The sequence below is a fragment of the Pithys albifrons genome, chromosome 4, assembly GCF_047495875.1.
Source record: "Pithys albifrons albifrons isolate INPA30051 chromosome 4, PitAlb_v1, whole genome shotgun sequence".
Lineage (NCBI taxonomy): Eukaryota > Metazoa > Chordata > Aves > Passeriformes > Thamnophilidae > Pithys > Pithys albifrons.
Genome location: NC_092461.1, coordinates 34777107 through 34921285, shown reverse-complemented (window position 1 = coordinate 34921285; position 144179 = coordinate 34777107). Strand labels below are relative to the sequence as shown.

Genomic DNA, 144179 nt, shown 5'->3' with positions numbered 1-144179 from the left:
CTCAGAAAGGCCTTTGTTGAGACTTCTCATCTCTGGAACATAGTGAAGGTTGAAAATGCCTAGCAGATTCAATAGATGGCATGGACAGAGGCCAATCTGAGCTCTGAAATGTGGGAGCTGATCTAATATCTCATGGCCACTAGGAGTGACCTACCAACGGCTATATGCTCTCATTGCATTCCACATCCACGAGAGACTTTACATCTCACTAATTCAGGAGAAAACTGTTCAGTTGTCCTTCTTAGAGCTGTTTTCTTCTAGCATAAGAGAGGGAACAAAGAGAGGAGAAAGAAAACTGCCTCTGTCCAATTTTAGTTTTTTCATGAAATATCACCCCCTTAGTGCATATTCTTAACTTGCTTTCTCTGCCTAAATCTCCCTTTGCATCAGAAGGAGAGTCAAACTTCTGAGAACTGGAGTCAACCCCAGGCACCAGGGAATGCCACTTATAGGTACTTTAGTTGTACATTGAATTAATTCAACAGGAGTCAATAGGCTACTGTGGAAGAAGTCCCAAAGTCCAATAACCACAGGTGAACAGATCTGAGCTCTGCTGCACTTTCCTAATGGTGAGTAATGTAGAGAAAGTGATATATCTTGACATGTGGAAAACACTTCGGAAATCCCCCAAGAAATGAGCATTTTGTTGCATAAATGAAAACTGTTTTCACCATTATTTTAAAAATAGGCCTTTGTGTAAATCTGCAATAAACAAATTAGTGACTGACCTCATGAAAACAGATGTTACAAATGGATAATTTAATACTTTACTAACTCAGTTATTTAGGATTTTTAGTCTTGTTATTAATAATGTTTGGACCATTATTAATCCAGGGTCTTATTTAATTTTGCGACACTAGAATTAAGTCAAACTGGAATTGTATTTTCTTTTTTAAATATGTATTAAATGGTAGTTGTTCCTCTCAGGCACTTCCTAATGGGAAAAAGGTGAGTGTCTGTGCCACTGCAAGTGCATTGACTCATGGAAAAGATTGGAGAGCTGAACGGGATAAAGAAGCAGTAAGTGAAAGTGGAAGAGAGGTTATTGAAATCAACATATTGTTTCAGCATTAGTCATCAATATGCATCATTTAGAGCTAATAAAAAGTGGTAATTACAACTCCTTACTGATCTAACCATTATAAGATGGCAAAATTATATAAATATCCATGTTATTGGAATGGATTGGCATGACTATTCACAGCTATATTAATACCTATTGTGACATAATGGTCAAACTCCTTTTCATATATATGTGGCATATTAAAATTTTAGTTTTGGTGCAAAGAGATCTGCTCCGTCCATTTCAGCATAATTCAGCTGATGCTGAATTTTCTGCTAACTTAACCCTAAAGAATTATTCCTGCTAAACTGTCATTTTTCTCTCCTCTCGTCCCAATCTACATTCAGAATAGCAGGACAAGCACTGGGAGGTGTCAAGCATTTATAATTTGCCTTCAGTGAAAGTTACAGATGCTTGATACTTTTCAGGTCATGAACCACCGTCTGCTTCTCTAACTTCTGAAACACTGATGCTGTCTGTTGTAATTTGAGTTCAGTTTCAAATCATGGACTTGATTGTCAATTGCTGGAGTTAATGGCTATCTTGCCATTCATCCCACATGGGTAAGAGAGAGCTATAGCCAAAGAAAAACAGAGATTTATTTGTCATGATTGCATAGAGTATCCTCTGAGGGAACTAAGCTGGGTTTATAGAACAGATTTTATGCACAAGTCATAAAAGTAATTTACAAATGACATGGGGCTAAGCTTCATGTTCAGCTACCAGTGCTTCAGATGAACTTTTGTGGTAGGATTTGGTTGCCCTTTGCTCCAAGTTCAAGGCTCCAGGTAGGCTTCAGGTAATCAACAAAATACTTCTTTATCAAAGTAAAGAAGAAAACACTTCTGTAAATAATTGTCACAGCACCAAGCACCTGACAGACTTCAAGAAGTATTTGGACAATACTCTCAGGCACATAGTGTGATTCTTGGGTAGGGTCCTGTGCAGGGCCGGGAGTTGAACTCAATGATCACTGTAGGTCTCTTCCAACTCGGCATATTCTGTGATTCTGTCATTTAGTTTAATTATTCAGTAAATCTGGCCATAAAAAATGTCAAATTTGGCATTTTTAATTGATACTTAAGTGAACGAGCTTCATTAAGATTTGGCATACAAATTAGATTAAAAATTGAAAAGAGATAAATGTATAAAGAAATTACTCCAGTGTTCACACATGGCCATGTGTTTCTGTGCCTAGAGATTAGACAGGTGTTTTGAAGGGGGTCACATGAATTTCAGATATTCACCTTCAGGATCTATAGTATTTCTGATAAGTATTTTCCAGGCATAAATGCAGACCTGCTGCACCAATGTTTTCCAGTTGATCTATGTTTGAAATTTCCCAAATGGGCTAACCAATCAAAGAGTGGAGGCTGTGACTCCTGTGACTGAAAGGGCATGAACACATTGCAGCTGAATAGAATTGCACAAAATCTTCTAACTCCACTCAAACTGAAGTTTCAGGCAGAGAAAAGATGTGACTTAGAAAACGTCAACATATGGCTGCCATAAACCACTGGGCTCTGCAAAGCAGAGATACAAAGCAGAAGAAAGGTAAATGAAATGTCTTGCAAGATGTTACGAATGAAAAATAGTTCCATTGAAAGTTGAACATTAGTGAAATCTCAGCACTGGGGTGACAATGACAGCATACCACTGTCAAGACCACTACAAGTTCACAGCTCTCTATTTATTGTATTTTTGGAAGGATTTTGATCTTGAGAGATCTTCATCACTTATAAATGAACCAGTCATTAGTAGTCTTTTATGTATCTCTGGAGAGCTATCACAGCTCTCATTAACTGCTAGATCTAAACAACTGAAATCTCCTGTTGCAGTGGCATGTGTTTTCAAGTCTGAATCCTTACCTGCTACCATGTCCTATCTCACAGAAGCAGAATAAATTAGGGTAAATCACAAACCTTTCAGCACTGTCTCAGTGCTTAGGGTATATACAAGATATATTGAACTTAACCACTCAGTTTCAGAGATATCCTCAAGAAAATAATAAAAAAGTAAAGGACTGATACAAAATTTTTCTTATGAACTGATGGAACGAGGGTTTTTTCCACCCATTGTTGGTGATTGAATCAGTCATTTGCTAGCTATGAATGTGGTTATTTAGGTCAGAAAAACCCCCTGCAATAACGAGGGTTTTATGCAAAACCAGTTTGGATAACTCTGGAATACTATCAAGAAAAGCAGCTGTTTTCCTTCTTCATTTTTTGTCATGACTTTCCAGAGGAAAAGAAATATAAAATAAATGCAGAAATGAGTTGTCACGTAATTCTCAGCCTCCACGCTGTGATTGTATGTTTTCTTTGTCTAAGACTTGTAAAATACAATATGTACTTAATAAAAGAAATAATTTTGCTTCTCTCAGTCTTACAATTACCCTCTATTTTAGCTAGAAATTTGAAACATATCCATACTGATTTAGAGAACAGGTCCAGCTTGCTAAGTCTTGTCTGCAACAGTGGCCAGTAGCTGCTGTTTATAGAAAGGTATAAAATCAGACTAAGGGTCCAATGGTGTTTTCCCTCATCCACCTTCCCAGTTTCTAGCAAAAATATAATGGGCTGCTTGTACTCATCTTTTCACCCAATTTCTTCCCTTCCTGCTAACTTGAAGGATTTTATGAAGCACTAAAAGTACACAATCACTGTCCTCTTTTATGGGCACAGACAACATTTTCCCCTACCCCCCTCTTTTATTACATTTATAGCCTTTGCCTGTCAAGATACTTTTATGGCAGTGGGAATGATTGCCTCACTCTTGATAAAGTCTGGAGTATCCCTTGGTGCTCAATATAACTTGTCACAATACTCTTAACAACAGCTCGTCGTGCGTTCCTGAGCGACTGACGCTTGCACCAACTCCCCTGATGTGCTTTCTGATATTGGTAGAGAATATTCTCCTTTACAGCACCTCCCACACAGGGCTGTGCACCAGCTCTTTCCAACTTCTGCTCTTGTTTGCTTCACTTGTCTTAACTCCTGGGCTTTTGCCTTCGGAGACAATGAAAATTTATATGCTTGCTTTGCACAGTAACTACGCAAACAATTTAAAGGAAAACATTTCCTTTGTTGCCTCGCATTTCTGTTGAGAGTGTTGTGTGTGGTTTTCTACAGGGTATATCCCCAGCACTTTTTTTTTAAATGTAACTGGAAACAAGGCATGCTTACCTCAAAATACCTTGTATAGAGCAGCTTGCATTGTTACAAACTCTTGGCTTTCCATTCAACTCAGCCCTGTTGCCAGGTTCATCTGCATTTCCCTCTCACAGAAGACTACAAGTATAATTTTTGTACTGAAACGTGTGACCTAAAGACAACAAAAGACCAAGCAACAATATAAAATTTGTTCTTCTTAAGAGATCTAAATGGGAAAGACTTATTGAAGATACTCTTAGGGCCCCTTGCTGAATCATCAAACTCTTTTGCAGTGGTAATTGAGACACCATATAAATACTACATAGATATCTCTTCAGGCCCTCTTCAAAGAGCAGTTGTATTCTATTAAAGTGCTTTTCTCGCACAGGTTAATCTCTCAGAATAAAAGTGGAAAATACAGCAACAAAACAAGATGATATTTTCACTACTCAATAAACCTCTCTTCCCTTGTCTGTAAATAAATGATTCCCAGAGGCACCCTCTCAAGGGCTTCTGAAAACTCAAAAGGGCAAGGAAAGGAATTAAAAAATATCACAGCCTACTCCTACACATTCACAGTGTTTATTAACACAAACAAACAAACAAATCATCACATCAAAGACCATCTTGCTTTATACTGCTTTTACATGGTATGTGAGTTAAATCAGATTTAGATCCAGTTTGCCTGTAGGAGCACACGCCTTCTGCCCCCATTGGCTGACATAAAGGTGAGAACAACCTCCCTGTTGATATGAAGGAGGGAAGCTGGGTTTTTTGAAAATGAGAATGGCAAATCAGGCTGGATGATCAAGACAAGTCCTAAGTGTGAAGAAGGGGAAGAACAAGCTGCATTATCACCTCTTACAATTTCATGTACATCCCTCACTTTCTTTTTTACTTGCCCTGTTGGTTTTTTTGTTTTGTTTTGGGTTTTTTCAGTACCAGAACTACATCTACAGCATAGCACCTGATTTATTTTGGATACTAAGATAGTGTAACTACCAGTGATAAAAATACATTCTCATTGCAGCTGCACACATAGGAAAGTATTTCAACACTCAGAGCTGGATTGATTTCACATTATACTTGAAAAAAATACAAACCTCTCTCCTAAGGGAAGTGAAATCTTGCAGTATAATGGCTGTATTCCAGTATCAGGGTACTTAGATAAATTTCTTTTATTTATCTAATTATATACTATCTGTCATTCTGTTTTGACACCTTTGTTCTCTTTCTCTTCCAAAATGGTGTATGATTGGTATGGCATATTTTCGCAAACAATATACAGTTTCTTGCCCAAGATGTCCTTCATGGGCCTTGTATTTCCTTTCACAAAGGGTGTTTAAAGGAGTCCATAAAATGCTTTGGGATCTTTGAGGGATGAGAGGAACTATATAAATCCTAGTAATTGCTATTAAAAGACCATTGAGTGAGTTTTCTAGAGGCAACTCTAGTATGTGGTTTGGATCTTTATCGATAAATCATAGAAACCTGCATTACTACCTGCTTTACAGTATGTGAAACAACTGTTGGATGACATCTTGTATTTCACCAGTTGCTTTCCTGCAATTTCTCAAAGAAAGTAACAGAATATATGGCCCACCTGCTGAGAGAACATCTGAAATACCACAGACAGTAAAAAGCCTTTGAGTAAAGTTCTTCTAGAGAATCTTTTGTTGATATGCTTTATAGCATATACAAATACCTTACATATACACTCCCTTACATATATATTCCTTATGACCTATACCTAATATATATCTTATTCAGTTTTCAGACACTATCTCTAGTTTTCCGTCAAAAAGAGCTATGCTTATATCACTATTCATTTTTTTATGTGCATGAGAATTCAGTGAGAATATTATTTTTAAATGTTTTTTTTTCCTTTTGTTTAGGCTTTTTTTTTTTTTGTAGATTTTCATTTAGGTTTCCACAAAGGATCAATCAGCCCATTATTACCTCATTGCTATCAAGAACAAATCTATCTTCTGCAAGAGTCCTAACAAATGACTAATCTTGTATCTTTCACTTATGTAAATAAATTGTCAGATGTTAGTGGAACTAATTACAAGAGCATTACTTTCTGCTTTCATCAGGACTTCAAGGCCTGATTGAAGCATGGTCAATAGACACCATTGTCTTCCAATAACATTTTTATTCCTGATTTTGATTCAAAAAGGAGTGTCCTCTTTGAGGACTGTGAAAGAACTTTAAAAGAATTAATTCCTTTTGTGACCTGGAAGGGGGCTCCAGCCATCCAAAAGGCAGGTCAGTAGTTGCAGCAAGGCTTGGTGGTTCATCTGACACATCCTCATCAGTCACATTTTCCATAACCCACATAATTCTCATCATTAAATTCTGTTTGATTTCCTAAAAGCATTCTGTGCCTTTGATTTATACTCAATTCCTTTAGACCCAGAAAGAAGACACTTAATTGTACTGTATGTACACTGTGGAATGGGACCTTAAGGGATAGGTTTTTAGTAACTCTGATGACACCTTTCTAGTTAGTGCAGTGTAGCAGGATCCTATTTAAGATTGCTTTGTTTAATTATTTAAGAGCCATTATGGTTACTGGATATACTCTAAGTGTAATTTATTAACTCATACACTTGAATTATCCAAGTCTCTACATCCACTTCACAGAATTACAGAGGAACTAGAATAAGATAATGATATTGAAATGCTACAGAATATTCCCTCTGCTGAAAAGTAGAGAAGCTCTCTTATCTCTCACAGCAAAGGGATTCATAACCTTTTTCAAACTATGCACTACAAGAATCATTTTATACTAGCAGCAGCTGTTCATATAGACAGCGTTAAAGAAAATATGTGCATTTTCTATACAAGTATATGCCTGTGTATGTATAAGTAAATACCTACACATATATATGCATACACAGATAAGTCTTCAGTGTAGTACTAGAATTCACTTTCCTTCTTTATGTGTAAAAAATTATATTGCATCCATCTGTTCACCTCTCTTTCTCTGCTCTTCTGAAGATACTTCTTCATGCTCTGATCCTTGTCTTTTTTTCTACCCTTGTCCTTTTGTGTTGTCTCTACATTTTATCTAAGCTGGAATGCCATGTGTTGTAGTTTGGGATTATTATGTAAATTCTCTCCCCTGCCACTAACTGCCCATGCCAGCAGTTAACAAAAGAAGCAGTTAACTACTGATCACTTGGATGGGGGCAGGTTTGTCTCTTTTGTTTTTGGGGACATCTTTTTTTTCTTAGCTCCGTGGAAGGCAGGAGCGGTGGCTGCCGAGGAGAGAAGTGGCTCTGCTGGCACTGCTGGGGCTTCTGGCTGAGCTGCTGCTTTTTTCTCCTCGCCGTGGCTGTTTCTCCCGGTTCCTGCATCTGGGATCCCGGCCTCTGTTGCAGTCTGACCACCGCCTGCACTGACCACCGCATGCACTTGTAATAGATGAATTAATTAATTTGCTAGAAACCAAATCAAATAGTATTTTTAATTTTGTTTTAAATGTAAAATTAAATATGCCTGAAAACTTGGAGGATTGTAAAAAAAAAAAAAAAAAAAAAAAAACCAGAAAGACAGCTTCTCAGCAACGCCTTATCAGAGAATGGCTCGGTGCTTAACAAGGAATGTAAGGTACTATCTGTAGAGAAAAGGAACGATTCCCCAGTTTCGATATCTCTCAGCCCGGTGCCTTCCCCCCCTCCTTCCCCTACAAGTTTATCTAGCCCCAAACAGTTTCGCCCTGCTAAGAAAAATACCTCCTTGCCTTTTTTTTCGTTTTCTAGCCCTAAGAATTCCCTTCTTCTCCTCAGCCACATTATCACACCGGGACCCTGCTAGTCAAACCCCCCCACTGAATCTCCGGGGAAGACCCGTGCCCTGCAAACCCCCCCGGTTCGTCTCGTTCCCCTCCTAAACCAGCACCCGGGAAAAACCCCCACTTCCTCTCAGCCCCTCCATCTTTCCCAGTACAAGCCTTTCCTGGCCATACATGCCCAGTTTCACTCCCAAAACACCCAAAACTCAAAGCCACCAGTTTTTCTCTTTTCCCCTGCGGCCCCGGTCGGTCTCGACTCCCACGCCAGCCGCGCTGGGGGGCCCTGGCTGTCTCCATAGTCTGCCGGGGTGCCTGCCAGCCGTGTCGCTGGGGGCCGGGTCCCACGGAGCGCCCCCGGGGATCCCAGTACCACGGTCACCCACAGCGCAAGCCCTGCCAAGCTCCCCGCCAGTTCCCCCCCCTCAAAGGAAGGCTGTGCAGCCCCCACACCTGGCCCCAGCTACCCCATGCCAAGGCAGGAGCACAGTGGAGATAGATCAGCAGAGATAGCCGCCACCCTGGAGAGCTTCTCCAGCTAGCCACGCAGCCGGACAAAAAGCAGCCCCACCGGGGAAGTCCCGCCGCCCATGCTAAAAGCTGAACCACCATGGGGAGCCTGCGACCAAGCATACCAGCGGGCGCCGGCTCGGCACGAGCCGACCCCCGTCTGAACGTGCAGCATTGTAACCCTTCCTGCTGTGTACGACCAAACAGGACATCATGCCAAAGCCTGCAGTTTGTCCCTTGCCAAGTACCCCCGACTGTGCAGCCACATGGAAACCCCCCCCACTCCTGGGCGCCATGAGGCGGGGGTATTGCGAAACACGGCCGGACCTGGTTGAGGACTGCAACTGTTACAACGAACAGAACTGAGCCTGCGCAAACGAAAAGTGCTTACAAACTGTTATGTAACACATGGAAACTGCGCCTGCGCAAAGGGGGCGTGGCCTACGCCAGAGAAAGTGAATATAAGCAGAGCCCTGGACGAGAGCCAAATGTGAACCTTTTGGAGCTGGTCTCCTGGGTCACCCGGTGCTCTGCTATCCTGCAAGCACTGTGTTGCTCCTCTCCTTGCCTTCACAAAGAGCTGTAATCACTGAGGCTAAGGCCTACAGAGCTGGACGCTGCAGTCACTGAGGCTAAGGCCTACAGAGCTGGACGCTGCAGTCACTGAGGCTAAGGCCTACAGAGCTGGATGCTGAAATCACTTAATAAAATCACTACCTTTTTTAATAAATGCTATTAACCTTTTTTTCTCCTTATAAAATAAAATAAACGTTGATTTATCTAGCTAATGCCTTGGTGCCTATAACACACTGACCACCGCCTGCACCGTCACAGCCTGCCTGCCCCGGCTGGGGCAGTGACCCAAGAGAGAGAGAGAGGTTTGCAGCTGCTTTTGCAGGACACGTGGTGGTTCCCCACTTTCAGCTTTCTTTTTCCTTCATCTGGGACAAGAGACACAGAGTTCATCTGAGAGCTAACCTGTCTGTCTCGCTGGAGAGGGACTGGGAACTACTGGGAACTCACTCCGCAGCCAGCCGGACTGTGACATTTGACACTGCTTAAGTATAACTTTTCCTCCTGGAGGAAAACCTGCTGGGTTTTGTTTTTTTGGTTTTTTTATCTTTCTCTTGTGGTGTTGGGGAAGCGGTTTGCACTAGTCTGTTTATATATAGCAGTTAAGAACAGTTATCCTTCTATTAAAATTCCTTTTTTTTCTTAAATTTGATAAAGAGTGGCGTGATTATTGTGGAGAAGGCCCCCTCCCCCGCTTATGGGTAAACATTTTGGTTTTTTTCCCCTCAAACCAAGACACCATGTTAAATGTTTCTTTTCTCACTGTAAATACTGCCCATTCCCCTGGTTCCCTTTTCACCATTATCCTCTGTGCACACTGCCTGCCTGCCTCATGCCTGTCTGCATAGGACATCTTTTTCCTCTGGAAAATGACAACTCTGAGAGCAGCACCTGGAGAGTGCTCCGATATAGTGTCTGCTCTTGCCATCAGCAGCTGGATTCTCCTCTTGCCATTTGGGCACTTTTGCCCAGAGCTGTCATTTGCAAAAAGAATACAGACACATGGAGCAGCAGATAAATAAAAGCAAAACATCTAGACTAAACGATGTGAGCTAACAGCCTCCGAAAGCTATAGCAAGCACTCATAGACCATCTCAGTGTCATAAATTCATTTGGAACTGTTTAGAAAGAAAAACTTTCAGTGCTCAAGGTTCTTACTTACAGTAGCCTCTTCAACAGAATATTCCTTCAGTTACAGCATTTATCTTTCTTAACCCAAGATGCTTTCCACAGTTCTGCTGTGCTCCAGACAACGTGTCATAAACATCAGGAACGTGCAGCAGAGCCATCATTAGTCCTGGATTCTGGGCTGCAGCGTCCCTGCTGTTCAAATATACTGGCACAGGACAGAAAACTGATGACAGTAATTCTACAGAGCTTTTGAGCCAGGATAAGAAGAGGATTGTGAACAATTACTGCCTTGGAGGCTCAGATGTTCTAAAGCAAAAAGGGAGAAAACTCGTAATTTACCTGGACTGACCACTTCTGCAATAAAAAAGTAATTTGCTCTAAATTAAGAGCTTGCCAAAACTGAAAAGTTAGACAGGCATGCCTGAGAAAGATTATTAGCAGATACAGAATGCTTTCCTATGTAATCACTAATGCCCAACATCCCTCTTATATTTAACCTTTGTGTGCTACCAAAGAACTGCATCAACATTGTCTTTCCAGCACATGTCTGTAACCAAAAGCTTTTAATGTCCTCCTTCCATCTTGCTCAAAGCCAAGATATTTGGAACATGGAAAGGCTTAACCACTTATTAAACAGCACTATCATGTCAGAAAATATGTTCTTTCTGCAGGGCACTAGTGAATTGAATGTGCAAGAGAGACAAAGTGTCTAACAAAGAAAAAAGCTGCTGCATGACAAGGATTGCTTCTCCTCTCCCAAGGAACTTGACAAGCAAGGAAATCTCCTTGTGGAGTATAAATGAAAGCAAGCCTATGACAGCAAATGAGGCAATGAAAAAACACAGAAATAAAGACGTAGAAAGAGTCTGATGGGCATGCAGCTTTTTCTTTTTTCTTTTTTTTTTTTGGGGGGGGTGGTGGTGTAAATATTGCTTCAGTAGTAAATGAAAACTTCAAAGAATCTTAGAATTATAGGATGGTTTCAGTTGGAAGGGATCTTAAAGATCATCTAGTCCCAACCACTCTGCCACAGGCAGAGATGCCACCCACTAAATCAGGTTGCTTAGAGCCCCATCCAATCTGGATTGTTGGATCCAACTTGGCATCTAATTGCTTTGATTACCTGGCTCAAGATGAACTTGACTCTTCCTTCCTCTTTTTCTGCAATGTGGACTTGGAAAAAGCAGGTCACACTGTCATGTTTCACACAACCATTGCCCGAACATGGTGCACATGAAGTCAAGTACAGAACACAGCTCAGAATCAGGCCCTGAGACAGGAACTGATATTGAGAATCATAGAATATCCAGAATTGGAAGGTGTTATGGGTTTGGCCAGGTGGGCCTAAATTTAAGTTTTAAAGTTCAGACTAGGCCTGAAATTGTCAGCTAACTTGAGCTGGGCTGAGCTAGCTAACAGCTGACTTCTTCTAGCCAATAATATTGTATTCCATACCATACTACATCATCTCAAAGGATGTAAAATCCAGTGTGTGGGAATGGCTTGGTCAGTTCCACCATAGCTGAGGTACAGACAGGACATAGTGCAATTCCTGTCTTGCTAGAGTAGGCCTTGCTCCTGCTGCTGTCGATGCTTGCATTTTGTTTGAATTCAGGGAAATAGAAACATTTTGTTGTTACTCTTTCTGTTTCTTGCTGGGTGTCTTTTAGAATACTTACAGATTTAGAGTGATACACTTTGTATTAATTGGGGAGTGGGAGGTTATTTCTTGTTATACTATACATAACTTGTGTAAGTGTGTGTTGTAGTTTTCTCTTAATTTTCTCTTTTCTGTATAAATACATATAGTTAGTTTCAGCATAAACCTGGTTTAGAGGGTTTTTTCCTCTCCCTCTTCTTTTTCCCTTAGCTGGTTGTGGGGGGAGGAGGAACCCTTTTCACTCTGTCTTGGACACTTGGCATTTTGCCAGCTCAACCCAACACAGAAGGGATTCACAAGGATCATCGAGTCAACTCCTGGCCCTGCATAGGACCAAGCCCAAGAGTCACACCATTTATCTGAGAGCATTGTCCAAATGCTTCTTGAACTCTGTCATGCTTTGGGCCATGACCACTTCCCTGGGGAGCCTGTTCCCATGCTCAACCACCCTCTGGGGGAAAAACCGTTTCCTTGTATCCAACCTAAACCTTTAGAAACAAAACAGCAGGCTATTCCCTTGGGTCCTGTCACTGGTCATCAGAGAAGACAGGCCTGCCCCTCCACTATCCCTTGTGAGGAACTTGTAGCTGCAATGAGGTGTCTCCTCAGCCTCCTCTTTGCCAGGCTGAGCAGACCAAGTGACCTCAGCCTTGTATGGCTTCCCCTCTAGGCCCTGCACCATCTTTGTACATGCCCATTGGACACTCTCTGATAGCCTTATGTTTTTATATGGATAAGAACATGAAATAAGTATCATTATATAATAATAGGTATTTAACACTGTGGTTAAGCTGCCATTGGGGACTGTTCCAGTGAAGAAAAATGCAACAAATAGCTCTTCCATGGCACTATTAGCACAACTTTACTGCACAACACAGGTCCATGCACACATATTGACATAGAGAGGTCAGAATGAGTCTGTATTCAGCTGAACTACCCCACAGCTTTATCATATCAACACCTGTACTATCTGTGGAGACACAGAAGTGCAAATGGTTCAGGGCTCCTACATTCCTATGTTGGTAACTCTCATCTACCTCTGAAACTGCTGCTGATACATATTCACCCTACCTCACATTTGTTTCCTATCTTTAAAGCTATGTCTAAATCCATAACTACCAGTGGATGTATAGTTATGAGTCATAGAAAAAAACCCTCAGCAATTCTAGGCTCTTAAGTGTCTGAAACCCAACCTGAGACGTGTTGACCAACCTACTTACCCCTGCAGTTCTTTACTAATTAGAGGACACGGGGGCTTGGGGTCATATTCACTGTTTTTGGTTTTGTTTTTTTTGTTTGTTTTGACAGAATTCCATTCAGAAAAAGAAGACGCAGCTTTTAGACTTTCATGCTTAAAATATTTACCTAAAATCAGTAACTATTTAAAAAGAAAATGTTGCCTTTAACTTTTACAAGGCCTGGAACATCCAGGACAGATACTTTCCATGGTCATATGAGATCCTAAGTACAGTACTAAGGTGAGGAAAAAACCCCTCACAAAGCAACTCTAAAACTGAAATATACCATGATTTCAACAGAAAACTAACTTATTAATAAAGAGTTATATTAATATAAAAATTAAAAATTGATTATTCTGCTTATTCCAGGTTCAAAAAAAGTGATTTTCTTACAGTTAGCAAAATAGACATTTAATTAGGCTCTGTAATTCACATATAATTGAATTAAAAAATGTGGAAAAAAAGGCATATCCACCTCAACTCATTATACACCATTGTCTGAATGAATACAGCTTTTCTCTATAGCCTTTCTTTTAACAGTGACTTTCCATGAGTCATCTCTAGCAGGACTGAGGCATTTAGTAGGTTTCGTGCAGACAAACGAAGTGGACCTATGTGCTCCTGGAAAGCTGTAGACAACAGAAAAACCTAATGCATATAATTAAGTTGAGGGATACAGACTCATTATATCATTCCTGCAAAATGATGTGAAGTTGCAAGCAATCAGATTGCTCAGGATGCTGCAAAAGAAATTGCTCTTGACCCAAATTTGACTTAAGGAATAGAATGCTTTGTGCCTTTTCCTAAAGAATCTTGCCAAGGCAGGATAAGAAGAAAACGGTGTGTTGGGGTTTTCAGAGTCTCAATTACTGCAATTATAGTAGAATAATCCTATTAAAAATCAGAGAAAAGCATCCTGCACATGCAGATACGGATGTGGCTACATCTTATTGTATACAAAAAGAAGAGGCTGCTTGTGTCCATTCAGCATTCAAAATCCAAAAGAAACAAGATCATTTAGTTCAGCCAATAAAACAGCTGTAAAGTTTAGTTATCAGGAATGAATGAGAGAGGAAGCCACCGGGAGGCACTATTGCCACTTAGCAAGTGCATGATCAAAACCTCTCCTGCTGCTGCGGGTCTTCGACCATCAGCTAAACAGCCTTATGTGCAAGTCAACTTATGAACAAGAACATCACAGTACAGAAAATCAGGGGTTTTAGAGGCTAGTGCATTTTTACCTATCTTAATAGTGCTGAAAGTATTTACAATAATGTGTATTTACAATGATGTACCAGTTTTGCTAGTTACAAGAGACTGAAGTCATTGTGGTTTGCTAGTTTTGTTTTATTATATAGCATCATCTAACTTTATCCTGAGCAATCATGGTATAACAAACACGAGGGCTATAATGAACAAACCAAAATTTTAAGGGAGTATGAAAGACCTTCTTTTTTAATTAGAAATTAAGAAATGCCTGCATAATGAATTCAAAAGTGCAGAATGTTATAACAAAGAAAACTGAAAGTGATAATAATATGACTCTCCTTGCACTTGAAAAAAACCCTTAATTTTTTGTTTTATTAATTTTCCACTGTATCAAACTCTTTGACTGTATGAAAAACAAAGCTATGTGTGGCACAGATGAAAAATCAGAAACCACGGAAGCCTGAGATATCTTGTTCTTATACTGCCTCTCATCAGAATAAAAGTCCCCAAAATCCAACTTCTTTTTTCTTCCAGGTACAACCAAGTAAAAGCTTATTTTTCATGTAATTAAGAATTCTTTTGGCAATTTTAAGAATATTTTATGTCTTTTTTTTCAATTCTGTATTCCAAGATTCCAAAGGAACTGCATAAACATGTTTGACTCTCACATATATAGTGTCACAGTCAGTGAAGGGTCTACTTAGTATTCTTGTCATATGCATTTATTATATTTTTAAAAGTTGCCATAATCTGGAAAAATATGGCATTGTTTAGGATTTTTGTTATTTTATAAGAAAATAGCATATGAAAAATGCCATTTAAAATGCTTTATGATCTATATGGACAAGAGGTTAATTCCTGAAGCTGATCATGCATATAAAATTTTCCTTTTCTGCTGTTACCAACAATATTTCTCAGGCAAGTTGTGGGGTGATGGCCCCTGATAAGGCCTGATGGGTTGAGGAAGACGCCTCAGCCCCTGGAGGGGTGCTCCTGCAGAGAACAAAAAGCTTTCAAACTGATGAGATTAACAAAGGGTGGAGTGTTAAGAAATAGCATGGTGTTCCTTTGTGATATCTTCTATAATTGCTCAAAAGAGCCACCTCCCCTTGGGCATCTGTATCACCCCACCAAAAGATTGACTTTTAGTAACACAAACCACATGAAAGAAAAAAAACAAAGGTATAAAAAGTGTTTAGAGCCCTGTGTGTAGTGCTGGGACCCAGCTGTTAAGAAGGATATGAAGACCTCTGAATGGATCCCAAGGAAGACAACAAAACTGGTGGCAGGACTGGAAGGCACATCCTGTGAGGAACATCTGATGGATCTGGGTTTGTCTAATTTGGAGAAAAGGTGGCTGAGGGGTGACCTCATTGCTCTCTATGGCTTTCGGAGGAGGGGAAGGGGAGAGGGGGGATGCTGAACTCTTCTCCCTGGGATCCAGTGACAGAACAGTGATAGGGAATGGTTCAAAACCATGCCTGGGAGGTTTAGACTGGGCATTAGGAAGCATTTCTTTACTGAGAGGGTGGTAAAACATTGGAACAGGCTTCCTAGAGAGGTGCTCAATGCCCAAGCCTGTCAGTGTTTAAGAGGCATTTGAGAAATGCCCTTAAAACATGCTTTAACTTTTGGTCAGCCCTGAATTGGTCAGGCAGGTGGACTGGACAGCTGTTACAGGTCTCTTCCAACTGAAATATTCTATTCTGTTTAGTTCTATCCCTGACTCATAGACCATGATTACAAAGCAGCTCTGCCCTCACACTGCTTACTGTGCTGCGAGTCTCCAAGAGTCCACTCGGGCACCTGCGATGACCTGTGTGTATGTTTTCATCACTGTGTTAATGAGAGTTAACACAGCTCAGTTTAAAAGTTGCCTTTTCTGACCTTGATGTCAGAGATCATTTGTATGTAGGGAACAGTTTCATTGGTTTTATTAACTAACTTAGTTGCACATTTAGCCTCAGCCTTCTGAGGTTACAGGCAACCAGAACAGGTTTCTTGAACCAGTTGCACTCAGTCCTTCATCAGACAGCATTTATCAGATTGTGTTTCCAATGTTTTTACTACAAATAAAACTATTCAGGGTAGATAGTTCCAGCAAATTTGAAATCTGACCAAATGAAACTCACCTACCTTCATTATTTGGAAGATTAATTTGTACAGAACTGAGGTTTCTTTGTTCTTTGTTCTTTTTCTGATTCCCTAAAGGATAATTATTTCTACAAGTCAGTGGGAGTGGAAACTTATAAATGACTGTTGATGGTTGCAAACAGAATAGTCATCATAATTAATAACTTAGTAACATTCTGTACAATGTCATGACCTGGCAGAATCTTTCATCACAGTGAAATTTTGGGTTTGATTCGCAACAATGAAAACTGAACCCAATGCATAAGTCCTGAAAATTACGTTAAAACTAACTAAAGCTTTGCTCATTTTTATCAAGATACAGAAATAGAACTTTTTCATATAAAAATAAGTTAAGAAAATAAGCACTTACTTACCTTTACTGTCAGAAATCGCTGTCCATTTTTCCCACTGTGATAATGCTGTAGCTGTAGAGCTAAAAGATAGGCTTGGAAGACACTTGCTATAAAATTTAGTCTTTGGAGAGTTACTGGATTTATACACTTTTTTAATGGAAAAGGGCAAAACAAAAACAATGGGGGAAACTACAGCATATAAATAGACCACGCACCTAGTTATGTACTATAAATCCTGCAGATGAGTATTTTTAACTGGAGAAAGAAGACACAAGAACAATGAAGAAATATAGCTGTTTCTAAGCCCTAAGGTGATGATATTCTGTTTTTCTGGAGACACTAGAAATGCACATAGACATTGAGCTTACTTCTCAAAGGAAACTGATAAATGAGGGAAGGAATCCCAAAGGGTTCCTTAGTTTAACAAAACCAAAAGTAGTCTTCAGTACGTTGTTTTTTCTTCATGTCTTTCCTCAAATGAAATGAATTATGCACACAGATTGTTTATTGTGAGTTTGGATGCTGTGGAATTTCTGTGGTAACAAACGAGGCCTTGAGGACTTCCCTATAAATGCTTTTCCTGTTTATTTATCAATGCTTATCTCAACTTCAACATCCTATCTTCCCCCCAAACATTATTAGGTTGGAGATGCTGAGGTATATTGTAAGTTGCTACCTCTCTGCATCTTTCCATCCGCAGAGCACATGGAATAGGAAAGTTTGCATTCCTGCAGGATCTATTGTGAGATTTTTTTACATTCCTTATATACTTAGAAAGTGGACTCTCTGGCTATTTAAGTTAATGTTATAACTAAATTAGCAGTAGGATTTAGGAATAGCCATGCACAATTAAAATGAAAAGTGCATACAAAAAACCAAGCTGAGGATATTTTTTATGGTATCTCCATTCTGTACACAAATAAGGATTTTTTTTTTCAAACAGACATAATTCTGCCTTCTTCCTCTGATAGCCTGAAGCATGAGCTCTGTCAGGATCCAGAAAATAGGTAGAGCAATGCCTAACACTCAGACAACCAGTCTGGAAGACGTCTCCTGAGAACAGTTGGGACACATACTCAAAAGGACATATACTGCTAAAATAGACTTGGTATCTTTATTCTTAAAAAAAACCCAACAAACAAACAAAGAAACAAGCAAAAACAAAGAAACCACAAACCAATCTGGAGCAGTATCTGTTATTATATCAGACCAGTAGCAGCAATATTTACCCAGAAACTGTTGAGAATCAACTTGTATGCTTTGGGAAGACTTTCCTCTCTTGGAAAGCTACTCTGCTCAGTAACTTACTCTTTCACATCCATTCCCCTCTTTTCCTCCTTTTCAACATAGGCAAAAATTTTGAATGTACCTACAGGCAAACTTTGAACATACCTACAGGCTACTATATTTTGCATTCAATAGGTAATGGATTTGAAGAAAAAATAATCATGAAGGTGATGCCCAAAGAGGCAGAACAAACTGTTTAGAGGCAAAGTTTTAGTCAATAAACAGCAAGGCATTTATTAAGACAACGTTGGGGAACCTTCTAATTAGTATCGGACAAAAGAGCTCCAAAGTCTACAGTGAGAAGCTACAGTATTTATACATTTCTAGTGAGGGACTACAATATTTTTACCACACAATTATAATATTGCAATATCTAGTTATAATATTCATAGCAGGCGGAGCTGGGGCGGAGCTGTCCATTTTGAGGAATATTATGAGGGGAGATCCTGTTACTTCATCTGGTGGTGGTCATATTTTTGCTCTTCATCCTCATGAACTTTTCAACTCGGTCTGATTTTGCTGATTCTTGCAGTGGGTCTTGCCAAACATGGTGCTCTGGCTTCTTTCTTGGGATTAACCTGTTCGCTAAATGGATCTTTAATTATGACTTCACTGAGAGTTAGATGTCTTCCATAAATTAAACCTTATCTCTTGGAAACTCCCCGGAAAGTTGGGTGCTTTTAGTAAAATCCCCCAGGTTCTGGCTTTTCTCTACTTCAAAGGCAAGTCAAGACTCCAGGATTCCACACTCAAGACATTAGGCACTAGTGGCAAAGTATTTCTGACTAAGAGTTAAACCCAGCAGGTTATTTTGCACAAGAAGGGTATCACAGTGCTTTTAGCACAAATTTTTTCCATTTTTTCAGGTTAGACATCTTCCCTTATAACTGGTTTTGACTCTGGACTCTGAGGAGGCCGTGTAGCATCTCCTTTGCAGAACTACCTGTGGTGCCTAAATGGCAGGGAGGACACAAAAAATTGACTTCTCCCATGCTCAGAGTTTTCCACTGGAAACCTCTGAGGTTCTAGCAGTATCCTAGTGAATCTGAGGGTCTTTGGAATGTCTTCACAAGGGAACATTTTCTCTCCACAGCATTGCAGAGAAAGCGTATGGTAGGCTTTGGCTTCCATTTCTCAAGACCAGACACCTAAAAAATAACCATTGCAAAAAATCACTGCAGTCCTTTATCCATCTGTCTTTAGTGCTGGTGAGAGACAATTTTATTCCAAGTTGTTCATACTGAAGGAGTCCTACTTAACTGAAGTACTGCCATAGAAAATAGCTGAGGAGAGAAGATGTTCTTGGAGGATATCTTTGCTCACTGAAGCAGATGATGGTACTCCACTGACTTACACAATCCTGAAAAAGCAGGAAGATGCAGAAGGTTCATTTCACCTAAGGTTTCTGTGGCTCTCTGTTCCCACCATAAATGTACTCATTAAAATCCATCATAAGAGGTCTCCATGTATCTTTGCAGTTAAACACCTGCATAACCCTTGACACAATGAAGTCATAGCTATTACCAGTTAAGTTGGTACTTATTTTTGTCTTATTTTCATCTTAGTTTGCATTAAAGAGGTTACCAAAGCACTATAAAGTCATTAAATATTATCAAGACATGAAAATCTTGGTGAAGAACTTCAATTCCTACTTAAAAAAATCAGTTAAGCCAGAGGAGCAAGTATTTAAAATTTTTAAACATTATTATAATTACTAGCTTTACTGAGTAGACTTAGTCTGTGAAAACAAATCAGTTTATGATAGATTTCTTTGCAGTTAATATCAAGAAACCAACACTTGCCACCTCAGTAATTTACAGAAGAATAAATTTTGTCTGAAGTAAATATATTTGGATCCTTAACGAGGGTATGACATTCAGTCATTCCAATCATTTTTGTCTGTAAAAGGAGGTGGTGTCTTTCAGGGACATTTCATAAGTTAGAAAGAAATTCTGCTTGGATGGGAAAGGGTTCAATTTGGTTTCCTAAGCACAAGAATTTAGTGCTATTAAGTTCTAAGGTATCTATCTATCTATCTATCTATCTATCTATCTATCTATCTATCTATCTATCTATCTATCTATCTATCTATCCCATAGGGAATATATATGTATATATGTATATGTATATGTGTTACAGCACAAGATCTATAGGTAGCCCATATTCATCTGCAACAGTAGCTGGAGTCCAATATTCCAGGTTTTTCAGATGACGTTAGACAAGTTTGGTACCTGCTTCCCCCACAGGTGAATACTGCATCAACTTTGTGATGAAAGAGAGCTCAGTCCTTGGTGTCCACTTGGTGCTGAATGAAAAGTGGTGGCCTCACTGCTACCATTACTGATGAACAGCAGTTTAAACAAAGAAGCCAGAACCACAGTTATAGTTGTCAACAATTCTAACTCACCCTCTATTCTCCTACTTTCACCCTTAAAAGCTGTGTTAAGATCTTAGTAAGAGGTAGTTGTTTTTCATATACAGAATTTAAGCTATGCATTTTTATTGCTCAGACACAGCTCATGCAAAACCAAGTTTAGAAATCAGTGTTTTGGTTTAAATATCCTTTGGTAGGTTCAGAATGACAGCAAAAAGATTTCACTTCCACTTTCTAAAAAAATGGCACATGGTTCTGGTGACCCTGTTTCAAAAATGTAGGAGATTGTTCTTTCACAAAACAAATAGCAAGTCTCATTTTCCAAGAAATTCTTTGTTGGACAGATTCAAAGGGCTAAAAAGGTTCTCCAGTGGTAGAGCAACCTCTGCCTGTAGGGTCACTAATGCATCAGCATTGCAGGAAACTGACTTGTATAGTGTACCAAAACTACATCCTGCAGGTAACAGAGGGATATAAAAAAACGTGTATTACCCCAGTGAATATTGAAAAAAGTAATAAAAGTAGGGGTTCAAACTACTACTAATACTAGTACAAAAACCCCCCAACCAAACAAAACCCAATCAAACAAACAAAACTCCAGAAATTCCAGAAAGCAAAAACCAAACCCAACTATCTTAACAGAGTTCAACAGATGATTTATTGCATGCTGCTCTCATACCTTGTTATAAAGGAAATAGTGAAACTCAAACCAAATTGCCCTACATTATGTTCATAAAAAGCATGTCTTCTTTACAGAAAGAAATCAAAACATAGGCTCTAAAACCACCAGATAACCCAGACCACATGCAGCACAAATAAGGTTATGGACCCTTCATCCACTCTAACATTCTTGCTAGTGCTGTGCTGTCTTCAAAATATAGTTTTATCAAGCACTATCAGCTCTTCATCTCCTTTTCCTCTGTGTGTTACAAGGTTTAAATAGCAAAATAAGCATTTGCAATAGAACTACATTTCCCAGAGTGTTTTGTAAAGCAGTTATTTTTCAATGCCTCTCAAGACACATATAACAGAAAAAACTTTCTCCTTGAACATTTGTCAGGGAATGGATTACAAGACCCAGTTGAATCAGTCACTAAAACTGGTATTGTAGTGTTCTCACTTCAGGGTTTGAAGGTACTTGTAAATACAGACAAAAGATCAAGTTTTTACAGGGCCTTTATGTTGTCTCTACTGTTTATTTATGCTACTGTTGCATCTGTATAATGTTGTATATTGTAACTAATTTATTCATAATAAAATTTTAAAAAAGGAAAAAGAAATCTAAGAATTTTCTCAGCCCAAGAAATGTTAAAATATATGACAAAGGAAACATCTAAGGCTTATAGTGAGCTTCCATTTTGGGGGTTTTAAATTTTTTTAAAAACCATAAAGGATTTTTAATATGAGATAATATGTTTTTTTCCAAATTTTTAATGTGTGTCAACTTCTATTAATTTCAAATTTTTTACTATTGGAGCCAATCCCCTTTTTGGTGTGTGGATTCTAAGATTCTGGAGGATCAGAAATAGATTCAGAATTCCAGGGCTGCTTTTTTTATCCATTTGGATAAAGAAAGACGTTACAAATAGCACTAGCTGTGTGTGAGACTTCAGGGTTTTTTGGTTTTCAAGGGTGATTGTTGATGGCTTTTTAAAAATCATTCCATTTTTTAAAATTATTCCAGTAAAGACTCCTGCTGTGTCAGCAGATCAGGATAAAAGTAATCAGTACAAAATGATGTGTGGGTTTCTTTTCTTTAATTAAAAAAAACAAACCAACAAAACAAAATTCCAAAAGAGAACAGAATTTGAGAGTTTAATGTAAATAAGGAAAAGCATTCCTGCTGCTGCCACAAATGAGTGGTTTAGGTTGCTTAAAGAATCACCAGCAAGGAATCAGCAAAGGCAGGTTTAATATAAATTTATTGAAGCTCGAAAAAGTGCTGGCAAGGTTCACTCTACTGTTTACTGTATAGATAAGGCACACAAAGGAAAAATAGTTGAAAAGTAACCTACCATGATTTTTTCTGAGACCAGGGACACAAAAGGGTAAGCAGGGAAGAAAGTAAGGGATGCAAAGGGGAAACAGAGACCATCCTATTGATTCACAAGGCTCAGAGTGGAGCCCCTTGCCAAACTCAGCCTTGGAGGTCTAAAGGATTTAGCAGCTCTTATTCATAATAAGACCATAGAAAATATTTTCCATACATAGTGAAGCATAATATAGTGGGGGGTAAATTTAGGCTTTTATCTTTTGTTTAGTATAATAAAGGTTACTGGGCTCTTCCTTAGATTTGAAAAAGGCCACATAATTATTCACATCTTTTAGGTAGGGTGAATATTAACAAACCAGATGCAGGATGTGTAAGATCAACCTGTATAACCTGAATAAGTGGGATAAACTTTGTATATGTTGTCTTACAGATTCAGGGAGAAAGTTCAAGTCCTACAGCGAGCTCTCTCCTGGTGCACTTGCATCCCATAATGCTTTACATGAAAGGAGATGTCTGAAGGTGTAAGAAAAGGCTGTTACAGGGGGCATTGCATCCAATTTTTGGCAAGGCAGTTCAGCAGATATTAGCGTTCCCTGGATTCTTTCCTTGGACAAACTGCTGGATTAGATGACCTTGTGGGGGTCTGTTCCACTCTCCTTTTCTTGGGTTATGTATCATGCAGCTCTCTGTAAGACTGTGTTGTCCAGAAAAGAAAATCCTGTTGATACTTTCCTCACATATAGAGGATAACAGCATCTGCCAAAGCAATCTTTTATAAAGCTGCAGTTGACCACTGGCCTGTCGTGTTAAGGAAATTTGAATATTTGTATTTTCTTCCATATGAAAAACCAGCAGGACTTTAACACTGCTGTAGCTAAATACCATAAATGTTGAAATGAAAGCATATGTTTCTTTCACACATTCGCACTTTTATACTTTGTCTCAGCCTACCTGAAGTGTTTTTACTCAAATTAGTTATGTTACTAGTATAAAATTATAGCTTTTCTATTTATGTGCTATAAAAAAAAATAGAAATGTATCTGCTTATACTTAGGATTGGATATTTTTAGGATTGCTTCCTAATCTTGCTATGGAAATCTAATGCAATACAGAGCATAAGAGATCATGTTATTATACTTATGGCTATAATATAGGCAATCAGGAATTTAAAAAAACCCCCAAACAATAACGGATATTAAAAATCTAATTATTTGTGTCATTTAGAACATTGCATTTGCTTTATAATACAACAAAGAATATGGCACATTTGTGTAACACATTCTGTTTATTGAGAAACAAATCCAAAATGAGATAATTTTAACTGCATATTGTATCATGGGAGCAAAAGATCTGTGGCAAAACATCAAGAGAAAAAAAATCACAGTAATGATTGAAAAAATCAGTAGCTGAGAACCTTACAGGAAGGGACCCATTTGTTCTTTAGGATTGTTATGCTAATTTTCAGGACTTGCTGCAGCAGCAAAGTTGAGATTTTAGGATGAAGACATCAATTACTAACTACTAATGCTATAAAGATATCATTAGCTTCTCAAGGTAATTTAAAACATCCATTCATATTCTACTTTTCAAGCACTGCACTTTTACTTGAACTCTGTAAAAGGTAAAACTCTTCAAAAGTCAATAAAATTTAACAGTTTCCTTAACAAACCAAAAGTGGTTTCCTTGGAAAATATTATGTTCTAATCCTCGACTAATCTAAAAGAAAAGATAATAAACTATCTCGAGGCCTTTGAATAAGACCCAGAATTGAGATATTAGACTGTTGATGTATTATTTTTAAGGAAGTATGTGCTTAGATTCACTTTAAGCCTTACTAAGCACTTCTTACCTGAGCTTCCATTCATGGCTGTTCACTGCCAAAATAAGACACTGCATGAATAAAATCTAAACTATCGATTTTTAGTAACTTATTTTTGACAAAAATGTATTTCTCAATTTAAGTCACAGAACTGCATTAAAGTCAGTATCCCAAGTTATTAAGGAAAATGATTGGGGAAAGAGGGACACTACATTTAATGAAAATCTTCTAGCAGTAAAGAAAAGACATATTTTGCCTTAACATTTCACTTCCTACAGTGATCTATAATGGAACAGTCCTTCAATAATGAAACAGTCCCTCTTCTTACTTTCCCTCATTTTGCTAAAACTTAATATGTGGACAGAAATGCTGTAATATTTGTGAATGTATGGTCAGAACTATTGTTTCCTAATTGAGTTCTAAATTAAAAATTAGAAATCAGACCATTATCGCCTACTGAAGTCTTGCACACTTTTTAGAAACAGGTGGATTTGACCGGATTTTTTCTAAGTGACTTATCTTTCTCTTCTCACAGTCACATTTCCTTTAACATCCCCCAAAGCAACAGTTCTCTCAACTCCTCTTACAGTGCTCTTTTCTGTCCTGATCTCACATTTAGATTCTCACAAATCTGGGCAACCTCCAGAATTGCTCTTTAAGTCTCAAAAGCCAATCTCCTAACATAAAATGGCCAGAATGTATTCCCAAACCACTTTCCCTTGGGATTTATTAGTGCTCTATATTTAATATTTTTGTAGACTTTTTGTTTTGTTTTGTTTTGTTACCATACCCTTTTCTTATAATCCATGTTTCTGGGTTGGTTTGTTTGTTTGTTTTAACAGAGTAGTGATGCCAAAGGGGTCTTTGATTTTTTGATTTTCACATTTTCTATATTTTAGGTACACAGTAACTGTAGCAAATGTAGTGTTCATATTTGTAACAGCTTAAGTTCATTGTTTATATATCCTAACCCCTTCCACAGATCAGTAGCTCAAATTCTTTTAGTTATTTAGACTCTCTTCAAGGTAAAGGGCTAAAGAATATCAGAAGGCCTGCAGAACAAGACATAAACATAAGCCAACAACCTTGAGTCTAAGAACACTGGAAGAACTCCAAAAGCCCGAGGAAGAGGAAAATGAAGAACAGAGGGTCTCATGACCCCAGGCTCAAATCTTGAGGAGGTGGAACCAGGGGCTGGACTGAGAGATGTGTAAACTGAGGATTTGGTGGACAATATTATAAAAACCATAGAAATCAGTGTTCAGGGGAAGATGTCATCATGTATTCCTAAAAGCCCTAAGCCTGGACATTAAAGAATCTACCTTTTTATCTTATCCCACATTAACTTGGCTCAGAGTCCTGTTTTTGGGGTGTCTCTCACGGCATCAGTAGGTAAAATCTGATTTTCATGTCATAAGGTTAAATTCTGAAATCATCTAACTTCCTTAAACATTCCTAACACTGCAAGAAGTAAAGAACGCCATCAGACAGTTGATAAGATACCACCTTATGACTGTAAAACTAACCTGAGGGGTTATGACAACTGTTGTGATAATTCTTGCTCCCATAATCTGCACATAATACTCCCTGGTGTTGTGAGTGCTCCACATAGAAACAATGCATGACAGTGAAACAAATTAGAGGAAGCATGAATCTTAAAAACCAATTTTAATTGCTGCTTCCATCCAGACTAATTAATCACAATAATGAAATAAATACATGGCTATATATTTCATATAATTTTAATAAAACATATAATTATTACAATTAACTCCAGATTGCTGTTCTAATGCAGTACCATATTGTAGAGCAGCCACTTCCAATACCAGTTCATGTCCAATATACAAGAAAATCTAAAAATAATATCAGGTGTTCCTGACATGGAAGGTACCTCATCATCTGGTAATTTCTCATTAGATGCATCAGGCAAAGCATTACCATGAGATGTTTGTCCTTCTCTGTTCTGTGCTGGTGTAGCCTCATCTTGAGTCCTGTGCACACTTTTGGGAGCCACAATATAAGTAGGACACAAAGATACTGGAGACCATCCACAGGAGGGCTACAAAGATGGTGGTTGCATCTAAACTTATGTGAGACTTAAAGAGCAAATGTCTTGTGAGACAAAATATATAAATATAGAATGTGACACAACTCTGCCTTGCCACCATAGGTACTTTTTCTCATTACTAATAACTATCAGTATAAACTCAGCTGAAATATTTTTCTAAACGATTCTTTTGCATATATTGGCTACTTACTTTGTGATATTACAAAACTAAGCAATGAGATACACATTAACATTTCAGTGTGGAGATGGCATTGATTGGTGGCTTGAAAGCACTGGTCCTTAGAAACATACCTACTTTTAGTTAAAAGTGCAAATGACATTATTTGGAGCGGGACATAAAAACACACCAGCCTTTTCAGCAAGTGCCAGTGAGCTGAGCAAATCTCTGTTGGCAAAGGTATGATGATTCTCCTTCTGTCCCTTAACTCTCTGCATCAGCAAAGATACCAAGAAGTACTGAGAACATTTTGCATTGCTTGCTCCTTCCATTGTATATATGCCTGGCAGAACAGGAGCATGTATGAAATCCATATTTCACATACCGATTTGCCTGTATGCTTTGAGCAGGAGCTGAGTCTTGCTGTTTTACATGTGAGTTCCTCTTTCACCTGTTGCCTTGTAGAAGGTACAGAAGGAGGATGATCCCATTCCTAAGCAGAAGATGAGCTGGTTCAAATGTTTTATGCTTTTAGGTTTGGTTTTGTTTTGTTTTCCTTTTTGCCACTAGTTCGTTTGGGACTCTCCTACAACTGCTGCTTTCCTTCATAATCTAACTTCAGGCATGCAGAGTCTTGAAGGTCATTACTTTTGTTTGCACTTTGGTCTTAACATAGTCTGCAAAGTTTTCATGTAGTATATTCTGGCTTATCCCCCAGCACTTTAAACAAGATTTTTTTTCCAACAGAAAATTGGAAATTTTACTGTTATTCTTCCTTCCTCTTAAGAGGGGGTTAAGAAATGCTTTTTATAGGACTCCTTCATTATTACTGTGTCTGAGTTAACTCTGTTTAAAAGCAAATGCAATCAACTACCATCAACAAATGGCCACTATTATATAATAACGTTAGTTTGCTCTGACTCTCTGAGGATCTGAGAAGACTGGAAAACATATTTTTGGATGTATTATCAAATAAAGAAATTACAGTTTTCATGCAGAGTAATGAAAGAAAAGGACCATGGGAAGATCAGAAAAAAAATATTGCAGAAAAAAGTGGTATACAGAAGATATTAATGCAGCAGATTTCTTTCATGGTTGTAGTAGATAATATTTTTCACCTTGCATAGCCACTGATTCCACAAGGTAACATGGAAAAAAGGTATTTTCAAAGCTCAGGTATCCAGTAAACTCACACAAGACAGGAAAATAGATTATCATTTTGAATTGAGTTCTCTTTCTTTTTCCAGAAAACATCACCATACAAAGATAAATGTTGTGAGACACATCAAGGTCTTACTAAGACAACTGATATGTTATGCCTCCTGAAGTCTTGCTAGCTGGAAAAGACAGTCTGTGAAAGACAAGTTTTTAATAGATTGAATATAGAAGAAAAAAAAATAGTAACAAACAATTTCACACTGCAAAAAGCTGTCCTAAGAACAAAAGAGAACATTCATTAGCCCACAACACAATGTGCTAAAAAGAAGTGAGAGCAGGAAGAAGACAGGTATAACAAAGACAAGAACAAACTGGATTTGGCATCACCCACGTTCAGAGCAATAAAAGAGATATGTGGGAGGACCAGATGCATGAAGGTCTTTAATACATGTTGATTACCCCAGCACTAGAGAACACAGTCACAAAGTGCACAAAGCAAACCACCTTTATAAGCAAAATATACAGGAAAATCGGAAATTAAAGAGCATACCATTTTGCAAAACTCCTAGAGGAGGAATTTAGCAATAGTACAACATTTCTTTACAGCTACAGTATAAGATCAAGAAAGGAGTAGTAAAGAAGTATTTATATTCAAATATGACACAAGAGAAAAAGAATATCCAGAAAAAGTCTCTTGCCATGACAATGTCAGTACCTTTTGCACCATTAGAACTATACGAAGTAAGCATTAACAAGTATGTAACAGAAAACGACAAAATCTAGATTTTTAACAAATACTTGCACAAAGGCAATACCTGGACAGAGAGCTGTAAAATCATCAAACCTTATTTAAAACAAAATTAGAAACTATCCTTTCAATCTCACAAAATACTTCAGAGCAGAGAATATAAAGTTCATCAGCATGCCTACAGGGACATCATATGACTAAGGTATATGTATGTGCAGCTCCAGGATTATGTGCATTGCTAGAACTGCCATTAGCAAAATGCCTAGAGAAAAGAAAAAATCCCTTTAGATTATGGCATACATAAATATAATGAAAAAGGTGGTGAGCTCACTGCAATGTATTGCCTCAATTACTGCACTAGAAACTAGAGAGACTGATCTGATATAATGTGTTTGCTTTTAAGACCTAAAAAGAACAATAAAGTGGAATGATAAAATTTACCTGCTACAGATGATGTAATCACATTTCTTTACAGGCCTCATACATTCTTTGTACTGTGTTCTACTTGGATACGAAGAGCTCAGGCCAGGCAGAGTATTTCAGCTCTCTGGGAGATAGCAGTTTGAGAAAATGCTTTTTATCATGACTGTTGCACATAAGATTTTAAAGGAAAGTACAACGACACCATAGGAAGACTTTTTGGAATTAGAAATTATCAATATTATACTGAAACAACAACAGATTATGGCAAAATCCTAATGTCATAGTCAAAAGGTACAAGCAGATGCAATCTAAATTCCACTTGATGAAAAAATGGTGTTAATCATTTTGGTTCTGTCTCGAAATAGAGATGTAACAACTGTACAGAGTCTAAGCTTAAAGCAAGTAAAAATATTTTCTTATTACAAGAGCTGAAAAGCATAATGAAGTTGATGACTAAGACTGGCAGAAATCTAGATCAACTGGGAAGGAAAGGATGAAAATGATTTGGGATCACAGTCTGAATGATTTCACAGACGTTTTCCATAACCCAAAAGACTTAGTCACTTTATGATTCTACTTTGGTATTTTAGCTCAGTCAAGGAAACACACTGTAAGGCCCATACATAATATGAAGAAGTTAAGAGTAGTCTTTCATTAATGTAAAATTATGGTTATCAGAAGAGTAGATATTATGTGGATATGATACATCTTTTTTTTTTTTCCATCACAGATATGGGAACATCATCATACGGAAATAATAGAATAATAGAAACTAAACATAATCAGCTCAAATTCAAGAAAAATCTTGATGAACTTTTAGCTCTTTCAGTGTAAACTCTATATTACAATATGAAAAATATAAATGTAAAACTTGAATGAGGCACATAATCCTTAAAATATATTCTTCTGGATATGTTTTATATCATTGTGAATTTTCAAGATAGGTCAGGAAGTCTGAAGGTCATCTGGACCGGCCCCTTGTTCCAAAAGGACCATCTGGAGCCAGATATGCAGAACTATGTCCAGAAGACTTGTGGATATCTCCAGAGATTGGAGGATACACAAACTGCCCGAGGAACTTGTGCCAATGCTCAGTCACTCTCACAGCCAAAAGTGTTTCCTGATGCTCAGTGGGAACCCCTTGCATTTCAGTGTGTGTCTCATGGACTTCTGTCCTGTCACTGGAACCACCAAAAAGAACCTGGTTCTATCCTCCTTGCACCCTTTTATTTATGTGCATTAGTAGGACCTTCCTGAGCCTTCTCTTCTGACTGAACAGTCCCACCTCCCTCAGCCAGACCCTTCAATACCTTCGTGGCCCTTTGTTGAACTATATCCAGTATGTCTATGTCTGCCCTGTACTGGGGAGTGGAGAACTGGACACAGCACTCCAGGTGTGCCCTCACCAGCATGAAGCAGAGGATGAAAATTACCTCCCTCAGCCTGGAAGCAACACTCCTCCCCATGTAGCCCAGGATACCATTATCCCTCTTTGCATCAGGGACACATTGCTGGCTCATGTTCAAGTTGGTGTCTACAGCACCACTAGGTCTTCTTTCTACAATCTATTTTTCAGCAGGGTGGCCTCTGGCATGTGCTGCTGCCTGGGCTATTCCTACCCAGGTGTAGGAGTTTCCACTTCCCCTTACTGAATTTCATGAGGTTCCTGTCAGCCCATTTCTGATATTTAATACCAAAAATTAAGGTATAAAACCAATGGAATGCTTGGATGAACAGGTTCATCATGCTATAGTGACTCCAAATATGGCGGAAGAACATATATGCCTGAAATTTATTTTTTTTTCTTAACACATGACTTTTGTTTCCTCCAATCTTTGTTTGTCTTAGAAAAGAAATGTAGGGAAAGAATGAACAAAATATTGAAACAATAAAACAAATGTTTTAAAACAAGCAACCTTAACTTGGCAGATAATGTTTGATTAATTACAAAAAGAGCCTATACTTTGAACTATGGGGCAGAAGATATAAAAGACTAAGTTGCAAATTTTTAGAAAAAAATTTTGAAAACAGTTAATGATGGATGTCTTGATATGACAGTATACTCTTACCTATTTTTTCAAACTTTAACACACATGCAAGTTAAGAAAAAAAACCAAACAAGCAACAACAAAACCCAGAAAAGACCACAGGAATATTGGGGAAGGGAATGCAATGCTAATTTCATCAAGCCTAATAGAAATTGGCAAGTGACACACTGGAATATTAAGGAAGCCAGCACCTACTTAGCAACATGCTAATCAGAACTGTGGTGAGTCACATCAAGGACATATTCACTAGATGTGGTATTTGCGACAAACTATTTCCCAAAATAGTCCCTGCTTCTATAGGTCTTCAGCTGGCGGCATTTTAATGAGTTGAAGTCTCAAATAAATAAAGATTCTGTAACAGTGTGTTGTGGTCTGAGATTTAAATCAAGAATCCAGGGGTTAATCAGAGGCAAGCAAAATATACCACAGAATCACAGAATGCTTTGGGTTGGAACTGACCACAGCAGGATGACAGTCTGTGAGTGAGATGCCTCTGTAGCTGAAGTGAGAGTGATGCATCATCAGACTTCTCTTGATCAGGCACCCTGTAGTAGACACCAACCACAAGGTTGATTTTGCCTAGATTAATATCCACTTATTTTGATTTTTTTCTTCTGTGAGTAGTATTCCACTTATTCAATGATCACATCAAGCTGCCACTGAGCATGGTGCACTAGCAGCCCAGAAAGTCAACCATGTCCTGGGCTGCACTGAAAGGAGTGTGGTGAACATGTTGAGGGAGGTGATTCTCTCTCTACTCTGCTCTTGTGAGACCCCACTTGGAGTGCTGCATCCAGTCCCGGCATCCTCAGGACAAGATATGGACCTATTGGAGGAGGTCCAGAGGAGGCCACAAAGATGAGCAGCAAGTTGGAGCTCCTTTCCTGTGATGACAGGCTGACAGAGCTGGGGAGTTCAGCCTGGAGATGGGAAGGTTCCAGAGATAACTTATAGCAGCATTTTGGTACTTGAAACAGGCTTATAAGAAAGATGGGAACAAACATTTTAGCAGGACCAGCTGTAATAGGACAAGCGGTGATGGTTTTTTACGTAGAGGAGAGTAGAATCAGACTAGATATAAAGAATAAATTCTTTTCAATGAGTGTAGTGAAACACTGGCACAGATTTCTCTAAGAGGCTGTAGATGTCTCATCACTGAAAACATTCAAGGTCAGGTTTGAGGGAGATCTGAACAACCTAATGTGGTTGAAAATGTCCTTGCTCATTGCATGGGGAGAGTTAGACTTTATGACCATTAAAGGCCCCTTCCAATCCAGACCTTTCATTGATTCCATGGAAATGACAAATATTTAGCTGTACTTACAATGTTAGGAATAAAGACTTAATGGTGAAATTACTTCTTGTTATGTTGATCCAGCAAAAAAAGAAACTGTAACTTCAGTAATTTGTACAAAACCCACATACCAGAGAGAGGATGCAGCTCAGTTTCAGCCTCTTCATGCAGAGTCCCGTGATGTCCTGTGGGTACAAGAAGTACAGAAGTGAAGCTCACTCCTGAGAGTGAGCGTACCAACACATGCTAATGTTTTTATTAAATATCAGGATGAATTTCAGCATCTACAACTTTTGTTTATAGATACGCGGGCACACTGTCAGGTCAGACAACTGGTTTTTTATGAGAAGCAATGGATATTAGTCTGACACGGCTCCTGACTGATGCACACGTACCAAACCAACTTAATGAGAATATCACACGCAATAAACAGCAGAGGGGATGTGTGAGATCCCGTTTACTACTGGAAAGTAAATACATTTAAATTATGAGTTTAAAAATTTGGACTCACAGCTTTTCAATATTCATGAATACTAAAGCTTATATGTACTGGGCAGCTCCTTGAGTAAATAGCATTTCAAGCTTTGTATAGATTTCAGTAGCAAGAAAGCAATCAATCCTTAAGAAGGTGGTGTTTCCTGTCTTTCCTGAACAGTAAGAACCATGCTTAGCAAGCTCTTCCTGGCTAACCACATCCTGGGCTTTTTTCTATGGCCCAAGGCTCATAATTTCTCATCCTTTCTGCCCTCCTCTTGTTTTATTGCATCTTAGTGAATTTCATTGGAGAAAACAATATCCTACACTTGTTATGTGCAGGTCTGAGTTTGAACAATAGAGTACAATGTGGATAATTTTATAATTCTTATATTGTCATAGACCTGGAGAGAAACAACTCTTCAGACTTCCAGTAAGTCTTTCACTATTGAGAGCCAGAGGGAACTGCTATAATTTGGGAAGAAATACTGTTGTTTCTTGAAACACCAAATGTTATTTAATGAGATACCAGGGAGAACATGACTCTTTCCAAGAAATGTATATTGTGTTTTACACCATTTGTAATAATATCGCTACCTTTCTGTCAGAGTTCCTGCATGCTTTAGTGGAATTTTAAATACATTTAGGCTTCACTGGCAAAAATAGGGATTATTTTGCTCCAGGTCATTCAATAAAGATTACACTCCTACATATTGTTCTGTGCCAGAGTTGTATGTGCCTGCCTGTTTCACAACAGATGGCTGTATTTCAGTACTTTTAAATAGAAAATGTATACGGAAAGTTGAAAAAAACCCACATTTGTTTTAATTCAGCTTCTTCCAGTTGCTTTTATGCTTTAGTTGTATCTATCAAGCTTGATGTCATATAAAAAAATTTTTAAACAGAACTTTGCAAATTTGTTTCTGCTCATCCTCAGTAAAGATTAATTTGGAGTGGCAGTAGAGAGAATGTAAATCAAGTATATTTCATCTTCATCTTTTGTGAGGTATTCCAGTCTGTGAAATACAACAAGGAATAAGATACTTCAAAACATGGTCCTTTTTGTTGTTGTTGGTTTTGGGGTGAAAGGGAGCCTTCCTCTCAGTTTCCAAGCTTTAAGTGAGCATTTCTGACGCGTTCTTACTTTTCCAGAGCTTTTTTCCTCCCCATCTTGCAAGGATATGACTAAGATACATCACAGATTTCCTTCTCGCATGAAATACAAATGTAAATGTGTGGTTATTTGATTCACAGATATAAGAGTACTTTCAGCGGTCTTTTAACTCTGGGTCATCACTTAAAGTTTCTTATCAGCTTTTCCAGTAAACGTTGATTTAAACTGCTGCTTTAGCATTACGGGTTTGGCTTCAGTGATTTAGTAATTTTCCTCTGCTCTGCCCTTGTGCTCTGTGACAGAGAGTAGCTGGTCTGGCTTCCTCGGGGCTTTTGTCACCCGAGATTCATTGATGAAACACCTAAGGACTAATAAGAGTAAAGCCTCAAAGCTAAAGATCAAAGTGAGTAATGATCTAATATACCAAGTGTATCCACCGGAAAAAAAAAAAGGAAAATAGGCTTGAGCAAGGTCTTTTGAACTTTGCTTCTGTTTCCTGCTTTAAAACAGGCTGAGCCACAAACCCCCTTCGAGCGGCACGTCCCTGCAATTCATCGAAAATGTGATTTTCCGGCTGGTGCTTGGGAAGGGCTTTGTATTTACTAGAGGCGTAAGTACAGAACGCTGCATAAAGAGAGGATACCGCTGCTTGGAGGAGAGACAAAAAAAAGTTAAATTCGCCTTTTCACTCCTCCTTTCAACGCAAATTTGTCTTTCTCTGTGAGGTCCCACAGGGACGAGGTGGGGACGCCTTTCTGGCGTCACGGTCGCTCTGAGAGACCCTGCGGCCCCGGGGAGCGGCCCCGGCGGGGGTACGTGGGTCGGAGCGGACAAAGGCTATTGTCCCCTCAGGACAAGGGCTGCCGTGGAGGTTTGAGGGGCTCCGCGCCCCGCAGGATCCTCCGTGCCAACCCCTCCTTCCCTCCCGGCTCCCGCTCTGAACGCGCTTCCTCAGCGCCGTGCCCACACCGGCCGCGAGGGGGCGGGACGAGCAGCACCCACCAATGGAAAGCTGCGTTTCCTCATGACTGACAGACCTCGTCATCCAATAGAAGTCGCCACTTGAGCAAGTGGGGCGACGGGGGTGGGGCTCGGTGTCATCACCCATTGGGAGGAGTCAGGGGAGTGACCAGAGTAGGAGGCAGGGCTTAATGTAGCGGGGGGCGTGGCTTAAGCGAGGACATATAAGCGTGGCGCGGAGCTTTCTGCATCCTCAGGCGGCGCTGCCACGCCGCGGGTGTATGCGTGTGTTGGGCTCTGTGCGCTCCGGCTGCCTCACGCCCCCCTTTTTATTGTGTGCGGGGTGCCCGGGGGGCCTGTCCCGCCTGGATCAGCGGCTCCCGGGCTGCGTCTCTTCCCTCGTGGGAATCCGCAGACGGATTTGTACGCGCTCCTTGCCCGGTAAAAGGGGGGGGCGACCCCCGGCCCGCGCCCCTTCCCTCCCTGCTCCCGGCCGGCAACTTGCGGCGCTTCCTTCTGGATGCGTTCCCGCAGCCCCGGGCGGGAGGCGGCCAGGGGGAAGCGCTGCCTCCGAGGATTTACCGCCGCTTGGGACTCGGACCTGCGCCATCCCCACGGGAACACCCGGCATCCCGGCTCCGCTGCCGCTCCGGGCCGCTGCCATGGACGAGAAGTACCTGCCCGAGCTGATGGCGGAGAAGGACTCGCTGGACCCGTCCTTCACCCACGCCCTGCGGCTGGTCAACCAAGGTGAGGGGCGGCGGGGCACGGCCGGGCGGAGCGGGGTCACCGAGAATGCTCAGCCGGGAGTTCACCCTTCCTTTGGGACCACTTGGAGGGGTTGTTTGCGCTCGGGCTGCTGGTGAGACGCTCAGTGAGGGTCTCACCCCTCCCTTGCACCGCTTGGTAGGGTTTGTTTGCATTCAGGCTGTCGGCGTTCGCCGGCTCCCGGCGCCTTCCCCTCCTTCCGCCGGGCAGCGCATCGCTCCGAAGGCAGCGCACGCTGAATCCCTTCCCGCATTTTTCCTCTTCCGCGGGTGGTTTTTTTGCTGCGATCGCTCACTTGTCGAGTTATAGCTTATTCCGAGTTGAATGGTCGCATAGAAGAGCTGGGTCTGCTGTGCTCTGCTCGGGCTGAGCGTCAACCCCAAAAAGGTTTTCCTATTCTGCCTTGTTTCTGAACAATAAATAGCTTGTTGTTTATGTGTGTATGAGCCTTTTTAAAAAATGAGGCTACAACCGATGTCCTTTCCTAGGAACTTTGGGCTATGAAGCTAAAATATTAAGAAACCAACAATACCTTTTAGTAAATCTTAAAAAAACCAACAAAGCATATTTTCTCTTCCAATTATATAACTTCAGATAATAAATGATCCCCACCCCTTCCGCATCTGACATGTCAGATATGCTTTAAAGTGCTACCTCTTTTCTAGTCAGTGTAGCATCACTGAAACAAAGTCATTCTATGTGAGTTACAATATGATTTAATGTACACTTGGAGATACTGTGTAACTGGCAGATGACTTTCAGGTATAGCTCTGGGGAGGCTCGATACAGTGCTTGGGATGTTCATGTGAAATAAGTTGTGAGCTCATCTTCTAATATAACTTAGTGACAGCTCAAATGATGTTGGCTTCAATTGCAGTGATTGCAAAGCTGTGCTGCTCTACTTTACAACCTATAACATGAACAGGTTTTAAATCATTGTGGATTCTTTTAATGTCTCGTGGATTTTGGTGTGTGATAGTGCAAATACCTGTCTCTGAACCAGAAGGAGAGAGACTCAACTATTGTCTGAAACACTGTAGAGTTAGGGGTAGCTGTCACAGTTTCTGCTATGGAATGCATATGCCCTGGGAGTTGTATCTGCATGTCCTTGGGTTATTCATATTTTGTGTATTTTTCCTAGCTTTGAATTTGTAAAAGTGTCACTGTTGATAGTGGGGAAAAAAGAATTATGTTAATGAACAGATTTGTTGTGTTTGGTGTAAAATTCATGCCTGTGAATTAGTGAAGTTCCTTTCTGGATAGCAAAGAGAGAATCCTTTTTGCATATGAAAATTATTGTAGGGAGTTACAGAAGTGTGTGATTTGCAAATGGTGTTTAAGAAAGTATATCTGACTTTATGGCTGTTATCAAAGTGACTTATTGAGGCTCTCATTGAAATGAGAGTCCCCATTAGAGGACTGAAACTTTTGCCTTTCATCATGGTATCTGCATGTGTACATACAGCTCCATAAATAAATCATATTATCAGTAGAAAAGGCGAATGTAAGCAGATGCGAATCCAACCTCTTGCACTCTAGTATGTCTCTTGATTTTCTTGTTTACTTTGAAAGTAGTCTTACATTAAATCTGAAGTATTTAGATTTAAGGATGTTAGAGAGAGGTGAAAAAAGATTAAGAAGGGTGACTAACTGGTTAACTGCAGTTTAAAATGGAAATTTGTGTAAAGCCTATGTAAAATAAATATGTTTTAGTTGTAGATTCACCAAAGAACCAAATAAGATGAAATGACTGTCTAATACAGGTGGGAAATATGGCTACAGGAGAGGGTGTTTTAAAAAGTCATCCTGCCATAACACTAATTCTAACATGAATTATTCATTCACAGTTATAATAACTATGCACTTAAATGAATGAAAATTATTAGTGGAAATATATATGTAATAGTTTTTGCTTTATATGATAGTTCAATGTGAAGGGAAATGAAACGGCTTGTCCAGTTTTTTAAACTGGGTTAGTTTAGCTTTTAGTTTTTGAGTGAAGTAGGTTTCCAAGTTTGACTTCTTTTGGGTATCTTTGAATGTCTTAGCAAAGGTTTTAAGTGCTTTAAATAGCCAGCTTAATTATGTAATAGCATTTTGATGTCTTAATACTATTAAATTTACTGTCTGTATTTACCTAACCCAAAATACTGTACATCAGCCAGGTTTCTTCAGAAAGATAAGATTGATCTGTAAGAATTGCGTGGCTGAATTAGGAAATCTGTCTGAGATGCTGAAGGAATTAAGGTACTGCTTAGATAAAAGAGCTGCATAGCTAAGAATTTCTAATCATGTTGAAATTTGGTTTCTAGGGAAGGGTCCTGTGTCTGGACTTCTGAAATCTGATAATTATAGTTTTCAAATTGAAGTGGATGCATTTGTGTATTATGCTTATAATTATAAATTATAATTTGAGTACACACAAATTACATAATTTTAAATGATACAGGTAAAAAGTAGAGCTTGAGTTTCTTCAAGCTTTGGGGTAACATTTCAGTTGAAGAATGAAGTGGAGATAACTCAGTTGCTGTAAGAACACTTTTGTGGGTAGTATTCTTAATCTGTCTTCCTGCATTAACATATGACAACAATTTCTCTGCCTTAAAACTTTGGTTTCAGCATTTTGAAAACACTAAAATTAAATATCAGTACCCTTCAATGTTCCTGCATAGTGCATAGAAGTGCTGATTTTTCTTGTTGAAATATCTACTCAAGGATTTGATGCCTTGTCTCTTTGGGAGACCTATTGCTTAAATTTTGCTTTAAACAGTCAAACATTCGGCTGCTGTTTAAATTTTGGAACAGGAGGAATCTTTCTCATGAGACTAGACTACATCCCTTACTCTAATTAAGAAGATTTATTTGTACACTTGAACATTAAGCCATCCCTAAAAGGGGATTTTTTTTTGCCTGTAAACTATTAAACATGTTATAGATTGGAAGTGGACTTATTTTGCATGTGTAGTAAGGTGACCATGCTAATAGGATTAATTTGCAGCTGGTACCAGACAATGGGAACTGGTACATTATGTCCAGTTATTAGCTTATCATTTCTGCAATTGAAGAACCTTGGGGACAATGAGGTTCTATGAAGAAGCAAGAACTTGTACCTTTTTATTTGTACTTTTGCTATTTGTAGCTTTCAGGTGCTCATTTTTATGAAAAACCTGAAAAAATATTTTTGTATGTGAAACTGATGCTAGTTCTGAAACCAGGGCTTATTCTGAAGGCTAACTTTGCACTTGAGGTTGTATGTAAACATTGTTAAATGTGCAAGTGTAATGTTGGTTGTCATAATTTTGTTCATGAGTAATGCTCTAAAAATATTGAAAGATCTGTAAGAGACAAGTTACTTTATCTTTTTTCACATGTATGTATAGTATTGATATATGACAAGTTTTTTTGTGAATGTTAGATGAAATTTGTGAAACTGCAGATGGAAGAAGCTAACTGTAAATAAAACATGATACCAGACACATTTTGTAACAGGGGAGACGTTGAGATGAGTGCCTGGCAGTTGTTTGATTTGTGTAAAATTAAATGTGTAGGTGAGAAGAGCCCTGTCATCAAAGCTAGGGCTGCTGAAATCCTTGTCAGAAGATAATGAGTCCTGGTGCCATTGCTGTGAGACAACTCTTCCCTGTAGACTGGACCTGTGGATTTCTTCCTTGCAAGCTCATTTTAGCTGCTCTGAGATTTGAGGTAATGTCTTAAATTGGCAAGGCTTCCTGTAAGCTGTCAGTGAGATGATGCACGGGAACATCAAGCTTTCTTATCAGTAGATGGCTGTAGGTGCTAGCTGTGTGGTCAATGGCTTCCCTGAGCCACATGTCTAGCAGTGTTCAGACAGGACTTGCTGTGTCTTCTGTCAGGTTTTGAGCAGGCATTCAATAACCAAACAGAGCAGTACCTCTCTAAATATCAGGGAGAATGGGATAAGAGGAAGTGTACTCACTTCTGCTTTGTGGAGGGTATTAGTGGTCTGGTTTTTATCAGTTAAGGAATGACTTTGTAAAAATGGTTAAAGTAGGAGCTTAATAAATTAAGATTCCGTATATGTTATTGATTTTTGTTGTGGTTTAACTCCAGCTGGTAACTAGTACTTGTCCCCTTGATGGAATGTGGGGAGAATCGAAAAAAGGTAGAATATGTGGGTTTAATAATTGAAATAAAGTAAAATATAATAACTGCAATGAAAAGGGAAAAGAGGAACAAAACCCAAGAGAAATGAGTGATGCACAGTACAGTTGCTCCCCACCTGTTGACTGATGCCCAGCCTGTCTCTGAGCAGTGATCAGTGGCTTACAGACAAATCCCTCCAGTTTAAATGCTGGACATAATGTTTGATGGTGTGGTATATCTCTTTGGCCAGTTTGGGTCACCTGTCCTGGCTGGTTGCACCATCAAACCAGGGAATGCTAACTTGTGTTCTATTTGTTTCTCAAAGCAGCATGAAAAGTAAGTCTTGGAGGGGAGAAAGGGTATTTCAGAGTCTGTCCCTTATCTCAGCCATCCGTATTTATTAATACTTCAGAAGTTCATGTTTTTTTCATGGTTGCTCTTTGCTTTTACTGCAGTGAAACTTTATGTTGACAGTTGTAGGACTTATTAAAAATTAGATTTCAATCTTGGCCTCCTAAGAGGCTGGGGAAGTGATTTATCAGATATTCCAGCCATGTTAACAGGCTTCTGTGAAATGCAGCTGAAGATAATCATACTTTCTTCAGCCCTGGGCTCATCTGCTCTGGAGCATGACTGAGCCTGCAGCCACTCACCGGCGATGACAGTTAGTCTGAAGCTGACTTCTAATTCACTTGCACACTCACTTTAGCAGTCAATGAGAGAGATAGAATTTAAAGGTTTCAAATGCAGCCTGACATGGTTTGTCACTTTCAATCCTTTTTGACACAAGCCATGCAAATTAAAACTGTAACCTTCTGAGTACTTATTTACTGGAGGAATCAGAAAGAAGGTCACAGCACTCAATGGCTGCTCTTCTAGCCTGTGGCTTGTTGGACTTCACTTGCATGTACTTAAAAATTTATGTACGTGACCTTTCTACCTTCTGAGTTTTTTCCCCCTTTCTGACCTCAGGTATAATCAAGAAACAAAAGAATTTAGGATGCACTTTGATTTGAAAGAATCAGGTATGAAAGGTCAGAGTTGAGTGGCCTCTATTAAGTATTCAGTGAGGTACTGCATGACTTTTTAATAACTATTTAGCAGGTTCAGTAAAAAGCATGCTTAAATGGATTAACTGGTAATTGACACACCTAATATTTTATGGTGAATTAACTGACTGTTCTTAGCTGAGCTCTGCAGGAATCTTTCAAGCTTAATGTTTACATTATTAATGCTCTTTTTCAAATAGAAAATTATGAAGGACAGGACTTTTACACTGGGCAAGAGGAATATCTTGGTTAAGGCTGTCTACCCCTGAATCCTGGGAAGGCAAGTCTCACCCATGCAATGGGGGCTGTTTGCTAGGGGTTGTAGTAGTTTTGGAATTACTTTAGAGCCATGTATTTCTAGCTGAGTGTGGTTTTTCAAGTATAACACCAGCTAGAAAATTAATCTTTATGGCCTTAACCTAAGGCCACAAGGGCATATGGACTCAGGAATTTCATTTTCTTGTGACATTCTAGGTATAGAAGTCTGTATGTCTTAATCTTTGAGGAAATCATGGAAAAAATACAAGGCTTTGCAAGCTTGAGAAGGCCTGTAGACCTCTTGCTAGGCTGATTGGTGTGTGAAGGTGATCTTTGACTTGTGTGCCTGGCTGCCTTCAGAGGTAAATAGGTGTTATGTTAAATAAGATGTTAGGAGGCCCTTTAAAGTGATGGTGAAATGTCTGTCCAAAAAAGTACACATGAAATAACAGTGCTTTAGCAATGGATGATTAACTCAATCCAAATACGAAGAGTGGTGCAGTTTGCTTGTCTTGACATCTTTGATTCTGAGTGAGGTGCATTTGTGGACATTTGGTCTCAGGTATATTGTGGAGCACTTTGAACTATCAGTGACTTAGTCTGCACAGTAGGTATAGCCTGGCTGTTCATGACAGGGAGTAAATTAAAGGGAAGCAACCGAAGAGGTGGTATGAAGGAATGTTGTTAAGCTGAGTGATGTATTTTTGTCTCTGCAGCTGAACAATGCATGTTTTATTCTTTGTGTGTGTATTTTATCTTATAATATTCATTTGCTTGAGCTCAACTTTGTCATATTTATCACTTATTGTTCTTTTATGTTGTGGTGTTGTTTTTCATCATTCTACCTTATTGTCAAGGTAAAATTAATAAGAAACCAGGAAGCTAAATGGATTTCCTTCCTTCCTACTCTCCATCTTCAGTTGCTACGCGCTGGCTGCCTTTCATTTCTTATTTTGATGTGTTTATCAAACTTTTGGCTTCAGGTAGAAGCTCAACAGCAACAAAGTTGCAAAGCAGAAAACAAATGTCAGTTTAATTCTTGTAGATGGTAAATCTTTCGCTTTTTTGGCTTATATAGGTTTTCTTTTATGAGTCTTTATTTTCAAGGAAGAATTTCTTGACAAAGTAATTGGAAACCTAAAAGATTATAAATCATTTCAGTAAATTGTACTTGATCCAAAAGAAAATTTAACAACTGCTGCTGTGCTGATCTTAGTATAATATGACAGTGAAAACCTGAAGTTGCAAGTTCTTTGAGGTTTTACTGTTTTCTTCAACTTTATTAATCCCTCTGGATTGTTCAAAAGGAATAGGCAGAGGAGGATGCCTTTTTATTGACAAGACAAAGAATATAGGATAAAGCCTTGACTACCCTGTGTAGTTTTATACATCACAATATAAGAAAGATATAAAGCTATCAGAAGGTGTCCAAAGGAGGGCTAAAAATCTGGTGAGGGCCCTTGAGGGGAAGCTGTATGAGGTTTGGCTGATGGGCACTTGGTCTGTTCAGCCAGGAGAAGAGGAAACTGAGGGGAGACCTCATTATAGTTACAACTTCCTCATGAAGGGAAGAGGAGGGGCAGGCACTGATCTCTCCTCTGTGTTGACCAGTGACAGGACTCAAGGGAATGGTCCAGAGAGGTTTAGGTTGGATATTAGAAAAAGATTTTTCACATAGAGGGTGGTTGGGCACTGGAACAGGCTCCCCAGGGCAGTGGCCACAGTACCAAGCCTGACAGTTCAAGAAGCATTTGGATGATGCTCTCAGGCACATGGTGTGACTTTTGGGACGGTCTTGTGCAGGACAAAGAGTTGGACTCAATGATCCTCGTGGGGCCTTTCCCATTGGGGATTATGCTATGGTTCTATAAGTCAGAATTGCTTCTCCTCTGACAGTGCTGCTGTATTTGCTGGATGTTTGGAGAGAAAATGTGTCTGCAGCTTTTTACTGTCTCAGATCATTCAGTAACAGTACTCTGGGAAGCAGATGTGTTTGAAAGTAAAAAGTTTTAGATTTTTTCAGCCATTTTTCGCTACTCTTTTGAGATAATGTTTTTAAAAGCTACAGAAATGGAAGGACTGCTTTTAATGGTGTCATTCTTCCTGTAATGTGCCTCCTTTTGTGGTTGCTGATGATGGAGGAAGGCTTTTGTTACTGGTTCCTTTTGATCTGTGTCCTAATTAACTAGAGGTGGTCAAGTACCAATCCTTATGTGGCTCTGGTCAGCAGCCCAGTTTCTGCTACCTGAGATCAGATGCACAGTATGAGGATTAAGGAGCTTTCTGTTGCCTTTTTTCTGATACCAAGTAGAAATTATGGGCTGCCCTGTATGCAGACTTCAGTGATACAGCTCCATTGGGTAAACCAGTGAAGGAAAATAATCACCCTTTTCCACCCACCTCCAGACTAATGCTAAATGATAAATTTCACTTTTGTGAAAGCAGGAGCCACTAAGGTTGTTCATGCCTGCTTTTTTAGGATCAAGAAGTGTTAGTTTTGAGGAAACTTGGTCACAGATGAGTTTTCTGTTTTCCTTAAAGGGATTCCCCAAAACTTTTGTGGTGGTTGAAGGTGATTCTTAAAGCAAAACAGCTTGAACTTTTCAGTTTCTCCATTTAAAGCCTTGTGCCTGGAGGAGCTAAGCTTCTTCACTTTGTGCTTCACAGCAGATAGGCTGCAGTGATACCTTTAGCTCTAGTTAACATCTGCTGTTTGTGTAGAGTTATCCTGGTAATATCCTAGGCTGGTCTGCAAAGTGAAATGCAGCACCTTAATACTGAATCTTAAAGACTTGAAAGGACTATTGTGGTTCAGTTTGTCTTGCATAACACAAATTGTCTTAAGCAGTCTTTTCACTTATATACTCTTGACCTTATTATTACACAGTGAGGATGCTGGGGGTGCACAAGGAGTTTGGGAGGGGCACAGTCAGGACAGCTGATGATGACTGACCCAAAGGATATTCCAGACCACATGGTGTCATACTCATCGTATAAAGCTGTGGGAGGAAAGGAAGAGTCAAAATTGTGTTTGTCTTCTCAAGTCATTGTTACATGTGATGGAGCCTGGCTTTCCTGGCAATGGCTGAACAGCTGCCTGCCCATGGGAAGTGGTGAATGTATTCCTTGTATTGCATTACTTGTGTGCATGGCTTTTGCTTTACCTATTAAACTGTCTTCATCTCAATGCACGAGTTTTTTCATTTTTCCCCTTCCAATTCTCTCCTCACCCTCTTGTGCGAAAGTGAGCACATCTGCGGAGTTCAGCTGCCAGCTGGGGTTAATCCATGATAGGGAGTTAATGACCTCTGAAGATTCCCCTCTCCTCCTCCCCCCCATCCTTATTTCTTCTGTGTATTTGTGAATCTCAGGCTATGATGAACTGTTATGGGCACACTTTGAAAGAGCAGAAGCCTTCCATGGTGGATTTTCCAATAGGATACCAATACAGCATTTTATACATAGTGATGCAGAAATCCTGACGATTGCGCAGGAAAGTTTTTGGATGCTTCTCTGTAAGGGAACTCTCGATTATTAGTAGGGCGCTAGGTGTTAGAGAAGGCAATTTTCAAGTTTCATTTTGCGAACTGTTTCTGGAGGGCTTTGAGAAGTCTTTCGTGTTCCTTCGGGAGCGGTGCCGTACGCAGCACCGCACGGTGCCAGGAGGGGGCGGCAGCGGCCCGGCCCTGCGGGGCACCGGCAGCGGGTGTGAGCCCTTGTGGAGAGCCGGGATCGGGTCGGTGGGAGCGGGTGTGAGCCCCTGTGGCGAGCCGGGATCGGAGCGGTGGGGGCTGGACGTGGGTCCTGGGTGCCATCGGTGTCTGTCAGAGCTGCTCTCCCAGCCAGATGTGTTCTGTCTGTTCTGCATCCCAAAGCCCGGGTGTGTCTCTGTCATGGTTTAAGCCCCGCAGGCAACTCAGGCGCTCGCCAGTTTCCCTGCGCTGGGACCCGGGAGATGGATAATCGCAAGTGTAAAAGCTAGAAAACTTTGGCTTAAGATAGGGCGACTTGATAAGCAAGGCAAAAGCTGCGTGCAGAAGCAAAGGAAAACAAGGGATCTATTCATTGCTTCCCATGTGCAGGCTGGTGTTCAGCCATCTCCAGGCAAGCTGAACTCCATCATGCCTAATGGCTTGGGAAGACAAGTGCTGGCACTTTGTACATCCTCCCCATCCTTCTTCTCCCCACTTTATATATCAAGGATAAGAGTGTATCATACAGGGGGATGGTTTTAAACTAGAAGGGGAGAGCTTTAGATTAGATATTAGGAAGAAATTCTTCACTGTGGGAGTGGTGAGGCATTGGCACAGTTTGCCCAGAGAGATTGGTTGCCCCATTCCTGGAAGTCTTCGAGGGTCGGGTTGGATAATAGCTCCAAGAACATAGACTAGTGGAAGGTGTCCCTGCCCACATCACATGGTTGCAACTAGATGATCTTTAACGTCCCTTCCAACCCAAACTCTTCTATGATTCTGTGGATTGCTATTGAAATAGCCTTGGTCTGTAGTGTTTTCTTCATGTATATTTGAGACAAGGTGGACTACTGTCAGCCCTCTTTGGTAAGTGTTGAATCAAGTTTTAAAAGAAACTTTCCTAGATTTTTAATCTTCAAGCTCTTAGCATATCACTTCATATTATCAGCTGATTAAATGGAGAGTGCAGGGGAATTACCATACTGTTATCTATAAATGATTTGTTTATAGATGCACTTATACAGTTTGCAGACCTGAAATAATAGGCCTTGTTTGGAACACTAAGTAATAGTTCACATAGTTCAGTATAAGGTTAATTAAAAATGCTGATGTATATTTCATTACCACATAAGTGGCAAGTAGCTGCCTGTGGGATCAGTTCTGTGAAGAATTCTAGGCCAATTATCCTTCAGATTAATGCCTGACAGTGGGAAATGGACGTGATTTGCTTTCTTAACCAGTAGATCACAGCTTCTTTAGGCTGAAGTGGTACACTGAGCACTGTGCTAACATAATGTGTTTTCTGCCTCTGAGTAGGTTGTAGGTCCTGAGTGCACTAATCCCTTATCTATGCCCATGTGTTCAAGGCAACAACCAAAGCTTCCAATGACTGGTTGCGTAGGCTGGAAGACTGCCTGCTATGATGGCTTACAAGTTGATGCTGAGTAGTTACTCTAGGAACTAACTGAAGTGCTAGGGTTGCTGGATAGCCTCCTGCTTGGTCTTTCTGCTGGGGGAAACAGTGAAATGGATAGGAAAAACTGAACCAAAATTACTCTTCTTTCCTACTTGGATGAAGTATAATGTAAAGCTATAGTTTTAATTCTGTTCAGTCCTTTCAGAATTTTTTATTAACTTAATATTATTCCCCTGGTGTAATACCTGGCTAGAACTCAAACTTGTAGTTTCCATTTGAGTAATTTTTTCAGTAGTAACTATTCATTATTTCTAAGTCTTTGTGAGTGATGCTAATCATGTAGGTATGTCTTTTCACCATTTGTATGAGGTTTTGGGCACCTCATTTGGATTGTTTTGTTGATGTTGTCAAATCTGAGATTAAGCCTTTCTGCAGATTTATCTGAAAAGGGCTGAGTGGAGGGAATGTAGAAAGCAAGCATAGTTCTTTTATTCAGGCTTGGCACCTTAAACATGGCTGTGCATACTGTCAGTAATGGATGCCAAGCTGTGCTGTAATAAAACAAATGTTAGCTGTTTTAAAAATTTCATTGTATTGATGACTGATTAGCTGTTTGAGCAGTATCAATTATAGTCAATCAGCTTTTGCTAACAACCTCTTTTCCCTTTTCACCCTACAGTATTTAATCCTCAAGATAGCCATCCTGACATGGGAGACAGTTTTACATGTACTTAATTGAAATCCCAAGAGAATAGTCAATGTAATTTCAAGCTAAACCACAAAATGAAGAAATAAGAGCAGATGGCCCCTTCAGGGGAAAAAAAAAGGAAAAAAAAAAAGAGAGAGAGAATGGATGCTCCTGGCCAGCTACAGTTATTCTCATGCTTCTTGCCAAGAGGGTACTGTCAATAGATTGTTATTATGCAATGGTAAAGTACAAGCTGTATGAATTTAGTGAAAAAAGCTTTTCCTCATTCTCAGCCCTTTCTGATATTTAGTGTTATGTTCATGTTTTTAAGATGATAGTTATAGAAAACTGAAATAGTAACTTGTTAGATTAAATTTGTGTTGCTTTAGAAAGGGATACTGTAAAAAGAGCAATCCTGGGCATGTAGTTCTATTTAGGATCCACAAAGATTATAAATGCATTTCTGGTATTTTCTGACCCTGTGACACACTGATGATTGAGTCTAAACCCACATGTCAAATTTGGAAGAAGTATTTGTGCCTGTGTTTATCCTGATGCCATGAGAAATAGCTTATCTTTCCTGTGATTGATTGTTCTTTTCAGATATTTTAGGGGAAAGTCAATTCAGTTAAGCATTTTTATTTCTTTGGTGTATGCAAAACAGCATATTGTAGCCTTTTAGGTGGTTATTCTGTATGTTACTGGATATGTCATGCATGTCCTTGCTCTAAAATCAATGAATTGAGAAGGGGAAGCAAGATATGAAGTTTAGTAACACATGACCCATTCTTTAAGAACACTTCATGGATCCACAAGTATCCATTGTGACTGTTTGGGTTTCTTGTTTTTAATAAATGCACTTTTTGCTTTGTTTCTCTCTAGTAGCAAGGAGTGATAGAACAATCTACCCCGTTAAGTGATTATTGTTCAGCTGTCCTTCATTCTTTGGTCACCAAGACTGAATTTCTTAAGCAGCTATATTTTTCAAAATGCATCCCCTTTGTCCTCTGCCAAAACTAGAAGGTAACTTCATTCTATACTTTAGGAAAATAGAGCTTCAAAATTTTCTTATCCATATAGAAGCAATTTGAGCATCACTGAACCAAGAAGTAATGGCACCTCAGGTACTTGACGTTGGCACTTTTCTTACTGTTTCTTGGCAGACAGAAGTGATGAAGGAGCAGAAACCTGAATATATGGGGTTAAGAAGGCAGTTGGGGAACAGACAGGGCAGGTGTCTGCTTGGTAGCAGTTTCTGTAGCTTCCCAGTGCAACTGTTTCAGTTTAGGTTTTGCTGTCTCACCTTAATTGTAGCTGAATTTCTCAGGCTATGAGTTGTTCCACTGCACTTGAAGGTGTCAGCTGCCTTGTGCATATGACACTCTGTAATAGTGGATTTTCTGTGCATAATCTGTAGAAATGTATTGAAATCTGCTATTTAAACTGTTCAGTTTAGGAATTACTCTCCTAACAAAGTTCATAATACGCCCCTTCACTCATCACAGGGAAAAATGTGTTTGGTGAAATTTGGGATTTTGAAATTAGCTGCATTAAAACTAAACTAGTAACAGGTCTGCAGTTAATTCATCATATAACTGTGTGACATAATGGGGTTGCAGTAAAACTCAGGCATCACATTTCCACTTCTATATAAGCACTTGATTTTAAACTGTCTTGAAAACAAATTAGTAAGAAAAATGAACTTTCAATATCTTGACTGCTGAGTATTTGCACAGAACATACAGGTATACTGCTTCTTACATCTCTAAGTCTTAGTCATGTCTGTTGAAAAGAAACTTGACCTTGACCTTTAAAAAATGCTTTTTACCAAAGAAATGTGCTTTTTTCTGTAAAGCAAATTACTAACTTGAAATATAACTTAGAAGGAACTGCTTACTTTTATTTAAGGTAAACATGAAGATATTTTCTTTAGAGAGATTTTAGTTAAGAGCTGTTTCCTTTGGCAAGTGAAACCATTCCACAAATGCTACTTAAGCTGTAGTATATTTTAACTTTGTAATGTGTGTTTCAGCCAAAGCTTAGTGGCAGTACTTGGTATCTTCAGATACTTATGCAGGTATTAAACATAGTCTGTTTAATTTTTTTTCTTAAGTTGAGTAATGTTCTATTAGGTGAATGCTAGAAATACTAGTTTAAGAAAAAACTTTCTTTTTCAAATGCCATGAAAGTTGGAAGATTTGCTTTCCTCAGTGAAGGTGCTACATGGGCTAGCACATGGCCCAGCAGAGACCAGGCTTAGTGTAGCTGTGGCTGCTTTCCTGCAAAGTGTTTGCTTTCCTGCGAAAAGTTGTCTGTTGAAAGTTGTTTGTTCCTCCCCTTATGAGTTGCCACTGGAATGAGTCCATAAACTGGACTTTCAGAGTTTACAGCACTTTGAGGGGAGTGTAGTCTTGCAAAATTCTGTGGAGTGATTCAACTAATTTTATGAGAATATGCTTAATAGACTAATAATTGGGAAAAAATTGAATGTGGTAACAATATGCTTAATTCTGTGTAATATGTATCTTGATACACAGAAAATAATTTGTATTCACCTGCTACTGAGCATGTGAAAGGGATAGTAATTAATGTTATCCCTCTGCTAGTTAAAAATTAATTGGCTGCTGAGCTTTTAACATCCTGTTTATGCTAAGGCTCATACATAAAATTTCCACTTAAATTTCTTTAAGCTGCACTTTCCCATAGGATGGTAGATGTACAAGCTGCCTTTTATATGTTTTTCCTGCCAAGTTTTGTTACTGCAGCCAAGGACCGTAATGGATGACAAATAATAAAAGTACTGCCTACAAAAATTTTGTAAAAAAGTAGGGTTTTATCTCTTTTATGTGCTGGCAGTGGGATAAATAGCCTTCTGAAGGAATCATGAAATGGTTTGGGTTGGAATGAACCTTAGGGGTCATCTAGTTCCAACCCTTCTGCCACGCGCAGGGCCACAGTCCACCTGGCTTGTTCAAAGCCCCATTCAACCTGGCTTTGAGATTAGAGGATTAGTGATGTGTTAATGTAATCCAGGATGGTGATGCCTAAAGGTTTAGTGTATTTTGTAGGTTTTTAGAACTTTTAGGATTATGTAAGTTTTCTGGGTTGCTCACATATTAGAAATCATTGGGCACTTTTGTACAGAATGTTTCTCACACTTTCTCATGCCTTGACAAGGCAATAGTGTTTGTGAAGAACCACCTGCAGATAGCATAAAGACAAAACACAAGAAGGCCTAGAGGTCCTGGAGCTTCTCCAACGTGCAGTTCTGAAGATCTCCATGGGTGGGGCACCAAGGTAAATGAAAACCATGGTTGGTCATAGATAGCTCATATGTTAATTGCTGGAAAGTTATAAAAACTGTAACATCCCTGGTCACAGGGTGTGCAGACCTCTGCTGTGCACCTAGAAACTTCTAATAAGGGTATACAATCTTTCTCCACTAGTGTTGTATCAAGCATCTATTTTGCGGAATACTGTAGGCAAGCATGGTGTGTTGAAATTAGTCCCCTTTATTTACATGTGTTAACTAACCTCCATAGGTTTGCTTCATACATCTGTGGATCAGAATACACAATTGCTTTCAGATACTTGGGTTGTTACCTTTCCCATAAATATTCTCTGAAAGCATTTTTCAAATTCTTGATGTTTTTTTATGGTTGTTTTACAGATTAATGTACAACCCATCCATTTTGTCCCATGTGGTTGATTTTTTTCTATACAAGTTTATCTTTGCACAGCTTACTTACATATCAATAGTTTGTGCTTTAGTAAACAAACTTTCAGATACTGTGTTTCAGGAATCTAAGCAATTAACATCAGAGGACCAGGAAACTTTTGTTAGAATCAACAAGCTGAGAAAATCATAAACAGTAAGTTGAATCAACAGATAACTCCAGCATATACTGTTTTCAGTGGTTAATCTTTCACTGGCTCCAAAGCAGTGGTTACATTCACTTTCCTGGTTTACTTGATCAGTGCAAAGTCACAAAATATTTAGCTGTTTTCATCAATTCTGTAGAAAGATTGAGGTTATGCTTGTTGGTAATGGTTAAGCTGGATGAGTGGTTATGAGTTTTCTATTCCTAACAGTGTCCGTTTACCCTGAGCTTTATACTGAATTCAGTATAAGAATTTAGAAACATTATAGGTACTTGTGATAAGCTCATCTGTTTCTTTCCATAACTCTGTTTGAAATATGAATAATGACAAATGTTTATTGGACAGAAAATGTATTTTAAAAAATTATGTTCTAGGAAGCAGTGGAAAGAGCTATGTAACTTTGGAAGAATGTGCATTTTCCGCCCTGCGGAGTACAGTAATGGTGGGACTATGGACAAGGAAGGCAATGGCCTGCTGTACCCTGGGTCTGTCCATATAAATTTCTCTTGACTGTGCATATATAATCCTGCGATACATTAACAACATTAATTTCTAGCATGCTTTCAGGTAACAAATCATGGCTTTCTGGGCTACAGTATTTCATGAGAAATAAATCTTGGGGGACGACAGAATTTTCTAGAATATTTTTCAAAGTACTGAAGATGGAACAAAACTTTCCTTCAAACAATTGTTTCAAAACTCTTCAGTAAAACAGCAGAAATCAAACAAGCAGCTTGCTTAAACTTGCATGAGTGCTGGGTAGAGAGCAAGGATCACTACTTCCAAAGTGCTGGGAGTGTTGCTCTGGTGTCAGTCCAGGTGCTGGTGGCCTTTGCAAGTGCACCTTCCTGGCTGGTGTTCAGCTTGTTTGAACAAGTCCTCTTCTGCAAAACTGCTTTCTGGCTGTTTGGTTTCCAGGCTGCTCTTATACATGGGGTTATTCCTCCACAGGCACAGGACTTTGACTTCCCTTTGAACTTCATGAGGCTGCTGTTAGCCCATTCCTCTAGCTCTTCAAGGTACTTCTGAGTGTCATCACAATGTTCTGATGTTTTAACCAGTCCAGTTTTCTGTTATCTGTAAACTTGATGAAACTGCACTTTGTGCTGTCAGCCAGACCATTGATGAAGATATTAAACACCCACCAGTGTCCAGGCTTCCTCTGGGCTGGTGATGATGCCTCTAACACAACACTTTGAGCCAGGCAGGTCAGTTTTTGGTCCATGTCTTTAGCCTCTACCTCATCAGTTCATGTGAGGATGGTGTGGGAGACAGTATAAAAGCCCTACCGTAGATGGGGTGGATGAATCAGCTGCTTTTGTCTCATCTGTGGGGTGCTCATGTTGTTGATTGCTCTGTTTGGTTAGGACTGACTTCCCTGTCACAAATTGATGTGAGCTACTCACACTCACCTTGCGCTACTATGTTTAGAAGTGATTTTCCAGGGCTGTTTACTGCATCACCTTTCAAGGGATCCAAGGTGAGTTTTAACATCCCGTTGTGCCCCATTTCCTCCTCCCTGCTCTTGAAAATGGGACTGATATTTGCTTTGCTTCAATCATCAGTGATGTTCCCTGATAGCCACGATCTTGTCATCAGCAGGCCACTCTTTTTATATCAGCCAGCTCCCTCAGCATTTGTGAATGTTTCCTGAAATTTCTGGTTTAGTGTTGATTTCAAGTAAACTGTGACTTACAGAAGGTGTGAGTTCTGTTTTACTGCGATTTATCAGTGGAATGTGACACTTTACTGAGCTAAGGATTGCCAGACTGAGCTGTGCCCTGGCCTTCTGTCAGCTGGGATGGAGGGTGCTGGCAAGCTCTAGTTGCTCAAAAGGATTTTTAGGGAAGTGGGGGAAGACAACACTACTATGTCTTGCTGATGCCTACATAAATCTTGCATAATGCTGGATAAACATCTGTACACTTATTTGTGTAACTATCAATTATACAAAATACAGTGATGGAAAAATCCCTGGTGAGGATGTGTTTTGATAGCATAGCTGTCTTCCAGTATTAAATGTGGTTTGTTTCAATCTGTCATCGGGTTTTTAGGCTACATTGCCTTTTCCAGTGCCCTAGAGCTTTAAGTTTGGTCTTTAATAGTTCTCAAATCTGTCTGTTTTAAAGTTCACTAACTGGATGTGCTATGGTTACTGTTTCAACTTGGCAATAGTTTAAAATGTGGTATTTGCATGTTAAGAACTGCAGGTTGATCCATTTCTCAAGTGAGATCTGACATAGGCTTTTTCTTGTGAAAGTTGTCAAAGGAAGTCAAAGTTTGAGCAGTGCTATGCACGTAATAAGGAACAAAGATTATAGACCCTTCTTGATGACTCACCAAAATGACAAGTTAAATCTCATGTAAAGGCTACTTGGCTGTGTTCATACATATAAATGAAAAAGATGGAACAGTTGCTTTTTAAGGGTTCTTGATACAAAATATTCACTTCATTTTGCCTAAGCTCCGTGCCACAAGTAGTATAAGATGCTCTATAGGTTGGATCCCCTTCTGAAATAAGTCATGGCTTGGCATTTAAATCTGTATTGAAAGTAGCTTTATATCTATACTGCCAATTTCCTTTTTGCTCATGCTGCTTTTTGAGGGAACATGCTTAAAAATCCATAAGAAATTTCTTCTAAACAGAAAGATCACTTAACACTAACTCCATTTTGTTCCTACCATAGCTTCTATATAGTTCAGAGGGCTTTCAGAGCTTTTCCTTTGGGGTTTTGTGTGCTACTACATAGAATAATTTATAATCACTGAGATTGGAACAGATCTCAAAGGGTTAACTCAGCACCACCATGTTCATCGCTAAACCATGTCCCTAAGTGCCACATCCATATACCTTTTGAACACTTCAGGAATAGTGATTCCATAATTTCCCTGGGCAGCCCATTCCAATGCCTGGCCACCCTTTCAGTCAAGAAATTTTTCCAAATTATTATCCAGTCTAAATCTTCCCTGGCACAACTTGAGGCCATTTCCTCTTGTCACGTGTTACCTGTGAGAAGGGATTGACCCCCCCTCTGGCTGCAGCCTCCATTTTTGTGCTGTGATGTGGAAGTGTAAAAATGTCCTTACAAAAGGGAATGGTACTTGTACAGGGTCTTGTGCAGTAGATAAGGTAACAAGACAGGGTCCTTTTTAAGGCACTTCCTACTCAGAGAAAAGACCATAAGGTGCTAGCAGTTCTAAGAAGCCTCTGGAGCTCCAGAGTCCTGCTTCAAGCAGGACAAAAGCCAGTATTTCTGCCAATAATCAGGCAGTAAAGTTAGGTGTTCCTGAGACAGGGAGGAACATGGCAGTCAAGTTTGAAGGGCTTGGGTGTAGTACATTGAGTACTTTGTTTCCACCTTTAAGTTAACTTTGGGTTTTTGTATTTTATTTTTAAGTTACAGAACAAATGAGGTTTATGGTGGGGTTTTTGTTTATTTGTTTGGTTTGGATTTTATTTGTTTGTTTTTTGTTTTGTTTTGATTTAGTTTTTTTTGTAGTTAGTGGATTCCTGACCTTGCTAATTTAAAACCATTCATGTTTAAAGAAAGCCATAAGCAGAAGGTAAATGATACAGGTGATTTTAGCGTTTAGTTATAAGTTCAGAATGAGAAATAATTTTCATTGGAGTGTGGTGTGTATATGGGACTGATGCCTATGTCTCATGTTGTTTTCTTCCTGAGCAAGACTGATTAGACATCTATTAATCTGTTATATGATTTTGGCAATTTCTACTGTGGTACTTTCTGTCTTATTGCTAAAATTAATCAGTCTAAACAAATTTCAGTGGAGTCATTTTTAATGTGAAGGTTATAGGTGTTCAATTAGACTTGAATTACTGAAATAGAGGCCCATTCAAAATATTTGTCATACTGGTGACTGAAATATATTTTCAGATCAGTGTAGACAGTAGTACTTAGACTGTAAAATAGAACTTAAAGTGCCTGTGAAAGCAATTTAAATAAAGATGGTTTTGAGTCTTTCAACAGGGATATTATTATTAACTTGAAGATTCTGAATGCTGTAGATATCACTCTAGCATGAACCACTTATTTTATTGTAAATTCAAATTAGATTCATTGTCAGTTGCTTTTACAAAATTAAGGTGGCATATGAAAGGCAGTTATTCTGAATTCAGCTATTGTTAATAATGTGCATTAGTTGAAACAAATTCCTATATTTTTTATGCACAGTTCATGCTCTTAATGTATTACTTGCTATGCCATTTCAAAATTACGACCTATTAAAGAGGCAAAATTTGTGATTTTAAGACTACTTTTTTAAAGCATCAAAATATTGTCTGAGTAGGGTAAACGAAGTTTTCTGAGGCTCAAAGGATGAGGATGAGTGGAGTAATAGAGCAGCATCATTAAAAATTGAAAAATTTATGGAATTTTTTGTCTTTTAGACCCATTCAGGATGGGCTTATATGTTGCCATTGCACATATATTTAGCTTCCTTATTTTAAAATTTTTGAGGCTATTTTTGTTTGCTTGATTACTTTAGTTTTCTAATTTGCCTTTTTTTGTGAAGATATACTGATTAGTATTTACTTTGGAGAAATGTCTTGGGAGTGGAAAAAGGGATATTTTTCTAAGCATTTACTCACATCGGAAAATGTTCAGTTGCTGCTCTTAATTGTGTGTTTTTCTGAGGGACTGGGATGCTCCATGCAGTTGAAAGTGGAGAACTCTGGATCTTTTGTGAATATCTACACAGAATGACTGCTTTGACGCAAACTAGACTATGCAAGACATGTTTTAAGCTACTAAAAAGCAGGAGGCTGAGCTTGTTTCTTCTGTTTAGTGCAAACATTGGGAGGGTTGTCCAGCCTCATTATGATCAAGAGGACAGGGAAAGTGAGTAGCAGGTCTATTAGAGGCTGCTGTCAGGAAATCTGTGGGTTTTTTTCTGGCAAGCCTTTTGAAGTGTAATAAAGCCTTAGTTTGGTGATTCTAGTTCACGTTCCTGCTGTGCATAATGTTTTCAGCTCAAAAGTCAAATGTTTGGAGAGGTACTGAGTCAGGGAACTGTAAATCATCCCCTAGTGGGACAGGAAATAAGGGAGTCCAGTGTGAGAGATGCATAACCAGAAGCAGAGTCAAGACCATTTTACTATAACAATAATGAGATTAAGCTCTCATCAATATTGTCAAAATTAGAACTATAGCTGAGTTCACGATCCTGTGTTACTAAATGTTGGATTTACCAGAAGTTGTGGAAGGACTTTGGGCATTAAGTCCATCCAGAATGGCAGACTTCCTATGACTTGGCTTCATTGTGGAAGTTCAAATTGTGATTGTTTGTTTGTTTTTGTTAGATGTTCTTCAATGTGCCTTCTGAGATACAGTGTAGATTTTCCCACAATGGAAATTTTCAAATCAATAGTATAGAATGCTGCCAAGTTTTAGCTGTGGAATAAAAAGTAATGTTTTTACTGCAAAGACTGTTTCAGAAGTTCCTACTGATACCCTGAACTGTAAAAATTGTAGGAAATTTGATAAAACTCAACTTATTGTTGGGTTTTCCTTCAGTAAGGAAAAACTATTTTTTTGTTCCAAATTTCTGCTACAACTGACTTGGAAGTCCTCTTTTTGCTTTGGGAGCTTTTCCCTTAGAAAAGCTTGTGTTCCTTTAAGGGGCTCTTCCTAAAATGCAAACTAATAAATCAATCAAAATCTGGTTTTTTTGTAGTGCCATCATTTTGGTTTTCTTTTTTTTTTGTCCTAAGATGAAGCCATAAGGAATCATACTGCCAGAGGAGACTGCCATGTAGCTCAGTGTTGTATCTACAGATATGGTCAATAGCAGTGATTCTTCAAGAACTGAAAGGACAGGAAAACTATGTAAAGATACTTCTACAGCCTTCAGTTTGACGTAAGAGCTTTTGGAACTCAGTGTAGTGGGATTTTTATAAGTCAACTGTGAAGTCTTAAGAAGTTACTGAGAAATGTTGTTGTAATGTGGGCTTGATTCAGTAGTTGAATGATACACTTGCTTGATTTACCTGGTCTAAATTTTGATGTTTCTTTTTCTTAGACACAAGGTAATAAAATTGCCCCAATAAAGTGAAATATATTGGTGCTATTGTATAATGTTAGTAATTCTCAAACCTACTTTATTTAGGACTTTTTTAAAGGATAATGAGATGCTTAAAATATTCTCACTTTGAAGAGGAATGTGGAAACTACTTCTAGTGCAATTGCAGTGCAGTTCCATTGGTGCCCTTTTCTCTAAAGCTACAATCATTTGGATGTCCTAGAAAGAGCCTTGAATTTTCCACTTGTTCTTCCCCCTGGAGTAGTAAAATTATTTGGATTTAATGAGGTGGTTGATAAGACTTGACAATCTTAGTAAAAATAGTAGCAAGTTTATTAAAAAATTATAGGCAAATTTACCTGGTTTGTTTCTCTTGATCTTGTGTTAAGGAAATACTGTGTTAAGGTCAAATGAAATAAACATTTCTGTTGACTTTGACATTTGATCTTAGATTTATTGTATTGATTTACTATAGACAAATAGAGCATCACTTTGCTCTGCATTAAATAGAAGTATTTATATTGGGTTAACAGAGGGAGCTGGAATCTGGGCTTGTAGTTCTGCCTGAGGAAGATTAATTCTAACTGAAGATTAATGTGAAACAATTCTACTTTGTCATTATCTGATGTATCTAGCAACGTTATTTGGTGAATTAACTGAGGACTAATCATTACTTAGATCTCTGCTATGATTGACTGTAAAGAAAAAAAATCCATGCAATTATTACAACATCTAGTTAAATTCCTGTTTCATTAGCTGCATCCTTGGTCTGGAAACATGGGATTTTAATCTCTAGCATTATGGGAAGCTTTAATCACATTTATTTACTGTTTGTGATCTAGGAAATGTCATTGCTTCATATAGCTAAGCAGTACAGAATGTAATCTAAGGATTAAGAAAAGGCAAATCTTCCTATCTATTTGACCTTGAAAATCTGATTGGATTTCCTGTGTGATCTGGCAGGATTTTTCCCTAATTATCTAAAGCTTGATGTATGTGAATGATATTGCATGAGCTGTGCAGATATGAATAAAATTCTAATGCTTAGCTATATTTCATATTTCTCTAGGATTTGAGTGTAAATGAATGGAAATTTGTATGGCTATGTGTGATGTTCAGATCTGCTTAATTTTTGATGCAGATTGAACTACAAGTTCGAATCATTCTCTTGAGCAAAATTAAAACTCAAACAAGTTATCTGTAAATACCAAAAACTGATTTTTATTAATTGATTGCGAGAGAGATGCGAAATGAAAAGAGGAAAAATAAGAAAGGTTAGGAAAAGTGCTTAAGATTATTTATAGAAGCAGAGAAAAGATACCACCATGAAAAACTACTTGAGTGCCTTATCCATGTAACTGAGAGGAAGGGGGGGGATGCAGATGCTCTCTGTTCTGCCACGATGTTATCTCTTGGCTGCAAGAGGATGGTGAGTCTTTGAAATGCAAAATGCAGTTATTTCCCCTCACGACCAGACCGGCTGGCTTCTGGAGTAGCTGCAAAAGAGGGTACTTTATTTTAGCCTGTAAGAGAAAAATTCAGAGAAAAGATATACCTCCACAGACAGTCACAGACTATTCAGGCTGCCAGGCAGTCTCGCTCTAGGCCGATGCCCTCTCTCCAGGCTGACAAGCAGTCTCTCTCGAGGCAGATGACAGCTGGTGGTGTTGGAAGAAAGGTAAGACGAGCTGAGAGGAGAGATCAGAAGAAGACTAGGCAAGGCGTCCTAGTTTCTCCTTGTCTCTTGTTCCTCCAACTTCTGAATTCATCTTCAGGTTTTTATAATGCTTTCTCAACCTCTACACATGTTTTTTGGCACGTAGTCAGGTCCAGATGTGGGAAACTGATCACAAAAGGCAGGATTTTCTGGCAGGAAATATTTCCTTGAGAAAGCTTTTCCACTAAAGCTGACATAGCAATGTTAGCAGAATGTATTGAGAGGCAGAAAACAATGGAGAAACATATTTTTGACTTGTTTACACGCTACACTATGGTAGTGGGATGTGGCTGTTAGAAAAGTAATTTGACTTTAAAACAAGTGGGGAAAATTTTGATCCATTTTGCTGAGAGTTGTTTTGCAGCCTCTTATGTGTTTCAGTAGCTTCTTCAAGCAAGTAGAAAGTTGTTAAAACATCACAAGTATAAGAATAAAAAGTCCTTTTTCTTAAAATGGTCAATAGAAAGTTGTGTAGATATGTGGACTAGGAAAACTGATTTTTAGAAGTAATGACTGGGTTCCTTTTCATATTGACTTCAGCTTCTTCAGGTTCAGTTTTTACCAGAGAAAGAAGGGAATAGTCTTTCAAAAGCTTTTTAATTTTTTTATTAACTAAATCAAAATACTCATAAATTATGAGTGTATTTAACATTAATCACAGTGTGAAAATAAAGTCCTTCAAATATTGAATCAAACGAACTTCTTTAAGCTAAAATATTTCAGAAATACAAACAGAAGTGTATTGATCTCCTAAGAAATTTATGCACCTGTCTCAGCTGAAGAAGGTTGCTGTGATAGAACTCTGTACTTGACTCTTGAAATACATGTTACCCTTAAGTACTTCTGAGATGTCTGAATGTTCCTGAAACAACTCACTTCTAGGTGTAATATTTCTTGGCAATTTCTGGGAAGGTCCTTAAAGCACTGATTGATAAACTTGTGGTTTTCATTTTTCCGGGGGCAGGGACATTGCAGTGTATGCCATGTTGTGCATTTGGGGACAGAGTCATACAGCTCACCAAGAAAAAGCAAGTTTTTACCTTTTCCAGTTCATAAAAAATACGGTGGCTTTTGGTAACAAACTTATTTTAGAAATTTAGATTCTTCAAGAAAAAGTCCTGCACTGTAACAATTGTTATAATGACTGAAAGCTTGTAAAGGTCTTGTATCAGCCTATTATCAGTTGAACTAACAGGAGGTTTTGGTGCACTGATCTGTCACAAAAAAGGTGCAGCAAAGTGCATTAATTGAATTTTTAATATTGAATTGAACGGAGTTGAACTGTGCTTTTCTGATTTTGGACAAGTCCTGGTCCTAACATTTAAAGACAATACTAAATTAAGTAATCAAATTTTGTTCTAATTGCATTTGCTTCAGTCATAACAAGTGGATGTATTCTTATTAGTTTTACTATTTGGTATTTCTTTGTAAAATATTGCAAAATAAACAGCATGCTTTGGTCAGTTCTTAGCTTTTATAGTAATACTGTATACCAACAGCAGCCTTAGATATTAGTGTTGGGTTTTTACATATAAAACATAAAAACCTCTTAAGTATCTAATCTTGTTTTTCAAGAGAAATCAAAGTTTTATCACTACTGCCCTTGTTATACCAGGAAAGAGGGGTGCTAGACATAGTTTATTTGTATTTGAATGCTGTGATAGTACTATGCTTTTGTCTGAGTGTGATACTTGGAAAGTTTGACTTGTAAACAATACCAGTCACCTACATTTTGAGTGGGAACATTACACCCTATAAAATTTTAACTCCAGAACTTAATCTCACCTGGAAATGAGTTCCAAGTTAAACAGATGTAACTTCACATCTGTTAAATTGCCCATAATTCTCTAGTATATAATGTGGCAACTCTAAAGAACATGTGAATTTCATTTTTGCCTAATTTGGCTGTTAAAATGTTCTTCAGTTATTAACCTGTGGGGTAAGGGTGTTGGAGTTGGTTTTTTCCAAGCATGCTGAAACAAAGGACATTTCTGGAACAAGGCTGCTTTGTTAGGGCTCCTCCAGAATTTTTACATTGCTAGAATCCATATAAATCAATAAATTTGGGGGGACTTGACAAGATGCTAAAGTATAGCTGGGAAGGCTTTTCTTTCAAGAAGCCATGAGAGAGTCTGAGGCTAGTTTGGCTTGCTTAATTCTTCAGTCACTGAGCACTAACTTAGATTAATTGTATTTATTTCCTGTACTGTGCTAGTGAGGTGAAAACTTACATGGAAGACTGGAGTTATAGGGAAAGATGTTGGCATCTTCATTTCAGTAGTATTAAAAGGGAATGGTCTGGTGGTATTAATTAAATAAAATCTAATGATGCATGGATTTTTTTTTTCTGTAGTAAGAAATGTGTTGGTTTATTCTGGTTTTCATTGAATGTAACTTTAAACTAGATTCATTCTTTTAAAATGTACTAAAGGATGCTTCCTCCTATATTTTTGATCAGTTTCTTTGTGTTAAAGTTTTTGTTACTGTCTCCTCTTTGCATAAGATCGCATTCCCACTAAACCAACTTCAAGGTCTTGATAAATGTCCTTAAATTCTACTGGCCAAGTAGAGTAGAAGGGTGCTTCTTGTTATGAAAAACTGTCAAGATATAAAGGTGAATGTGGAGGACAAATAGATTCCCATAGAAGAACTTTTCTGACTCTTTTGCAATTAATTGTTTTTTTGGATGTGGTAATATATTTAATGCTGCAACCCCAGTGTGCTGGAAATATCCAATCCAGCAAATACCTCAAGCAGTGCCTCACTTCAAGTCTCTGTATGCACCTCCTGATTTCTCACTAATGAAATGAAATCTGGACTTTTTCATTAGCACACTGGAGAGTCAATATTTGGAGAGACTTAAAATCAAGAGTCAGTTTTTTATGTATATCTGGAATGAATAGAGACATGCAGCTTCGTTTGAACTTCTAAATCCCATTCCTAATAATATAATTTTTGGTATAACACTAATCTCAGATTTTTGGGTATCATCTATGTCCCTCAATTACATTCCTGAAATTCTGAAAGATTAAATTGACATTTGCTCCTAAGTGCACTGTAGATAGCCACTGTTAAAGCCGCATACTTTGTTTATAGAAGAGGCATGATATCATTGACTATTATGTTTTACGTTTTGGAATTTAAACATGCACAAAGGTGTCAGAGTAGTTTTTACAACTTGAGTTGTATAAAAATGATATCCAAAGTGTAAAGTTAAAAGCTAGTATAATGTTTGCTATTCTATTCAAGATGGAAATATAAATATAAGAAAAGCCTAAACCAAAACATGCTTTACTCTATTGACTTTGTATGCCAATTATATGTATTAATTACACAATATGCTATATGTATTGTGCCGTACATTATTAGTTTTGAGATTTATTTATGGTGATTGTGAAGGTTTTCAGCATTTAGATTGTTGTATGAAACTGATAAATAACTTCTTTTTTAACAGAAATTGAAAAATTCCAAAAAGGGGAAGGAAAGGAAGAAGAAAAGTATATTGATGTAGTCATCAATAAGAATATGAAGTTGGGACAAAAAGTTCTAATTCCAGTAAAACAATTCCCTAAGGTAAGCCCAATTTTCATACTTGATAAATTTAAGTGCATGTAAAAGACATTTCACTAGTATCTTAACTAGGTTTTTTTAACTGTTACATTTAAAAATATTAATCACTACTGTTGCTGTTCTGCAATCTTTTCTGTAAGGGTGCTAAGATAGAAATAGTTCTTGTTGGAATAAATGTGCAGGGAAGTTGTGCTGGTCACACAAAATAGTATGTTGAGGGCAAATAAGTGAATCATTTTCAGGACAGCAGGATCTTCCTGGTCAAAATATCAGAAGGAAAAATAATATTGAAGTTGACTTTGATGCTAGACTTTGAAACTTCCTTATTGTAGCTTAAAATGCACCATTAAGGAAGTAATTGTGTAAATTTTCTTCTCATCCTCTTAAGTTTCAGCCATTGTTAGTCTTGAATGACTTATATCTACGCTACTAAATTATGCAGTCTGTTCTGGAGGGGTAGGGATTGGTTTGTTAATATCTTTGACCACCATGAATTCTTAACACTTCTTTACTGCCAAGTATTATTCTGCACTAAAATATTGCTGCCTGGAAGCATTTATTCAACATGCAGTAGGCTGTGGAACTTGATTATTTTGGTCCCATTTAAAATTCTAAGGTTAATGTTATGACAATCAGATTAGCATTTTTTCATTTGTTTGAAATTGCTTTTTCTTCCTGTTAGAAATTTCAAGACACTACTCATGGAGGAAAAATTCCTTCATTACGTCTTCCATATGTTTAGGAAGACCTTTTCTAATTATTTTTTCCACACAGTATGAGTTTTGGTTTTTTGGGTTTTTGGTTTTTTTTTTTTTTTTTTTTTTTCCTCTCACAGGCCTATGCTGAGTAACTTGCAGGGATTGCTTTGCTGCTGTTGAAAGTTTCATGAAATACTGCTATAGTGAGTGGAAGAGTGCATATCATGTGGGCACCTCTTTGGAACTCTGGGTAAAGTTATCTCTATGACTAAGTAGAGCTATATACAAACATTCAGAAGCATAAAGATGGGAAGGTAAAAGACAGGGACAGCTCACTATATGGTCACCGTTTGTAAACAAGCTATTTTTCTTACAAATGTTAAGATGTAGACACTTGAGCTCAAGGGGGAGAAAGGCAAAATGGCTATTAAAAAAGGAAACACTGTATTCTGAGATTTCTGCTCCTTTAGTGTCAACTTTCTTTACAGAACTAAACACTGCCATCATTTAGGATGAGTAGTAGGAAACCCTTGCCATCTTTCAAATAGGTAGTTATGCAGTAGTTCTGGCCCACAGAAACAGTCTTTGACTGTCTGAGCTGGAATAAAGCCTGCTGTGTGCCATGGAATGAAACCTGATTTTATATCTAGACAGAGCTTTGTAATTCCATATGTCTGTTTAGAGCACCAGGATACAGCAGCACAGAGTACAACTGCTGTGCAGAATAGACATGCCATGTGAGTTCCTGTGTCTCCACTAGGACTTGCTCCACAGAAGCAGAGTACTGGTATCTCTACTTACACATTTCTCCCTTCTTGCAGAGTGAATAAAATCCTAGGTATTTTGTATTTAAGAATATTTTTACCCTAATATAAAGGGGCTCAATTTTTCTTAGAAATTTCCATTTTATTACATAAAAATGGCAATTTATATTAAAGGTTACTTATTAAAGATTTGGTATAGTCAAAAGAAACTAAAATTTCACATTGTATAGTAGCGTGGGGAAGGAGTTTCATTTCAGAATTATGACGGGCATCCTTGGTCTTCTCTGGAAACCACAAGGAGTCACTGCAATTCGCTATCCCTTGTTTACTAGAATTGGACTTGTTTTGTTTAGGATCTAATAAGTTATACTTTGAATGAAGTTACATAGATTTAATATGGCCAACTAAGAACCTTATCCTGGTGTAAGATAGTCTGCAGTGACATGAGTTTTTGATGTCTATACACAGAGGAAAAAAATGTTTGTGTTCTAATTTTTTCTCTAAATGCTAATCCTATTAATATTTTATGTTTTGAGTGGAAGGCTCAGAAGTTAAGGATGCTTTGTCAAGACTTGTGGGATAGATATCGGTTTGCTCCAGTCATCCTGGTTCCACTGAGCTCTGTGTGGAGGTCGTGTTGTATATTTAGCCATGTTGTTTGATTGGTGACAGCCAGCATGGCTTCACTGGGGGCAAGTTGTGCCTGACAAAACTGGTGGCTTCCCATGATGGGGTTACACTGTTGGTGGATAAGGGAAGAGCAACTGACATCTACCTGGACTTGTGCAAAGCATTTGGCACAGTCTCATATGACGCTTCTGTCACTAAACTGGAGAGACATGGATGGACCATTGATGGATGGAACACTTGGTGCAGAAGGAATTGGCTGGGTGGTCACATTTAGAGCTGTGGTGTCCTAGTGGAGAGCAGTGATGAGTGGTTTTCCTTGGGGGTTGCTACTGGGATCACTGCTATTTAACATCTTTGTTGGTGACATGGACAGTGGGATTGAGTGCACCCTTGGCTAGTTCCTTGAGGAAACCAAGCTGTGTGCTGCTGTTGACACACTGGTGGAAAGGGATGGCATCCAATGGGACCTGGACTGGTTCGAGAGGTGGGCCTGTGAGAACCTCATGAAGTTAAGCAAGGCCAAGTGCAAGGGTCCTCCATGTGGGTTGGGGCAATTCCAAGCACAAATACAGACTGGGAATAGAATGGATCAAGAGCAACCCTGAGACTTGCTAGGAGTGTTGGTTAACAAGAAGCTCACCATGAGCTGGCAGTGTGTTTTTGCAGCCCAGAAAGCCAGATGGGTCCTGGGCTGCATCAAAAGGACTGTGGGCAGCAGGCTGAAGGAGGTGATTCTGCCCCTTTGCTCCACTCCTGTGGAACACCACCTGGTGTACTGCATCCAGCTCTAAGGTCCCCAACGTAAGGACATGGACCTATTGGAACGAGTCCATAGAGGCCATGAAGATGACAGGGCTGGAGCACCTCTGCTATGAAGACAGGAGGAGAGAGACAGAGAAAAGAAGGCTCCAGGGAGACCTTATACCACCTTCCAGTACCTAAATGGGTGTTTACTAGAGAGTTGGAGATGGACTTTTGACAAGGGTGTGTAGTGATTGCTCAAGTGGGCTTGGCTTTAAATTGAAAGAGGAGAGATTTGTATCAGAGTAGGAAGAAACTCTTCAGAGATCAGTGAGATACCTGGCACAAGTTGCCCAGCAAAGTTATGGCTGCTCCATCCCTGGAAGTTTTCAAGGCCAGATTGTATGGGGCTTTGAGCAACCTGGTCTAATGGATGGTGTCCCTGCCCCATGGTAAGGTTGGTGTAGATGATCTTTTTAAGTTCTTTCATCCTGTACCTTTGTGTTTCTTTTCTTTGGAACTTATCATAAGGTATTGTGGTGCTCATGAAAACCTGAAATGGTCATTCACGTAAATGTTTTATGCCTGTGTTGCTGTTCTCTGTGCATGTTTTCTAGACCATTTTATCTATGATGGGTATTGGTATTGGTGTGCATGTGTTGTTGGTAGAGGGTAACAAGGGCTAGTCTTTAGGAAAATGGTTAAGATTTGTTTCTCAATCTTGAGCCATTTTCCTTCCTACTGACCATTATTGGTGACTAATGCTTCAGAAGAATGAAATTTAAGACTTAAATATGGATGAAGTCTATCTGGAAAGATCATTTGCATGTTGATATAGAATTTATAGTTCTAGAAAGCTGGCATACTCGCCTGCATTGCACACTAATGCTGTTACCTGTTGCGCAAGATCCTGAACAAAGCTATCCCTCCATTTTTTCAGGAGATGTAGTCTTTATGGTGTTAGTGACCTGAGAATCTGCTGTTTGAAGCTTACCAAATCATTACAGTAATTGATGAAGCTTTCAAACAAGCATTGGTTTACCAGTTTGGGTTTAATCTGAGTAACTTCAGTATGCAGGAAGTGGTGAGAAAAACTAAGTTTGTTTTGACTTCATTAACAAAACAATCCTTCCCTAGACAAATGATACTGCTTTTAAACTGCATCAAAAATCACCCATATTTTTTAAATTGTTGAATCATTAACAGGGTTAAATATCTGAAAATGAAAATAACAGATAAGTGATTTTACCAGCAGAAACTATTTGTTTATATTTCCCAGTGATGACTCTGGGAAGGAAAGATGCTCTTTCTGTTTGTGTATTGACATTTTATTAATCCTTTCTTACCTTTTTTATTATAAATCAGATCTGTGGACCAAAGCAGCCCATCAGTGCCCTGTCCCCATTTAGGCAGCTTGCTAGACCTGTCATGTATTTAATTGTCCTTTCCCTCTTGGAAACTTTTCTCTGACTCCTTGAATAAATCATAATAGCCTCAACATAGGTCAGGCAGCCCAGGCTCTGATCTGATCAGCCTGGCATGGTAATGCTTGCTCACATTACCTGTCCTGTCAAATACATTCTCATGAGCTCGTAGCTGGGTCCTATGCAATTACTTCTGACAGCCCTGGAAGGTGACAGGTTAACCGCAGCAGAAAGTTATCCAACTGAAGTGCAGAGCAGCAGGGTTTTTGTTGGAGAGGAATCTGGTAGACCTTACATGAAAAAGTATATAATGCACTTTTCGGAGCATATTTGCTCACCCTGAAAAAACTTACTGATTTTATGCAGTCTTACAATTTTTCAGTTTGGTCCAGCTCTACAGATTCCTGCAAAAGGTTGGAATTGCTGTAATGTGGAAATTACTCTGAGATATTTAGGTGAGACTTGAGTAAGCTTTGATAATTCTGTCTGCAGTCCTGTTGTAACTGGGACATACTCTACAAGCAAGGATTAGAGAGGTAAGGGCTTTTATGCAACCTTGTAGGAAAAAGGCTAACTCTGAGATAGTATTCAGTTCTAAATCAAGTTGCCTGTAGATAGGTGTCTATGTGGATGCTGAATGTCTAAACTGCAGTTAGTGGAATGAGATCTCGTCAGCTTAGGACATTGAGGTCAGGGTGACTTAGACCTTGCTGTTTGATCAGCTGAATACCTCAACTGACTTCAGTTCTTATGTGAAAATGTGACCTTTAAACCTGTGTTTCGGTTGCATTTCATGTTCAAATCATCTTCAAATTTGCACAGACTTCAAGGCAGAAAAATTGAGCTGGCCACTCAAGGAAGGTCATGATGTGGGTGTCTTAGCAAAGGGACTCTCTGGATCTATCCTAACACTGCTGTGAAATACCAGAATATGTGAAAAGTGTGTCAGAGCTTCAACACATACAAGAGAGGCAGGAGGGTGTTACCCCCGTCCATACATTTAATGAATATTATGATGTAGTTTAGTGTCAGAAATCTGACTTTTCTTTGGCAATTTTCTGAACTTGGGTGTTTTGAATTAAGAGGAAAAAATAGCTTCAATTGATGATAAAGGGGATGAGGATGGTTTTCCATGAGATGGATCAAAACTATGGGAGCAATTATTTCCATTTTGAGAGGTTACCAAAATTGCTCATAGATCTACACTTTAATGTTGGGTAAATCTCAGAAGTCAGGAAGAAATGGTCTGTGTTGTTCCCTGAAGTGATACTTTAAATATATTTTCACAAAAGTTATTGAGTTGTGGAAGTCCTATCCATCTAAACCTTTTAGCTCAACACTTAAAGTGAAAAAGTCTGTTTTGAAATGTCAGTGTCATATACAATATATCTGCAGTTGTTACATAAAGTCATAGAGAGATTAATATTTCAATCACATGACTAGTTAGAAAGCACTTTTTCATAATAGATTAGTTCTAAGGACTTCTTAGTAGAAATGAGAAAATGTGGTTGCATAACCAGAAATGATGTGGAAGTACAAGCATCAATTGTAATACCAGGTATAGCTTTTGAGCAACTTTACTGTAATTCACCAAGCCTTCTGTTGTAAATAAATGTTTAAAGAGCTATTATTATGTTATGTGAAGGAGAGTAGTTTGTGGTATAATGTAGGTGCTTGAAATATTTACCTTTCTACCGAAATCTTTTCTTTTTGAGATGAATAGGAAAAACCTTGAGGTTTTCCTTGTTTCACATCATTGTAAGGGAAAATGCTCTAAATCTTAAATTAACTTTTTTTTTTCTAGTGACCCTGGCACAGAGGAACCATTGCAGAAAACTAATATGCCAACAAAGCTTTCTATGGCTTTAATGACAATGGAATTGTTAGAGCTTTGCAGGAAAGCATTTGGTCAAGCATTTATACTTTTACTAAGTATTTTAAGCTGGATGAACCATTCTTAGCAGACTTGCCTTGGTGGGGATAAACAAGGATTAATTTTCTATTATATCCCCTTTTCTGTAATATATACATTTCAAAATGGTGTAGCAGTGGTATTAATTCCTTTTTTGCCTCCTGAAATTCATATAGTAGATCAAATGGTTTTGAAGAGACTATCTCACCTATACGTTCTTTCTAACAGTATTTCTCCAGAAATGTTTTCAGGGAATAGTTTCAAGCAGTGATTTGATAAAGAAACAAATCTCTAGATAACTGTTCAAGTCATGTTTTGATTCAGTGATTCTGAAGAAGTGGGTGCTAAGCAGTGATGTCCGTAATCCCCATTGTATGATGTCTGCAAAAATGCATCTTAAAATGAGAATTTATGAATATCTAAGGACATAATTTTCAAGCAAAAACCTGATTATCAATTTTTCCTGTTTCTCTTGGGGAAGGTCTTTTGATTAAAAATGTATTCTAAATTGGAGTTATACATCACTTAAAGGTAATCCACAAAAGGGAAATAAATACATGCTTTTGGTATAGTTAACCAATACTTGTGGGCTGCTGGACACCATGGTCCAGAGATACAACCCCATGTCTCTGGTGTTTGAGAAGGAGCTGTTGCATTGTGTGGTCTATCTTCTCCTACAAAGACAACCAGAAGTGTCAATATAGAAGGATGTGCTTTCAGTGATCACAGATTTTAGAAATAGGACATCCTTTAAATCTTGCATTGTTTTGCTCAAACTCATCTGGTGATGTTCTGTATTGACATAATGGTACAGAGGTACCATTTATCAATAGTGGAGTATTATTTGGTTTGAAATGTAGTTGAGGTGGTAATTTTTCCCATTTTATCCTATTGTGCCCTCCCAGGTCTGTTAATCTGCATTTTGATACAGGTTTTGCAAAGATGCCTGAAGCTCTGCTGTAATTTTGCTTGAGTTACGGTTTTTGCTGTATCCTTTAGACCTAGTCTAGAAGCAACTTTGAGTTGGGACTTTATCTCCTCTTTTATATGCCATCATCCACAATATCCTGATACTTATCTAATACATAAGAAGCTGTTTAATACAGTGGCAATCCTTGATTTAACACAGGTGATCCAGTGTAGAGTAACATTTATGGTTGGACTGCTTTCATGCCATGTTAAGCTGAAGCTAGTGAGCTCAAGGACTATTTTGGCTATTTAGAGCAGTTTGGAGGTGATTGTGCTGTACTTGAGAAGGGTGAGTAAAGAGAGGAGCCTGTCATGCCTGATTCTGAGCCAGAACTAGTGACTGAATCTGACTTGAACAGAATGTGACTGATCTGACTTGAACAGAGTTTCTTCTTACTACCCAGTGCATCTAATTCAGAGATAGTTTACAAGCTTGAGTTCAATACTAGACCTGAATTTGTTCTTTGTTCTTGTGCTCTTGGGGTAAATAAACCCTAAATGTGGAGCATGGGAAGCACCTGTGAAACTTGAACCTGGATCTGCCAGGTTTATTTGCACCTATTTCACTGGTAGATAGGCTGGGTTTGCTAATTTTGCTATTAAAACTTATCTTTCTGTGTGGTGGTTTTATACCTTTAGGTTTGAATCCTACTCCTTGATTTCTGGGAATAAAGCAGTGTATAAATAATGACAGTAACTTAGTGACAGATATTTTTTGAGTGTTTCTATATGTATGAAATGTTTCAAAGTGAAGCTTTCATCAGATGTTTTGAGTTTGATGTAAAAGGGAGATAAACCAATAGTTTGATCAAAACGCAGTATCTGTCCAAAATAAATCTGTTTTCTTCTGAAAGGATTCATTAAATGTAATAAATGGGTTTTATTTATGGAATGATCAACTGAAATGTTCCAAAGCTTTTTAGCTTTATGTGGGAGCAAAACCACTTTGTGACTGCATTGTAAGCAATTTTTTTTACTAACCTTTAATGTCTGTGATTTTAAGCTGAACCTAGAGGTACTGTGCTTTCAAATGAGCAGAATTTCAGACTTGCAACACAAGTTTCTCATGCTTCAGACCTGTCAGATCTAATGTTTGAAGCATTGGTGCACAGGAAAGAAAAGCATAGTACTGTGGATTTTAGGATATATTTTCATGTTCATTAAATGTCTAGACCCTACCGGTGGCACAAACCACCTCCAGCATAGCTCTCAACCTCATGAGGGCACACAAGCTTCTCCCCCGCGACAAGGGGGTGTAAAAAAAAAAATAAACGAAGTTCCACATCTGATGCAGAATGTATGGCCAAACTTCGAGAACGAAGATTTGGGAAGGGCTGTCCCCACGTGGGTGTGCCCTTCCAGCCTGCGCAGTGCATTTTAGGTGAGGCACAGCGTGCGCAGAACTGGCCCCACCGATTAAGTCCTGAGGTTCATCTGCCACGGCTGAGCGAGCTTGGACGGTGCCAGTGAAGTCCTCAGGACTACAACCTACAGCACCTGGCATTTCCCAGGAGGTCTCCCATCCAAGTACTAATCCGGGGCTGACCCTGCTGAGCATCCAAGATCTGACGGGATCAGATGTCAGGGAGGCATTTAACTGCACGTCTCCAGGATGGAGGATCACCGCCTTCCGAAGATTGTGCTCTATGGTGAACTCACTACCGGCTGCTGCAAGAGAGGAGCCCCGAAGAAGAGATACAAGGATTCCCTGAAACAACACCTCAGCTTTGGCCATATTGACTGCCACCAATGGTCCACTCTGGCCTCCAATCGGGATTCATGGAGACACACCATTCATGACGCTGCTGCTTCCTTTGAGAATGCACGGAGAGTCAGTCTGGAGGAGAAAAGACAATGCAGAAAGAACTGTTCCTTGCCAATGTCACCTAGGGAGACGTTCCGCTGTGCCTTTTGTGACTGGACCTGCCTATCCTGTATCGGCCTTTTTAGCCACCAGCACGCTTGCAGCAAGCGTGGGTAGTGCCCTTCTCAAATCTTTGTTCGCGAAGCCTAGCCATGATGATGAAATGTCTAGAACATGTCATCTGTGCAGCTCCTTGTATAGCTGCTGTAATGTCTGGCCTTAGCACTGGAGATTTCATGGGTTTGATAAGATGACAACTGTTGGAAGTATTAAAATTTTAGATTTCCACAACATTAAACTATCTTTAAAATACCTAATACAGCTGGAATAAAGAATGTTTTTCTTCCAAATAATTTACAATGCTATTTTAAAGTAAACATAAGTAATCTTAAATAATGCTTGAAAAACTGAGGTGGTGTTCCACTACATGAAAGCTTTCATGTGAGCTTAACTCAGCTTCCTTTACTTTAAGGAAACTGTTGACAAGGAGTTACTGACTTCTGGAAGTTCAAACTTGTTACAAATAGTTTGAATTCATTTGTTTTCCTTAGTCATACCTTCAGAAATAATAAAATCAGAAGTCCAGTTGGAAGGGACCTATAGAAAATATCTGAGCCAACCTTCTGTTGAAATAATGATTGTAAGTTAGATTACACAGGACTTCATCAGTGGCCCTGAGTCCTCAATATCTTCAGTAAGGGAGATTTCTACTCTTCTCTTGAGTAATCTTTCTGATGAATGTTTTCCTTGACTGCATCTTAGGACCTATATGAAAAAAGAGAATATATCTAATAAAAAAGAAAATCAAAGAAATTACCTGAGAATTTCTTTGTGACCTGATAATTTCAGAAGACTTGTTCATGCAAGGCCTTAAATTTAATAGGTTCTGGAGACTGTAATCATCCATAAGCCATTTGCTCAGTTGTAACTTATTTCTACCTCATGTCCACATGGGGAATTGAGTTTGCAATGGCTAAGGGGAATAAAATGTTTTTATATTTAGTTGACTTTTAATGGTTACTTTGCTTTTTTGTCTAAAGCTGCAGAAATTAATTGGAGATGGAGACTTTCTGCATTGTGGGGTGAATACAGCTGGGCCTTTTTTCCATCAGCAGGTCCAGTGTAACAATAATGGATTTGGGCCTGCTACTGCCCTGAGGTCTTCTCAAGTCCTTTCAAATTACTCAAAATGAATAGGGAGATCAAAGTAGTCCATCCTGGCTCTTTAGTGACACAGTAGTAGAGTGCATGTATACTTATACTGTCTTAATATGATTGTCACATGAGTTGTAGGGTACCTCAGCTTTCTAATCCATTGTTACGTTTTCCATCATTGTTTATCATGGGATAATGCCTTCTGTCATCTTCCTTTTCTGGTTAACATCTGTTATTCTTTGTGTTCCTTGCCATCCTATTGATATCTGGTGGAGCCACTGACATTCCACTGACTGTACTACATGATTGTACTTACTGTCTTTTGATTTATGATCTAATTTTTGTTTGCACCTAGGACCAAAAGTTGTTTCAGCAAAATATTCCATTTTGTTAGTAACTTATGACTAAAGATTTAATGAGCTTAACGTTTGGTTTTTTCTGTTTTCTTATAGTTCAACTTTGTGGGAAAACTTTTGGGCCCCCGTGGTAATTCTCTAAAGCGTTTACAGGAAGAAACACTGACAAAAATGTCTATTTTGGGAAAAGGCTCTATGAGAGACAAGACAAAGGTAAGATCCAAGTATGTCAGTGGAATTTTGTAATGTACCTTAAATTTCTGAGGAGTGGAACAAACCCTCTAACAAAAATTGGCACAAATAAAAAGTATAGGAGATCTTAGTACTGTTTACATGTAGATGGGACCTGTTTTTTGAGTCTGTTCTCACTGAGCATTTTAAAGCTACCGTAAGTTGTATTTAGGTCCCCCCAGGCTGTAGTCCTTGAGGATGTAGGTGGGGCATTACCAGTTGCATGTTTTACATTGGTCTCAAGCAGCTGATAATTAGCAATGCCCAAGTGAACATGGCTGTGTTCTCACTTGGGAGGAAACCTGACTTCTAGCAAACATTTTCTCATAAAATAACACTTTAAATTTAGTAATATTAAATAGCATTACTAAATAAAAATAAAACAACTGATGGAAGCAGCTAAAATACTACTGGAAAAATTCACAGCTCACAGACTTATGCACATTAAGTAGTTGACAGCTTGGAACTGTTTCTATGGGAAGTGTTTGGTTATAGTGGGTGTATCCATTGCAAGAGCCAAAGTAGACAGCAAAAGGGAAACCTTTAGCTTATATGTGTTTGTAGTAATTGTTTCTACTCTTTGCTGACATAAATCTCTGGCTGAATTTGTGGCAGGTAAGTGTTTGAGGAGACTCATGGCTGAGGAGATGACTCGTCTACTAAGCTGCATTTTTAGTTTGAACATCCCTAATGATACAAGTAAAAACACAACATACTTCTTGCCTCTAGCATATCCAAGTCCAACCTTTGAACACCACCATGCCAACTAAACCATAGCACCAAGGGCCATGTCCAATCATTTCTTGAACCCTTCCAGGGATGATGATTCCGCCACCTCCCTAGTTAGCACATTCCAATGGTTAACCACCCTTCCAGTTCAACCAGAAAAGAATATGAGCTAAACTTGCTGCAAGGATGACAAATGAAGTATTCAGATTCTGGTTTAAGTGACACTTTGTCAACTTTCTCAAACCTTGAGGACTATGCCAAACTGACTTTGTTCTGTTGCTGCATTACATGTTTCTATATCAAAATATGATATGATGTGGAGCAGAAAAACCTCTGAGTGTTTTTTCATGGTTCTATAGTATAAAAAACCTTTCTTTTGAATAAAAGCAGGAGCTCAGATGGAAAAGTTCAGATCCTAATTTGGACCTCAGACTCCTGTAGAAGAGTCTTAAAGGCTTCTATCATTTGAGTATCATTTGAGCTTCTCTTGTTTCTATAGGTAACTAAGAAATTGTCTGAATTTTTATTTGACTTTCTCTTGATTGTGATGCTAGCTAAAACTGCTTAAGAAATTTTTTTCAAATTAAATGGCTAATAAAGGTGCTGGGTCAGATCTTCATATATTTCTAAATACATATTAGTATAACTGCTACATTACCAATTTTAAATGAATAGTGATTATTACCTCTTTCCTGAGGAAAAGTGACAGTGCACTTCATGGACTTCTCCAAGCTAAATTTTTAAGTACTACTTTTTTGTTAACTTTTTTTTGTTGAACTTTTAAGGAAACCTCAGAGGTTTGTGGAAGAAAGAAAACTGATGTGAAAGGTTGAGAAAATGCAGCAAAGATCACTATTACCTTTTGCAAGTTCTCTAGGAAAAAAATAATAGATAACAGATAAGCCAGTCTGACTTAAAATTCATTTAGGGCAACAGTGTTTCTCTAGTTCTTGCTTGTAGTGGCCTTTTTGGATTGTCCAATGCCCTTCTTAATGAGAATTTTTAAGAGCACATTCAGGAAAGTTTTCTTATTTTGTCATACTCCTTAAACTATGTTCTAGAATCAGGCTTAGTGTTTCTTTTTGTCTCTTTTGCCAATGTCTGGAGGACCATTTTATATATCTATTTATGATATGCAATATCCAAATTGAGTAATTCTTGTCTTCTGTGCTGTCACCTCATCATTAACTTTTCACTAGTCAGTGCTGAGACACCTGTTTGGCACCACAGACTTTCATATGTGTTTAGGAAAGTGAAAAAGTCTGACTAATTTCTGAATTTCTTTATTCCATTACAAGATTTCTCTTATGTTGTAACTATGCAGGACCAACTTAAAGCCCTATGGGCCCAGTGGGTTATTCAAGTGTTTCAAGTAGCTGAAGACTGATGTAGGCCTTTCAATAACTTGAGTATTCTGAATGGCTTATAAAATCTGACAGAAGCCAAGTTTAAGGTAATGTTAAAAGTAGACGCCAGGCAGAAATTTAAAACCTAAATCAAAAGCAGTGTAGGGAAGATAAAGGACAGTACAGCATATTTTGATAAATGCTGCTATTCAGCTTCTGCTTCTTGATGGCTTGACAACTAGGGTGAAAAGCAAGAGAGTCTGTAGGTACAGTAAAATAGTGATAGTACTCTGCTTTGTTCTGGATCATGAAAATATATCAAGAAATACAGGAGCACAGGGTACAAAGCAAATAGGGTAAGCTTTCTATGGGGTAAGCTTCCCCATAGGGCTCCCAGACACAGTGCTGCAGGGATGTGTCTGTACTGAAACTTGAAAGTAAATCAGGTTTAGCTCTTTGTGATAAATTTTGTGCAAGAAAATGGAGATGTAATGGACAGATTTTATAAAGAGAAGTAATAATCTTGTTGTCTTTTATCTCCCTTGTTCCTTATCTGGTTCTCTTCCATCCTTTCAGCAGCTTTCAAATACTCATGGCAGTAGAATTAAAATAATGTCTCTTTTGGCCAGCCAAGCAGCATCCATGTGCAGTTGGCAGACCAAGCCAATGCATGTACTGTGAGGTAATGAAAGACAGAGGATTTTGTGGGAGCTAAAAATGCTGTCTGAGGGAGATACTGGAATGAGAACAAGTTGTGGCTTTTGTGTTCATCATGAGAAATGAAAAAACCTGAAATGCTTAATGTATACCCAAGTTTGGGAGATGTAGGCCGGTGAGTGAGCTTGTCCTCATTTGTGTGCTGTTAAGAGCTGTGGACAGTAGTGTGCTCATAGAATTATAGGATATCCTGAATTAAAAGGAACAGAGATCATTGAATTCCAACTTCTGGCCTTGCAAGTAATGGAGGAAGTAATGGAAGTGTCACCAAGTCATGTTACAGAACTAAAACAAAATACAATAATCAAAGCAAACTTTGAAAAAAAAAAGGGGGATAAAATGACTTTTAAAACTTGCTTATAGGCATGATCTTAGAAAAACCTACACTAAAGTTTCTTATGTTTTGTTAAAATTGCTGACTTAAATGTTTTTTTTAACCAGGTGCTGCAAAGGAATTTGTAACTTTTCTATTGCTTATTGCTGTTACCAGGCAAGTTGATTGATAAACACTGAAGGGAATTTTCTTAGTACACTGTTTTCTGCACAAACCATGCAGTGATTTTTTTTCCCCATTGGAGTAAAGGAACAGGGAATGCTTGATGCTGGTATATGCTAAAAAAAAAGGGTATATGGGGGACTCAACTGATGAAAACATCTAGCTTCCAGTGCTAGTGATGGCTTGCATGTTTTGAGTAACTGTGCTTAAAGTATTTGTGAGAAACAGTTCTTATCAAAACTAAATATTTGAGCTGTGATGTTTATATTAAGTTCTTATTTTTAAGATCTGTTACTTTTATTGGCAAAATAATGGTCTTGCTGATAGTCTAACCCGGATGAATGACCTCTTAATATTCTTGCTGTGGGTGCTTTAACAGCAAACTAGACTCTTTTTCAAACATCCTCATAGTTAAGCATGAATCATGATCACAAAAGCATTATTTAGGAGAAGCAGAAATGGATTGTCACATATAAACCTCAACCCATAATTAAGGGGTGTGCAGGGGAAGGGATTTCAACTATCTCTGCAACTATAATTTTAGCAGTGTAAAGGGTGAAGTGCTTACCTGGTACTTGCTAAATACAGTAAGATGCAGAGGTTCTTTATTCTTTTAGACAGCAGAACTGCTAAGTATTTGATAGAGTGCTACCTGTATGGCAATGAAATTATTTCTAATGGTGATTTCATCTTGTGAACCTGTCAGATACAGAGGGGCAGCCCATCAGAGACTAGCAAATTGTCCTTTAGGTCTGTGAACATTTTACATGTGAATGTATTTGAGAACTGTTCTCTGCTTCACCACATTGAACTCAGAGCCTCTCAGTCATTGAAGCGGGGTGGGTGAAGCAGGATAAAAGAAATAAGCTCTCTTCTGAAATGGCTACTGAACGTTTTTTGCTAATGTTCTCTTCCCTTGTCTCATATGCTGTTAGTTTTATGTCCAAGAAGCACAGTTATGTGCACTCATGGGATAGAAAGAAACTTCAGTGGGAACAGAAAATAACTATCAAAGCAGTGTAGTAATATCAAGATTGAAATAATATTGGTAAAAAATTCTTGCTCTTGTGGAATATTAGATCAAACTTGTTTCTGGAGACTTTTGAGAAAAGACACTTCCAGTCCACTTATGTTTTTTCACTGTCTTCTACATGAAACTGGTGCACTTGGGAGTACTCCTGGAAACATTCTCCCTTGTGCTGCAGTTTCTGTATGTGAGCAAAAGCTATTTGGTCTTACTTCATATTACTGTTTCAGCTGTAGACATCTGCATGTGAGTGAGTAGGGTCTGCAAATGCCTCTGGACCAACCTTATTACTTGCATTACAATGTTTAAAACAAGGTGTAAATACAACTTTTTTTCTTGTTTCCTAGGAGGAAGAGTTGAGAAAAAGTGGAGAGGCAAAGTATTTCCACCTAAATGATGACCTGCATGTTTTAATTGAAGTATTTGCTCCACCTGCAGAAGCATATGCCAGAATGGGACATGCATTGGAAGAAATCAAGAAGTTCCTCATTCCTGTTAGTATTTTATTTTTTGAGAATTCTGGTAGTCTTGAGTGATAAATGTTATCTCTAAAATGGAGCAAGCCGTTCTAGCGGAAGCTGGCAGGGAGTTGAGCTGATGATCATTAAGGTCTCTACCAACCCGAACTGTTCTGTGACCAGTGGACAATATTGGTCAGGTCATGTTGTGTAATTTCCTTCATTTGTGAAAGAAATGGTGATGTTTATGTATACTTTTATTTTGATATGGACGGTCACTGGGTAAATCCATAACTGTCACACACTCATCTCATGATATGACCTTTAGTAAAAGAGCAAATCCTTCTTGCTTAACTCGTCATGCACAAACTATCTAATTCTAAAAATAATTGTAAAAATCTGTAAGATGTATGACTTTTCTATTTTTGGTACATGTGAAGCATCAGTATGGTTCTGTTTCACTAAGAATGAATTAATTTGAAGCTTTACTACTTCTCTCATCCGTAATCCTGCTTCAGTGTTCAGTGCTGAGAATCAATATAATTTTATATTGTATCTTTATTTTTATCACAAAGCTAGTGATATGTGAATTATTCTTGTCATCTGGTAAATACTTGACTTTGCCATATGTGTGTGTGGCTCGGCTTCGCAAACAAAGATTTGGGAAGGGCTGTCCCCACATGGGTGTGCCCTTCCAGCCTGCACAGTGGATTTTAGGTGAGGCACAGTGTGCGCAGAACTGGCCCCACCGTTTAAGTCCTGAGGTTCATCTGCCACGGCCGAGCGAGCTTGGACAGTGACATTGAAGTCCTCAGGACTAGAACCTACAGCACCCGGCATTTCCCAGGAGGTCTCCCATCCAAGTACTAATCCAGGGCTGACCCTGCTGAGCATCCAAGATCTGATGGGATCGGATGTCAGGGAGGCATTTAACTGCCATGTATGGTTGTATAAAATGAGATACAATTTCCAGTGTAAGTGTTTATTCCAGGGTTGGGATATATCCAGGCAATGGTCTTCTAATGTCTTTCTGCAGAATATTATTTGCTTCTCATTCAAGGACCAACCTTGCTACTTTGCAATAGTAAATGGCTTGGATCAATCCAACCTCTCTTAGAAAGTTGGACACTTGAGGTGATTTTACTCTGTGAAGTTCCTAACTGTATTAGGTCTTCCATGGATCTTCTTCAGTCTTCATTGGTGATCAAAGGAATGAGTATAGAAAGCAAAGCATTCTCAAGGTGGCTTCTGCCCTTGTTTACTGCTGGAAATTGTATCCAAGTGTCTTGAGGCATGTCAGTTCTTGGAAGTGTGGGAGACAGAGCTAAGGTAACTTTGCTAAGGCATGTATTAGTGTGTAAGTGTTTGAGTGGAGTCAGTGCAGGTGTATTGGGGACCAGCTGGGGATGCCTGTTGTACAGCCACTGCAGCCTGTTGAGGTTAGAAGTGCCAGTTGTACTCTGGGGTGAAGCAGTTGGTGCTCATGTCCCAAGAGTGCTCCTGCATGCATTTTGGGGATTGCAGTTTGTACCAAACCTAGTTTAGATCTGTCCAGCCACCCAGAGAGTGGACACTGGAACAGGCTCCCTAAGGCAGTGGTCACAGCACTAAGCCTGAAGAGCTCAAGAAGTGTTTGTACAGTGCTCTCAGGCACATGGTGTGACTCTTGGGGTTGTCCTGTGCAGGGCCAGGAGTTGAACTTTGAGAGCCCTGTGGGTCTCTTCCAGCTCATAATATTCTATGGTACTAAGTCCCCAGGTGATTGGAGTTGTGTGCTTCTTGTGTGTTTCTTCTGGCCTGTTTTTGTCTGAATAAAAGATCATATGCCCCAATATTGCTCCATGGCATCAACCGAAGCATGATAAGTGATCATCATTAGGAGGTTCATTAGGAATACATTCTGGTGCAAAATAACACAATGCAGATGCACCTTAAGACAGTTTAAAAACAAAGAGATGTCCTGGGCATTATTTTTTCTTGTTGTAAATTCAAGCACCACTTTTTAGCTTTGACTGAAGGTTCAAATGGCTTTTTTTGTGATCTATATGAAAACATGTCAATAAGCATACTCCTCTTCAAACATCCTAACTGATTAGATAGGGAATACTCAACAGTATTGGTAGGAATGCTGGGCTGTCACAATGTCAAAGTTTACTGTATTTACATGATTCATGACTTAATGGTGTGAAGAGATAAAGGAGAATTAAGTTCTTGACTATTCTGGTGAGCAAACAGCTGCTTTCTTTTTAGATGGAAATATGTTCAGTTTGATAAGTGCTTTTGCATGTGCTGAAAGTAAGGATATATCTGATCCCCCTTCATCACAGATCCTAATTTTCTTCATTGAGCTTGATTTCCCTAATGTCATAAATGAAGTAAGCTTATCAAAACGTGGTCATTACTTTGCTAAGCCAGTGGAATTAGACTGATAATGAGCAATTCCATTCACTGGGTGTGCACTTTTCCATCTTGATTTTTGATCATTGCCACTTTATTGTACTGAGCTGAACTGATGCTGTGTAATCTTTTCTGAACTATGGGATCAAGCCAACAACTGTCTTAATTTCCCTTTGGCTTTTCAAATGTAATCTTATCAGAATGGCTCTAAATGCCTTAATCTCTTCTGCCTGCACCCTTTTGCAGCAGGCACTGAAGGAAGCAATGAGGAGCAGCTTTTTCCTCTCTAGAGCTACTGTTGGGTTTACTGCTGCCAAATGCAGCTCTATTTTTATTTTCTATAATGTCTGTAGTAGCTTTCTTAGGAAATTATCTAGTTTAATTCAGAGAAGTCCTGCACTGAGTATATATTATGATCATACTTGCTGTTCTCTTTACAATGTAAGCTAACTATGCCTTCCTACAATTTTAGATGCTGGACTTACTTTGAGAATATGGTTATTGTGCAGTTTGCAGATCAGTCCTGAACATATAATCACATTGGGTGCTAGGATGTCAGAAACAAAATATCCTTGTGCTGGCTGACTATGGCAAAAGTACTTCAGCCTCTCTTACTGAATGTTTGGACCCATGGGGATGCACCTTTGCATTGAAGTTCAGCCTCAAGCAGCTGCAGTGGTGTAATTTAAACTGCTGGCATAACTCAAACCAAAACATAGGAGTGTTTTGGCTGTGCTTATGTTGTCTTGACTCTTGCCAGTCTTCTACAGGTACAAGTGTGGCTTCTGACTTTGAGTATATATTTTCTCTTCCTTTAAATTAACCAAACCCCTTTTTCTGGTGACCCCCTCTGGTCAGCACTCTGACTATATTGTTGGGTGCTTTGCTTGGTATTAATTATCTCAGAATTACTGCTGTCAGGACAAAAAGTCAGGTACTTTCAACTTCACCTACCCCTGTTATTACACCTTCCTGTAGTATACCATAATTTCTGTACCAGGTTGAATGGGGCTGTGAGCAATCTGGTCTAGGGGAAAGTATCCCTCTCCATGTCAGGGAGGTTGGAACTAGATGTTCTTTAAGATCCCTTCCTTCCCAAACTATGTTGTGATCTATGATTGCTACAGTTTTGGACATTAGAACTTGGTCTACTTTGGGGTTTTTAATTATTTTACTCTATTGCTTAATTTTGAGTAGTGGCTGTCATTTGTCTTTTGACAGCTACAGCATTAATTATGCTTTTCCACTGACTATCGGAGGTTTTTTGTCTTGTCTTTAAAGCAAATTTTAGAAGATAAGTCTTTGAGAGAACAATATATAGCATTTACATGCCAATGTAATCAGAATTTAAAATTTTCTCCTGTAGTCTGTTTACCTTCTGCATATTTGGTTTGTAATATGTGGTGATGAAATAGCACTTAATGGCATTTGGAAGCACTTGCTGACCTTTGGAAACCCTCACAGACTTAAGCAGTGAAAGCAGTCAAGTAGCTATAAGGTGTGGGGAAAAAAAAGGTGGCTGGAGACTTGATAACTATTGATGGCTGACTGTCAGGATAAAGATCTGCTTGAGGGTTTTGCAAAGCTGTAGATGGTTTTGTAGGGATCCATCCTAGCATTATATAAAAAAGGGCTTTCCTAATAGTTTGAGTGATAAATTGAAATAAAGTCTGTTAGGAGAGATATTTCCAATGTGTTGATCTGGCTGGGTGAAGATTGTAGATAAAACTTAAAAGAATGTTGTTTAGTTGGATCATGTAAGTAATTCTGTTTGGGGTGAAAATCTCTTACATATGTCTTGATGTGACCATTCATACACCCTCCATGGTTGGAGAAGTCTGTAGTTAGTCAGGATGGACAATGTATTCATAAAAAGAGAGAACATCTATTCAATTGTAGTTCAGCAGCAGCATTAGACTGAAGTCAAGTGTTGCAACTGCCAAAGCTGTACAGAGGAGGAGTGCAGTCTGAAGGGTGTTTCCATATCCATTTTCTCTTCTAGGTGAGAAAGATTGTCTCCCTAATTTGACTTGAAATGTGCTGTTTTTCAGCAGTGAGTATTCATAAATTGACCATTTGTTACTTTTAATTGAAGTATCCATTTCAGAGTCTAATTGTTTAACACTGGTGCTTATCGTGGCTTCCTTGTACTGCCCCTTCACTTGATATCTTCCTGCTGCCTCTGGCTTGTGTGATAAGGACCATATTTTCTGTTCTTTGCTTTGCACAGTGGAGCTCCTGTCTGTGACCTAAGGCTACTGCTGTGTCTAATAATGTGCTGCAGGAAAATGAGAGCATCAGGGGAAAAGGGAAAAAGGACCCAACATGCAAAGTGGCAATCCGAGCACATCTTTGCTAAGGAATTATATGAAATTAATATAAAAGGATTAAAGGTATTTTTCAGGGGTCCAGTTCTGAAAGGGATGTTTTGTGTAGAAGTTATAAAGGGTATTTCTGATACAGGTTGTGAGAACTTCGATACCTGTATTTTGATGGTACACTTCCTTGGCATTTTGTGACAAGATGGAAGTTTTGTTACATACATTACATAGAGTTTTGTGTTTGTTGCCAGTTCTGATCCAGCAACAAATATACAGTGAGTTTCTGCACACTAGCTGGCCAGAATAGCGTTCAATTTCCTGTTTATGCTCTGCTCCCTGTGATGGATTGGTTGTATATTGGGTTCTGGCTGCTTAATAATGGAATCTGTTTCTCAAAATCTTCAATTATGCTATTTGAAGCAGTTAATTCAGTCTTCCAGAACTTTTTTCTTTTCATGTTTGCTTGTTGGTTTTTGCTCCTAAATAAATGATCTCAGGTGAGAAGTTAGAAGTTAAATTTCAGAATCTATTCAAGACAGCTTGGACAAAATGCTATTAAGGTGCCCTTTTTTAACACTAGTATGTATCTTTGGCAGTGGCTTGTAAAGGAGAACTTTCTTATTTCTGTTTTCAGAAATCTAGGAGAGGCAGAGTGTTTCAAGGATAATGGAGATATTTGAGTTTGTGAAAGTTTGTCTCCTTTTGAGGCAGTTATGTTTCAGAGTTGTCTGTAAAACTGCCTGACTATCCTTTGGTACCTGTCTAGTGAATAAATGTAAAACTCAGATTTGCAGTGAGATGCAGATTCTTTGTTTTGCAATTGAATTGAAAAATGGGTGCTACTAGAACAAACATTTCTTGAAATGGGAGGACTTGCAGAAGATAAGAGCTTGTGATAGCACAAGTATCCCTTCATTCCTATGGGAGGACCTGTGAATATTTTGATACTTTGTGTGTATGTATGTTTGATGAAATATTTTAGATTCACCTTTATGGCTGCATTCTTTTTGGCTCGCTTGAAGTAGAGGAGAAATGATAGAAAAATACATGTAGCTCAAGAGTTTGGTGCTGCATCTGTTTTATTCCTGTCTGATGTGCTTGTTTTTGAGATTGGCTCAAGGGCCCTGAAAGCTGTGTTTCTTGTGTAAAAACTTGAGCTTTTTGTGCCAGACCTTGAGAAGTTTTGTGAAGACAGAAATAAGCCATATGTCATCAGTTTCTCTACTGTTGCATATTATAAATTTGAGTTTTTAATAACATCAGTACAACTGTGTATATTGATTGAATTTCCTTGCTTGTTCTTTAACTCCAGATTTTTTTTTTCCTTCACGTCCATGGGCTGCTCACAACAGTATATTATTCTTTATTCTTTAGCAACACTAGGCACTGGGATTTTCCTGCTTTAACACAGTTGTTGTACAGCTGGAACTACAAAGCAGATCTCAGTTCAGAATATGGAACCTTGAATTTTTTTGTTGTTTCCTCCTATCTCTGCAGCACTTTAACATTATAATTTTAATTGGTAAAGCTACATTGAAATAATATGCCAAGGGAGATAAAAAACATGCCTGAGCAAAAATGTCAATTAATATGTAGAATTTTGAAATAATTTTGACTGAATAACATCCTATCTTGCTATGCATATTAAACTTTTTCAGTGGAGTGTTCAAGTTCTTAAGAGGAAGCTTTCAGGAGCAGTGTTTGCTGGGAGTGATGGGTGAACAGATTGGTTTTTTTCTCACTCTGCTCCCCCTCCCTGATTTAGGACTACAACGATGAAATCAGACAGGCACAACTCCAAGAACTGACATATTTGAATGGTGGTTCAGAAACAGCAGAAGTTCCAGTCGTTCGTGGAAAAGCATCTATTCGAGCAAGAGGAGTACCAGTTCCTGCTTTGTCCAGGTAAGTGGAATTTCATTTGAATGTACATATTCCAGGTTTCTCCCTTCAAACACATTTTCCCCCTGGAGTACAACAGTAAAATACATGAAGGACTCCCAAAAGAGGAGCAACCTCAATTTACTGATGGTCTAATTAGTTTGGACTGTATTAACAATGGTGCTGGATTTTGTCTTGTGACACTTGAATTCTACCTTTTGTTAAGCAATGTAAATCATGAGATGTTTTGTCTTACTCTGAGAATCTTGACTTCTGATCTGTAGTTACTCCTTAGGTGTATTCAGAGTCTCTGTTTGGGCCCTATGGAGTTCACAGCTAGTAAAAACTGGTAGATCTGTCTTACCTTGATTACATATGAATTTCAGGCAATTAACTTACAGAATATATGTGTTCCTTTTCTCCTGTATTACTAAGTTTTCATACTCATGATGAAGTGATGTAGAAGCGCTCTGGAGGTAAAAGTGGGATTTTCTTGTCTGAGTGGCACTTATTTTATGAAAAGTGGCTTTTGTTTGATTCAGGAATAGGCAAAGTCTGCTGCTTATGCTTTATTTTTCTTTGTCACAGGAGATGTGTTATTTTTACTCCAGCATCCCCTATTTTCCTTGCAGAACTGAGATGACAGTTTCAACTGTGTTCTGAAGTGTGAAAAAAAACCCAAAAAGTTCCTATCTGTTTGTGTTACAGTACAGAGATTGTGGCTGCAGCAGCTTACTGTGACTGTTTTCTGTGGTAAACTCCTTTCTACAGTTGTGGCTACAGTTTTTGTTAATGTAACTTGAACTTGCATTTCAATTTCTAAAATAATTAAAAAATTGTACTCTGGAGTGTTTTACCTTGTGATAAAGCATGTCAGAAGAAGCAGCACTAAAGAAATACTCCATTTATACAGTTCTGCTTAGTTACATGTATCCTGATAATGATGGCCAGTGCAATGCAGAGTGAATCTTAATTTAAAGAATTTATACTTACTGTAGGTTATGTCCTGTGAGAATTTCTTTCAGTCAAATTTTTGTTCTTATATTAAGTAATACTGTGTAATATATTCTGCTTTTCTGCTTTTTCATCTGATTTTGATGTTCTGAGTAGTGGTAATCATATACCAAGGTTCACCTCTTTATCACTGTAATCAGCTATACAAAAGTACTTTCAAATTAGAGACCTCATGATTTTGGAGTTGTTTTTTTTTTGCTAATTATATTTTGGTTCTTGTAACTGCTTGCAACTTAGCCATAGATGCTTGTAATGATTCTGCTACAGATGCTCAGTACAGATACATTTGCAGTACTGTTTTCAAGTTTATTTAATTTTTCCTGTCCTTCAGCTAGTACTTCTGCAATACAGAACTTGCTGTTTGGCCTGGTCTTATTGCTAAAGCTTGATACTAATTTTTACTGCTAGTGCCTAGTATGTGCATATGTAAATAATTTCGTGTAGTGCTGCATATCTAACATGGGTAGTTCAGCCCTCTGGATTTTGGGGAATTTTTGTTCCAAATCTGCATTTTATGCAAGAGATACACAGCTCACAGTATCCCTCATATTTGGCCTGCAACAACAAGTGTCTTCAGGGTAAATTTAAATGTTATTAGTGTTTGATTTGGAGATGACAGTAAAATTTTGTGGTTTTGTCGTTGCCATTTTTCTTTTTTTTTTTTGAAAGGGTAAGGACGTTGGTTTGTTTGACTTGTCCTTGCTTCAAGGCTTGTCTTACACCACTAAAACCACTACAAACTCCAAGACTATTCCCCCTAAAATCGAAGCTCACTTACTATATTCCTGAAGTGAAATTCAGTGCTATTGCTACTGAGATTCTTCAGCCATTGAGCTGAAGATCTCAGACTCAGTTTATAATGCTCTGATTCTTTTTTAACAGAAATGGATTTCAGTGAGTAATACTTTTGTTGAAGCAAAGCTTTAAAGGCTTTGTCTCAGTGTTGGATAAAACAGTTTCAATAGAAAGCATCCCTGAGATATCCAGGAGAGGTTGAAGCAAAGCCTCAGAAAACTTGTAAAATGAAGTCTGAAACCTTGATCCTAACCTTTCTTTGTAATCTCAGCAATGGTTTTAAGATACCAACCTTGATATATGAAACATTCTGTTGAGGATGCAAATCTGTGTGTGTTTAAGTTCCCACCTTTTAAGCCTTTATTACTCCTGAATAGTTTCACTGCCAAAAAACCCAACCAAACAAACAAAAAAAAAACAACCAACCAACACCAACTAACTTATGTTGGTTAAGCTTTTTTTGCTTATCAGACATGTTGAAATTGGAGATAATGTACCTTATCAAATATATTTTTAGGTCCATAACAATTTTTTGTAGAAAACAGTACATTTGTGCTTGTATACAAAAATGTTTAGCTTTTGCACAGGTATTTCTGTTTGTGGTAAGTAGCTTCCTAATGGTTGTGATTTGATAATTCTTTATTCTTTTTCTGCCTTGTTCCAAATTATCTTGACTAAAATTTTATGACTCTAGAGCCATGTAAGGTTTTGAGGGTGAGTGGATGGAATTTGTTCTGCAAGGGCTGTGTGTGTTAAGAGCTTTGCCTTTAGGAATGTTCTTTTCTCATCATTCATCTTGGAGCTGCTTCCTTCTCCCCTGCCTTGACCCCAGATTTTGTCCCTAATGCTGTTAAAGATGACCTTCAGATGTAACCATGACACTTCTAATTTCTGTAGTGTTTATGCTGAGTACTTACCCTATTTTTGCATACCTGTGTCTTCTGATAAGGTAAAGTGGAGAAAGTCTCATTTTCAGTTCTTTGTTTTATTATAAACTGATAATGTTCTTAATTTTGGGGGATTTTTTGACAGCTATAGAAAAGGATCATAGCTGCATTTTAATCTATTACAGCAGTAAACTTAGAGGATCTATGGTGTTTAATGTGATGCTGTTATGGTGAGAAGCTAGAAAATGTAACTCTTTCAGAATCAGTGTTTCTTTAATGCATTTTTATTCCCATCCTGAATCACTGCAATGTAAATGATAACACAACCAAAATGTGAATTGAGACTTCTGATTAACAAAAGACTCAAAATAGGACATATGTTAACATTCTATGGGAAGGCGTCCCTGCCCATGGCAGGTGAGTTGGAACTAGATGATCTTCAAAGTCCCTTCCAACCCAAACCCTTCCGTGATTCCATACATGTTAATGTACATCTCTAAGGACATTTTGCAACTAAAGTAGTATTTTCTCTCTAAAACTTTCTATTCCTATTTTAAAAATAAAAATAAGATTTAAGGATCATGCAATTGTGACTCCAGCTAAGATGTCTTATAAAAATGATATTCTAGATGGTGGTAACATTAAGTCTAAGAATATGGCTAAAGGTTCCTTGATATTTTGGGGTGGAATATGGAGAACCACTTTTTCGCTCTACACCTAGAAATCAGTGCCAGAATTACAGAATAGTTTGGATTGGAGGGGACCTTAAAGAACATCTAGTTCCTGTGTCCCAGTCACGGGCAGGGGATACTTTCCACTAGACCAGGTTGCTCAAAGCCCGTTCCAGCCTGGCCTTGAACACTGCCAGGGATAGGACACCTGCAACTTCTCTGGGCAGCCTGTGCCAGTGCCTCACTACCCTCAACATAAACTTTGTATGTCTGATCCAAGCCTGCCTTCTTTAAATTTAAAGCCCTTGCCCCTTGTCCTATCACTAGAGATGCCAGTAAAACATCTCTGTCTTATCAGCCACTGTTATCAGCCATTGAAAGGTCACAATAAGGAAGAGCTGGCTGAGTTCACTTCCCAGATTGAGAGGAATTGTATTTGAAAATAGGTATTTTGGTTTCACTGAGGTGAGGGGAGAAAAAATGTAATTCATCATAAACCAAATCTCTAGGAATAGTCTCTTTGAAGAAATGGTGAATTTCTGGTTTCTGCTTTCATGAGTGTGTATTTTTTTTTACTTTTCCCATTTATTCTTAATCATTTCAGTGTATGCATGGCTGGGATCCTGTTGATTGAATGTCTGCTCTTGGTCTGAGGAAAAATAAAACTGTGACAGAAGTTGTAAGTTAATACTTGCTCTTAGATATTAGAAGTAAGATAAGCTGATGTGGATCACTACTGCAATATGTTCACAAATTCCAGCTGTTCTCCCGCCATATGTCTGGAATCAACTGGTTTCTTTTTGTTTTGAGCAATAACTTTTTGTTGGTAACATGTAAGTAGCAAAATGCAACAGGTCTGTAGCACAGAAAGATTTGATGAAGCCAGCTCAGGATCTGGGCCAAGTGTGGATTCACTGTTTTGTTTTAATTTTGTGACCTCCCATTTTTCACAAAATTGAAACATGAACAAGTACATGACTGTTTTCAAATAGAAATGGGAAATAAAGCTTTCTTAAGAGTGTTAGCTTCAATGGTGACTCACTTAAAAAAAAGGCAGAAATCTGAGCTCTGATTTGTATCCAGATATCAGTGTTTAATTTTAAAATGTCAGCACCAAAATAACAGGCCTGTTATTTTTCAGATGTCTAATATAAAACATGAAGAAAAATGTTTGCTGTTTAGCGAACATTCAATGTAGATGGCTGTGCTCAAAGGAAAAAAAAAAGTATCAACATCTGGTAACCAAATTTGTTAGCTCTATTTATTGAGTCTAAATCCCTGCAGATGTATAGGACTGAGAATGCTAAAAGTAAACAATTCCAAGTGTTCCTTCATTAAATAATATAGTATTAGGGAACTTGTCCTAAATTGTACAAATATCTTTATTTTAAAGCTATTTTTTTTCATTTAGAGCTTCTAGGGGGAAATACTGAAATGGATTTTTTTTTAACTGAGATGAAATGAAGGAAAGCTGTGAACTGACTCCAATTGTGTTTTTATGATCAGGGTAATTTCTGTCTCAGCCATCCAGTGAAAGGTGAAACTTGAAATAAAAATCAGTGTGGTTCTAGAGCAAAGACAGTGATAAACGAAAAGATAAAGTAGCTATTGCTGAGGCAGCTGGAGGAGTATTGATGAGATGCTATGACTGCTACTGTAGTCAGGGGCAGGAACTTAGTTTGATGGAAACAAATCCTAGAAACACTGTGGGACTACTATAATGTTGAAACATCAGGTATTATTGTTAATAAAGGCCAAAATAGGAAGTATTTAAGTTGTATAAGTTGTTAAGTTGTATAAGTTGTTAAAATACTATTTCAGTGGGAATCAACAATTAAATTAGTACTTGTGAATTATTTCTAGACATTCACAAATCTTTCGAGTCTCACATAGTATAGTGTAATTCTAAATGGTATTACATTTTCTTGAGAATGTTTTTCTATACATTTAACTCTTGATTCAAACAAGAGGCTAATCACAAATTGCAATACTTAAGTAATACTTTAACTGTACACATTAAGGTGCTCTCCAGGTTTTTAGACATTAACTGTCTTCTATTATTACTACATAGTGTTTGCAAATCACTTTAGCACCTGACACTTGTTATAGCATCTTTCTCCCCTCTGCTGATGTATGTTTGATAACATTATCAAAATTGGGCTTCTCTTATTCTTTTTTCCCTTGTGTACTAAATTGCAAGTATAAATATTGAAATAACGTCATGGGAGAGGAGTCAGGTTCCAACAAAAGTAGTTTTCATGGTATCTTCAAGGGATGATGTGACGTATGAGTTAAGTTAGATTATTCATTACATTTTGCAGAGAAACTAAAGATATTAAATGAGTTACTGGAATTTTCTTTATTTAGTCTAGTCCATGGTTCAGGAAAATCAAAGCCAAAGTGTTGATAAAGATGAAACAGAATAATTTCAAATTTTCTTGATGCTGTAATAATCTGACAGTAATATGTTTCATTAAGGGTAGGGCACAATGGTTTCAAGGGCATTGATGATCCTTTTGTTGCTCAAGCATGTCTGAAAGTGACAATACCAGCACCTGGCTAGAAGATAGGATTTGCTAACTGGGTTTAATATCTTTTCAACTATTAGTGTGTGTTTAATAGAAATTACAGTTAATAAGTACTTAGAGGTTTTCTTAAAAAAGTAGCAAAAAGGTAACCAGTGTCCCCTGTGATGCTTCAGTACTTGTTTATTAACAATATTGTACATTTGAGGGGTTATTGGCAAGGACCTTTTTCTTTCATGTGTCTTGAAAATAAGATACTTTAATTCTGTTTCAAAGTATTTACACTACTGAAGTACTTAAGAAGCTTGGAGAAAGACATGTGGGAGGTTCAGTTGTCATTTGTGCACACCATTATCTTTCATATATTGCCAGTCTCAACACTGTAAAAAAAGTTCTTCGTACTGGGTTAGAGGACTTCAAAAGACTTCTGAAAGGGAAAGAGGTGACAGGATGCCAGTGAGGAAGGAAAATAAAGGCAAAAAGACCTTTCTTATATTTCAGAATATAAGCAGGTAGTCAGGGCTGACATGGGCTGACAAATGAGTTTTGATAAATTGCAATTTGTTGCAAAGATTTTTTTTAAAGAAAACAAAACTAGTCAATAGACTCCTAGCAAAGACAAGGAGAGTTGGTGATGACAACTGAACTTTGGGCTGCAGAATGTCCTTGGGCAAAGAAGCAAGCAGTGAAAGGGGTCTAGGAGCCATGATAAGTTTGATTTGATAGTAAGGTATCGCTGTGAATGTGATAAAATAGAGCTGAGATGTCTTAATTCAGTTGAAAAAATGTAGAAGAATTAATTAAATTTTAGCAGTTGCACCAAGGAGTTTTAATTCATCAGTGAGACAGTTGTAGAAGAGAAAGGGTGGAAAACAGAACCTCTGTATCATTTTTTTCAGAGGCCTGAGAAGCAGATGGATGTCCCTCAAAAGTAGTTGATTAGGGGAATGAAATCCCAAGAAAGTGAAAGAACAGAATTTCAAAATAGGTTTTATTCAATTTTGGTTTGTTCTGTTGGTGGCCCACGAGAGAGGAGATCAGCACCTCCTGCTCCACTGCCCTTCTTGAGGAAAGTGTAGAATTTAATAAGGGCACCCCTCAGCCTTTTCCATTCCTTTGGTGTTCCCATTGGATCCATCAGATAAGCATTAGTTGTCATTTCTAGTATGAAATACCTTAATCTACTTAATTGTTCCTGATATGTAAGATTTTCTAGACTGTTGGTTATCATTGACATAGTTTTTTGTACTTCTAGTTATTGTTTGGTTTTTTTTCAAATTCAGGAATCAAGACTGTGAATACACACAGCTGATAGTGAAATTGTGCCTACTCTTTTATTTTTTAATATTCTTATCTTTTCTAGTATTTTCTGTAATCTACATATTCTAATTTTTCAAATATTATATTTTCTACTATTTTCTAATATTCTAATATGTTTAATTTAACATCCTAACCTCTGGCCCAATCTTAATTCTAGATGTTCTATAGGTAGTGCTAGGGCAGAACCTATTTTTTTATAATGTTAGGATATATAAATTTAGATATGCATATGTATTAACTCCCAAGTGTCTCCTCTTATAATTTGGGGTTTTTTTTTGCTTTCTGAAGCATTCAGGTTGGGGTTCAACTACAGATTAAAAACTAGGCACCTGCAGCCCTGTTGCATTTTATGGAAAAACAGTGCAGCTTTATTTGTTTCTTTTGTTCTGTAATTGGTCTCTAAAACATTGGCAGCACTATCAAATTGATTACTGAACAGCTCTACCATGAGAACCTTGTCCAGTCTTTTTTCTTTGTGTAGCAAAATATTCATGTATACGTACATGTATACATTCATATGTACATATTGCTCTCCACTGGTGATTTAGGCTTACTCTGGCAAGTTTCCTGATTCTGGAAGGTTTGAAGGACTTTAATTACCTCTGACCTGCTTTTCTGAGTACTTTGTTTTATTAGCATTTTCTTTGAGGGTTAGAGTTGGGTTCAGGTTTTCAAGTGATATCACTTTTAAAATCTGTTCTAGGCTTGTTGAGCTCCTGTTGCTCTTTCTCAAGGTTTTTTTGACAATTGTTCTGTATTTGCTCTGACTTCCCATAGAACTTCTGTCTTCCCATGTGATGTATATACATTTTACTCATTCAAACATTTTTAAACAAAATTCATGTCTCTGCCCTTTTCAATTTGAGCAACACCTGAGCTGATCTGTTTTGCAAATACATGCAAAGGTTCCTGTTCAAGTGGTTCCTCAATATTTTGAGTTTCTGTTCACTGTTAATGTCAATCCAGCTTCTTTAGTTCCTCCATAATTTCTTAAAGGAGTAACAGTTTACAGTTTCTAAAAAGTTGCTCTTAATATCATACCTTAGTATGACTCAAATCTGTAGTGAAGATTGAACTGGATTTCCTTCCTTGGTGCCTTTCTAGTCTCTTCCAGCCTGGTGCAGTAACCATCTAAGTGGTGTAATACAGAACTGCACATCTCAGAGTATTCATTCTCCTACAGTGTTCTCCAAAAGTTAAAAGTTAAGATCAAGTAATCTCGTAAGAAATATTATTTTCCACCCATCATCACCATTCCAATCCTATTAACTGTTTTTTGAAATGGAGAAAAGACCTCATCACATGGATCTGTTCTAATTACTCCTCAAGAATCAATATATGCTTGCTTGAAAAACTGTACATTTTCCTCCCTCAAATGTTTTCCCATGTTTTTCAGCATGTCCCATTTCCTGCTTACACTTGCACCCTGTCTGAAGGATGCCATGGTGATTATGCCTAGTGATTCTTGAATCTCTTTATTGATGGTTTATTTCACTTGGTATTGACTATTGTCTATGCCAATAGGTTCATTTCCCTTTCTTTGGCCTCACTTGGAAAGTATCACATTTCCTATTTCTTTATATTACTTCAGCAGGCTGTGTCTGGGAACTTCACTACTCACCCCTGCCCCCACTACAATGAAGTCAAATAAGCAGCTGGTACCCTGTCCTGAGGAGGCATTCTACAGATTAGCCAAAACCAAGTAATAAGCACAGTTTTACATCACTTACTCTCTAGGCTTGTTTAAAATACTTTGTGACTGTTTTGATCAGTAATTAGAATTCATAAAATCTACCCTCATGGTATCTTTACATTTTTGCATTCCTCATTCAGTGATGCAGTTTTTGAAATACTAATTACTTGTGATTATTGACTTATTTTATGATTAGTTAACCAATGTGAAATTATATGACGTATCTGAAATGGGATAGAAAACCTTAATGCCAACTCTGAATCTTTATAATACGTTGGAAATTTCTACTGAAATCAGGACAGTGTATTTTTACTCAATTACTACTCTTGAGATTAATTAGATTATGGATTGATAGGTAGAAAGATAGTATAGATCTTGTGCTTTGTTTCCTTCTATATATCTGTTAGAGTATACAGCGAGGGTCTGACTTCCTTGGAAAAAATCTATATGCCCACAGCAGTCATTTAGACTCAGGTATAGTCCATGGGCTGAAATTATCCCCTTTAAAAAGGAGATGTCTATTAGCAATGTTTAAAAGAGAATAAATGATGCCAGTTTCTCACAGATTGTACCTCTAAGTCTTTACTGCAGGGAGGCAGGAGGAAGGTCCACCTCTAAATGGATCAAATGTTTTTCAAAACTGATTCAGCTGAAGTCTTATATTTTTCATCCATATGTCAAGTGTCCAAAGGAATGGAATGCAAGTTAACATTTATCATGCTTTCAGAGTTTTCAAATGAAATATACTGTTATTTCCTGTTTTTAAATACTTATAGAGTATCAGGTTATATCCTATAAGCATCCTGCACATTTACTCTGTGCTTGGATGTTTACTGCAACAGCTATAAATCTCTTCAGAACCAGAAAAATAATGTAATTTCTGTGTCCCTCTTGGTATCTCAATGCAATGTTAGATATATATATATATAGCTATCTCGTGGGGGGAAGGGATTGTGCTTAGATGCTTACACAGGATCAGACAGGAGTTGCAACTGATTCCTCTGTGCAGGGTTTGAGTAGGATATAGCCTGACACCTTCAAATTAATCTGTTACTCTGTAATTGAGATTTCATGTACTAGAAGTCAAATTCTAGTGAAGTTGACTGATTCCAGCAAACTGTTTCAGGTGTGCCTGTGTATGTGAGAATGGCTCAAGCCAGTGCAAAGTTCATCAATGAATCCTGTTAATTTGTGTCGTCCAGTATTTTTTTACATAATGTGTGTGATTGGATTTAAGCATCCAGAAAAATGACGAGCTCTAAAATGTTTTAGACTTCTGGCTGTAGCAAAAGCAAAATTGCCATGATGTGGGGGAGGGAGCTGTTGAAAGGGATGCCCAGGGCCAGATGTTTACTGGTAAGTTATCTGTGTTTTCACAGGGGCCGTGGAGGAGTGCCTCCACCACCAGCAGGAGTACCCAGAGGGGCACCAGCACCCAGGGGAGTGCCTCCCAGTAGAGGACCAGTCAGCCGTAGCAGGGGACTCCTGGCACCCAGAGCAAGAGGAGTCCCTCCTCCTGCAGGATACCGGCCCCTCCCACTGCCCCCAGCACAGGAGACGTACGGCGAATATGTAAGTGGGGCTGTGACATGCTGTGTGTAGTGTATAACTGTGGAGAGATGAGCCTGTCACTCCAGAACTCTGTAGAATCTTTAATTAGTACCTAATTAAGTCTTCTATCTATGGCAAATGTGATCTTCTCTCTTCACCTTTTTGGACTTGAGCGGTTTCATGTTAAAAAAGTCCTTCAGGCTATATATATACACTACCATAAAGACACTGCATTTGGCAAAATAGCTATGTGCCTCTTAAATGTATTAGACTTTTGCTTTACAAAAATTGGAAAAATCATGATGCTGTAGACTTTTAATTCTCAACTTAAACAGAATAATATTCTTCTCTTCTTAAACTTATCTGTGATCATAAAACTGTTCAATGATTAGACAAATAAAATATTTTATGAAAGCTTCAGAACTAATACTAAATTTTTAACAGTGTACAGTGTATCTCAATAAGCCATACATATTTCTTTTCATTTCATCATATTAAACATTAAAATCATATAAATGTTTTTTATATTGTACATTGTTATGAATTCTTAGGGTAAACTGAAATTGAACTTGAAGAGCAGACAAAGAAAAAATCATTAAATCAGAACTGTAATCATAAAAATGGACTTAGTCTTATATAAAAACAATGTCTTCAAGGACAATGCTTTTAATGTGTCATATTTATTGAAGTTTTGTGTGCCAAATGTGTCTGGATTTTGTTATTTAGATTAGCAATAAAGGAGTTCCTGAGTTTCTGAAGAAGGTTTTGCTATTTAGACATTTCTAGGTTTTCTCTCAACTTTTTCACCTACCTTCTCCCTCTTCTTTCCTTGCCCCCTGACAAAACCCTCTAAATAAATCTGAGCCTTTGTCTTTTCAAACAGAAACACAGTTTTCTATATAACACAGCTTTATGCAGAAAGAAGTTTAATGTCATTTGTATAAACATTTATGCATATAACTGAACAATTCAGAAGTTAATGTAGTTCATTAATTTTGAGGAAGAATACTTGAACAAAATGTCTAAATTTCCCCTGGCTGTACTTGACTAGTCAAAGTGGATACTGCAAGTTAAGTGTTTCTGTCACAAGGCTTTCAAAGGACTCGGTCCTCGGTAAGCAGCCTCTTTCCAGGACATACACTCTAGAACATATGGAGATATGATAGAATATAAACCTCTTTGCATAAATTCATATTTATATATAATCTGCTATTTATAGCATGTGTATATCGAAGTGGCATGGAAATAGCAGCTGTTTGAGTCCGTATCCTGATATATACTTTATTTCTGAGAGAATAATTAGAAATTAGCACTATAAAGAAAAATAATGCTTTGCTAAATAACTTCTAAAAGGAATGTTCTCTAGAACTGGATCACTTATCTTCCAAACAAGATACCTCCAATGGGATAGATATACTTAAGGCTCTAGTTGGTAAAGTAGTGCTAGATGGTCCATTTTAAAATTACTGTGTTTTCTGTGTCTCCTTTGATAAAATTGATTTTCTTTAGAAGAACATTTATCCAGGACATGGACCATGGGTGTATTGTATATTCAATGTCAAATTTAATGCATAGGGGTTTTTTACATGTCCATTTGCAGTATGTTATCAAAGTTCCTTAACTGCATCTCTGACAAGTTTAGGTAGCATGTTAGCAATCAGTACTAGTACTTCAGCCCTTTTCTTACTAATTCCTATTTAGTTATATTGAATATTAAAGTGCTACTTTGTCAACCTGAGCAGAATAAGATTTTGCTGGCTGAGAAGTATCTATAGGATAAGAACATCAAGAAGACTAGGGGTATCATAAGAAGTTATTTTAAGCAACATCAAAGCTTTGTAGACTGGAATATCCAGAGAGATTACAGAGAAACCTTTAGAAGTGTATTGGGTTTGTACAGCCAGATTTCGATAGGGGGGGCAGGCTACAAAGGTAGCTTCTGTGAGAAGCTTCTGGAAGCTTTCCCCATGTCCAACAGAGCCAATGCCAGCCAGCTCTAGGTTGCATCTGTTGCTGGCCAAGGCCATGATAGTGGCCACGATAGTGGCAGTGCCTCTGTATTTAATGTATTTAAGAAGGGAAAAAACCAAACTGGAGAAGTCTGTTCCTAAAGGGCTTCACCCCCGGGAAGGGACACACACTGGAGCAGTTAATGAACAGCTGTAGCCCAAGACAAGGGCTCCTGTTGGAGAAGTTTGTGTTGGACTGTCTCCCAGGGGAGGGAACCCACAGGAGCAGCTGAGGAATGCGTGGAATCCTGTCCATGCAGCAGAGACAATGTATGATTAACTGACCTCAGCAGCATTGCCCATCCTTCTGCATCACTGAGAGGGAGGTAGAGAATGAGAGTGAAATTGAGTCTGGGGGGAAGGTGTTGTAAGATTTAGTTTGTATTTCTCATTATCCTACTCTGATTTCATTAATAATAAACTTATTTCCCCCAGCTGTCTGTTTTGTTTGTGACAGTAACTGGTGATTGGTCTCTCCCTGCCTGTATCTAGAGCCATGAGCCTTTTGTTATATTTTCTCTTGCCTGGGCAGCTGAGGAGAGGAGTGATAAGCGTGGCTTTAGGGTGAGCACCTGGTGTCCAGTCAGGGTCAACCCACCACAAGAAGGCTTTCTATTGAGGATTGGAAAGTCTGTAAGAATTCGAGAGGTTTTTCACTCCCTTAGACTTATAAACCTCTGCTTTGTACTCATTAAAATAAGATGAAATTCTGCAAGCTGCTGATGGAAGCCTTGAACCACTCACTTCTGTAACTTTGTAAATATCTCAAAGATGATTCAGGCCTTTCAGTATGTGAAGTCCTTGCCCATTTTCTCTGTAGAGTGCTATTAAGTATACCTTGTCACAGACAATCACAAAGAGCCTCCCTTTTCCTTCACTCTGCTTTTTCTGTAGTCCTTGAAACCAATCAATTTGTAACATCTGTGAGTAACTTACTCAGTTCTGCCTCTTGCCTATTGCGGTATCTCTCCTCCTTCTTTAGTTATTTTCTAAAAGATAATGTCAAAATGGGAAGGGGAGTACTTATTTCGTTCTGAAAAGTTGGGATAAATTTGGTGGCAGTATCTCATGTGAGAAAAGCGATGTCATAGTTTTTGAGTTTAGGTGAATTTTAGTGTGGGCTTGAGATCAAGAACACTAGGCGGCCATTGCTGTCCTGTGTTTAGAGCCCATAGGAAAGTTTTCTAGACCTTACCCATAGCAGAAAGCTCTACTCAGATGTAGGCTGCCTCTGTCATCTGTCAGCTTTCTGGGGTCTTTGTAATGCTGGCTCTTGAATGCTTTGGCTTTCTCTGCAGAATTCACATAACATTATCAGATTAACAGCAGTATTTGCATGTTTTTCCAATTCAATCTAACTAGTTTTCCTACTCCACTGTTGCCAGTCTCACTTATGTATGTCTCTCAGCCCCAGTAGCCATTCCTCCTGGGACCTCACCATATTGTTAGCACCATGATGAAAGTTTTGCAGGCACTAAATGACAGTTCCTTATCGTTTTCTTTGAAAATGTCTCTCTAATAGCTGTGGCATCAGCTTACATAGCAAAAATTCAGGCCTCGACAGCCAGCCAGTTTTATAATGGCTCTGTTTGCTGCGATAAAGTTTCTCTGAATGCTAGGATGTCTCCCATTTTCATTTCCCTAACCACTCAGGTCAGGAGAAAACCTTAATATGATGTGTTAAGCATGGCCAGGATTATTTTTGTAATACTTGGATAAAGAAAACTGTATGAGGTGAATGCTACATTGATTGAAGCACTTACAGATGGTGTCAGGGACATTTTTCCTCTTCATTATATGTGAATTGTTCTTTCCTCAATGATCTATACTGTATAATAGATGAAAATATTTTTATGTATTAAGCTGACAATTTATTCCATTAAGATATGAAATAGAAACTGTATTTAACTACTAGCTGGAAATTTTAAGCTTTTCCATAATTTTCCCATAAGTAGGAAGTTAGTGACAGTGTGCTAGCAATTCACTGCTCTTTAATAAGGTCAGTTCCTTAGGGAATGTTCAGTCAAACATGGGTTAGAACAGAACTGCTCAGCCTCAGTTACTGTCTTGTAACAGTTGGTGCTCTTTGCCTCTTCCTGTTATTCTGTTGCCAGCTTCAAACCTGAAGCTTTTGTCCACATTAGTAATAAAGCAGGGGGACTGAAGCTTTTTAAGAATAGATTTTTATTTGCTTTTGTTTTTATTTTGTAAGGTTGAATGTTTTATAAATATTCTATCAATTTTCCTGTCATTTTTATGAATAGATTTGTGATGATGCCATGTCAAATCCAATTTTGTTTGCTCAAGTGTTAAATGCAAAGTGATGTTTAATCTGAGTTCATAATCACTTTTTAGGCACTAATAATTGGACTTTAAGTGACAATGTGGAAGGTCGACCAATAAGAGACCAAGGGAGCTTTTCTAATGTAAAATAAATTGTAACTTGAAAAAGAACTTTATAAACCATCTCCAATTACATCCAGATTTTTTTAACTTAGACACAGGCTCCTCAGTAGGATGTACAGAACAGTTGGATGTGAAAAAGTTACTGATAAACTTATAAATTTACTCTTTAAAATCTACATTTAGTTATTTCCTGATTTTGCAAGACCCTATAGCTTAGGGATAATTGTTTTTTAAAGCTTTCTGGTTCATGAAGTAGGTAGGACTTAGGGGAAGTTTGTTCACAAATAACGTTTGGCTGAATGGCTAAGAAATTAATTTCATGATCCAGTGGTTATTATAAAATATGAATGTAAGTATCCATTAATGAAAAGAATGATTGCAAATTCTTACTATTTACAGGGGAGTGTCCATTCAACTGAGAAACCTATAGCCTATTTAGTTCATTTTTTTTAGAAAGCTACTGCAAATTCTCTGTTTTAATCTCCAGCCTTGAGCCTGAATACCCTGTCTCCCTTTTGAGATCATAATTACTTTAGATTTTGAAAAACTGAATTAGTATTAATGTGGAAGCAGTTTCTTGGAGCTATCAATACACTGCTGATTTTGCCTGGTGAACTGTTTTTAAAGTAGATTTTTCTCATTAGCATTCACTTGCTGTTTGTGGTTGAAGAAGGAAAGACCTGTAGGAAAAAAGAGCAAAAACTCTATATACCATATGAAAATAAAAAAAATTCATTTACAAAATGCTTGTTGAGATGGCAACATATTAGCCAAAGGGCTAGTCCAGATGACATAAGACTTTGAAAAGAATTTAAAGTCTTGATCGGAGATTAAGTATAATTTCAATGTCACTTTACATCAGTTACACCTTGTTTTAGTTTACCTTGGTCTTCTGAATGTTGATAGTCTCGTAATGATATGCAACATTTTAAATCAGTGTTTTTATTTGCTTAGTTATTTTGGATGAAAGCTTTTTGTTTGGGTTCCTGAAAAAGGGCTTAAAGTAATTTCAGTCTCAAAGAACTAGAGAAATTATATTTTGCCCATACTGTCTCTCTTCCCCTTTGTGCATAATGTTGTGGTTTGCACATAGGTATTACACCCTTTTTTAAGAAGTGATAGCGAAGTTCTGGCTTTTCAGAAGTGCTGAGACTATTCCTAAAGTCAGGGTGAATTTGAGTCAGACTTTTGGAAGGCAAGTTCATAACATGAAAACATTATTTCTTGGCATTTTTTCCCCTTTACAATGTTCTTTTTCATGCATGGAATTTTTAGGACAAGTAAGAAGAGATAAATGTAAAAGAAATGTTTCAAATTTTTATCCCTTCAATTAATTGTTTTGTTTTACTTCACATCTTTGACCTTCTCTGAGGTTTTCAGAATGAGATGGAGTGAGAGAGAATGCAAAATATTTCCATTTTGCCCAGGAACTTGGGTGACATTGGCTGTAGAAACAGTAAAATATTTTTGAGAAAGGGATGAAAAGCTTTTCCACTTCCCTATCTCAAAACTGACATATGAAGTTCATAGAAAATTCTTTTCAAAGTATTTTAGTTTAACTGCTCATATTACACTTGGTATTACTGAATGAGCATGAGTTGCCCTCCTGATTCCAACACTGCTTCCTGCTGTTGTGCATGGAAAACCAGACTTATTTTGGTCTGATGGTAATTTGGTTTAAATGTTACTGTCTGTATTCATTAGCAGCTCTTTGGGGATTTTTTTTTTGAGGTGCATGAAAAACAATCCGCTAGTACATGACTCATTCCAGGAATGTCTATTCTGGTTGAATATGCACTAAGCTCCTTCTAGATTACAACAGATGAAAATCTCCAAAATGAGAGTTTACAGTCTGTGCATGTTTGCTGCAAATGTCCTTAATGTCAGCACTCAGACTTTAGATGGTAGTAGCTACCCATATTTGTTTTGATTGCTCCATATCCCCTGTTGATTAAGTGATGGGGGATGTTATTTCCACATAACAAAATCTCTGTTCTTTGCTTTTATAATTCTAATTTGAAAAAAAAAAATATTCTTCACTGCACTGGTGTTGTTTTGTGTTTTCTCCTTCAAGTTAATCTGTGTAGAAATATTTTTTTTTTAAATTTGATAGTTTTTATCTAAAAGTAATAGGTTCCTTCAGTATTCTCGAATAAAGTAGTAGTATAAGTATTAGGTTCAGAGAATGATGAGGAAAAGAAACAAAAACATTTTAGTAGTACTGATAAAGGCCTTAATTTTTTTCCCTTGATGGATTTCCTTAGATGGGAACAGCTGAAAAATTGATTTCTCATTGATTTCATGATTTTATTTTTTTTTCAGCACTGTAAATGGCCTTTTTTAAAAGGTCATTTTAACCCTCTTCTTTTTTCCTGTCTTTTTCTTTGAAACATTTTTGGTTTTCCATAAAGAAGGTCCAAACACTAGTCTGTCATTGTCACTGCCAGCAGATTATAATTTAAAACTGCCATTTTCTATTCCCCCCCAACAAGGGTGTGTTTAGAGTACTGTTGTAATTAGAAACAAAGCACTGATCAACAAGACTTACATGATTTATAATGTTTCAAGTAGTGCAGAAGCTTTGGCAAGGATTGCTTTTATCATTTTTTGAGGTATGATGGTAACAATATATTTGAAGGGTGCATATTTACACATTGCCTTTGATTCTGTTCATGATAAATGTCTGAACTTTACACTGAGCAATTAGTTACCAGTGCTGCTCTTTGAATTTATCTCAGCTGTGGGCACTATCATTGAAACCACTGCAGGTAGAACTTCTCTTTAAGAAAAATGTGCTTTTAGGTTGCCTTAATAAAGGAGTTTATTACTAAGGTTTGAGATTTTACAGAGTAATTTCATATTCTTTTCAAATGATCTGTCTTGATCCTGTGCCTTGGTTTTCCTCTGCCTCCCCCCCCCCCCCCCCCCCCCCAGCTCTTCAAAGCAGGGAAAAGGAAAGTGGGAGGAAGAAAAAAAACTGAAAGAAGCTGAGCCAAGTCAATAATATATATGTGTATTCTTTAAATGTTTACAATTATGTGTATACAATTTGCACCCACAATAGGGAAGAAGAAAAGGGAAGGGGGGGAGGGGAAAGGGTGACAAAGAGACAAAACAAAAAAACAATGGGTGCAAAAGACACCCCCACCTACCCATTGAGTAAACCAGTACAACACGATCTCACCAACCGCTCTTAGAAGAAAGCTAGCCTTTTTCTCTCATGTGGGGGGGTCTCACTCGTGCTCTTTCCCTGATCTTCTGCGTGCCTCTGGTAAGGGCTGAGCAGCAGCAGTGAACTGTCTACACTCCACCCTCACTGGAAACTGAAGTGAGCTAAACTCCCTGTCTCTTGTCTCTTACCCCATGGAAGGGGAAAGAATGAGTGAGGAATACCTAGGAGACAAGCCCTTCTCTAGTTACATCTGGTTACCAGGAAAGAGCCTGGGTTAAACTATTACATTCTGTTTATGGAATGAAGATGTGATCTTGTTTAGCCTTTTGGCTATTTGAGTAGGGTAGGGAAATAAAACTTTTCCAGTTAACTTCCTGATATCTGTGTCATTAGGAATAGTTCTTTATAGAGTTGAATAGCTCTTTGTAGATTTATGTCATATGAATAGAGAGGGAAGTCCATTGTATTGCTTTTGATAGGTAGTAGAAATAGAGACACTGTCATCCATGTGAAGATGGATGGCTTTAAATATAAAGATGAATGCTTTTATAAGTACTTGAAAGATGCTAAAAAATCAGCAGGTAAAATGCAATTAAAAGATTCTTATGGAGGTATAATTCTGTATTATATAGAAAGAAGTCTATATGGGCAATGCTTGTATTCAGTAGAATGTACATTGTACAGTGTTGTACTTTAGTACAGGATATCTGTGCATATAAGTTCTATTCTGTCCCTTTTCATTATATATGTGTAAAATTATAGTTATTTTCATTTATGTTAGCATGTTATTTTATACGAATGAATCATACCAGATGGCCAAAGATATTTCACCTAAATACTAAATGAAGTTAAAGAAAACATTTACTGAAACCATAAGAGGTCTGATTCAGAAAGAAAATACTTAAGTAGTGTGGATTTAATTTAAAATGTAAAACATTCTGCCTTGGCTGAGCTTATTTGTAACCTCCTGAAAGAGAAAGTTTTCAAACAGTGTACAAATAAGAGCAAATACTGTCAGACCTAATTCAGGCAAAGCTCTGAAACACACTTCAGCTGCCCCTGCCCAATTACTACTTCAAGGGAATAGTGCACAGTAAACACATTTTGGAATGTGAATCTCTTATCTCCTAACAGAACAAGCCATTGAAAGCAAACCCATTCTATTTTTGGAGCACGTTGCACATGTTTATCTTGAGTTAGTGCAAACTCTGGGGTTTATAGCTGTAAATATTAGGGAATTTTTTTTTTTTACTGTGAGGGCGGTGAGGCACTGGAACAGGTTGCCTGGAGAGGTTGTGAGTGCCCCATCCCTGGAAGTGTCCAAGGACAGATTGGATGGGGCTCTGAGCAACCTGGTCCAATGGAAGGTTTCCCTACCCACATGATGTGGTTGGAACTAGATCATCTTTAAAGTCCCTTCTAACTCAAACCGTTCTAAGATTCTATCAAACACAGCAAAAAAAAAGGAATTGATCTGTTTAAGCAGATTATAGTAATTGCAGCAGCAAATTTTGATAATTTTAATTCCAAGTGACAGGAGTCCTACGTATAAACTACAAAGCAGATATCTTTACATTCAAGGTTTTTAAAATCCACCTTCAACAACATTATAATGTAGGGCTTAATTTCAGCAGTGCTGAACTTACTAACACACAAAGTGATGAACAGTAATGAGTCCTGGGCAAAAATTCTCAGAAAGAAGTGTGCTAATACTAGAAACACTTCAGTCTGATACAGCATGGACCTCCTCCAAATTTTCCTTTTGTTCTGCTGGATGTGTTATGAAGGATCTTCTTACTTCAAATTTACTTTGTTCTTTTGTCTTTAAGAAGTCATAGGTGAACCATAATTTTGAAGTAGCCTATTATCCCCTTTCTTTCATGATCATTTTTTTTTTTAGTAAAATAGTTAACATAAATGTGAATAATAGGACTGATTGCTTAAGGGTTCTCCAGTGATTCTTTAGTGACGAAGCTTTCCTAATGTGTTAAAAAGGAGATTTCAACCCTCTGCTTCCATTTGTTGCCACTGCTACATATGCAGTTTGAAGTTTGGAAGCCCTTCTCAGGGGATGGCCGTTCACAGTTGGGAGAGGCTATGAGAGGAGACCAAATATCATGTAAATGTTCTGGAACAGAGCAGTTAAGTTGACTCAGGCAGCCTCTGCTGTTGATAAAGGTCTGTATTGGTAACAGATGTCTGTGTATTGCATTAATAAGTAATAAAGTGTGTGTTCACAATAATTGCCAGGAGGTAGTGGTTTGGGGGGTTAGTCTGTGGCTTGTCAAGAAAAATCCTTATCTGATGGGCAAGAAAAGGCTAAGACTTCTAATTTATAGTTTCAGAGCAGTGAATTACTGAAATAGAAAATACATTTCCAGGTGGAACTGTTCATCCATGGATCTCCAGGAAGCAGACAATTGGAAGAAACCTAGTTTCTTCTTCTCAGCCAATGAATAGAGTCATTCCTTTATGCTGGCAAATGTTCACAGACAGCCTTCGCCTAATCACTGGTGGGAAACAATTATGTGCACTAATCTAGCAGTGGTTGAAGCTGTATTGATGAGTAGATTGCCTGTTTTCCATATAAGCAATTTCAAATGATTGGAAAGCTTGCTAAAAACTCAGGAATTTAAGCTTCCTATCAGTTGGCTTCTGCTATAGAAAGCTTTTTTATGATGCCTAGAAAGCTGTCAGATTCCCATTACTGATGATGCTTTCTACTAGAGTTGGATAATCCATCATTTATCATCCCTATCTAATTGATAGTTCTGGTCAGTTATGTTTTCTGTTATTGCTGAAATATTCTTAAAGGTTCATTCTCCTGGAAATGTTGGTCCTGTCATGAGATTTGATCTTTTCAATTGATACACATTCAGAAAACACCATGTGTATATATGTATATTTACCTGATTGTTCCTGATTTTCAGTTCTCTGGGTCCCCCAGTTTTCAAAATTCCTTATTAGGTCAGTCTCGTCTTCCAAAACTGGACAAGATACCCGTAAATATCCAGTGAGGTCTTTGGCACCTTTAGATAGGAGTTTGGTGTTAGGATTTACTAGGATACACAAAGGATGTGGTGTTTCTACTTTTCCTATGTTTATCTGAGGTGTATTATTGGACAAAACAATAAATTGATGACAGTTCTTTGGATTTCTGTAGTTCATCCTTCTCTGGGGAAACACAGCCTTAATGTCACTTATTTTTTTTCTTTTGCTACAAACCATAGAGAAGTTCGACTCAGTGCTTTGTTCAAATTGGTGTTTAAATATAGTGCTATTTTGAGAAGTGTTACATTGTATACTTAAATAGTGTGCATAGTATGGAGAAGAGTAGGAAATCCTTACTTCTAGTTTCTTAATGGATGCTTAACTTCCACAAGTTGACAGTGTACCCAGGACATTGAAAGTGGTAAAATTCTTACTAGTCTTATCTCTAGGGAACTCCTTTCCTATCTGTAGACTACGTAGAATATTGAATTTATTGTCCAAAAATAAGTCAACTACCTTTAGTCAGATGCACAGTATTTATCCAGGTGTTTTGTTTCCTCAAATGCTTCCCAGAGCTTTCCTGAAGATCGGTAGTTCTCTCATATTCAAGACCATGAGGACATGACATGTTTGTCCTGTCTCTGCACAAGCCATGTTAACTAAAAAAAAAAAAAAAAAATCTTTTAGAAGCACATTGCCAGTAGTTAAAAAAACCTTAGAGAAATTAGTCTTAGATTTGTAGATGGAAGTAGTCTCTATTAGTATTAAGATTTTGCCACTTCATGGTGTACATACGTCATACATACGTTTTAGGAGAGTATTGTCTTCCATATGTAGAAATAGGTTACTGCTTTGTTTCTGGAGTGAGCTTATGGTTAATATTGCATTTCTTTTATATCATTTCAGGAGTATGATGATGGCTATGGAGCTGCTTATGATGAACAAAGCTATGATTCCTATGATAACAGCTACAGCACTCAAGCACAAAGGTAAGCTTCCAAATCAACTGTAATTACATTGAAAAATTCTATGGTTGGCTAGTTAGTTTTACTTAAAGATTTTCAATTTCAACTCAAATACTAAATATTTTATGAGAGGCTTTTTAGAAACAATCATGTGCGTTATTTGTCTTTAGTATCAAATAAACATAAAAGTTGTTTCTGAGTGTCTGAAAAGAAACAGACTGAGGACTTGAATCAGTTTTAATTCTGACAAATTGTAAATCAGATAGTATTTAAAAGTTTAGAAAATTCAGGGAAATTTAATTCAGATTCATTTTGGGAGAGAGGAGTGAGCAAGGAGAGGAGAGGAGAAAAACTATAAAAGGTATTAAATCATCTGAAACACGAAGTTGATTGCATTTCCTACTACTTTAACAAGGTTATATTCTAGTATTTTACCTTTATTTGAGTAAGTACAACCTTCGGTTTGTATTATTGCCTTGTGGACTTTCTTGTGGCAACTTTGCATCTCTTGCCTTGTGTTTTCCTTCCCCCACTTCATTGTCAGCAGTATGTTTAAGCACTTTTGATTTCTTAAAATTTTACTTTCTTCAAAGGAGTCACTATTTGGCAATTCCATTAATTGCAAAGAATACTAATATGTCCCAATGATGGGAAAAACATTAATAAGTACAAGCTACTTCCTTTACGTAGAACTTAATGGTAAAAATCACATGAGAAATGTAGCAGCTTGGCTGATCATCCCCATTCTTGGGTAATTCCAATGTGCCTGTCTGGAAAAGGAACATCTGTGCACCTTTGACTGAGTTGTAATTTATTTTCACTCTTTTTCTCTTGGACCAAGTTTTCATAATTTGCTCAATAGATTTTGTGATGTCTTTGAGAATGTCTTGAAACTTTTATGGCAATGGTATGACCTGTGTCTGAGGCAGGGCAACTAAGGTTCCTGTTAATAAATTCTCTTGGGTTGAATTAGAGTGAAATGACACTGAATGACAGGTGTACATGAGGCAGATGTATTTTAAAATGATTGCAGCAGAATTAGGTGGCTATTTTGGTTCTTTTCTACAAACAGTGTCAGGAAATAGTATATGAAGAAAGGATAGAAGTACATTGGGAGAGGAAAGATGTCACCATCCAGTGATGAGACTTAATTATGGTAATTTTCATGTCCATAAACTGTGATGGTCACAGTCTCAATTTGTTTGGGATGGGAGCCTGTGAAGCAAAAGGTTTCTCTTGTGATATACATTAAAGTTAGCATGGCAACACCTGGATGCCTTCCCAGGGAGGGAGTTCTTTGTGTCTGTGGTAACACTGAGGCATGAGCAGTCTTCAGATGGAGTTCCTGAGATGAGTCAGGGATTGCTTTGGGTCCTTGGTGATCTCAATCCCCATCTATTGGTCTTGCCTGTTCCTTAACCTCACTTCTGTGCTTGCTATGTATGTTGTGTGATCACCATGGACCTGAGCAGGAAAATTGGCTCCAAGGAGGTGCTACTCAGCCTTTCTGCAACCCTTTCCAGGCATATCATGTTTTAACTTGTTCACTTGAATCATGAACAGTGTTTGAAGCTGAGTGATGCATTAACTCTTTACTGTCCAGGCTTCTGCAGGCAAAAAAACTTGAAATGGTTGCAACAATAATGTTCAGAAAAATTATTAATAAAAAAAGAAATCTTGTAGCTCTGCATTACTACTTGGGTTATTTAGGCTGATTCGAGCATCAAACTTTGCTCACTGGAGAGAAGATGGAATAGGAGAGGAAGACATTGGTGGGTATTGAGGTGTTGGTAAATAGACGTTCCTTAGCCTGTTTTACCTTCTGCTAAATATGCAAGGTTTACAATGGAACTTTATTTCAAATAGTGTAGAACTGTTCACAGCACAGTTGAGAACAAAGTTTTTTACACCTGACACCTGTTTTGCTGTAGTGTTGTTGCACTCAACTTCAGTTGTGTTGTGAAAATGAGGATTTTTCTGTTCTCAACTTAGTCAATGTGAAAAACATAGTGGAAAGTACCAGTGTTGTTATTGTTGAGAACTAAAAAAATTAAATTACCTTTGTGTGATACTTGGCTCCTACAGGATCTAAGGTGGTGAAAATTGGTAAAAATAATATGACTTAAGAAACCAGTAGTGTAGTCTCCGAAATATGAGACTCTGTACAGTGTTACGTTTCAAGAGCAGCTGCTGGTAATGGATTTTCTTTCCTCAAAAAGAAAATTGCTAAAGTAATCCTCAACTTTTATGTTGGTAATTCTGTTCTGGTTTACTGCTTCTAGTGGTGGTAAATGGGTTTATTGCACACAAACATTTGGACTTCATTACAAAGTCATTTGCCAGAGCCAAAGCTAAACATTACTTGGATTTGATTTTGTTCCATGTTAAGAAAGTTTTCACTGAAATGTTCTTCCTTTGACCTAAAGTTAGGAAAAAAACCATATCTCCCAAGGAATGAAATTGGTCTTCTAAAGGATTAATATATGATTCTTAAGTATATGTGCACATGCTTAGCTGTCTAGGAGATACATCATAAAGTGATTGCTTAACTTTGTGTTTTACCTGTAGTTTCACAATACATGTATTGTTAGATTTTAATGAATTTGTTATCTTTTGAATGTCTATTTGGCTTTTTCCCCCCCTAATTTTATTAAGTGCTCTGTGGTGAAAGAAAAGAAGAAATTATTCTCTTGCATGTTTGTCACAGGATATCAGCACTCATTTTCTGGCATATTTTCTGGCTTGGCAAAAAGATTTTTAGGATAGTATTGGCAGGCAAAAAGTAATAACTATAAACAGCCTTCTCAGGTACCCTACACCAGCATTCCTATCTTTAATCTGAATATCAAGTAGTAGCCCATATTGCAAAATGTCGTTGTGCAACTTTTATGAGATACTTACCATATTTAGATACATTACAATGCCCTTATGAAGGAAATTAAGGAAAACTACATTGTTTTCAAAGTTTAGCCTTATGTCATTCTTGATATTTTGCCCTCATAAAACACAGAAGGAAACTGCATTTGCACATGGAGGGCATTCATGTGTCTAAACCGGATCATTTAGTGATCAGTGTGTGGAAATAAGTTATCCACTTTCTTAAGCTGAAAATAGTGATCTTTAAGTAATAGCATTTCTAATATGTCTTCTGCTATTGATTTCTCTATAAATACTGTAATACTAATGATATTGAGGAAACCTGAGAAATAGCTAGTAAACTGATAAATCTTGCAGTAGTATTTAGTATATAACCAAGTTTGAGTGCAGGAGCAGGGTTTAATGTTCACAAGTGTACATTGTGTGATATGGTGGAGACAGTGGAAATGCTCATTTCTGTTTTAAATGCTTTGCTTTAGTGATTGCCCTGTTAAAGATGGAAATTTGCAATAGAATTAGAAATACATCTAGGAATTTTGGAGATCTAGATGATGTTGTGTGACAGCACATCTTGTGCTATAGGTGCACAGGAGCGCATTCTCCATATCTGACCATTCAGTACAACACATCATCTCTCCTTGGTTGCTTTTAATTTTACATTTCAAGTGTATTTCCCAGAAATGGCCAAATCTGAGATGGACTGGGATGGTGATGTGTTCAGGTATGAACAAAAGCGTACTGTGTATTTATATGTGCATTACGGTAGTTGAGACTATGCTTTCTCTGCAATTGAATTCTTCCTTTCTTTATACTAAACTGCTTGCTGATACCAAAGTGTGAGTGGTTAGAAGTTTAATGGCATTTTATTTGACCCTCTGTGAGGCTGTATCCTTGCTTGTGCTTGGCATTTGGAAGATTCTGTTAAAACGTCACAGCATTAACAGGGAGAGAGACATTAGAGTTTTCTGAGTTCTCATCTATCTTAATGCCCTGTAATCCTATCTAAAAAAAAAAAAACAAACAAAAAAACCCAACAAAACAAAAAAAAAACCCCAAGTTGTTTTCCTTTAGAACAATTTATTTTCCACAGTTGGTTGTTCACTCAACAAAGCCCCAGATAGTGCTTCAGGATGTCCTTTAACAGAATTATTTTTTATGGTAACAAATACCCCTTTGAGTAATACTGAGCTTGACTAGTTATCTGAACTGATTTTTAGAAGAGATGTGATTAAATCATGTCTATAGTGTTTTGCAGATGGATTGTAAAATGCTACTTTTATTGGTATAAACTAGGATGGTTAATCGACTGGTCTGCTTAGTCTTGTTATGAAAAAAACAAACCAATCTCAATTTAGCAAAATATTTCACGATTTCTGAAAATCAAAGGCTAGCAAATATAGCATCATAAAATGGTTTGGGCTGGAAGGGACTTTAAAGACCATCTAGTTCCAACCCCCCTGCCATGGGCAGGGACACTTCCCACTAGACCAGGTTGCTCCATGCCCCATCCAGCCTGGCCCTGAGCACTTCTAGGGATGGGACATCCACAGCTTCTCTGGCCAACCTGTTTCAGGGTCTTACCACCTTCACAGTAAAGAATTTCCTCCTAATATCTAATCTAAATCTCTCCTACTTTAGTTTAAAACCATCCCATCTTGCCCTATCACTACATGCCCCTGATGTGAAGTCAGGTTCTAGGGTTATATGTTATGCAGTCAGGAATTCCTTAATACAATTTTTCTGTATGCATATGGAGCAATTAACATGTGCAGTTGTGTGCCAATAATCTCTTCATGATCTTAAGGAAAAATGAGTTGCAAGAGTGAAAGCCAAACTTGTGACTCCTGGTGCTGATATTTTCTTATGTCAGATGTATGTACAAGTACCTGCCAGTGTCCCTCCCCAGCACATGTGCATTCTTACACAACCTAGCTCACTCTTAAGACTTCCTAAACCTGTCTAGAATTTTAATTAGTTTCCTTGATTTATTGAAGAAAGCAGTGTGTGTTTTAATGACCTGATGTTAGTGCTGGACCAATTTTTATTATGAAAAGTCACATAATAGTGTTGTGGAGGAAACAGGAGCATTTAGTTGTCTTCATTTAAAATTTTGGCTCAGCTTAAACATTTTCAGCATGAAGGAAGAAAACCTTTTATTTTAAATCTCTGAAATAAGTTTCAAATTGAGCCAAAGCGCTTCTGTCCCTTCGTGACTCCATACATGATCTGCACAAGTGTTTGCAGAGACAATCATATGGCAAAGGGAAATTGATGCTAATAAATCAATTGTCACTGTCAGCTCACTGTTTAATGTTCTCTAGAATACATAAGATTTATCACTGAGGAATTGTGGAATAATGGTAGTGTATGGAAACAAAGTCCACCAGGGAGATGTACTACATCATTTGGATTTAGTGCTGCCATCTGCTTAATAGCACTGAGATGACTACAGAGGTACTTATGATCAACCATTCATAGCAGTGACAGATGCTGCAGGGAGTTAACATGCCAGGGAATGAGGTTTGTTACTGAAATTCAGATTATGTGACAAGGTTGCTGAGAAAGGGGGCTGGGTTTGTTACCTCTCCAACAGCATTAGAGGCTTACTGTGTGCTTTTAAGTTTACTTTCGAGGGAAAGAATGGCTAACAGTTACTGTAGTGCAAAAAGAAGTGTGGAGAAACCCCATCTGTGTGCTTCATGGACTCAGAAGTTTCAAAGAACTTCCTTAGCTTGTCTGGTACCATTTAAAACAGGATTTTTTTTTTCCCTAGGTAAAAACCTACAGCAGAGATTAGCAGTCTCAACTACAAGAGGAATAGTTTGTATAACTATGCCTGTGTCTGCTGAGAAAAAAAGTCATTCATGTAGTAATGCCACTGTGTGTTTTAATTATAGTTTATAGTTTTAAAACTGTTTTAGATTTTCAGTCAGAGTGATTTCACTTTCTGTTGCAGAATTTAATCTAAACATGGTTATAAAAGGGGAAAAATAGGACTTGGGGAAAATGCTGGCTATGTTTAGAGTTTTCTGCAATGTTTTCTGGCTTCTACATTTACCTATTTGTGCTATGCTTTTCTCTTGGCAACAGACATTGAGCCACTAGCTTAAATAGTGTATCTCAGTTGCTCTTTGTGCATATCTAACAGTAATTGCTATCACTTCAAATCATACCAAAATGTGATAAATTTAAATCACTGCAAGTTGCCTGTGAGCCTTGGAGCCACCCAGTTAACCTAATCTGAGCTGAGGGAACTGGCAAATTCTCTTTAGTATACCTATGTTTATTCAGTGTCTCTAAATCATTCTGTGTTTCTTGTTATGTGTTGGGAAACGAGAAGTACATGCTGCAACTTTGTTATATCATTTACTTAAATGCATAAAAAGAGAACTGCCCATGTGGTAATTGCTAGGCCTGGTGAAAACATGATGTTCTGAATCGTATAATTGTTAAGGCTGAAAAAGACCTCTAAGATCAAGTCCAACTGTTTACCAGCACCACCAGGTTCACCACTAAACCATGTCCCCAGGTGCCACACCCATATGTTTTTAAAGACTTTCAGGATAGTGGTTCCTGGGCAGCCTGTTCCGGTGCCTGACTGCCCTTTCAGTGAAGAAATTTTTCCTGATATCCAGTATTTCTCACATGGGAGAAGAGACTAACACCCACCTTGCCACAACATCCTTTCAGGTATTTGTAGAGAGTGATATGGTCTCCCTGAGCCTCCTTTTCTCCAGGCTGAGCTGCCCCAGCTCCCTCCGAGGTGAGATCACATTCCTTACTGTTCCTTTCAGCAGTGACTCATTCAAGACCAGAAAGTTCCTTTGTCAGGAATACTATGTACAAAGATCTAGTGGTTTGAAAGATTTGAGGAATTTTGTTTTGTAACATGTGGTAGTTACTTAAGAACTAAGTAAGTGGATATTGGATTGAAAAGAACTTTAAAAAACACCTTGAAATGCAGCAGTGGTCATTGTTCGATTGATGCCTAAAGAATAAAACTAAATTGGTTTGCTGAAACCCTTCAAATCTCTCTAAATACCTGATTTTATGTTATTCCAGACGCAGTTTTGGTTACAAAAGAAGCTGATTCCTAGTATGTAGTTCTTGACAATACCCTCCCCATTTTCCAGTAAGAGCTCAAATTTTCATGTGTTTTTTTTTAAATTCTGCTTAGTAGTCATACAAAAGACAGTGACATTCCTGTTTAAGAGAAGGATTTCCATAAAGACCTGAGCGTATAGATTTGAAATTGGCTTATGGAGATGTTGCTATTGGTATTTGAAAGTTAATTGCTAACAGTTTGTTTGTGATGTTTGGTGTTTTAAATTTACATTGTTGAGTTTGTCAGCAATCATGCATTTCCAGGATGTATAAATATGCATTATGTGCAAAGCAGTGTCTGTTGCTGTAGTTTTACAAGATGTAATTCTCTCCATTTTAATGTTAGTAGATGTTTGTATTTCATTCACTTATAAATCAAATCAGTCCACAGGAGTTTGATTTCTAAGGGTAGTGCAAATGGCCGGCACTTTGTGTTGCTGTTGCTTATCAACACCTGGTCTGTATGACTTATTGGAGGTTATAATTCTGCAAAATAAAGTCTCAAAGGTATTAGCATAAACAAGCTAATGTAGCTTTTAACTGAAAATCCCTGCCATGTGCTCATGTTATTGGAAGAGATTATTTTCTGCAGTTTTTCAAATCTCATTTTTCGGTTTAGATACATGTTTTCTTTTTTTAATTACCTGTTAAAATGTGACAAGGTAAAATATTCAGAGGGGCCTCAGTAGTGGAGATAGTTTTGATCATGGGGCTAGCATGTTTGAATTGTTTTAAACTAGTTTACAGAAATCTGGCCTGAAATGTCAGTAAACAGGAATAAGACTAAGGCAATGGAAGTGAAGTTATGGGAAAATACGTAGCACAAGCACATCTCATGGTGCACTCATAAAACTGGAAAAGATTTATAGAATTCTCATGTTAACGTTAGCAGATTGCTTCACTATTTAAGCTATTTTAGGATACTTTTCATTTACACTAATGAGACCTTTTTTTACATATAAAAATATTTTGCTACTCTTCATGACTTTGATGTTAATTATGTGCCTCTGTTTAGAATACAAATAAAAAAATACATTTAAAAATGTTGGAAAAAACTAATAGAGAGGTCTTAGTAGTATGAAAATTAGTAACATGAAATTATAAATATATGAGGAATCCAGAAAGGAATTTTCATGAAGTTACTGTTGATTTTGCACAATTGGTTAGTCCAATTTTACTAAGTGATTGTGCAACTTCTTAAGTTGGGTATTTGAATTACCACAATGTAATTAAAGTGCATTAGTATTTGGTAAGCATTTTGGATTTTTCTTCTTGACTGATTACACAAGTGAAAACATGAGGAAAGGATAGGTCAAATAGGATCTTCTAGGAAGTACTAAATAGAAGGCAATATTAATTAAAAGGGAATATTTTTTAATATTTAATGCTATATTGTATTTATTAATAGTTACTTGTGGAATTAATAGTATTTTAGTTATATGAAGGTTTCAAATTAGCTACGATATGTATAAAAAATAAGGTACTTCAAGCTTGGATGATGAACGTAACAGAGAAAGGAGAGTATCCAGTTGCTTGGCCTCAGCAGGATGATGTACAAATGCTGCTGGATATATGGGCTTTGGAGGCAAAATGTGGATGGTCAGGCTTCCAAATTAAGGTTATCAATTTAGAAATAACTTCTAAAATATATTACACAACAATTAACTTTCTACCAGTTTAAGATACCAAGAAAAGGAAGAGACTATATAGGCTCTCCAGGTTAGAGAGAGGACATCATAATTCACACTTGCAGTAGATAGTGAAGAGTATATATAGGGAAGGCTTATTTTCTCTGTTGTGGAGTACAGAATGAACTCCACTGGAAACTCACACTTGAAAGCCAATGTCTGTTAGTTGAATGAGAAATCAAACTGCATCAGTTCAGAACAGATTTTTGTCAGAGAACAAGTTTTTGTTCGACTCTTTTGCTGGTTGACAGTCAATATACCATGTCTGCTTACTAGCAGTAATTGAAAGTTGCAGTTTTATTTCTTACTATTATGTTATATTCGAGTTGCTTTCAAGGGAGGAAAAAAATCTTGCTTCTTTCTGTTGGTAAAGGAATAACTATTTAATTGGGAAGCTTCAGAAATGAGAAATGATTTCAGGAAAACTTTATAATTGTCTTAATTGTTTTTGTATTTTAGTTGAAATAGCAAGAGCTTTTGTACTTTTAAGCACAATTTTTATATAATTCAGATGACAGACAATGAAAAATATGATATTAGTAACCTGAGAACCATCATAACCAGGTTTGTCTTGGTGTAATCGTGTCATGGGAGTTGTATGTGCAACATCTGAAATGTTCATATTGATAGAAGTAGTGGAGCTCACATGAGCTCCAGGAAACAAGTCTTGTAGTTTAGTGGATTGAATTGTCCTGAAGAGGAAGAAATCTGCCTTGCTGCACTTGGAGAGACAAGGTATGGACCTGCTTTGTAAGGAAAGCACTGGTAAGATCTTGAACATGGTAGTGCATTGCTGTTGAGATCTGTCAGATGCTTCTGATTGTGCACCACTGTAAATAATTAAATCTAGCCTGTCTTTAATGAAATGTATTCCTTGATGGCACTTTTATTACTTTTGAGTTATAATCAAATACAACTGAGATGGAATGATATATTTTCTTTCAAATGTTCTTCAGTTTTAATTGATGAGTAAGGCCCAAATTTACAGAAAAGTGTTGAAAGTTGTACTGTTCCTTCAGTAAATTAAAAAGATAAGAAGGTATGATGTATAGCTCCTGGAGCAGTATTTCTAGTGCTGGAATGCTGACATAACATCCATGCAGTTTTTGAGGGTGATGATTATTAGAGGCAGTGTGGTCTTGTCCTCCAGTATGTGACAGATAACCTTGTCTTGAATAACAACATTTATGCAGGACTCCATGGAAGACCAAGAATTAGATGGAATAATACCCATAGCTCGTTTCAATATTGCAATGAATAGTCTCAAGATTTTTTGATGCCTCTCAGATCTTCACTGTTCTGTGCTGCTTCTACTTTCCTGAGTCTGTTTGGAGAGAAAGGGAAGAAAACACATCTTTCGATGTTGATGTTGGTTCATTTCTTTATTTTCCTAGCAGTTGGAGCATGTTTAGTACACACCTGAGTAGTTTAAGATGTCCAGTTTATTTTCCTCTGATAGTTTTGCAACCACCTGCTTTGCAAACCAGACGTGGTGTAGGGTGGCTGGGACTTTTTTTTGATTCACAAAATGCTGAATTTATGCTACCTGAGTTTAGTTTTTCTGTTGCTACTTTCTCACTTGATATAGGAAATTTTTGCCAGTGCTGTGTTTAGCATTTTTCGTGTTCTGGAATGTACTGTTGCATCATTCTGTTCTATTCAGTTTCAAGGTAAAGCTGTAGCTCCTGCTGCTGCTGTTCCTGAGAAGCCTTATTTGTTCCATGTGCTTCACTCACCTCTTCTCTTTGCCCTTTTCCTTTCCTCTTTTGAGAGATGAGACATGAGAATGTAGAGGGGATGGGATGGGAAGACTAATTGAGTACAGACAACAATAGCTGGACACTTCAGATGGCAAAACTGCTTTATGCGACTCTGTAGAGTTCTGCTAGTAATATGTAGATAGACATAGTTCTGTGCCTGGTAGGTAGCACCAGAATGCAGATGCCTCTGAGGGCATTTCTACCATAAAAACTAATTTCTAAATAGTGATACCTAAGAAATCCTTGGTCATCTTTTATGGTTATAGGTAATAGATTTGCTGTTTGTATTATCCATATTAGAGTACAATGAGCTATAATTTTAGGAAGATTGCATCATTTTCCTGTGTTTTATAAAGCTTACACATATAGGTCTCAAGTGCTTTCTGAGATTCTTTTATACAAACACAGACTGATGCAGGGTTGACAGTATGTACCAAAGAAACTTCTACTAAGAAGTAGCAGAACTAGGCATTACATAAAATCTATATACAAGATGCAAGAAAAGGTGTAGATCTCCTCTTGACATCCTGGATTTCTGCTGTGCTGTGCTAAGGTGGGTTGCAGAATATGGTGTTTTAGTGACCCACAGAAGCATTGAGAACAGATGCTCAGTGTTATGGAGTTAGGACAAGCTTCACTACAGTTATTGTTGTCTGGGCACTCTTGCTGTTTACTGTTGACACATGCTTTTTGTTACCAGAAACAGCTAAGCAAGGTGATCTGATAGGGATTACAGAAAGAGGCTTGTCTTTATGGAAGCATTCTCTTCAGATGTGATCATACCAGTCAGGGTCTATCATTTAAGAACTCTTGCTAGAGAGATCCTCATTTCTTCTTTCTCCTTTGCTGCTGTTCTGCAGAACTCTGTGGAAGTGCAAAGGTGATACTTGTGGAGCTGCTCATGGCACAAAAGGAAATGTTGGTGTTTGCAAGGATTTATTACCACTTTTCAGAAACTGCCCTAGCTTTATCTAAAGGGATCAGTCCGAAAATTACTTTTTGCTAATGTGGAAAGGAATAAACAAATTTTGGTCAGTCTTCCCTTAATGAGTGTTACTGGAAGCTGTACTGGTTGCAAAGGCTGTTTTTTTTTATAACTGAAGTTGAAGGAAGTTTCTGATTTCTCAGTGCTTAATCCTCGGATTGTCAGTGCTTACATCTGGGATTTTCCAGTGAACTAAAAGCTTTCAATGAGAGACCTTTTAATATCCCCTTAGCAATCAAGGCTCCTTGCCACACTGCTTTGGTCATTATGCCATTTCTGTGTTTAAAACCATTCTAAAAGGTGCCTGTAACAAATATAAAGAGCTGTGGCAATACCATGAATTAATCGCAATATATTTTTGCTTCCTTTGTGCATTTTTGGAAGTACACTTAGACTGTGTGTTTTATCTGCCTGCTTTGGGATTGTACCAAAAATAGCCTAGTGACCTCTTGTGGTATGGAATCATAGAATCATTAAGTTTAAGAAAGACCTTCAAGGTGAGTCCAATGTTTGAGTAAACAGTACCAGGTCAACTGAACCATAGCATTCAGTCTCACATTCAGATATTTCTTGAATGCTTCCAGGGATAGTGTCTCCACTCCCTCCATGGGTGGGTAGTTGTAGGGAGCAATCAAGTCTCCCCTGAGCCTCCTGATCTCCGGGTTAAACATCCCCAGCTCCCTCAGCAGTTCCTCATGTGATTTACTCTCCAGACCCTTCTCCAGCTCTATTGCCCTTTTCTGGATTTGTTCCAACACTTTGATGTCTGTCTAGTGAGGGACTCATGAGAGTTAGGTTGAAACTACCCTTCTGTTGATATCTGTCCCAAGAGAATTTTTCCACATCTCTAGAGAGAAAAAAATAATAGTTTAAATAGTATAAAATGTAAAAGTTCTTCAGGACTTAAACATCTTGTCAAGAGCAGTTACCTCTATTTGTTTTTTTCATAAGTATTTGTTCTATTATGGTTCATCAAGATATTTTCAGAAACAAACCAGCTTAGCAGAAAACCCTGAGAAACTTGGGTCATATTCCCCAGGACCTTTGAAGGTTTATGATGAATATCTCTAAATTAAAGTATTTTAAGACACTTTTCACAGCACAGTGATTCTAGAAAAATGGCAGGAAGCTTCCCAGCCCTCTTTCACTGGGTAAAGGCTTAGAGAAGCACTTCTATTTCATCAGTGATGCAGGGCTAAAAATCTGAGTTTACTCGCTCTCTAGCTCAGGCTGTTTCTCTAACAGAGAAAACAGTGACCTCCCCTTGTCCTTATATAAACTACTTAAGCCTCACTTCACACTTTCTCTAAGCATTGTAGGATTACTGCTCTGCCCTCAGCAACTAGAAACAACATACTTAAGTTTATTGTTATTTGCTAATCCTTCCATAGCATTATGTGGTTCCGAGTTTTTATGTTGACAGGGAAAATCAAAGCATTTTCTCTTTTCCATCTGTCTTCTCTCTTGTCAGCTCAAAGCCATTGTGCTGGAATGGGAATACAAAAGAATTTAAATACAAACGGATATAAACAAAGGCTCTGTATGTACAGAAGATCTGAACCACAGCTGATCCTCCAGTGTTGATTGCACTTGTACCATTTACTTGATGATTAGGAAGATGCCTGAAAACTCAGCTGGCTATGCCATGTAATCCAATTATTCATCTAAAAGAGATGAGTAAAGAAGTATAGAAAAATTAAGAAAATTATCTCAAGGAGAAATTTTGCATCTGAAAACATAGGAACTCCAAGCAGAATGTTCCATATTTAGTCTTCCTTGATTAAAAAGGAAAGGATCCATGTCATGTTTTTTGCCTCTTTCTGAAAGGAAGGAGTCCCATGAGGTAAATAAGAAAATGAACTGATTTTGTGGATTTGTTCTCCTTTCTATGAAACAATGAAAGGAAGGGGAGCAATCTGAGTTTCCTGAGTTTTAGTGGAAAGTGTCCCTTGCCCATGGCAGGAGGTTGAAACTAGGTCATCTTTAAGGTTCCTTCCAACCCAAGTCTTTATTATTTTATGAAAAGGGCTTTCTTTGCAGAATAAATCCATTAAAGGAAAATAGTTTTAGTAGTCTTCAATCAGAATGCTAAGATGTCAGAGAACCCAGATAAAGAGTCTAAATGTCAAGGATGATTTTAAACCAAAAATGCATATCATACCTTCTGTCCAGAGGAAGAATTTTTTATGTAGATACTTAAGTCCTTGCAGCAGAATTGACCTCAACTAGCACAGTTAATGAGTTCAAATGAACATTTTAGAAGTTTGGTATTGCAGGCTGCTCTGACTAGGTTTCCTTATAGCCTGTGGTTGCTTTTGAAAAAATACAATTCTGTAAGATGTAATTTAACAGTACTAGATGTTTTTGTAATTCTCTAAAAAAACCCAAAACTCTGTTACTGGTGAAACAAAAAAATCATTTTTTAAATGTTTGATTTTTTTTTGTTTGGTTTGGGGTTGGGTTTTGGTTGTTGTTGTTGGTTGTTGTTTTTTTTTAATACAGAACTCCTTACAGCCTTCTGTTGCTACCCTTTTCTTTGGATCTTTAACTTGTCTCTTCTGAAGCCTTGGGTTGGCTTAATGTGCAGTTGAAAGGAGAGTGTTGACATTGCTCATAGAACACAAATGAAGTAGAGCAGAGAGCACTGAATTGCACTGGGCAACGTCCCATGGTAACTTGTACTTTTTGGATAGATTAATAACTTTGTCCGTTAATAAAGATGGGTAAGATTTCTTCCTTTCTGATTTTATTCATTTTGCAATTTATATGCTGTAAAATGAGTCATTCTTTTGTTTAATAGATATATTAGATCTGTGAAATGAGACCCTGCAAAGTCATTCTGACAGGATTGACAGACACAGGGATAGGGCTCAGGTGCTGTAGGCTTCTATGGTGAATGACAGCCTCAAAATAAATAGTCAAGTACTGTGTGGAATAATAGTGAGTGTCAGTTTTAAGGTGATTGTCACAATTAAGACTTGTTTTATCACTGGCTGCTGCAGGACCTTTGTTTTTCTGAGGTCCTCATCACATGGACTGAGAAACCATAGATAACATTTAGGTTGTATAGAGATATTTTTGCCTTCAGAAAGTGTTATACCAGCAATAACAAATACTCACCTAGGCTTTTTATTTATGCATTTGCACACATGAGAACTGTAATTCTTCTAGCCCAGTTATCTTGTGTGATTTAAAACTTTTTAGTTAAAAGAAATCCAAAACCAAACAAACTCAAACTAAACCACAAACAATCCAAACATAACCAATTGTCTTTTGTCAGTTTAGAAGTGATTGTGATGTGTTGTTTTTATACAAATGCTTTACCTGCTAATTCATGCTAGGCCTATAAAATTAGGATATTTTGCTCTGGTGTTCATTTTGTTAGCAATCAATCTAGACTTAGAAACATTGTCAATATTAGTAATTACTTGCTAGTGATCATATATTAGTGATTTCCTTCTCGCTCAGGAGGCATTGGCTTGGTAGCTACAGTTTTCTGAATACTGTAAGGCCTAAGTTGGGCTGTGGTTAGAAAGAAAAGAGAAGAAACAATTAAGACACTTGCTGTTGATGTCCTGCAAACTGTGTAAAACATTACATATTGCCAGACTTACATGAAATATGAAAGCACAGTGGAATAGTATGTATATCAGGATTGTTCTTCAATTTCCATTCAGAGATCTTACTAGAAATATAAATAAAATGGAACACTGGTTTAGTCCCTGGTTATAGTATTCTGTAGTTTTGAGGATTCACAAGTATGTAAGATTTCTGCTTTTAATGTAGTTCATTTTGTCATTTTCTGCCTGTCAAAATGGTAGCATTTATACGTGTACATATCTGTCTTGTTTTGAATACATTGGAAGTTGTACAGGTATAGCAGCTATATAATCCTCCAGTCAGCAGGTTGCTTGAGCTTTATTACATTTTTGTTAGTGAATTCAAAGATGTATAGGCAAAATATTAGGCAACAGAAGATAATGAAAAGCAGTTTATATGACAAATGAATTGGTTCAGTCGCTAGACATCCAGTTCTTTAATTGACAATTGTTGTAAGGTCTTCTACCTTCACAGCTATAGGTGTAATTTTAACTATAAAATTTCCACATCCACATTTACAATGAGGGGCTCTATGATGGAAAAAAGTCCTAAATGAAAGTAAATATGGTTTCTAATTAACGAACAAGCAGGATCTCAGTTTTTACTCACATGGATGCTTATCTTTCTCCTCTTAGGGCATGTCTATCCTTAAAAGCTTTCTTCTTTTCAAAGGTAGAATGTGTAATAAGCATTGCTGCTCATAACTGGTTTAGCTCTCATTCTTTCCACTTCCCTTTTTCCCCCACAGTGGAGCAGATTACTATGACTACGGCCATGGCCTGAGTGAAGAAACATACGACTCTTATGGTGAGTAGCTTTATGAGCTGAATGACTGCAGTAGTAGACTCTTGAAAAAATGTAATCAAAGAAAAATTTCCATTAGGAAAGCCTCAGCTCTGGGGTGGATAACAGCTGTTCAGGGATTTCTGTGCTGTCACAGAGCTCCTTGTGTGCTCATTGAGAAAAATACTGAAGGGGGTTTCTGTGGTCTGTTAGGTGATGTATTTGTGTGAAACTAAAATTAAAGAAATAGAAAAAAATAAAATCTAAATTGTGCTGCAAGCACCTGTTTCATGTCACATTTAATGAGATTTAAAGAAAGAAATGCAAGTGTAGGACATTTTTCCAGAACTTTTGGCTGCCAAAAGCAAATGCCTCTAGTGTGGCATAGCTGGCATTGAGACCTGGTACAAGGTAAGAATATGCTGAAGCTCCCAGCTGAACTGGGGCCTGAGAGTCTTTTAGTCTCACCTGGTCTTTTACTATTAGTTCATTTTCATGCATAGGTCTTGGGAAATCAAGCAGGAAGTCATTATGTAAAGGTTAGGGAAGTGCTTTAGGTATCTAATAGACACGAGGGCAGCAGGTTACTCTATACAGAGACAAAACAATGCATAATGAAGCAAAAAACATATGCTGGTGGTAAAGATCACATTTTTTTAATACAGAAATGGGGTAGTGACAGGTTTAATTAAAGAAATCTGTTAAGGGTTAGGAGCACAAAGCATGATAATAGGCACCTTTGCTTAAGGGATAAATGTTAAATCTCTGGCTAGAGATCAGAGAAATATAATCTAGGGTTCTCAAATCTCAAGCATTTGAGGATTATTAGTAGCTAATCTAAAAGTTGTGATTCTGGGTAGTGGCTGCTTTGGTGATTTTAGACATCTACTTAATTTTCCATGATCTATTTCTCTAGCTCCCTTTGGGTGCTTCCTGCTCAAAACTAAAATTACCTCAGCCGAGTTGTGATAAATGCACCTAATCCAGTAGTTTGCCCAATGTCATCTGTCTAAGGGATCCCTTTTAGCTTAAGGGAAAACTCAGTTCATCAAAAGAAGAGGTCACTTGAAATTCCTTTCTCCCCCAGCACTTTCAATTGGTGTTGATATATAGCTTAAATCTTTATTTCAGCATTAAAATAAACTATTTGCCATTGTAAGCCTGATATTTCGAAGACTATTTCATTAATGCAAAATTGATGGGGGAGAAAATGTATGAAACTGCTTAATGTAGATAGACTGATGGGGAAAAATATGGATTGCGGTATTTAAGGTTGAAAATATGGATTTCTCATTGCTTTTGCATTTAAAATTGGTTTTCTATTTATCAAAGCACAGCCACTCAGAATATTAAGTGATGTATTTATTCAAGTTGAGAGGAAGACTATAAATACCTTGAAGAATGATTATGGGTTACAGCCACTGAAGTTTCTGCACATATAAATAGTTATACACTTTATTTCTTAACTAGCTGACAGTGAAATATATCCTTTAAATGTAGAGTTAGAGACTAATAACCATCTTCACTGTATATAAAGAACATTAGGTACCTCAAACTAAAATTCCTAAGCGAGCAGATAGTTGGCTCATGGTGAAAACTCAGATTCTCAGGAGATACCAGAACTTCCTTCTCTGAGACACTCGTGTGACAATCCAGAGTATATAGGAAGAGTATCAATATTTTTAGGCTTTGAAGCCCTGAACGGCACCAAAATGAAACCTGATAAAACCCTAAGGTAACTTTACTGATTTGACCAATTGCTTGAAGAAGAGCAGCTATTCCCTGAAACTGTAACCAAGACAGCTTTTTACACTTAAACAGTTCCTTTCAGTGGTGTTTTAAGAGCCAGGATATTAATTTTTACCCCTCACTAAGTTGTCCTTACTGTTACACTCAGGCTCTTCTTTTTTAATGTTAGCCTTGTGTTGTGTGATGAGGTAGCACAAGAGGTTGATTCTCAGGTGTGTTACTTTGTTATCACATTCCTGTGGAACTTACTTGAGGTACAAGTTTAATTCTTTCAGCCTTACACCAAATTTGTGCTCATTCCTTTTACTTCTTAAGCAAATGTCCTGACCACCTAGATGTGATTTATAACCTGGACTCTGCAGGCGCCACCTACATTATTAAAGTAGCTAGAATGAAGCTTCTATGAAAAGATGGTGAAATTTAACCCCTGACATATGGGATTCTTGTAATTTGATTTCATATATCTCCTGTCAGAGCAAGTTTCATTAACATTCAAAGTACAGGGATTCTTTGACTTTGATATTAATTTTTTTAATTGACTACAAAGACTAAAGTGTAGGCATCACTTTGTCTGCCACAGGTTCAGATTCCACCCTTAATTCTCTGAATTGTATTAGGTTCACTTGGGCACCTGTCTGTTAAGAGCTGGGCAATTCTCCAAAAGTAGCTGTGTAAACACATTGTTTTAAGGTTTGCTTTTTGGGTTGTGGATTTTTTGTGTTGTTGTGGGTTTTTTTTCCCTTTTTTTTGTTTTCCCTCCCCTTGCAAGGGTGATATAGTACTCTGATTTGGCTACTTGATTGAGTGGACCTAAGTACTGTTTCATTATACCCATTTGGCCATGGGTTTTCCTTCTTGTAAATGCCCAGCACAGTAGGTCTGACTCTAGTTTAAGATAATAATTTTATGACTTTTTTAAAATATTCATTGCCATTAAAAGGCAGTAGGATTATAGGGCATTAAATATAGCAAATTTATTTTCCAGTCAAAATTCAAGCAATACTCCTTGTCCTTTTTTTTTTAATAATCTGCCTTTCTATTTCTTGCATTTTAGAGGTGTGTGTTACAGTAAAATGGGATGTTGGCCCTAGGATGTTAGAAGCCACAGGTGTTTGTAGTGATACTTGAGGCTTGGATTGCATTTTTGTATTAGACCTAAATTGGTATTGATGCAAAGAAACTTATTTCTGAGGGTAGCTTATTTTCTTATACATAATTTATACCCTCCATTCATTTTATCCTGTTATAATTATTGATAGGTCTGCTACTGGAGCTGACATTTCTGTGCATTTGCAACAAGCAGGTCCAGCTGAATGCCAGAGGCCTAAGTACTTTTGCCATTAGCCCATCACAGTTCCTGCTCTTTCATGCTGAGAAATCATTGTGGAATAGCTTATATATGTGTTGTACCCAGATATATTTTGGTTCAAAAGTTAGACTGCACTTTGTATGCTTTGGTTTTGGTAAACAGAATGTGGCTATCTAATGTACAAATAGAGAAAAAGAGTACAGCATCTCTGGAAGTGATCTAACCATATTTTTCTTGCTTGTAGGCCAAGAAGAATGGACAAACTCACGACACAAGACACCTTCTGCAAGGACAACAAAAGGAGTCTACAGAGACCAGCCATATGCCAGATACTGATTGTACTGTCTGATGTTGTGAAATATCCAATCTCCACCAGTCCTGTATACTGTTCAAAGTAATTTTTTCTATGAACGATCCCTTTTTATTAACTCAAAGTGCATAAAAAATCTGAATGGATGGACTGAACTTAAAATATTTTGTTGAAAGAACAACCTGGACAGAAAGATATGTAAAACAAGGAATTTTGTTATTTCCAAACTGTATTTGAAAAAAATAGGTGATCAAAAAATAACCTTTTGATTAACTAGTGTTAAACAAAAAATAGGTTTACTAAATACGTTAGTCCATTCTTTATAACATAAGCGTAACCTTTTATTTTAAAGGGTTTCAACAATTTAGTTTCTAGTTTTTATTTTCAGCCATTTGCTAGATTTTCTCTTTGCAAAGATGCGTAAAAAGGGAAGCAAACTACAAATGCGAATAATGTGGTATTTTGTAACTCAAGTCTTGAAATGTTCTGTAGTGTTAAGCAAAGTTTTACCCTTGCTTGATACTAAATAAACTTTTGAAAGAAAAATCAGTGTGTGTGAGATTAATTTTATGCTTTATCTTATAATAAAACTTCATAAATAGTAGTAAACAGGGAGAAATGTTTAACAGTGATCGGCATAAAAGGCTCATATTAAACACTGCGGTACTTCTTTTAAAACAAAATGGTTTAAACCTAAATGTATCTCTCTATATACTCACAGTAGATATAAATGCTGTTTAAAGTATCCAAATGGTATGGATCTGCTTAAGTGCAACATTAAGTCAAAATATTTTTGTTAAAAAAATGGTTTTAAAATAGCTAATGAATTTTCTGGAAAAAGATGTGACTAGTTTTCATCTTGTTGAGCATTTTTTCACTAGTGCAACTTTGGAATTTTTATGAGACTTTTGATACGTTAATGACCACCTCGCTCCGTGCTGGAAGCAATAAACACAAAGCTTTTAAAGACTTTCTGACTTGACTAATTGAGGTCGCTTTCGTCAGAGGCAGAGGATGTGTAACCCTTAAAACGGTCTTCATTTGCCAAGGTAAATAAATCAAATTAGATTTTAATCTCACTTAAGTTATCTTAATATAACCAATAAAAACAGGGAGGTTATAACTTAGAAAGTTTCATTTTAGATTGTAGGGAAGACTTTGAGGACACCTAAATTCTCATTTTAAAATATTTAATTTGTATTAGTCATCTAAAAAGCCTTAGCTTAGCTAGTTAAATTTGGACAAACTATTCCCTATTAAACAACTGTAAAACCTCATAACCAGTAGTTTGTAATATATTACTTTCCCATAAATTCTAGTAACTTAAACATTACAAATGCTTTTTGTTAAGCGTTAAGTTTCTATTAATTATAGCTTGATTTACATTGTTTTCTTTATTTTTTATTTGAAATTCTTTGAAATTTACTAAAAATCTCTCTTTTTTCCTCTCTTGTCAGGAAACACACCTCCTTGGGCAGCCAAGAGTACAAAAACCTTCATCTGCTGATGTTTTGGTAGGTATCTTTACTCATCTGTGAAATTATTAAATAAATAATAATGCAGCTTTTGATCAGGTCCTTAGTTCTTAATTCTGCATGAAGCTTTAATTTAGGTATCTTTGGCTCTGTTCAGTTCTGATGGGAAAAGTAATGGATTTAAGCTACCATTAATGAGGACATTAAGCTGTCAGTGTGTGGACACTCCTCTGGCTGTTTATTGAAAGGTGTACATAGTTATGACATTTCAACCAATTACTTCATTGCACAGAGGAAGCTGAAGAAAATGAGTGCAGACTGATTTTTGATGACATCCATTGAGAAACATTAGCTAAAGAATAGCTAGCTCTACTCTTTAACTGTCTTTATGCTCAGATGGTGTATATTTTAACAGACTTTTTTCCCATTTGGAATGGTAATTCTTCCTGCTAATCTCATGATCTCAGTGCCTTTAGTTGACAAGGCTCAGATAAATAGAGCTCTCTACTGTGAAATATTGCATACATTGCACTGCCCCTGTATTTACTGTGTATTTACCACAGTAAATTTAAGAGGCTGCTGTCACAGGCTAAGGGAACCTTTTGTACGTACAGAATGGCTTAGAACAATCTTGAGTGTTTTAAGGGTTTAAATCAAAGTACTCTTTAAGGGTAGAAGAGCTTGAAGAAAATTTCTGCCCTTTGGGGCTGAAGGAGCAAAGATTTAACAGAAACTGCTAAAACTGTGATGGCAAAACTGAATATATAAATATAATTTAAAAATATTTATAGCAGAATTGGCCAGACCTTTCTCTTCACATCTTAAATCACATAGTATAATGAGTTACATAGGAAGTGTTGATCTGCAAACATCAAGTATTATATTAAACATGCACAATAAAGGGTTGAAACTAAACTATCTAATAGTGAGGATGGCTAGTAGATAAATGAGTGAATCAGAAGTGAATTCAGTGTTCTCTAATGTTTATCTGGTACTTTTTTAATGCCATCTTTTCTTAGTGCCTCCAGTATGGAGGTTGAATATATTAGCATGCATTTCTGCCACTCCTCTGCTACTTTGCTCTAAAGTCCAGAAAATTAGTTTGGTTTAAGTTTCTTTTGGGAGTGGAAAAGTGTCTCTTCCTGAAGCAAAGACTATTTGGGTGCACCATTGAATGATTGCCATATGAATTCGCCATATGAATTCACCACATGAATTGAGCCTTCCTTCTTCCAAAGCTCCACATTGATAAATCTTAGTCTTTCTTTTTCCTGTGTTTTCATACTGATTAAAAAAAAAAAACCAAACTATAAATTCTTAGTTTCTATACATATGTGCACAATAATTACATTGATTCAAACAACTGGTATTAGGTACTCTTCAAAACTAAATATTTGCAGTGCAAAACTTCCCTTGACAGTTCCTAAAATGACATGCACTAGCACTGTTTGCTATTGCATTTCTCATGTGTAGTTTCTGTGGAGTAGTCTCTGAAATGTAACTCATTAGATTTTGAAAAGAGGAAGAAATAATCTAGAAAGGTCTCTAAATTAAAAGAAAAAAAACCCAAAAAATCGATGTAGAGCGTAGCCTTTCTTCCATTGTGACAAATTAACTTAGAAGTGTGCTCATCCTAGTAGAGTTTTGTGCTCTGACACTGGTCTGTTACTGCATGTTACTGGTCAAACAAGTCACGTTAATGGTTGTTATTAATTTGCCTTTTTTGAATATTTTTATAGCATTTGCACCAAATTCCAATGGCAATTCCTGCAGTGGTTTCTGTAAATCTACATACATTTATTATATGCATAATTGCCTGATTCCACTGCTTATAATCTGACAGTCTTCAGAGAATTCATGGTTGCCTGTCTCAGGATATATACAAATAAATTGTATTTTGCTCTTTTTCAGGAACTTCTGCCATGTTAATTATGGACTGCTTAGAGCATTGTATTTATCCGTGTGCCCAGACACCAGCGAGAGGCTACAGAGTGTGAAAATCCTGCTCAGTATTTCTTGTATTAAAGCCTTAAAGTGTATAACAGTATACACTTTTTAAAATAATTGTATATTTAACTCTGAATTGTATAGTGATGCAACTATGTTTTATTTGGAGCTCAATAAAGAATTTCCATTTAAGTTCCTGTTACAAAGCAATAATGCAACCTCCCGTTCCTTTAAGTGACTCTTTTTAGCCTTATACAGCAAGTGTAAGAGAGTATGTGAGGTCTCATGACGAGAATGTAAATGCTTTGGGAAATAGCTTGTCTAATGTATGAACAACATGGATAAGTTAAAAGGAAGGTTGGTGGTTTATGTGGAGGTTTTTCTTGATAGCTAATTGTAAGCAAGTCTGCTCAAAACAAGACTCTTGGCTAGAAATGATGCTCCAACTTCCATTTCTTTCAAAAACTTGTATACCATGAAGGTGTTTAATCTCTGACAATTATACTATGCTGCTTATTCTCTTTCACTTGGTGTTTGATGCATAGAAATGTTTTCTGTAATACACACTCACAGGTTTTCTAGTAGTAGAGTCTTGGATGCTGTTTTTACACCTTGATAAATCTTGTATCCAACAGTCTTGTTTCCTCAGTGCTTTCTGTTTTATATTAATTGTGATTGTGATAATTTGTAACAGAAATAAAATTCTGATAATTTAATTTCTTGTATTCTTTTTCCTAAATACTACTTGCAAAGCATGTGTGTCCCATTCCTTGGTTATGGATCCATCCAATGAGTTTTTCTTCACTGAATCTCAAATTCGTCCCAACAGAAGCATAATTTGGTTCTTTCTCATTCTGATTTGAAAATAAGCAATATCAGCTGAAAATTTCACATCAAAATACAACCTCTTTAGCAAATTTTCATAACTTCTAATTCCATATACTGACTATTGAAGAATGGCTTTGAAATTATGGGGATGTGGGTAAAATTAAGATTGTATTAACCCTGGCACTGATCAAAGAGTCATCAGTAAGACATAATTTTTCATACATGGTAAAAACTGACTATAAAAGAAAATATTTTTAACCTTCAAATATTTAAGGTGACTTTTACAAGTTAATCTGTCAATCTGGAGTTTTCTCTGCCATCTTCTTTTACTGTCCTAAAACTGCATTTCTAAAATGTTTTCCACAGCAAGCAATAGTAATTATTTAAATAAGTGAAAAGCAAAATCCAAAAAAACCTTTGAGTAAGCACAAGAGATGTATAAAAATGATTTCCTTCAGACTGACAGACAGGAGCCTCTGGAGTGGAACAGCACCTAACATTTCAAATGCAGGCAAAATGAAAAAATCTGTATATAGATACTGTGTGTGGAATTTAGATAAGCAGAATGCAATTTCACTTGCTGTAATTTGGACTGGACACCAGGATTACTGACACAAGCTCATTTGAGGAGAGCTATGAACTGTTCAAGGAGTGAAGTATCGAGCCTTCCACTCTGGAGTCATGAACAGCAAAGCTCCTCAATGGCAATACTGAAATATTTTGCTGGTGTGACTTAGCTTTGATAGTCACACATTAAAATATCTCACAGATGTGGTACATTTTTCTGAGGCCTTGTCTGATTGTTGAGTGGCCAAACACAGGAACCACAGGGGTCCAGTCGAGGTGGGCTGGCTGCAGCCCATCCAGTTGTTGGTGTTACAAGTACTTTGCTTCATTTCACTAAAAACTTTAGGACTGACTTTCTCTGGCCTTTGCAACCTGGACTTCAGGCTCTTCTAACCCAAAGCATTCTCTGATTCTATGACTCCATTTCTCCTGAGTTTTATTATAGAAGTTCATGTCCTGTGGTTGTGTCTGGGTCTCATGGGAGTAGCTTTGCCATTCCCTTTAGTAGCACACAAAGACATTCAGCCTGCCTGTGCTGTCATTAGTGACTTTGCACTGTGGGAGAGTCCTGATGATCTGTTCCATGACACCAATCCTTCATGACATCACCTTATTTAAAAGGTTGTAAGCAAGGACATGAGCCTGCTGCTTCAAGTGAATTGTCCAGTCTGCATCACAGCCTTCCCAATATTGTCTTTGCTATCTAGGGGGCATCCACACATTTAGATATATAATAGATGCATGAAAAAATGTTCCCTTACTTATGAATTAGAACAAAGTTTCCGGTCATACATCTTTTTAAATAATGTTGCAGAGTGTGCATTTCAAGTTGGAACTTCATTCTTCTGGGCAAAGGAACTGAAAACTCAAAGCTCAAGCTGCCAATTTAAAATTGAAAAATTTAAAATTGAAATACATAGTAATGATTGGGCATAAATAGAATCAAATCTGTTCTTGAGTGGTTCTACTTCCATTTCTCCACACAGAACACTGAAATTTTTTAAAAACTATTTTAGCATTATCATTGGATTTTTGTAGTAAGTTCACAAATGTGTTCTAAAAGACCAAAGTTGTAGCAGAATTTCTATGTTACCAATGCCTTAAAAACACCATTGCTCTTGCAGCTGAAGTAAATTCACACCAAGAATTAGAATATCTTTTGACTTTTTAACTTTATGAAAAAGACTAATTAGATGAAAGGGCTGAGAATAATTTTTACAAGCTCAGCAGTTTTGCCCAAGACAGCTGCATTTGTTTAATGGGGAGAAAAACTCCCTTGGTAATGGAAATTATTGAAGATATTTAGTATTGAAGGAGATATTGCAAAGATAAATGTTTGTGCAGCCTCAAATACTTCATTGTGCATTGACCCTTGTCTTGAGGCAGTCTTTCTGCATGATTGCAAGTCAAGAGAACATCTCTGAAAAACTTTTTAAAGATACTTAAGCTGTAGCCAAGGGCTGAAATAAAGCTGCTTTGCTGCATAGTTCTTTTTTAGGTTTGTCATTGGGAAAGTATTAAAAAGGTATGAGATATTGACATTCCTAAAAATTGTAAATCAGAAAACAGGCTTAATGCAAACTTAACTTTTCAGTCAAAGTTGTACTTGAAAATCATTAAATTAAAATTATTTATATTTAATAAAGGTTTATGTAAAATCTATCAGGAATCTATATATCCAGTAATCAAAATAGCTCATGTTTTCAAGATAGAAAGTCACTGAACTACAATTCCTGACTTAACAAGATTCTGATCTTATTAGCCAGAAAAAAAAAAATATAGATCAATCCTCAGAGTTGAGTTACTGCTTTTGCAAAGCTGAATTCTAAACTACTTCTTTATGCCTAGAACCATTTGGTATAAAATAGCTTAAATAGTCTTATCTTCATATTCTTACTGAAATTTAGAAACAAGAAAATTTTCATCTGAAGCGAAAGTCTGGCCCTTTTCTGAAAATAATGGGAAGTTGTGGGTTTTTTTCGCTGACCTCCATAGATTGACCTTTTTTCTCCCTCTTACACAAAACTTAGTGAACTGCTCCAAATGCTTGCTCAAACAGTAACCTGCTAACTCAATAGTTTGTTATCCTCTGTGCCAAAAGAGTAAGTGATAACTTGTGGTCTTGCTGTTGATCAGGTTGTGAAAGGTCCTGATGTCCTAAATATCTCATGAAGATGAAACAATTTTTTATTCATTTGATTGCATACTTTGTTTTTTCACTTCTGTTAAGAGTTGAGGTTTCTTAGCGTGGAGGTAGCTGAAAGCAAATATGTAGACTCCATCTCAAAGAATGAAATACTTTTATTAAGGATATGCTACCAAAAAAAACCCAAAAGTACATTTGTCTCTGAATTAATTCTTCTAATAATGCAACTGCCAGTTCAAAAAGACTGCTACAGAATTTCATTGCTAAATGTGAATTCAAGGACTTCGGGCTTTTGCTAATCATTTTGCAATATTTATATTTCAATAAAAATTTTACTGTTTAAAGAATTCAATAGCCCTTTCAGGGTAGTTAATTACAGCTTGAAATCAAATGAGAAGACTAAATAACTAAAGTATGGGGAATGCTGCCTGCATGCGTGTTGGAAATCATCTGACTAACTGTTGATTATCAGAATTACCCACATGTGAAAATTGACCTTATTTTGGTTAGTAAAAGTTTCACTTTTTTTAGCACTTGAAGCTCTAAGTTGAAATGGCTTGAATAGAAAATTTCCTTAGATATTTAAAGTATTTCAGTGATGATTTTCTAAAACAGCATATTATTAAGAAAAGTGTGTGCAGTTTTTTTCATTATTCACTTGAAGACTATTTTTTTTACATCAGAAATAAGGTCCCTGTTAGACCTGACAGAATTTAGGAATTATAAATCAAGAAAGCAGAGGGGATCCTGAGGGAGTTAGTCCTCCTGAAAGAACTGTGGGATGAATGCATAAGGGGCTGTGGAAAAATTTGGTAGTATGTTTGAAAGTGGTAACTATGAATTCAATTTATTACACTAATTACAGGTTTGGGGAAATGAAAATGGAAAAATAATGTAAGCATACTGTACAACAGGAAACTGGGTGAGGGATTGGGAAGACAGGTTTTCAAAAAGCAGGATAAAGACTAAAAGGCATTTTGGATTTCAAATTCTGGAATAGAAGAGGAAAGCCTCCATGTTCCAGAGCATATGTTTCCTGAGCTAGCTTGGGAAACTATGCAATACATGATTTAAGTTCTTGGTTATTTATTTTTGGTTTTGTTTTCTGGGTACTTGGTTGGTTGGTTGGTTGATTGGTTGGTTGGTTGGTTTTGTGGTTTTTTGCGGTTTGGGGTGGTTGGTTGTTGGGGGGTTTTTTGGTGTTTTTTTGTTTTGTTTTCTTCTTTTTTTTTTTCCTTTTGTGTGTGTCTGTGTGTGTGTGTGTGTGTAGACAATTCCAGCTATTGTTCCCTGGAATTTGCTCTTGATTTAGACATATTTGATGTTAGGAAGTTGAAGTGATGCATCCTAATTCAGAGGGGTTATGGCCTATGGTAACTAAGACTTTTTTTTCTACCTTTATGTGGTCTGACATTGAAAATCTTCAAATAGCAGGAATAATTTCATTAATTTTTGGTGATATACTTCAAAGATATAAGCACATAACTTATAAATGCCACAATCAATACCTTTTTGAAAGGTCACTTTGTGGATGACTGAATAATATTTATATGCGTGTGTACATAATTTAATGTATTTGGTAAGGGCTCTTCAGAAGAATAATTCAAAGGACAGAAGATGATATCTCACTGTGAGAGACTTAAAAAGCTTGATTATGGTTTATAATTGCTCACACAGGGAGAAAATAACAAGTACTAAATTACTCTAATCTAGTAGTGAAAAAAGTAAGAACTAATGCTGAGTAAAAACCCTGCAGTCTTAAATGAGAAATTAGTCTCAAATGAGAGTGATTAACCACAGCAGCAGGCTACATGCAAAAGAATGGGCTTCTATTGGTTTTCCTACATGGCTGTTAGATTGAATGATCTAATAATTGTGTCTGAACCTGAAAGTCATGGATCAGCGATTGTTGTATAATAATTCCAACTGTCACAAGAAAGCAGTTTTTTAAATCTGATTTTCAGTCCAGTAATCTGTGAGACTAAAGATAATCAAAAATTCCTTTTATTAACAAGGATGAATTCTCTATTTCTGTGTATATGTTATATATGTACTGTCATGTCTTACTGCATTTACGAACTGAAAACAATGTCAGTTGGTATTTGCTGATGCTGACACACCAACACAACTCTTGTTCCTCATGCAAGCTACATTTAGAAATTCTGAATATTGCTGTGGTTACCTTACAAATTGTGCTTTTGGGAAAAAAACAACATCTACTTATTAATTTAAAAGAAGGATTTAAATTTAGGTAAAGAAACAGGTTGGATTTTTCAATTCTGACTTCGATATTTACAACTCAGATGACAAACTCTTGACTATTTGCCCAGGCTTCCGTTATCATCAACCAAGAGAAACAAGCTCAAAGGATAAATCAACTTTTTGAGAGGGAAGTACATTGAGCTCAGGGGACTGACTCATCCTCTGAAAGCACCTGCTTCTTCCCTCTTGACTCATGTGGGTGATTAAACTTATTTGGAGGTTTAAACCTTAGATGTCTGAAGTGAAGCATGATGAATCTCACTCATATTTCTGTTCCAAAACCAGCTTTGTTGATACTGGAAAACAGCAGCAATTGATGATGTCTGGGAATAAATAAATACTCAGAGAAAATCACTGAAGACAACTCTCATAGCAGTGGGTGTAGAAGACATGGTTTGCTACATAGTATGGAATCACAGAATCATTAAGGTTTGAAAAGACCACTAAGATCGAGTCCAGCTGTGATCCCAGCACTGCCAAGTCCACCACTAAACTATGTCTCTCAGCCCCCCTCTGCAGGTTTTTGAACTCTTACAGGGACAGTGGTTCCTTCACTGCCCTGGACAGCCTGTTCCAATGCTTGACCAACCTTCCAGTGAAGAAATATCCAATCTAAACCTCCCCTGATGCAACTTGAGGGGCTGTTTCCTCATGTCCTATCATTTGTTACCAGGGAGAAGATTCCCATCCCCACCTGGCTACATCCTTTCAGGGAATTGTAGGAAGCACTAAGGACCCTGCAATAGAGGGGACTGTTTTAAAGAGGTAGGAGTAGGTGAGAGGATGTGTATGTAACCATGTTTCTTATCTGCTGTCTGCTTGTCCATCTCTCCATGCATCCTTCCTTTGGCAAAAGCTTTATGCTCTCTGCTTGTTCTAAGCAGAAAAGAAACACAGACTCTCTTGATGGCTTCTGCTCCAAACATTTATCTGGCAGCCTTCTTAGCATATGCATATGTATGTATGGCCAAACCACGAATGAAGATTTGGGAAGGGCTCTCCCCACGTGGGTGTGCCCTTCCAACCTGCGCAGTGCATTTTTTAGGTGAGGCACAGCATGTGCAGAACTGGCCCCACTGTTTAAGTCCTAAGGGTCCATCTGCCACGGCCGAACAAGCTTGGACAGTGACAGTGAAGTCCTCGGGACTGTCTATGGCAACTGGTACTAACCGGGGCTGACCCTGCTGAGCGTCTGAGATCTGATGGGATCGGATGGCAGGGAGGTATTGAACTGCCAGAGGATGGTCCCCACTGAGACTTGAACTCACAACCTTGGGATTTGTAGTCTGGAGTGCTCTCCATTACACCATGGGACCACCCTAATATGCATATATAAGAACATTTTCATACTCAGTGTTTGTTTCCACAACCTTCTGTTCAACATGGCCATGTGGTTTTGTTTGTAGGTATCTTAAGTCTTAGCTAGAACATTGGCTGAGAGGACTTGAACAAGAAGGAATTTCCCTTCCAACTCAGGATATTCAATGGTACTATGAATTTATGCCTTTGCTATAAATGTTAGTTGCTGCTTAAAGAAAAATTTTGGATTCTGAAGGAAAGTCTAAAGACTAGAAAAAGCAGTTGGATTTCTGTTCATAAATACTCAGAACAATGGTAAGTAAAAGTTTTCCTCTTTCAGTCTAGTGTCTGAAATATTAGTATCCAGCCCTCACTAATAATAATTGGATGTTGCACAGAAGGAAAATATAAAACTTCAGTGTGCTTATCCAGTTATCCAAAGCTGTTTAAATAACCTTGTCTATCCTTTGGCATATGTGCAGGAAATCTTTTAACTAGGAAAGAGAAAATATGCAGCACTTCTGCTAATGAAAATGTAAGGCTTTTATACCTCTGTGGCTCATAACATTTAAGGAATTCATTAACTTTCAAATGCTGTTCTGTTAAGGAAGCAGTAATGCAGGTAGGTCATTTTTTACTATACAGAAGAGACAAAACAAGCATGAAGTTTATCATGGGTGCAATATTCCTCAGAAACTGAAATCTTACCAGAAAAACTTTAGTTTGTAGAAAAATGTGTATTGGGAACAGAATTACTATTTCATTTTAAAACAAATTATTTTTTAAATTATTTTCCAAAATGCACATTCTTTCAGGACAGTGTAGTAGTCAGCACTAACACAGTTCCCAAATCAACATGGTTGAGAGGAACCTAGACCTGCATTGTCTTTTGTCCTTTCCTTTCTGTAAAAAATGCATGAAAATGGGGGTTAAAAATACCCCACATGCTTTCTTCTTGTTACTTTTTCTTCTCAAGTGCATCATGATAAAAGAAAGATTGTGCACATCTTTATTTCTCCCTCAGCCAACAGGCCTTAGGACCATTACAAGTTTTGTTCAACACAATATTGACACATCTGCACCCTGTCAGTGTATGTTGAGGCTTGTGTGTTTCAGGGGTAGTGAATCCTGGTAATTTGATCTCAAGTCTGGTCTGCAGTTGCTCCAGGTTCCTTTAGAGCCAACTCTTGTGGAAAGCCATTGAAGAGAGGGAGGGAATAGAGTGCCAGGCATGATTTCTCTCTCCTGGGAAACATCAGGGCACTCTTCACCTGGCTAGAACCCTCATTTGGTTGCCTGGTGTTATCTCACACCTCCTTACTGACCCATGTGAATGCCTTTTGAAATAATTGCAGTTGTTAATAGAGTAATAGAAGTAACTTAGTAATGAATAAACACAGTGAAGATGAAGTCTGTGCTCCCTCCTCTGTCTCACCTCCTGTGCAAATAGAGGCTGTAAATGAGCTGATTAAAAATAAGTTCCTGATGATCCGCATATGTCTCCAGGAAGAGTTGACTTCCTCATGCTATTTCACCACCAGACCTATTATTGTCTTTCACTGCTGATACCCTGTTCCACTAATTCCAGCGAAGGACTGTGTAAGTGGAAATGCTGTTAATCAGATAGTGCTTGAGGGACAGTGCTACTGATTAATCATCCCTGCAGATCTTTTGTTTTACTGCAGGTACATCTAGAGAGCAGGCAACATTTTCAGTTATATGCAGGCATTTATTTTTCAAGGAGATTTATTATTAAAAAAAGGCACCAGTAAAACTAGCAAACTGCAATTTATTATCTTTCTTTTGAACACCTGCAACATATCAGGTCTAGTGGGCAGAACACAACACTGCATTAGTCCATGTATCTGTAAATGTCTTTTTCCCATTAGCTCTGCGCAAGAGGCTTTAAAATTTAAAAAGTATCACCTATATTTTAGGACAGGCCTCATGATCCATCTGTATCTTTCAAAAAAACAAAAGTCAGAATTTTAAGTCCCTGGCCATAATATATTATAATTTGATTAGAATGGAGCGAGTCTTAAAAAATTTACAACTGTGATTTAGGCTACTCACCCAAGTACAAGCCCCCAGTCTTTAAGCAAATAGAGTTCAAAATTTTGTCATTAGGATCATTCAACTTCCTCATGAAGGGAAGAGGACGGGCAGGCACTGATCTCTTCTCTGGGGTGACCAGTGACAGAACCCAAGGGAATGGCCTGAAGTTGTGTTAGGGGAGGTTTAGGATGGATATTAGAAAAAGGTTCTTCTTACCCCAGAGAGTAGATGGGCACAGGAACAGGCTCCCCAGGGAAGTGGTCAAAGCACCAAGCCTGACACATTTCAAGGAGCATTTGGACAACACTCTCAGGCACATGGTGTGACTCTTGGGGGTGGTCCTGTGTAGGGTCAGGAGTTGGACTCAATGATCCTTTGGGTCCCTTCCTACTTTGTGATTCTGTGATATTTGCAAATCTGGGATGCTATGGCTGTTTAAACCTAAAAAAACCCCAAAACCAAAAAAAAACCCAAACCAACAAAAAAACCCCACAAAAAATCCCAACAAAAAACTCACAAAACAAACAAAACAAAACAAAACGAAAAACAAAACAAAACCCCCAAACTCTAAAATATCTTAAGGTCATGAATCAAGATCAGGGTGGGGAGATGGCAGGGATGGGTTGGCCCTGGCCCACCAAGCTGCAGTATCAGCCCCCTCTCCAGCTGGGCAAGGGAAGATGTTGACTGAGAGAGGTTAAGCACTACTTACCACACAAAGCTCAAGATCAGTTTGAATGCCTCAGTACTTAGGACTGATGGATCCTGGGTCCGTACACAGTGAATGGGAGTAGCAGGTCTGCCTCACAAATTGGTGGAGATGATGGCTTTGTTGTTGGCGTAGATCAGGCTCCCAGTGGGACTCAACAGCAGCTGTTCATCTGTGTCTACATCCTTTACTTAAGCCTAAATTGGATATTAGGCAAAAATTCTTCACTGGAAGAGTGGTCAAGCATTGGAACAAGCTTCCCAGTGGAGCAGTGGAATCACCATCTCTAGAAATGTTCTGAAAACACGTAGATTTGGTGTTTAGAGACATGGTTTAGTGGTGGACCTGGCAGTGCTGGCTTAACAGTTGGACTCAATGAACTTGAAGGTCTTTTGTAACCATTATGATTTGGTGATTCCTACTCTCCTGAAGAGGCCCACAGGTTGGTGACAGGGTGCCACACTGCTTCCACCCAGGCAGGTCAGGCGAAACGTAGCTGTGCACAACAGGTATTCCTGATGACTTAAAACCTAAGGAAAGTACTAACAGATCACCTGTTCTGATTAGAGTAGTGATTTGTGAGCCTCACAAGGACTGCTTCAGTGTTACTTCTTTGGATGCCTTTTACATTTACCAGTGCTTTAATTAGGGGTATCAAAATTCCTTAATGAGTAAATCCGTCTCCATCTCCTAATCTTCTGGTGAAACTCGTTATCTATCTCTTAGATTTCCAGCAACTGTGTTAATTTTCACCCTGCATTTCTCTCTTTAAGAAGCAAGTAAACCATATGGCTGAGCCTTCTAATGTTCATCAAAAGCCAGGTATTTATTATTTCGTTTCCCATTTATTCTGGGTTTCTCAGCTTTTGATTCATATTTGGATTGCTGCCTTTCCTGTTTTCATTTTTTTTTCTTTTCCTTTTGTTCTTTTTTTATTATTTTAATTTCTTTCCCCTTTTTTTAAAGCTGCTCAAGTTATTCACACCAGCAAACTCGGTCTGTAACCAGATATTGCTCATGAATGAACATGTATCTGCTGTTATGACACCAGAACAGCACTTGCAGCAGCAGTATCGAAGCAAAGGGCCTTGTGAGCTGGTGGTTGCCAGGCTTCAAGTAAGATATCAAACTTCAGGCTTTGCCACAGAGGAGTGTTTAAACACCCTGTGGTACAGGAAGCCTTATTTCCATCTCTGTCCCAATAATCTGAAAGGGTAATGACTGCACAGTTTGTCTAGCAAAGTTCCTGGTGCTGCTGTGCTTTCACGTGCAATTTTTCCTTTCCTGTCAAGTTCCTGTGTGGCATCACTATGTGTTATTACACAGCTGCTTCTCTTTACCCCAGAGAGAGCTGCATTTCAGCAGAAGACAAAGCAATTGCTGTTCTTCAAGCATGTGAAATTCCCTGGGAGTAAAGAACTCCTAATCTTCTGCCTTATTTGACTTTAAAATCTTTTTTCCGACATCTGCAGATTTAAGATCAGCAGTTTGGATATTGGTAGGGATGTATCCTTAAATTATTATATCCTTGCAGATGATTATTTCTTTTCACCTCCCCCCAACCAGAAAAATATTTTACTGATCTCTTCTAAAAGAGACAGACTTTCAGGCTTACTAAATCTGACTAAAAGTTTGCAATTAAATTTCAGTGTACTAGAGGTCATTTGTATTTGAAATTGAAAAAAAAAAGCCTTAAGATCTTACCAGATGTGCTCCTTCTGCCTGTTCTTGGGATGAGATATTTTTAATTTGAGTTTGCGTTTATTCCTACTGTAGTTTTTCACATGACTTCCTCAATTTGTGCCAGAAGATCTGATCTAAGTGTTTTGGTAAAATTAGATAATAAGTAAACAATCTATGATGCAAATGAGATGTTAAAAAAAAAAAAACAAACAACAAAAACCACAGAACACATCCATACACCAAATATCTATTTTTTCACAAAGACAGATGTATCATTTTGGTGCCTTTGGATGATACAGAATGAGAACAATGAAGAAGTGACCCTGATGCAGAGAGCTCATTCAGATTAGCCATGTGTGGTGAGAAAGGTTGCTCCTTCCTGTCACAGAGAAAACTCTAGTCATGGGCTGTCTCTCGTTTTTAGTATTAGCCAAGCCAAGCTTCAAAAATGCTCCTGCAAATTTCAAGGATGCTAATTTTCGAGACTCTCAGGACTGGTCTTTTTGTACCTGAAGCTCACCTTAAAAACAGGTCTCCACACAAAGGTTCTCTGTGAATATATGAAATTCTCTTTCCTGCTCTGTGATCTCTATAACCCCTATTTATTTTGGCAACCTTAACTTTTTTTTAAGTAGAGGGTTGACAGTATTTCCACAATGTAGAATAGGTATTTGACATGAGAGAAAGTTTGTGTCTCATGAACAGGACAAGACATGGTCACCACTGGCTTGGAGGTTGAGTTGCAGTGCTTCCCTAAATGATGGATATCAAATGAACCCAAATGAGGCAAAGACATAAATTTAAATAGATTAATTAAAAGTCATTAAACTTTATATGAAATTCTCTGATTCAAAGAATTATGGAATCACAGAATGGTTTGGTTTGGAAGGGACCTTAAAGATCATCCAGTTCCAACTCTCCTACAATGGGCAGGGAACCTTCCACTAGATGAGGTTGGTTAAAGCCACACTCAGCCTGGTCTTGGGCACTTCCAGGGATGGAACATCCACAAATTCTCTGCACCAAATATCTGAACATGCTATAACAAGTGGTGAAAGGAGGTATAAGTTTCTCCTGCAAGCATCTCACAAAGTTTCTTTTGGTTCTGGTTTGCAAAGGTTGATTCCAAAAACCTCAGGTTTGTATCTGGAAATCAGCTACTAAAACTCAGTGAGATGAATGGTGTCTGGTTTGAATGTTAAGCTAGACTAGGGGTGAGAGTATTTTAGCTAGGAATATTTAACAGTGACAACCAAAGCCAATTGATTTTAACCCTCAGCACTTCTATTTCGCACCTCTCATATTAACTATGTCACTATGGGATGAGCTATTTAATGTATATTTCTGCAGTGCATTCACCTATGTACAGAGAGACATATCCCGAGTCTGCTTTCATTTTCTTTGTTATAAAAGTTTAAAAGGTCATTCTAGCTCTCATTTGAACCAACACTAATTGCAGTTTACTCATTACTAACTGTAAAAAACAAACACTGGAGGCAGGAGCCGCACCAGGTTCTGTGGGCACAGTAAGAAGATGTTTCTTCTTCATATTTTATTTATGTAGTGAAATCCTTCTGAACATTATACGTGATAATTTGAAAGCATTAAGTTGTACTGCAAGAAATTATGAAGCTTTAGCTAAATTACCGTTTATGAATGCATTGGGTGCTGCACAAGAAATCCCAATCTTGCTACTAGTGCTTGTAGCCATTCAGCAGAAGAGGCTCATATGTCCTTTCCAGCTTAAAAAAAACACCAAACAAACAAACAAAAAACACCCAAAAAACCAACAAAAAAATTAAAAAATTGCAAATCCAGCAATTCTTTCCAAGGCTGGATAAAGGTATCTCAAACCTTTTTTAAAAGGCCACAGGAGACAGCGTCTGCTCTTTCTTTCCTTGTGTAAGCATTGTGCTTTTGCCAGTTCTTAGCAGTACTATGCCAAGTAAATCATCAAAAAGTTGAATTTTGCAGTCTGCAGCTTCCAACTCTTGTTAGTAATGTCAAAATAGATTTTAGAGTGTTTGCATGAAAGCCTATGGAGTGAATTAGCCCAGACATGTTACAAAGTATTTTTATTTTACACTAGAAAAGCAGAGGTGATGAATATTACATTCTGTTTGACTAGTAGATGCAAGTCTAGAAGGTGTCACAGAGACATCTTTCCTAAAATTTCATAGCATGTCACTTCCCAACTGCCAGAACTTACACAGCAGAAAAAATTTTCTGATTTAGGCAATTAGAATCTGGCCCTAACACAAACACCACAGGGAGAATAGCTATTAGGAGAATATGCTGTTGGGATAATGCACAGGAAGGTTTCAGGGGATTTGAAAAAAAACCCCACAAAACCCCGAAAAACAACCAAAAACCCCCAACAAAAAACTAGCAAAAACTAAAGGATGGTATTCAGATTAAAAGTTGTCTTGGAATGTGAAATTCCCTGCCTCGTTCATTAGCCAGCACAGCCACAGAACTGCCAGTGCAGATGGATGCAAATACTGTGCTCTATCATGGAGAACAGCACTGGGGAAGAGGGAGCAGCTTCACTACTCTGGTGGGACTGAGAGCTGTGCTTAGCAAAGCCAGAGCTTTAGGTCGTTTTAATAAAATTACAGTAATTTGACGGTAATAAACATTAGGCTGTCACCGTAATGCAGCAGTTTGCAAATAATGTTGACATTATCTTATGCCTCATGTCAGAATTTGGATCTGCTTTATCAGTTGATTAATGGGGAAATTGAATGAAATTCTGCAAATCTGACAAAAAGGAGTTTGTATTGCACTGGGAATCAGTTGTCTTTTGGTTTTACCTGTGCCTTTTAAGCCCTGGTATTGCTTTTTCATCTCCTTTTTGTTGCTGCTTTTTTTTTCCCTCTCGAGTATTTCTGCAAGGCTGTGACAAGCTCTGCATAAATGGTAACATTGTCTAAACTGCTGAAAGTGCCGTTTAAAGAGGTCCTGGAGTATTTTGCCTGGAAATACCCGGTTCTGAAATAGTGAAGGTTTGCTTTTTGTAGTAAGGTATTTTTTTTTGGGGGGGGGGGGGAATTTGGATTATTTGATTTGTTGTTGTTCGGGGTGTTTGCTTTTTTTGTTAGTTTTTTTACATGCCTTCACCATTGACTTCTGTGCCCCTGCTGCCACAGATTGTGGCTCTTCCTATATAGCAGTGATCTAATACAAATTGGTATTAGTTTTCCAGAATTCATTTTAGAACTGAGGAAATTATGGACACAGAAATTTGCAAGTGCCTTCCCAAGGATTTCCTCTGTCATCACAGCCCACCGTTGTGAGCCAGGCAGTCTGTTGCACCACAGCCCTCCCAACCACATCCTTCCAATGCTTATACTTCTCTTTCTTCCAGAACTTGCTAGATATGCATCTGACTCAAACTAACAGGCACTGGGAAGGTTTGAACTTTTCATGCTCTTCATAACTGTGTACAATTCAAATGCATTTCCTGCCACTGAAGACAAGAGTCAGGAGCACGATACCAGACACATGTGCAGATGCCAGATAAAATTATCAACTGTCTTCTTTTCAGAAGGCAAAATATCACCATCTAGTATTCTCTTTCAGAGGTGTTTGAAGAAGCTGCTGGAAGCACATCTGACTCATAATGGTTGCTGCGTGTGCTGAATGTGGGGAATGATGTATATTCCCACATGTCCATTCTCCCAGATGGCTCACACAAAGGGAGTATCCAGCACCAATTTCTTGGGGTCAGCAGGTATTCAGATTAAATGGGACCTCAGGAGATCTCTATTCCAACCTCTTTCTCACAACTAGGTCAGCTATGGGGTCCTGTACATTGCTCAGTTTTATCCATTTGTAAAACTCTACAGCTGAGAAGGCACGATGTACCTTGGCAATCTGCTCCACTGTTTCGATATCTTCATGGGGAAAAAGAAGTTCTATCCAGTCTGAGACTCCCTGACCTTGTTATCTCTCATCTCCCACTGTGAAAAGCCTGGCTCTGCCTTCTTGA

General features: G+C 37.8%; 1 protein-coding gene across 1 annotated transcript; it reads left to right on the top strand.

Annotated features, from left to right (window-relative positions):
• The first annotated feature begins 35002 nt into the window (after positions 1-35002).
• Positions 35003-129355, top strand: KHDRBS3 (KH RNA binding domain containing, signal transduction associated 3). Its single transcript, XM_071553797.1, has 11 exons — positions 35003-35485; positions 61822-61940; positions 72547-72663; positions 77344-77490; positions 83938-84077; positions 94338-94530; positions 105994-106076; positions 121815-121873; positions 125152-125301; positions 126675-126731; positions 128604-129355. Exons 1-9 carry the CDS (start codon positions 35017-35019, stop codon positions 125241-125243), a joined length of 1419 nt encoding a protein of 472 aa, XP_071409898.1. The 5' UTR covers positions 35003-35016; the 3' UTR covers positions 125244-125301; positions 126675-126731; positions 128604-129355.
• The last annotated feature ends 14824 nt before the right edge of the window (positions 129356-144179 follow it).

Bases quoted from the DNA above. Each gene is read 5' to 3' on its own strand.
- KHDRBS3 (XM_071553797.1), top strand. From the start codon at position 35,017: ATGCGTGTGTTGGGCTCTGTGCGCTCCGGCTGCCTCACGCCCCCCTTT. The intron at 72,664-77,343 runs GTAAGATCCAAG...CTTGTTTCCTAG, and splicing joins CTATGAGAGACAAGACAAAG to GAGGAAGAGTTGAGAAAAAG. The intron at 84,078-94,337 runs GTAAGTGGAATT...GTGTTTTCACAG, and splicing joins CCAGTTCCTGCTTTGTCCAG to GGGCCGTGGAGGAGTGCCTC.